At 40.3% G+C, this 107,839-nt stretch overlaps 2 protein-coding genes across 6 annotated transcripts; both read right to left on the bottom strand.

Annotated features, from left to right (window-relative positions):
• Positions 1-2,440: 2,440 nt before the first annotated feature.
• Positions 2,441-32,286, bottom strand: fam189a2 (family with sequence similarity 189 member A2). Of its 4 annotated transcripts, none has more exons than XM_018668770.2 (11): positions 28,568-32,282; positions 25,133-25,189; positions 18,025-18,135; positions 15,080-15,199; positions 14,177-14,284; positions 11,853-11,986; positions 10,557-10,692; positions 8,766-8,859; positions 6,879-7,046; positions 4,017-4,357; positions 2,441-3,838 (listed from the first exon to the last, which is right to left on the bottom strand). In XM_018668770.2, the coding sequence occupies exons 1-11, from the start codon at positions 28,844-28,846 to the stop codon at positions 3,512-3,514; spliced, it is 1,875 nt and encodes a 624-aa protein (XP_018524286.1). In that variant the 5' UTR covers positions 28,847-32,282; the 3' UTR covers positions 2,441-3,511. The 4 variants fall into 4 exon arrangements, with proteins under 4 accessions (XP_018524286.1, XP_018524287.1, XP_018524289.1 ...); XM_018668771.2 differs by having other exon boundaries at positions 8,790-8,859; positions 28,568-32,274; XM_018668773.2 differs by lacking the exon at positions 18,025-18,135 and having other exon boundaries at positions 28,568-32,286.
• Positions 32,287-32,552: 266 nt separating this feature from the next.
• Positions 32,553-106,994, bottom strand: LOC108878401 (tight junction protein ZO-2). Of its 2 annotated transcripts, XM_018669058.2 has the most exons (23): positions 105,204-106,994; positions 76,279-76,332; positions 71,050-71,174; positions 69,934-70,036; positions 67,096-67,618; positions 66,340-66,443; positions 65,324-65,477; positions 59,416-59,521; positions 58,904-59,022; positions 57,880-57,943; positions 53,892-54,042; positions 53,631-53,739; positions 52,127-52,346; positions 50,163-50,347; positions 48,570-48,665; positions 48,365-48,444; positions 46,640-46,850; positions 46,414-46,514; positions 45,180-45,398; positions 43,542-43,649; positions 38,126-38,626; positions 37,863-37,948; positions 32,553-36,321 (listed from the first exon to the last, which is right to left on the bottom strand). In XM_018669058.2, the coding sequence occupies exons 1-23, from the start codon at positions 105,261-105,263 to the stop codon at positions 36,177-36,179; spliced, it is 3,624 nt and encodes a 1,207-aa protein (XP_018524574.1). In that variant the 5' UTR covers positions 105,264-106,994; the 3' UTR covers positions 32,553-36,176. The 2 variants fall into 2 exon arrangements, with proteins under 2 accessions (XP_018524574.1, XP_018524575.1); XM_018669059.2 differs by lacking the exon at positions 43,542-43,649 and having other exon boundaries at positions 105,204-106,993.
• Between the last annotated feature and the right edge of the window lie 845 nt (positions 106,995-107,839).

Below are 107,839 nucleotides of genomic sequence, written 5' to 3'. Positions count from 1 at the left end.
ACAGGCCATCTGATTGGTTGAACTGAATAAGAACATAGCTTGTAAGAAATAAAATGTAAATTTCATGTTAATACAAGTTACAATAGTTTGTGAGTGCAAAAATCTATTTGTGAACCAGATGTTTTAAGATGCCATTGAATTTCTGAATTCTGTTCCTTTAATGTTTGAACAGATTAACTCCAGTGTCCTGTTAAAGTCCTCCAGTACTCCAGCAAATGTAGCACAACAACCAAGCTGCTTTTATGTTTTTTGGACCAGACATGAACCTTAGCTTGAATTGATGTTTGTTACCAAGATCGACTGTGATGATAGATGATTTTAGAGTAATTTTCCTTTCCTCTCATCAGCTTTTATTTGTTGAACCTCTTACTGGTGGTGGATGCATGACCTCCAGATTAAAAGTAAACCAGTCTGAACTGACATTTATTTTACAAATGACTTATGATGTGCATATCGGTAATATGGCAGTCAGGCCATTAAGGATTGTGTAATAGTCATGACATTAGTTAAAACTGGTGTTTAACTGACTCATTGGAGGAAGTTTTTAAAGGCCACAAAATTTGGACTTGATTCTGGAGTTTTTGTGAATCTGTGCAGCCTCTCTTGTCCAACTCCTTGGCTCCCCTTCTGTTTCTCTGGGAATATACCTGCCTATATCATCACTTTTATTTTCCTTAAAGAAGTTGTGAACTTGTGTCCTCTTTTTAGACTGCTCTGTTTTTAAGGCAAAGCAGCATTATGTTGCCCCCTGTATCCACCAACTTCAAAACCCACAGCTTATTCCAAGTGTCTGTCCTCATCATTTATGCTCATCTTGGCCTTACTACTACTGCTGGACATTTTATGATGTTAAAACTCATACTGAAGAGGAACAGGGGCAATGGCAACCAGTTTTGGACTTTTAACATGAACTGTTCTTTCTTCTGGCGTGTGTGTGTGTGTGTGTGTGTGTGTGTGTGTGTGTGTGTGTGTGTGTGTGTGTGTGTTATTACAAGCAATGTACTCCATGTTCAATCAAAAACCAGCTGGATATATAAAATACACATATAGATGAATTATATAGAAAACTATGTAAAAGTATATACTTCTAATGGTTGCTTTGTGTTTTTAGGTTGGCCTATAGGCAAGCTTCAGTATATAGGAAGCAAAGGGTCATTTAAGGTGATTGGAATGTAGGACACTGATTGTGTTAAATGACATTCATATACATATATATACAGCTAGAGCACAGGATAATTTAAGGTGTTTGTCATATTTTCCCTTCCTAGTCTGTCAGGGATTGTAGTCTAGTGTGACACAATGAAGCTAACCAAGGAAACAAGCACTTGAAGCTGGTGGCAGGCCGCATGGTTGGCTAACAAGTATTTACAAGTGCACTCATTTTGAATGTAACTGAAATGTTAACTCTCAATGTGTCTATATATATATATATATATATATATATATATATATATATATATATATAACATCCAAGAAAAATACAATTTCTGTAGAGCAGCAGCAATATTTTATTCATTTGCTAGCTTTGTTCTGTGATGTCCTAGCTATTGGAGCTTCATTCCTGTACCAGAGCCAGAATGTTTGTAACAGTATTTACAACAATAAAAGACTTGCAGAAGGACTTTGGCTCAGACTGTCATTTCTAAATGAGCCCTGTGTGATCTTTTCCTCCAGAAAATGTCATAAGTGCCTGACATTTTCCCTAAGCTCTAACATCAGGGTTTTGTTCACCCACTGAGCATCTAGAACTAGCAAGAGTGAAGTGGTAATGGAGTCTGATTATCAGGCTATAGAAGACGTTTTGTGATTACACACAGTATTTATTGTATTCACTGCAGCAAATGTGTCTCCACAGTCAGTAATCAACATATATGCTGTAAAGGTGAACATCATGAAGACAGTTTAGTGATGTGACTGATCTTAAAACATCCTCTCCTCTGCATAGACTGTCAGAGGGTCCTATGTGCTACTTGCTTTCACATCCCTCAGCTGTTTTCTGATGACTCTGCAGTAGTTGGATGTATCAGTAAGGGTGAGGAGACTGAGTACAGGGCTGTGGTGGAAAGCTTTGTCACTTGGTGTTAGCAGAACTATCTGCAGCTCAACATGGCAAAGACTGAGAAACTGGTGGTGGACATGAGGAGAACCAGGGCTCCAGTGACCCCTGTTTCCATCCGCGGGGTCAGTGTGGATACTGTTGAGGATTACAAGTACTTAGGGGTGTCCTTGGACAATAAACTGGACTGGACCAAAATACTTAAAATCTTTTACTATGATTCTTGCTGTGGCCATTGCCATGGTGTCCCTAACAGTCACAGCCATAAACATAGCTAACCACTGTCACATAGACATGCACAAGCACAGCTTGAATACATTCTGCTGGTAAACGCTAAGTAAGATGGAAGTGCCTGAAAAAGCAAATTTCTCACATCAGTCAAAGTGTGTGTTAAAAGTACAATACCAAATTTATTAGGGCTTTATTGAACATGCATGATCAATGCTGTTTCACATCATCCTCTTTTATATGATCCAGATCTGCCAGACTCTCCACAAAAGAGGCATAGTTTGCAAATCAGACTTGATTTACAGAGTTTTTGTGTTAATTGTTTTTGTCAGGTTAACAGGTTTTCAGTTTTATTGTATGGACTGTAATTTTAAAATAATGTCCAAGAAGTTTCCTTGAAAGAATTGTGCAAGTTGGCAGTAATTATGGGTAAAATTAATTGCTAGTGTAACCGAGGGAGTCTTCAGTCAGTGTACAGCAGGTAAGCTAAACATGATAAAACATGAAATTTGTCTATAAACACACTATTCAACATATAAGATAATAAGGTTTCCATACCAAAAGAATTATGAATACTTACTGAACATTTGGATTCTTAAAATTTCTTTACGAGAAACTTATTGGAAATAATTAAGAAACAATGTAAAAGCATAAGTGTGAACAAATGTTATTTGTTAAATGTGCATATAGGTTGTGAGAAGAAATTTCCCCTCTGGGACAATAAAGTATGAATCTGAATCTAAATATAAGTCTTTTACCAGTATCTGAAAATGTATAAGCTAACCATTAAAAAACAACAAGATACTTGTAAAAGAACTGCTGTTGTGGTGTTTTGGAACAAATGCAAACTTATTATGATGTCAAAATCTCAGTAAATATTTAGAAAGCATATAAAACCTTGGATCCTAGGCACTATGTTTCAGAACAAGGAGTCCATATTTTTTGTATTTCACAAATAAATTGTCACAAAAGCTGCAGTAGCAGTTTTTAAAAAACAGCTCTCGTACACACTCATCAGCACATATTATACACACACACACACACACACACACACACACACACACACACACACACACACACACACACACACACACACACAGATCATCTTCAGTGGTTGATTTGCAGTCCATGAGTTATTATAGTTTATTTCTCAAAGTTTAGCAACCAGTAAGGCAGCATCCAGCTGTGTGTTGCCACCCACAACACATTAATAACATTGGTTTTCCCTCAAAGCACTGTCTCTCTAAAGACTCCGATCAAACTGTGTGGGCGGTCAGGATGATCCAGACGGGACCGTGTCCTTGACCCTGCCCTTGAACCTGCTCTAGAGCCTGCCCTCGACACCAGTTTTCTACCATTTCCTTGCTGGTCCACAGACTCAAGTGCTGCGCAACTGAAGGAGCTGAGGTCCCCACAGCTCTGCAGATGCAGCAGCCCAGGCCTTCTCCTGGGAGGACGAGGAAAAGTCTGGGAAGAACTACCTGCTGGCTGCTGCTGTTGCTGCTGCTGGGGTGGTTTAGGTTGACTAGGATCCATCTCTGAGTCAGTGAACACCTGAACAAAAACAGAAAACTATTGTTCATGACACCTCAGAATATAGATGTTTATGTTTATAGATTGTACTGATTGATTATCCTGGAATTGGATACTTGGATACTTCTTTATGAAAGTTCTAATATTTGGTTTGTGTTAAAAATGTTTCTGAGAATGAGGTTTCTGTATAAACTCCTACCTGTTCTATGTAACTTGCACAGCGTACAGCCTCCTCCATGTGCTCTTGATCTGACTGCAGTACATTTCGTATGCTGTCCACCAGCTCCTGGACCTCAGGTGCCAGGCCCTGGGCTGCTGGCTGCTCCAGGATTTTCCTGACCAACTGCTGTGTGTGTTGGTAGCTCTGGTAGTCCACCATGGAGGAGGGTCGGGGTCGGCGGGGAGTCCTACTGTCTAAGTTGCCGTGTCGCAGTGTGACCTGGCCCTGAGTGTTGGCAGCCAGCGTGGACTGGGAAGTCTGGGTGGAAGAATCTGTTGTCTGAAGAGAAGGAGTGAGGGGAGTGTCGCTGCTGCTCCACACTGCAGCATACATCAGAGGGGGAAGAGGGGGATGTTTTCTCCAATTATCCAAAAATATCCAACTTATCTTCATTTTCAGACTGTGCTTAAGGTACAAAAGTAGTGGTACAAATTACCAGTGGAAAAAAACATTAAGGAATTTGAAATATCAGGGTACAGAAAAAGGTTTGAAAAAATTCTAAAATTCAGAATTGTGCTTAAAACAGAACATTTAATGTGGTTGAACTGGAACGCTGGTACAGCGGTTTGTGCTGTTCTAGTTAATACTAGTGATTCTTACAGTATCTGCTGTCCACAGATGCTTTATACTGTATCAAATGTTTCTCCTTCAGTTCATGAAAAGTGCAGCCATTTGAAGGCAGCAGACTATGAAGGTAGCATCTGAAGTGCTGCATCAGAGAGAGAGTTAAAATCTGGTTGGATCTCATTGCCCATATATGTAGCACAGTGAAGACAACTACTATCTCAAGATTAGGATTTCTGCAGTGTAGGAAAGAACTTCCCAAGTGTCATTACTATTCTTATTTTACTTATCTTAAAAGTGGACAGACGTACAATTAAGCTTGTGTATGATGTAGTTACAGAAGGTTTTCCTGTGGACGTGCCTAACACGTACACACTGCTATCAAATACTTCCAAAGGTGAAGTATTTCACTGTGATTGATTTGTGTTCAGCATACTTTGGTGCCACTAGATGATCAAAGTGGATGTCTCTTTGCATTCATATATCAAAGCAGGGGCTGGTAACCTTCAAACCCTGCTTACATGGACCCCAGAGAGCATTTGAGACCATCAAAACATGGTTAACAAAGTAGGAAAAATTTAGATCAGACATGTTGGCCTCACTGATGCCCGATCCTGACCTCACACTGTCTGTAGATGATTGTTGCTGCAGAGATGAAGACAAGGTTAAAAGCTGGCTATGCAGTTGTACAGTACCCCGGTAAGGGATTCATTATAGTGCAAGCAGAAGTATGTCGTCAACCATGTTCAGCTCAGCTTACAGAGCTAATTGCCTTGATTAAAGCATGTGATTTAGGAAGGGGAAAGAAAGCGAACATTTACACTGACAGTGCATATGTTCATGGAGTCTGTCATTTATTTAGCAGTACATGGAAAGCTAAGGGTTTCAAGTGAACTGGAAGATCTCATTTTGCTCCACAAGGAGGCAAAAGTAGCAGAAAAAGCATTAGCACAATAGAGAAGCGCATGTTGCTAGGGGAGAGATACAGCAACAGGTGGATGACATGATCGGGAGAGGTGAGATACGCCTCAAAAGTAACATCCAAAAAAAGTCGGACACTGGTGGGACATATACCAGTACCAGACTGGCTGTTGACAATTTGCATGAGCACAGGGTTTGAACTGGTTGGATTCTGCTGCTTATGGGTCAACCCAGGCCATTGCTGGCTTTAAAAAGTGCAAATAAAGGCCCCTCACTAGAGGTACTAGAGTAGATTGTATAACCTGTTGTAAAACAAATGACTAAGGTCCATAGGAGTATCTATTCCCATGTTGTCCTAAGGCTAAAGGAGGAGAAGGAAGAGAAACCTCCAGTGATACTACCAAGGGACAATGTCTACATGAAGGTGTTCCGAAGGAAGTGGAATGTTCCCAGGAGGGAGGGACTCTACGAGGTGTTTCGAGCAACATCCACAGCTGTCCAAGTGAAGGAATTGCCCACCTGATACGACCTCAACCACTGCATCAAGGTGCCAAGGAGCGAGGATAAGGAACAGCAGGCTGACACAGGAGAACAACAAGATGAGTCATTGCAGGAGATTGCGGTGGATGGGAGCCGACGAGGGATGTATAGATGTTTACTTGAACTGCAACGTAGGACCAAAGACCACGGCAGAGCAATGATCACAATGACATTTCACCAAAGGAGGTGTGAGGAGGAACCAGAAATACTTCTCTGACTATGATCATGAAGATTTTCATCTGAGGTGTACACCGAACACTGCCTCAAGTAAGTCAGAGCATCACCCACCCACCAAATGACGACAGCATGAACTTTTCATCACAAACATATACACACACACGTGGTATGATATGTGGTGGATATGTGGCGGAAAATCAGCGTTCAATGTTTACCTTGCAACATATATTCACACATACACATATTAGTTTCTTATGTTCGTTATACTTATCCTCATATAATCTTAAATTGGTGCATAACTGGGTCTAGTCACATCAGTTTCAGTTTAGACAAGAGTGTTACTCTAAGATAGCAGTTGGTATAGTAACTCAAGTTTCAGGGTGTCCCTCAGTCTAACTTCTTTTGAATAAATAAAAGATGTGAGGACCCTCATCCTTCATTGTTATTTTTGAAATCCACAACACTGGATTGTTTTTAGATTCTGCACTGAATAAATCTCAGAGAGTGACTGCAAAGTGTTGATGGATGACTGGCAGTCCTCCAATGGGGCAGTAAAGACTGAAAGAAAAGACTTCCTGATGTGCTGATTATATATGTAATCTAAATTGGTAACAATTTCCACAGATTAAAAAAGCCAACCTTTAGCAGCAAGGTCCATCAACACTGGGTCACTGTTGGAGCGGCGAATCCCTGCTTTCCTCTGGTGGATCAGTCCTGGAGGGTGCTGCTGCTGCTGAGGAGGCTGAGTCTGAGGCCTCGCCTTCGGAACAACACCTGGTGTCACTGATACCATCTGGGGACTTGTGTCTGACCAGATACAGACAGATGGACATACATGCTATTAGAACAAAAGTTAGTGTCTGGCATTCATAGTAATCAAACCTCACCGACTGACAGATGATGGGCAGATTCCAATCATAATGTCTTAGTGCAGACATTCCCATAGATGCTTAAGAGTGTGTCTTCACAACAAATTGTTGACAAATATGCTACACAGACAATGTGAGTAGATCAATCATCAGAGGAGCAGACAAAATTACAGAAAACTACCAAGTTGCACACTGGTTACACTACACTGGTACGTGTGATTACTCCTTACATGCAAAATACAGACTGATAGCAATCTACAAAGCAAAGATGACAGCCAAAATGTACTACCATGTTGTCATGAATAATCTTGCAAACAAAACTTGTAGTTTTGGATTTCGAAAGCCACATTTTTTATGTTGCATGTGCATTGTCATTTCATCAGACATTACCTTGCATATGACACCTACACAAAGTATTTATAGAATTACAACTACACAATATTACTGGTAAATGATAATCATTCAGTTACAGACACTTCTGTCAGATAAATTACCATTTATAGCAAATGGATTTACAGTTGGATTTGCTGTTGAAAAGGCTCAAAGACTCTGCTGAAAGAAATAATCCTCCTTGACAAACAAATATTTAAATGAATGTATTAGATCTATTAAATCAGTAATGGCAAAAACAAGCCTCTGCATAAAGAGGAGGTTGGGCTGGTGGAGGAAGCTGCAGCAAGAAACACTCTAAACCTAAAAGCAGAGTAACAGTGCAAATTGACACCTGTACACCTGCATGAATTTGATTTGATGTCACAAGTCAGCAGGTAGTCAAAGTCAATGAAGCACTGATGGAAAAGCATGAACGAAGCAGCTGATGCTGATCATGTGGATCAGAACAACGCCTCCTTACTTTGAACTCCTTAATACCTGTGGTTCTCATACAGCTTTACATGCAATGTTATAATATATAGAGTTTAATAATAAATAATTAAATGAGAAATTCTAATCAGCTAACCATATGTAGAAATAACAGTAGATAGATAGATAGATAGATAGATAGATAGATAGAATAACATGAATCTTCAATGAACATTCTAGCTATGACTTAGAACACAACCAGGTTGGGTAAAATACACCAAGACACTGACTAAATCCTCACATTAGGTTAGAGGTGTGTGTTTGTGTTTAAACTGTAATCTGAATCAACAGCACTGCTGCAGCAGTCTCTGTGCTTGGCCCATGGAGCCTTGCTGTTGTTAGGAGAGGGTGGAGCACTGTTTGTGCTTGGGCCAGTATAAGAGGGCTCTGGTGAATTCTTTGGCTTAGGACCATCAGAGTGGGAGCTGGGATTAGCAGGTGTGTTAGGGGTGATACATGGTTTACAATGCTACGTAGTGAAATGCTGGTTTAACACACATATAAACACACCAACAGTAAAACTGCACTAACATGACACTTCCAAACATATGTGTCCCCCCTGTAGAGACATGGCAATGTGAGCAGAAAACCATGAAATGAATGAAACACCAAAACATGTCTTATCAACTGCTTGATAGTATGGCACTGTGACAGTGTTAAGAGACAGGCGCACCACTGTCTCAGTGTTTTGCACCACCTGACCAGCCAATCAGAGGGCAGTACAAAGATTCACAGAACAGCTGTCTCGGAGTTTTACATTCCCTGATCACCCAGCCAAGATCCCAGCCCGTTCTACCTGGTGTGTGGACGTGTGTCCTACCTCGAACACAGGTGGGTGGAGGAGTGGTAGTTGAGTTCATAGTCAACTCTGTCAGAGCAATCTCTGTCTCCTGAAACAAACAGAGACCATCACACTGGTATAGATACACAAACAAGTCAAAAAGGTTGAGTTGGTAATCAAGAGTTGTGACAGAATTCACGAACATGACAAGTTGCCAGTTTCCAAATTTACTGATGTTTTAGTCTATATAAAGTTAAAGATATATTATGCAAGACTTTCCTAAGAAAAAATTCATATAAAAGTAATTCCTCTCAATCCTCACGTACGACCTAGAGGTGTGTGGCGGTGTATTTTATCTGCTGAGACCCTGCCCTCTGCCTGTATTTTCTTTCTTTGTCTGTATTTTGTGCTCCCAGACTGCAGGCTCACTGGTGGTTCCCAGAGTTTCCAAGAGTAAAAGGGGGGAGAAGAGTCGGCTTAAAGCTTTCCTCTTTCTCTTTCTGCTACCATTATTATTACTATTACTAATACCACTTTACATCTCTACATGAAATCTGCACTATGCTATGTCCTGCAGGGTTGTGCAGAGGTTGTGTGGAGGTGTGGGCGTGTTTATTTGTACTTTAAAATCTAACCACTGTGAAACAAACAGAAGATAGTGTTTCATTTCTATGATTCACTGCTTTCTTCTCAGTAACTCTGCTCTCTCTCTTCATTCACCCTGTAGTTTTTTGGACCACCGCTGTTCTCTCTCACACATACTTATTGAGCAGAGGAGGAGGGGCAACTGAAAAATCCTGCATAGTATACCTTCAAGTAACCTAAAAATAAAAAATAACAGCAAAAAAATCCAACTTTTCCTTGAGGTGGATAATCCATATCAATAATCCATCACAGTGAACACTGATTATTATTATTTGTGTGTATGTGTGTTTGTTTATAGAGAACAGAGACCATTTAAAAACCATCTTGTTGGTGCATTCACGTAGGCTCAGATGTTTTGTCTGCAATGAAGCAGTACACTGATGATCCACAAGCTGCTGAAGTAACTTTACTGCAATAACTGCTTGATGTTGAGGTGCAGAAAATTGATTTGAATGGAGGAAAAGTTACATCAGAACTTTGTTGTTTATTGTTATGTTGGTTATAATGTGTTGTGACCCATCATTTTCCTTCAGTAACATCAAAAATGACTGTTCTATAATACACATTCATGCAAAGGATATGCAGAATACTAAGAATGCACCTTCTAACTACAAAAATATTTAGCAGGCAAACCTAATGTAAATTCTACATTTTATTGATTCACCATCAATCTTGACCCCTACTAGTGTCATCATTCCCAGCCCTGTGTTGTATTGAAAAACAGAAGGTCTAGAAGCTTGTAGCAGACTTTGAGAAGCAGAAAAATCTACAATGTAATAGTACAAGAAGACAATTTTCAGCCTGTAACAGAAAGTGTCAAAAAAACTTTTGTTTAGAAGATGACGTTGAAAAAAAATACACATAGTTAAAGGACCAACTGGCATGGTCCCTTACAAATCATAATTTTGATGTCAACAATTCCACCTCTGACCTACAGTGTTGAATTAAAGCTAGACAAATAAATTAGCTAGTTCAAAATAATGGCTGATATCAGCTTATTGCAGATATATCGGTATCCATGTGATAGCCAATAAGTAAAAGAAATTGCAGGACAGAACTGCCAAACTAGACTTGAAGTCATTTAGAAAGGGAGTCTACCTACAGAGCTGATCTTGAAACTGTAAAATATAATAGTGTAGTGTATGATAATTTGGAATGCACCTGTGTGACTGCATTGGTTGAGCTTCCAGCAACAGCCTCATATGGGGGTGGGGGGTCTAGTGGACAGAAAACTTCCACCCCTTTCATTCTAGCCCCATAGATATGAGGAAGAGGGATCACACTGCCCCCGAGCATTCTGAAACACAAAAGTCAAACAACAAACTAATCAGTGAGTTATCCTTTAGGCATTTATATTACATTTGTGTTGTATTTATATTACAAAGTGTTGTACATAATACTGAGAGTGGAGTGAAATTGTAGAAGCAGTCTGTTAGGATTAACAGTGCATGCTATACAAATGTGTGTAATCAAAAATGGCGTTCAGCAAAAAAATATTGAGGTTTAAATGCTATAGAGATACCCCTGCTCCTCATCCCAGCCTACACCCCCCTCAGAAAGCAATCAAAACCAAGCACCCAACCATCAAAACCTGGCCTAAAGATGCTCTCCTCCAGCTACAGGACTGCTTTGCTTGCACAGAATGGAACATCTTCGAATATCAGGACCTCGAGACACACACAGAGACTGTCCTGTTCTACATCAAATGCTGTGTAGAAAACGTGACAGTCAACAAACGCATCCGGGTCTTTGCACTGCACCACTGTGCCACTCTAATGGATGATAAATATGTGGACTTATATACAGTTAAAGGAAATGTTGTGTATAAATGTTGCGTGAAAGTACTAAATGAATGTAAACTGGCTGTATAGAGTCAACACAGTCTGGAGACAGAAACTGGATGTGACAGTGGTGTTAAGCCAGTGTGGAATATAAACCATCTCTAAGTAATAGGACTGGTGATGTACACTTGAGATTTTGCATGGTTCCATTGCAGTGTTTTTATTTTTGTGATCATCGCAGTTTCAAGTGAATGTATATTTTGTGTTATTAGAGACTGTTCTTCATTGTTTTTTTGGATGCATAAGACTATGTAACCTTTTTAAAACACTAGAGATTTTTTTGATGGTTTGGTGAGAGGTGGCCTTCATTCTTGGAGTCAGCTATAAAAAAAGAGGCAACTACTAAATCTGACAGTAGGAGAGGCCAAACTGTCCATCTACAGGAGCAGGAAGAATAGAGGACAGGAGAAGGCAGGAAGCACCTCCTGTTTTCATCTCATTGGTAAAAGCCAAACTCTGGGTTGAATTTTTGAGTAACATAAAAGAGTAGTATTAATAAAACTGACTTCAACTGACTTAAAAATGAGTCCCCTGGTCTGTCACGGACACTGTATTTATTTTTGTGTGTGTGTGTGTGTGTGTGTGTGTGTGGTGGTACAGGTGGAGGCTGGTTTACCGGCGAGCCAGACGTGGTGTGTATGAGTAGAAAGTGGAGAAGTAGGAGGGGGGAGGAGCTGGGGCTACAAACTCATCTGGGTCCGGGACCTGAGCTGGTTCCTCCCTTTCCTCCACTGTGGCCCTGGGTTCATCCTATCACAGAGCAGGGACACATATTACATATCATCTTAAATGTTATTATATCAGATGCACTTCTTTGAGCATACTAGGTAACTATTGTGTTATATGGCAAATAGACACAGGGCAGGATGTACACAGTGCTGTCATTCAGGGGCTGATCTGGATGCAGCACAAAAGAAACAGACAAACTAATAAAATGCACTGATTGCACACAAACTGTCTCCATGGTTTAAAAAGCTGTTCAAAGCTTTTTCCACCTTTTAAGCTAACATAGACAAGAAGTGCTTAAGTTCCAGTATTTATACTGAGCTACATTTACTGACTATAGGTAGACCAAAACCATGACAACCCAAAGACCAGGAGGTAGAGTTGCAGTCCTACATGCTTCTCTGTACTTCCATTAGAACAGTTACTCACCCAAAACCCCACAGAGACACAAAAGTAGACAGAAGAGGAGGTATACATGAATACCCAATAAAAATTAACACCACCACTGCAAAAGAACAACAAAATAGGAAGAGAAAATTACAAGAGAATTAAGTGTGGGCATTAGAACTCTGTCATCTAAAGCTGTATTAGTGATGATCTATTATTAGAGTACCGCATTGATTTATTTTGCCTTACTGACACTTGTCTTAACTCTCACATTCTTCAAGGCACCGGCTGAGGATGTGGTGTTGCAGCCATTTTTGACTATTAATCAACTCTAAACCTAAACTCAGTTATAAATAATTCGAAAGCTTTGCTCTTAGTTTGTCACACTGAACCTGGAAAACACTCCAGAAAATTCTATTTGATGTAGTGTACCAAACTCCTGGCCCATACTCTGAATTTTTATCTGAATGTCAGAAAGTTTAGTCCTTAATACAGATAAAGTAATTATAGCGGATCATTTAACCTTCATATGGATGTCAACAATAATAGCCTTATCTCTACATTTATCTCATTATTGAACTTGTGGCCTCTCTCACTGTGTAAACAAACCCACTCACTGTTTTTTTTTTTTTTTTTTGAGGGGGGGGGGTTCAATGCCATGTCTCAACATCCTATCTTAAAGATCTCATAGTTAGGCTTAAAACTTTTTGATAAAGCTTATAGTTAGCATTAGCTCAGGCTGAGGCTCAAGACTGCCGGGGGATTTCCTATGATGCTATGAGCTTCTCTCTCTCCCTCTCATATCCCATAAATACATGTTACTAACCCGATATCTTCCCTATCTCGTAATCTTGTGCTCTTCTGTCTCTCTCTCCTCCTCTGTCTCTTTCTGCAGGTATTTCTGCCTCTGGAGCTGTAGAGTCTGATCTGTGATGACAAGTCTCCTGCTGCTCCTACAACCCCACTCAACACCTGCTGCTGTACATAGAAATGATTAGTACTGCTTCTAGTATTACTGTTACTTGTAATCACTATTTTAACTGTCATTACTATGATTACTACTATTGTATTACCGATACCATTTTATATTTTAATATGGAATCTGCATTATGCTATATTCTCCTGTCCCTATTCTATAACCCCCCCCCCCCCCCCCCTTTGAACTCCAAAACCCCTATATTAAAGCAAACAATGTAAAAACTTGAAAGGATATTGCCTTCCACAAAATTGGAAGAATCCTGCTTTGCCTGGCAAGAGTCTAAGTAAGGTAGTATGTAAAAAAGTCCTCTGTAATGCCTGTTACTCATCATTAATAGAGGAAAATAAGAACAATCCCAGGTTTCTTTTCAGCACTGTAACCAGGCTGACAGAGAGTCACAGCTCTATTAATTAATGTATTCCCATTACTCACTGTAGTAACAATTTTATTAGCTTCTTTAATGATAAAATTCTAGTATTAAAGACAAAAGTAAACACCTCCTGCTCAAAACCAGCCCTGATTTATACCCAAATGCAGCCGCCAATCAGTTGTGTGACCTCCCACAGAACAATAGTTTATTTTTGGTCAGAATTATTAGTACATCATAGCACAGAGACAGCACTTCAAATGACAGTGTGACTATGACACACTGTGACACTCCTGTTTTTCTCCTTGAAGTGCACAATTAATGAAGTTCTAAAAACACCCTCATCTCATATCTTATTTCTGATATGGATTTTTCCAGATTGGCTCCCAGTTCCAGTAGCAGTAGGCTACAGCATCAACCCACTGTAAGTAAGGCCCAACATTAGCTTGACAGCAGCACATATGACTGTATATGATCATACCATGCAGGGTGTTCTTGCAGTGAAGATCTGCAGATATCTCAGGGTAGCTGCCATAAGGCACACAGCTGTGGTCAGAGCATTCAGAGCACACAGTGCAAACAACACTTTCTGGGAGAGAGAAAAAAGACATACTCAGATCATTTAAACAGAGCAGACAGAACTATTTCATCTGTAGTCCATATTCAAAACAAACAAATGACTTGATTTTTATGGGTTACAACCCATAAAAATCAAGTCAAGTTCTTTGGTATTTTGCAACCTGGTGCAACATGCTTGGTGCAGAAATGGATGAGAAGCACAAACAGATGAGAGTTGTAATCAAATACTCTGCAGTGGTAGATTTGTTTAAACATGGTAACCTCTGTTCCTGAGTTATGCTTATACTAATGGCCAGAAATGTGTTTTTGTAAAATATCATGATGTCACAGTGATGTTGACCTTTTGGATATTAACTGTCAGCAGTTCATTATTTTATCATATTAGACATTTGAGTGAAATGTTGTCACTGTGACCTTTGACCACCAAATTCTAATCAGTGCAACCTTGAGTCCAAGTAAAGAGCTTCCCTCAAGGCCTTCCTAAGATTTACACATTTCCGAGAATTGGATATATGAACATCCTGGAAACACAATGCCTCAAGACACGGCTGTCACCAACGGAATGTGGTGAAAGCAGTGGTAAATCCTTCTGCATTGATCTATAAATGAATATGAGTAATTGTTATAGTATCTGCTGTTGCTTTTAACTGTATGAAAAGTTTCATCGTCAGTTTATTAAATCCCTGCAGCTGTCTGAAGGCAGCTTTAACTGCATTTAAGTGTAAATATGTTGAATGTACAGTTCTACTGAGGAGGTGCTCACTGGGTATCTCACAGCAGTGAAATCTTTTTTATAAAGGTGTACCTTCAGCAGGATCCTCATGGTGCTGCAGGAGTGGGCAGGGTGAAGCTCCAGTAGCTTCTCCTCAGGACATTTGGAGGTTGGAGAGAGGGAGCAGCAGTAACATACATCTCCATCCTCACTCTGAAACAACGGGGTGGGGGGGTGGGGTTGATAGAATTTAAGACACTCCTTAATTTAGGACATCCTACAAAGATCAAGATCTCTTCATCAGGAGTACATATTACCTTATGTGGCAACTGTGACTACAACACAAAACCTGGTGTGGATGTTCATGGTCTCCAGGGGCTGACACTTTAAATTCTCAGACATTAATGATCACTTTGCTCATTACACTGTGACTGCAGCAAAACATATAGACAGGAATACAAATGCTGACCAATTTAGGGAAAAACCATAAAGTGTCTCAGTAAGGTCTAGGCCTCCAGGAGCCTCCAGAACAGCTTCAGTGCTGGCATTGATTCTCCAAGTCTCTAGAACTCTACTGGAGGGGTGGAACATCATTCTTCCAAATTATATTCTCTCATTTGGTGTTCTGATGATGATGGTGGAGAGCGCTGTCTAAAACATCAGTCCGAAATCTCCAATAGGTGTTCGGTTGGGTTGAGAGCTGGTGGCTGCAAAGGCCAGATCATATAATTTAAATGAAATACATTGTCATCCTGTTTCTCAACTAATTTTTCAGGCTTTCTTTTAATTCGTCACCCATCTGTATATTGTACTTAGCCCAAAAAACCTCAGAAAAACAACAGAGCATGTAGTTACGTTGGATGGCATTACCTTGGCCTCCAGTTCTACTGTAAAAAACTGGAGTCCTTTTTTACCAAGGCATGCCCTTTGCCTCACACACAAAACAAGTCTCAAACAAACAAGTCACCTGCACAATATTGTAACAATTAGAAACACCCTGTTTCAAAAGAATGCTGGAAAACTAGTCCATGCAATTGCTACCTTTAGGCTGGTCTACTGTACTTCCTTGTTATCAGGACGACTCAACGTAACGCGTTACTGAAAAGCATCCAGTTTGTCAAAAATGATGCAGAACGAGTACTAACAGAAACTAGAAAAAAGAGATCATATTTCTCCTGCGTTAGCTTCTCTGCATTTGCTCCCTGTAAAATCCAAAGCAGAATTCAAAATCCTCACCTGCAAAGCTTACTGGTGGTTCCTAAACTCTCCAGGAGTAGAATGGGAGGCAGAGCCTTCAACTATCAGGCTCCTGCACAGTGGAACCAGCTCCCAGTTTGGGTCCTGGTTAGGCTTTAAGGTTAGGCTTAAAACCTTTCCTCTTTGCCCCTATAGTTGGGGCTGGTTCAGAGCCCTGAACCACCTTAGGCATGCTGCTATAAGCCTAGACTGCTGGGGGGACTCCAATGATACAATGGGCACTAGTGCATGGATTAATTTGTCTACTATAATACTTTTAAAATCAAACAATGTTGTGTGGAGTTTAAGAAAAGTTACACTGGAAAATGGATAAGGTTGCTTTTTCCAGACAATGTATTTAATGGATACATACAGTAAGTTACATTTTAGATTCTTTTCTCTGTAACTAACAATCAGAATGAAGCTGTGAGCTTTCAGTGGGGCTTCCATTCTGGATGCAATGGGCTTTCTCACAGCTTGACAATGTTTTCAATTTCTTTCCAATTTATAAATGATGTTTCATTTCAAAATCCTCAGACTGATGCAATCACTCTATGTCATAAAATGGCCTTACTTCTTAAGAAAAACTGACTATATTCCCCAGCACCTGTTAAACACTAGAGAAACTGTGTAATAGTCTAGAACTTCTTCCATTAAACAGTTACAAAGTGAATCCAAGTTAGAGTTTGATCTATAGTATTTCCCTTGAATCACACAGGTAAAGACAATTTTAAGCCTTGAAATGTTTGTATGAATGAAAAGATTAATTTATGATCAAAAATGGTGAAATATCAGAAATGAACATTGTGGATCTGATATATTGATATATGTCTGATATGTTCTTATTGAATAAATCATTCAATCATTCACAGTGTAGGTTAGAAAAAGTATGTGAACCTCTCGCTAACTGAAGTCAGGAGTTAACAAACCTGGAGTCCAGTCAATGAAAACACATCAGAAAAGAAAAGAACAAAACACACTCAAACATTTGGAGTTTCTTATTCACAAGAAGCACCTGCTAATGTGAACCATGCCTCACAAAAAAGATCCCAGAAGGATAGTCTTAAGTGCTGAAGTTTAAGCCAACTGGACTTCTTTTAGGTTTTTTGAAGATGTTTCACCTCTCATTCAAAGTAGAGGAGACAGGTTAAGTGCAAGTGTTACAAGTCTGTAAAATCATAGATGGACAGACGCCAACTGCAAATGTCGGAAAAGTCCACAATAATCTCAGACCACAATATTCCTACAATTTTGTCTACGGTGGCTTTGCTGTCTGGGGGGCTAGCCCTAGTCCTCTCCTCTGGCATCGGCATATAACTATATTATACACTATACTATACTAGGCTACAGTTCCGGGTCTCTGGCACAGTGTTTATGCCTAACCCTGATACTCTAACTCCATGTTTTATGTGAGACAGACTAATGAATGATGTTATTACTACTGACCAAGGTCATTTTAAGACATGCTGAAATACACAGACAGACAGACAGACAAACACACACACACAACCAATTTGCCAAGAGTAAACAGTTTCCAAATGCAACATCATTAGATTCAGCTGAAATCTAGTTTTCTAAAAGGTTACTTTCTTCATACCTTACTGTACATCTTTTGGTTTACTGGGAATGTCATGACCTTCCACGGTAAACTGGTTTGACATGGACTACATCAAAATAGTAAACATGATGTAATTTCCTATTGACTTACCACAGGAGAAACACAGGAAAGCAGAGAGACAGTGAAAGAGAAAGAATATTGAAAATCAAATGATGAGACAGACACAAAAAAGTAGCAGGCTCACCAATTGGCAGCTGGTCATACTGGAAACCAGCTGGGCTCCCTGGCAGCACAAGATGAATCCAGCCAGATTAAGGAGCACACAAACCACAGACAGCAGGACAAACACATTGACCTGGAGATGGGAGGGTGGGGGGACGGGTTGGTTGAAAGAAGGAAGGGAAAATGGATTATTGTTGTTTAAACACTTGTGTCTAACTCTGTGTCAATATTCTGTTTAAAAAAAAAAAGATTGAATAAACATGATGTAATCAAATGGAGAGGGGTAGTGACAAAACAGAGTGAATTAAAATGTAGCATGAGCCATATGCAACAACAGACAGGGATGAGATGAGATGAGATTAGAACAAATCTGTCTGAAATCTCAAAAGTCATCCCTTTCTGCAGTGAAAGTGATTTGCAAATCTGCTGTAAATATATTTTTAGAACTGAAAGAAGGAAAAGAATGTCTTTGAAGAAACATCAGAGAAGTTCTTTTAGTCTCTAAGCTTCTTAGTGTGCAGACTGGCGTACGCATACAGCGTAAACCTTACTGTAAACTAGAAAACTGTTGCCTTTAACAAAACTATCACATAAGCAAGCCCAGTGAGGATCAGGAGCTGTGCAGCAATTAAGTTTTCTGTCTCCTCAAACTTTATCTGTTTATTTTGAATACCAACACAGCGAAAAACACAACAGATGTTTCCAGGTCATTCCAGGTAAATGAGTTGTTGTCATTAACCTGGATTTATGCTGATTATGTCAGACATCACAACAAAACACTAAATTCATCTGCAGCAGCAGCTTGGAAGTGACTGCTGGTTAACATGTAGTGTTTATGGCCTGCAAGTTAATCCCTATTTCATCCCCATTCAATTTTCTGACAAGAGAGACTGAAAATTGTGTCCAGTTGTAAACAAACCTTTGGATATCTCTGGGGAATTTGCATTTTTTGTTTATTTGAGAAGGACTAAATCCAACCTCTGCAGCAAACAGACATAAAAATTGACCTTTCTTCAAATGTTTAATTGACTGATACTTTTTATTTTATCAACTTAAAAAGAGAAAGCAGTTAGCAAAACAGTTGTGCAACTCACAGTGTGTAAATAAACCCACTCACTGTTTCAGTCACACTCTTGATCTTGTTTTAGCTTATGGTATTGATATTGAACATGTAACAGTCTTCCCACAGAATCCCGTTCTATCAGACCACTTTTTTTTTTTTATCATTTTCGAATTCATATTGCTGGATTATGTATTATCAGCAAAAAACATCCTGACTAGAAATATTTCCAATAACGCAGTAGTTAAATGATTCCCACTAACTTAGGTCCAGAGCCTCATCTTAATTTAGCAGAAGCTACTCCCTCCCAGCTTGATCATCTTGTAGAAAGTGTTGCAGACTCACTACGTACAACATTAGACTCCATCGCCCCCCTAAAAATGAAAACAATAAAGAGAAAGAGGCAAGCTCCATGGTTCAACTCCCAAACCCGTACACTGAAACAAACAGCACGTAGGCTTGAAAGAGTGTGGTGTGTGTGTTTTCAGCACTGTAGCCAGGCTGACAGAGAGTCACAGCTCTATAGATCCACGCATCCCTATAACCCTCAGCAGCAATGACTTTATGAACTTCTTTAATGATAAAATCTCTACCATTAGAGATAAAATTAATCACATCCTGCCTTCAACCAGCACTGGTTTATGTCAAAACACAGGATCCATAGACTCAACTGCAAAACCTAACCTTGACTCTTATTCTCCCATCGACCTCCCCCAGCTCACATCAATTATTTCAGCATTTAAACCTTCAACTTGTCTCCTAGACCCCATCCCAACTAGGCTGCTTAAAAAAAGCTCTGCCCTTAATGTGCAGATGATGCCATCTCCACTGAACCCTCACACATCTGGACACAAAGGACTCATATGTTAGAATGCTGTTCATAGGCTTCGGTTCAGCATTCAACACTATCATCCCCAAACAGCTCATTCACAAACTGGACCACCTGGGGCTCAACACCTCGCTGTGCAACTGGCTGCTGGATTCCTGATGGGGAGACCACAGGCAATACGGGTCGGCAGTAACACATCCAGCACCATCACTCTGAACACAGGGGCCCCTCAAGGATGTGTGCTGAGCCCCCTCCTCTTCACTCTGCTGACCCACGACTGCACACTGACACTCAGATCAAACCTCTTCATCATGTTTGCGAACGACATGGCTGTGGTTGGTCTTATCAGCAACAGGAATGAGACAAACTACAGGAGCAAGGTGAGCCGCTTGGCCGTGTGGTGCGAAGACAACAATCTCTCCCTGAACGTGGAGAAGACAAAAGAGATTGTTGTGGACTTCATGAGAGTGCACACCCAGCATGCCCCTCTGACCATCAACGGTGCTACTGTGGAGAGAGTTAGTAGCACCAAGTTCCGGGGTGTACATGTCACAGAGGACCTCTCTTGGACGATCAACACAGCATCATTGGCCAAGAAAGGTCAGAAGCGTCTCTACTTCCTCCGCAAACTGAGAAGAGCCAGAGCCGCGCTCTCCATCATGTGCATCTTCTACAGAGGCACCATCGAGAGCATCCTGACCAGCTGCATCACTGTGTGGTATGGCCCCTGCATTATGTCCTGCTGCAAGACCCTCCAGCACATAGTGAGAGCAGCTGAGAAGATCATCTGTGCTTCTCTGCCCTCCCTTCAGACCATTTACAACATCTGCCTCACCAGGACCAGGACTTCATCCACCAGGCTGTCAGGAAGCTCAACTCTCTCCCTGCTCTGCCCGCTCTCCCCCCTGCACACACAAACTCTGGACCCTGAGCTCTCAGCTCCCCCTTCAGATACTGTTAACCCACGCTCCCAGCCCCAACACACACACACACACACACACATACAAACTCAGGGGCACCAGCCACTTTACGCAGCATTGGACTGCTCTGCACATCACATCACTGTCACTTTAATCTGTTATGTGCTTTAGTGTTTATATTTATTGACCTGTTATTGTGTTGTAGATGTTTATTTTTATTTTTTAAAATATATTTTTGTATTATTTTTGTTTGAAAATTTCTGTGTGTATACTTATGTTTACCTTACTGCGCCATGGCTCTAAGAACAACGAAATTTCAATCGTCAGTATGTGCGTACATGTGGCAGAATTGACAATAAAGCTGACTTTGCCTTTGACTTTGACTAATTGTAACAGTGTAAGAGAAAAAATATTTTATTATTTATATTATAAATAGAAGATAAACCACACAAAAACACAGACCATAATTTAGCCCTACATCAGTCATCTGAGTTTTACTTGCTCTGTCCTTGGATGCATGTGCACACATAAACACACATAAATACACCAAGTGTGGCCCATACTGTATATAATGCTGATACAAAAGATGTTTTTACACATGCGCTACAAACCTGAACTTACCTAGACATTATCTAGCAGAGCTCTGTGTGTGAACAGAGATGTCAGCATCAGCTGGACATTACACAGACTTTATCCTGCCAGATGCCAATTTCTATACAGGATGCATACATAGTTTATCTGTCATTAATGATAGAAATTCCTATTTCAGTCAAGCATTTGATACCATGAAGCACATTTGTGTCAACATTGTGCATAATACAACTAAATTCCCTCCGTACATGGTGTGCCACAGACTGTCAGACTTCTTTCTCTTCATGGTTGTTTAACAGTAATCACTTGTGGACTGATAGTCAACAATTTATTTAACAGATTCTACAAATAGTTATTGCCGTGACCCACTGTGATAGGTAGCTTCTGTGGTGAGTAAGCTAACATATCCTTCCTCTATAACCTATCCTATCTCTCACACCTCCAGCAATAGGCCAACCAAAACAGCCTGAAAGCACTGAGCTCTCTTAGGGCTCGAAATCTCTCATTATAAGATATGGCTATTAAAAAATGAGACTGCACTTATTAGGATTAACCACCACTTCACTTAAGGATAAAACCAGGTGGTTCAGTCACACAGAGTGTTATATATTAAAGGTCAGGTATTCCCGCACAACTGCTGTAAGTTTCCAAAAGTGACGTCTTTAGTTCACTGCTAGCTACTGATTTTTGCTAAGGCATCGGAAAATAATTAGCTTAAAAGCTGAGCAATGCATTAACTTGAAATTTTGGGTGAAATTGAGCAAAACAGCAACTGAATCTTTTCGTACATTAACTGAGGTGTATGGGGAACACTGCATGTCACGTGCACATGTGTTGGCTCAAAAGATTTTGTGAAGGCAGAGAGGATGTCCAAGACAATGAATGTTCTAGGTGCCCATGCACATTAAAAACTTCTGAAAACATTTAGTTAATTGAACAAATCATTCAAAATGATTGACAACTTGGTTTGAGAATGATAGCAGAAATAGTCTCCATTGATAAAGAGAGTTTGCCAAAGTTGGCCCAAAACTTCAAATTTATGGAGACATTTTGGAACAAATTAAAAAAAACCCAAATATTTTAGAGGGAGTAAGGACATGCGATGAAACTTGGATCTTGCAATATGATTCTGAGACAATATGGCAGTCAGTGCATTGGAAAACATCATCACCAACACCAAGGATGAAGAAAGCACAACAAAGCAAGTCCAAATTCAAAGCCATGTTGATTATTTGTTTCAACATTAAGGCTATAGTTTTGGAGGAGTGAGTTCCAGAGGGGTCAATGGTAAATCAACACTATTACAAATAGGTTCTAGAAAAACTGTGACAAAAAGTCAGCAGAAAGAGACCACAATTGTGGAAAAATGATTTCATTCTTCATCAAGACAACGCACCAGGTCACACTCTGCTCTCGGTAAAGCAGTTTCTGGCCCAAAAACAAATCCCAGTGCTTGATCACCCTCCCTGTTCACCTGATCTAGCACCGTGTGACTTTTCTGTGCTCAAAGGAACACATTTTGAGTCTGTGTCAGAAGTTAAGAAAAGAACCACAGAGGTTCTGAGACAACTGTCTGAAGAAGACCTACTGCACTGCTTTGATCAGTGGAAGACCAGAATGCAGCGGTGTGTTGATGCAGAAGGTGAGTATGTTGAAGGAGAAAGACACTGAAAAATGTTGATGTTCAATAAAATTCTATTACAGCATTAGACTCGTTATTTAATAGCCATACCTCGTATATCCTGGCTTAAAAAGAACTGCCAGATGACCCACATAACTCACATCAGAGGACAGCTGTCCTCAGGCCCACCATCATCATGAATTTCTTCAACACTGCCAATACCAGGTAGTCATTCCTCCATGACCTTCCCTGAAAGTTGGAAAACTTTTACATTTCTTGATTTAAAAAATAAAAAAAATCAGATACTTTCAAAAATGTCAACTTGTCAGACACCTCAACCGGAGGACAGTGTCCGACAATTTCTGTAACTTTCTTTAACTGGTAATCAGATAACCTAGCCCTTTTCATGTTGTGAGGTAGTAGAATAGACAGAAGATAGAATAGACAGAAAGTAGATAGGGTTCAAACTTGCCCTACCTCTGTTTATTTTGATGTGAACACAATGAATGTTTTGGTGATTTTTGCATCTAGCCCAGGTTTTCACCCTGCTTTTAAGTGTGGCTGTTTGGAACAGATGTTTCACAAAGTTATAGTATTTATAGTCAACATTTTTTCAGCAATGACCTATGAATTAATGTAATTCAGTGATATTTTTTTCAATTTAATAGTTTTCATTGAGGGCAGAGTCCATTTCCCCATTGAATTCAAACTGACTTCACACACAGGAGGTTTACATGAAAGAGTGCAGCTTGTAATCCAGTGTTACCTTTTGATCTCACTGATCAGCCTCGCTCTCCTAAATTTGCATCACAGCAAGATTAAGTTACTGCTAGTGCGAACTAGGGGTGCAACAGTACAGGTAGCCCACGGTACGGTCCGTACCTTGGTTTTTGGGCGACCGTTTCGGTTCAGTTTCGATACATGCTTTGTGTGTAAAGAGAACAAAATTATATCTTTTTTATTATATATCTTGTCAGCAAAAACTGCATTTCACAGTGAACAAGTGAAAGAGTAAAAAAGTGAAGGGATCTAAATACTTTCCAAATGCATTGTATTAGTCAGAAAATTCACCAAGAAAGGCTTTGTGTAACACTGGGAATTTAAAGCATTTAGAGCAAAACACAGAAATTAAAATGATAGAAATCACCAAAGGAAAAAGGGGAGCATCTTGTGCATTACAGCAACACCACCATCACAACCAGAAAGCCTAGAATTATGGAGCTATGCATAATCAGCAGGTATGGCTTCTATAAATGGAATAATATCTGTATTTAGCCAGGTTTCTGTGACCAAAAAAACATATTTAGCTTATTAGAAGAAATAATGTCTTGCATATAAATTATTCCTTTGTTTATTTGTTAAGGACCTCACATTCAGTAAGACAACTCTGATTGTATGTATATATATATATATATATATATATATATATACTGAATAAACTGGATAAAGTTTGGTGAAATGTTTTCTGACCTTCAGGGCCACCGTACAATGTGGAGAGAGTGTATAAAGCGGCCTAGAGAAAAAGTAGTGCACCCAATGTTTCAGAGCACTCCACCTTTTTTGTTTGACCGCTCTGAGTGCTTCATCTAACAGTAGCTCTTGGACAAGGCTATGATATTCTTTGTAGCTACAAGCTCGTGCAAACAAAGTATGAGGTCAGGCATCCTCTGGTTGGTGCTCATTATTAAAAAACAATGTCAAACGAATAGTCATATAAAGCAAAGGGGTGCTGTTTCTGTATCATACAATGGCAGTGCTGGTATGTTGTCAAGATACTGTTATCATAGAAACAAAATCAATGGGCAGCACTTTTTCCACTGGGATGCAGTGCCTTTTTCTGTCAGAGAAAAACACTACATGGATATAAAAATGTTTGCTGAAAGTGCAAACATGAAAAAGGAAACCCTGTTTCTGTGCACTTGTCCATATCTTTTCTTTGTCTTGGTCTGATTTGTCCACTCATGTGCAGCACAGAGCCAACAGTCTGCAGCTTTCATTTCAGCAAATGGTTTCACTGAGGGAGTGATGACTACTAGTAGGTGAACTGCAGTTTAACAGCTACACATATGACCACTGTTTTATATGAGGAACCAAAACCATGCCCCTTACCAGCAGAAGCATGGGCCTCCTCCATGTTGTGAGGCCTACAATGCCTGACAGAATGACCTGGAAACACATGAAGAAAACAATGTTCATTTGGTGCAACACTGTGAAAAAACACAGAACTTTACACATACACAAGTACATATTTAAGAAAATGCAATACAAAACAGAGTGAAAAATCTGATTTTCAAAATAACATCAATAACTTCAAACACTACAGGTCAATCTTTTATTGTTTCTTTTTTTATTTCTACCTCAAAAGCTCACTTGTGTTATTCCCAGTGTTTCTCTTCATTTTACCTAACTCACACTGGATTTTTTTCCCCCTGCACACTGCTTACTGAAACTTTCTTACAAATGTAGATTATACATGCTGTACTTACTGTCAGTGTTGGATGTAATAGCTCTGTTTATTGCTCAAACTCAGGTTTTTGTTAGATTCTCATATAGCACACTTCCCAAAAGACCTAAGTTATTTAGAGAGTCATTTCCTGCCTTCCTGAAGAGCTTTTCCTGATGCCAAGTTTGCATTGTGCTGAAAGTCTGGCAGGCCACACAATGCAGTGACTAACCAAAGGCTGAAGGTGCAGCAAAATGAATTTAATGGCACTAATTCCTCCCCCTCCTCCATTCCTCCCGACCCCTAGTTGTTACTTTCCTGAGTGATTACCTTCATCCCAGAACGTTCCTCTACTGTTAATACACACCATTAAATGAATTTGGCCTCCACCACTACAAATGTACAGCTTCCTCCTTTCTCTGCTGCTGATTTTCGCTGGGGTAGACTGCTACAGTCTATGACACAGTCCACCAACTTCCATATTCAGCTCCTGTCAAGCACTCTGCAAAGTCACTACATCACTGTCACACTAGCACAACACTAGAGCTGGCCCCTAAAGGTTGATGATTTGATGCATCTATTGAGAAGACCCCGACTTGACTCACAGAATATGATTCAACAACTTGATTTTTTATAGCTGCACCACAGCACACACACAGAGCAATGCAGGAGCAACAGTGTGGCAAGTTGTAAACTTTACAACCAAATCTTGTCTTAAAATGGTCAAACCACAAAACTAGCTGTGACAGAAGGAGAGATGTGATGGACACCAAGATCAGAGCAACACCTGACAGCACTGACAGGGCAGTGCAACTGGCCTCTGTTCAATGGAGCTGATACCCTCAGCTCCATTGTCAGTGTCAGGTGAGTTCTTCCTACTGAGAGCTTAATTCCTGTCACTCACAGCTAAAGCATAAAATACTGGCATCTAACTAGTTAAAACCAGCTGACAGTACTGTCAGCAGCTAAGCACTGCTGCAGCAGAGACTGGATAGCTGGAGTGGAAAATGACAGGCTTTATCCTTTCCTTTACTTTTCTCTGTGGGGATGTAAAGAAATTCAATCTTCTCCAAAGTCTGAAGGTGCAGCAGAATGAATTGAATGGCACTAATGCAGTGTCTGTTCAAAATGTGTGTGTCTGCAGGGGCTGACTGCTTGGCCTGTGTTAATTCATTTTACAGCTTTCTTAAGAGCATCATCCAAACAACCTGACACTCAACACAGCACCTCCTTGAATCCTGAGCAACACACCTGCCGTGACTTAGCCATGTCCTCTAGCAATGCTACAGTAAAGGCATCATCTGTGCTCACACAAACATTTGATGACATCAGAGAAGTCAAAGCCCCTTTCAACATCTATGTATAAACCTGGATCCATAAGTAAACCTTTAAATAACAATTCAACTAAGTGACCGCCACCACAATTTAGCTTCCCCATACCTGATACCCTACTATGGCTTATGATGTCCAGGATGTGTTTTGCTTGACTGGAGACAACAGGAAGATCCTACCCTCCATCAAAAGTGAAAAAATGCACATTCCTTTTCCATTTGTGTCTTGTTTTTAAACAACAACTTTCTTTTAAGAAAGGAAAAGCACAATAATGTGCCATAGCACTGAAAGGTATTTTAGTGCTTTGAATCCTTTTTAGAAATGTGATTACAGTTTTGCACCATATTGTTCATTTCACAGGTTACAGTCTATGCGTTGAGAACAGAGTGAGTCTAGACAATTCCAAATTATGTCACAGGTCTTCATAAGTAACAAATCAAACGGCAAATCTTAAGCCTTTTAAATTTTGACCCCTAAAATGAATAATAACATCTTAACATTTTGTTCCTATCCATCAGCCATACATTAGCAAAATCTACTTATCCTTATCCTTTAGCGGCTGGCGCTGATCCTAGCTGACATTGGGCAAGAGGTGGGGTGCACCCTGGACAGGTCAACAGTCAGTCTGTTGTCTGTCAGCTGTGATGAAGTGCAGTTGTAAATAACCATTGGGACTGTAAAGTGCATTCAGAAAGTGTTCAACCCCCTTCACTTATTCCACATTTTGTAATGTTGTGGCCTTATGTTAAAATTTAAAAAAAAATCTGCATCAATCTGCAAGCAATATCCCATAATGACAAAGCAAAAACAGAATTTTAGAAATATTTGCATATTAAAAACAGAAAACTGAAATATCACATTATGTGAATACTTGTATTCAGACCTTTTGCTATGACACTTGATCATCTCAAAGATGATCCAGTGAACCTGAGCAAAATTGGCATGATTTGGAAAGGCTCACACCTGTCTATACAAGGTCTCACATTTGACAATGCATATCAGAGCAAAAACCAAGCCATGAGATCAAAGAAACTGCCTGCAGAGCTCAGAGACAGTATTCTGTCTGGACACAGATCTTGGGAAAGCTACAAAAAAAATCTGCTGCATTGAAGGTTCCCAGCAGCCTCAATAATTCTAAAATCTAATTAGTTTGGAACAACCAGCAGTCTTCCTAGATTTGGCCATCAGGCCAAACTGGAGGCCATCTTTGAGAGAACCATCTCAAAGATGATCCTGAGGGTCTAAATACACATCTGAACGTGATATTTCAGTTTTTCTTTTAGAATAAATAAACTTTCATTTCATTCTGTGGTATTTATTAGATTGATATGGGAATTATTTGTTTTATTTTAGCATATGGCAACATTACAAAATGTGGAAACAGTGAAAGGGTCTAAATACTTTCTGGATGCACTGTATCAAAACTAAAGCCAGTTTAAGTTTATTTTCTTTGACAGGGACACATTTTATTCACACTATGTAATACTGAACTACCTCTCCAGTGACAGTAACATAGCTTAAGTGAGGAAGCACTAATGTATTAGTATTAATGGCATTAACGGAAACCAGTCACAGAGGTTACAGCTCTTACGATTTTTGTGATGTCCACCATTTCTGTTTGTCGTCATTTCCGTTTAAATGGTCAATATTAATGCCCTTATCCCTGTGTAGGACTAATCCACATTACTGTGCAAGGTTACCTATTTTATTACCTGTGATCGTGTATTTGTCATGCAGCATGATGATGTACAAGCCAGAGGCTAACTTACCGAGGAGCCTGCCCAAAAGGGACAGGAGTTTCGAATGGGGGGTGAGTTGCTGAGGGACAGAGCTCCAAAGGACAGTGCCACCATGGAGCCACCGAGCAGCAGCTGCAACAAGCCCAGCGAGAGCAGCGGCCGCCCAGGCAGCAGCAGCCGAGAGCCCCCGCTGGCGATCCGGGAAGAAGCAGAAAAGCCACGGGGTCGGTTTCGGTAAGACGGCTCTGCGAGCTGCGAAGCTCCGGTAACCGGACAGCAAGACCCCGGCAGCACCACCGGGAGGGACATCTGAGGCTGATGGACAGACAGGACGGAAAAACAGAAGGAGTCGGAGCTGAGGTTTAACCGGAGAGGCGTTGTTTTCACTGGTTTAAGGGTGGATCCTCGCTGGCTTCACTGGAGCTTTTCGGTACCCCTGCCATGACGGTGTCCAGTTTTAAATAACATGCTGGCTGAACGGTGGGGCTTGGATTGACTTTCACATATTTTGGCAGTGGGATGCGAAAAGTCAGGACGGGGGAGGGGCAGAGCAGGCCATGTGTAACATGTAAACAGGGCGGGCTGTCTCACTCCAATCCTCAATCCAAAACCTGCCTTACATACTATTTGACTACACAAGTCCATTGAACCCCGTTGCTGCTGTTTTTCGCCATGCAAGGATATTCTGTATTAATGTATTAATATATTTTGTGTCTGACATATAAAATAAGGCCTAAGTCTAAGGTGGGACAATAATTATTTGGCCTTTGGTGCTATCCTTCATACTTGATGTTTTATGTCCTGTTTCTTTATAAGCAGAGGCTATTTGAAAATAATAAGAAAAGATCGGAAAAATACATCACATAATGTTACTATAGCTAAGCATCTGAACTAACGTTTAACCCCAGAAAACACTGGTGTGATGGCAGTTTCACAGTTTGATAAATGTAGAAACTGTAAGGACCCTGATAGATTAGCAGTTATGAAGCAGTTCACTAATTGAATTTAACTGGGTAAAATTTAAAAAGCACAGGATATTTCAAATGAATGAATAAATCGATAAATCAATAAAAGTCCTCCAAAACAGTTTATCCTGGCACAGAGCTTGACCAGTCACACACATGAAAATACCAGTACAATACTGTGTATTATGCATATTGTTGAATTGTGCTAATTCAGCACCAAGAGAAAATAATTGCTTTTGTGAGCACTTGGCAAAATGGTAAAATCCTACCTTAAAGAAAGATGAACTTCTGCACAGTGACAAACTAGGTTAGTGGTCAGGGCTACCTCTGTGGTTAATGCTTGGCTTGGCCTCAAAATCTACATACAGAGCAACGCGCCACCTTGCATTGTATATAAGAAGTACTCAAAAAGTCCTTTCCTGACCACTTTTCCTTGAACATGATGGAAAACATTATGAGGTCCAGGAAATATGTGAAGGAGTATTTATAGGGATTTGGAAAAAAGACAACTGCACTTACACTAAACTATGTAATTATTTTACATGACAGATATTAATTCCTGGTAATCTACTACTGTACATATCATCATCCTTAAGTTTCAAACATGATGAATTAAAAATATCATCTGGCTGAAAATGTCTCATATCCCCTTTTTTTGAAAGACAGACTTTTTAAAAAACTTTTTTACACAGTTTTGGACAAGCATTGGACAAGCACAAGTTTTATAACAAGCATTTAAAATACAGCATGTTGTTTAAGATTAAACCAGCGGATGTCTCATGGCTCAGCCTGCCTGGAAAAGTTTACACCAGGGTGCTGGAAAGGAGGCTCTGACTGATTTTCAAACCACAGATTCAGGAGGAATAATGCAGATTCCATCCTGGTTGTGAAACAGTGGACCAGCTCTTTACCCTTGCAGGAGTGCTGAGGGAGTTGTGGTTAGTTTAACCATCCAGTCTACATGTGTTTGGTGGACTTGGAGAAGGCCTATGATTGTGTCCCTTGAGGAGCCTTGTAGGGGGTACTGAGGGAGTATGGAGTACCAGGACTGCTGAAGAAAGCCATCAGGTCCTTGCACGGCCAAAGTGTTTTCAGTGGGTGTTGGACTCTGCCAAGGCTTCCCCTTGTCTCTGATCTTGTTTGCAATTTTGATGGACAGCATTTCAAGGCGCAGCCGAAGACGAGGAGTGTGTCAGATCTGGGAACCTCAGAATTGCATTGCTGCTCTTTGCAGATGATGTGGTTCTGTTGGCTTCATCAGACCCAGACCTCCAGTGCACACTAGGATGGTTTGCAGCTGAGTGCGAAGTGGTCGGGATGAGAGGCAGCACCTGGAGGAGCCGAGGATCAAACCACTGACCTTTCTGTTAGTGGGTGCCCCACTCTACCTCCTGAGTCTAAGTCTTCTATCACCATGATGATCAACAACATGTACTGTTATGAACCTATTCTGCTCTCTAACCCAGAGGCTGTAGTAGTGTTGTCCTTCTCCTGTCTCCTCAACACTATCAGTAGATCAAGTATCTGCACCTTCTGCTGAAAATTGAGGTGTCAAATCCCAGCCTGTCTCCTCTGCAGTCAAGAATCAAGAACCTGCCAAGAACTATTGATTTTCCAAGAGGTTTATCCACTGTGAATACCTTACTGCAAATCACACAGGGTGGGACGGCAGTTGAAAATCTGACATATTTACATCATATAAATGTTAATTTGTGTATGTTGCCCCTGAAAAATAAATGAATAAATAAAATGACATTGAGAGGCAGGAGAGAAAATATTTCATTTTTGTTTTGTTTTTTTCATAATTTTGGGTGACCTGGCCCTTTAAAGATGCCAGCTTTGTATAGAGTGAGCTGACCCCAAGTATACAAATGTTTATGATACGTTTAAAAGATAGGGTGTCCATTTTGGCCAGTGTTCCTTTGTTGAGCCTTGGCGAGGGACACATCCTTGCAGTCATTTGTAGATTTGTAGCTGGTACATAACACAGGCAAAAACCTAATACCTAACTTAACCTTGACTTTTTAATTATGTGAACAGCGTCTGGATTGCTTAAGAAAACGTGCTTTCTCTCAGTAGTGGGGAACATGCATATGCAGACTTGATGTACTTGGCATTGTGGCATAAGGGGGAAGGTTTTGGATTTAAACCCATCTAACAATATCCCTTATCACTGATATGTGGCACATGATTCAGACACACACTTGGTGAAATGCTACATTTGGTAGGTAAGGGTGATAGTGCCGCCAACTGTGCCTATAGAGTTGTAGTTTGGTAGCTAAGTGTTCAGAATCTCACACAAGAAGTTGATTGTATTTAAACTACTTGTATTACCACCTAGTACTATAGTTTGTGAGACTGTTTCAGCTAAACCCACCCCACTGAAATATACAGTGCTGTGCAAAGGTTTTAGGCACTTCAGATGTTTTGACTCTTATCCTTCATCAGTAGCATCAGGGAGGTGTCTGATCAGGCCCAGATTAATTTTGCAGCTGGACAGTGAGTCTAAACACACAGTCAGCATCATAAAGAACTGTCCTCAGAGACAAGAAGAACAAGGAGTCCTGCAGTAGATGGTCTGACCCCCACAGAGTCCTTATCTCAGCATCATGGAGTCAGTCTGGGATTACATGAAGAGACAGAAGACACTGAGACAGCCTGAATCCACAGAGGAACTGAGGCAACTTCTCCAAGTTGCTGGAACAAACTACCTAAGTACAGGTGTACTGAGGAGAGCTGGAGCTGTTAAGGCATGGGTTGATGTCATCAACTGAGATGATGAATGAGAATTGATTGATATAGCCTTCATACAGATGGAATGCAGCGATGTGCCAGGCAAAAGGTGAGACCTGTTTTAATTGGCTGCTGACACTGAATCAATGCCTTTGACTACATAGTGAGAGGTGGGGGACAGAATCCACATTCCTTGCTCTGTGCAAAAATGGATTCTAAAGGTACTCTGACACTAATATGAGGCTTCAGCCTGTCTGACTTAGACTATTTAACATGAGAGTTATGAAATTTGTTAAAATGATCACAGTAGGTACACATGTGGTTAAGACTTTTTATTTGGTGTCTTAAAGTGAAAACATGGAAAAACGCAGCAGACACAGACCAGTCATTCTTCTCATTCTCTGTCTCATTTGTAATATCACCATCTGCCATGACACAGCACAGTATTCTCCAATCCATGTGAAGGATATCATTTATTAGCACTTAGATTCTGAAAATAAGTACTCTGTAATTCGTGTGGAAGTAAAGACTGAACTGAGATATACAATCAAGCATATTTGAAACCTGTGGGACACCATTCAGACTCACTGATGGCAAAGCCCAGAAAAAAGACAGCTGACTGCCTCCACCACAGACACCAGGACCTGAGCAGAATACACACTCACACTCAAAGCTGGGACCCAGTCACTGTACGTTAGCAAATGTGGCCTCTGACTCATCTGTCACAGGTTTCCTTCTGGGTGTATTTATTTCCTTCAACTAGTGCTACACAATTTTATTGCATACTTTTACCACAGTTGATGGAGATGATTGTTAATGCGCACTTATTGCCTTTTTCAGCAATTTAACCTATGATCCTTAAGGTTATGACACTAACTATCTTTCCAGTATGCCAACAAATTTAAACACATATGTCATACTCATTGCTCCACTCTGTGGATGATTATTATGATGATGATGATGATTAAAGATTTTACTGTTGCTTTTCTCCATGTTTAGTAGGTTTTTGTAGGGAAATGTCTACTGGCATATAGGAAGACGTGTTAATAATGTTTCTGGTTTGTTTGGAATAATAAAAGAAGCTGTGTCTCAAGTCAGAGTCTATCCCCTTGGAAGCACGCAGCCCACAAAGGTGTATCCTTAAGACAAAGCTGGATTACTAACCTAGTACATGGGCTACTACCCTTGGGCCCTGAAAGTTTACCGTGTCAACATTTTGTGCTGATTTCATTGTAAATCGAATGATGTGATAAGGGCTTTCAGGTGGGCCCTGCCCTATGGCCTCCTAAACCTTTAGAGGACTGAAAGCTAGATGGGTGATTCTGCTCCTCTTATTCAGTCTTCTGTGGAAACTTATGAAATCAGACACAGCTGTTATTTAATATTCTTTGTACTGTCAATAAAACTCCACATAAAGACCAAAGCCGACAATGTGTTAGTCCGTTCCCACCATGAGCAGTATTTGATGACAGTGGAGAGGTAGAACTCCCTTTTCACAGGAAGAAAGAGACAGAACTGGCCTTAAGTTGGGCAGCTGTCTACCTCGACCAGTTGGGTTGAGAAGAGAAAAATGGGGGAGAGAGGAGATAGCGGGGGGAGAAGGGGAGAAAGAAGGGAGAGCAACCAGGAGCAGCTAATCAAGCACTGTCAGACTGGTTGTTACAATAATAGTAACAGTGATACAATGGATGGTTGGGGTTCTATAGTATTGTAAGGTCTCAGCCTTACTCTGCAAAATGCCTCGAGGTAACATATGTTATGATTTGGTGCTATATAAATAAAATTGAGCTGAATCTTAATCAAAAAGTAGAAAATAGTGCATTTGTTGAGAATTATTTTCAGCTGTGCATTAACACATTTGGTGCTCTAGTGAATATCTGAACACTTTTTGGACAACAATGGAGCTCTATGGCACAGAGGAATAATATATATCAGGCTCTGGATACACACACAATACAGTACTTGTCAGGAGACATTCATTTTTCCAACATGGGATTTGTTGACAAAAAGAAAAAGAATATCAGCAACCTTATTATTTAACTGGGTTGTTCGCATCGGCAGTGATAGCCACCATGGCTGAAATACAGTAGAGGACACCACCTGCATTAACTTCATCAACAAACATTCCAAGACAAAGGACATAGCTCTTCTAGCCATACAGACTAACAATCATTTCTGGCCAACAGGAGCAGTTCAGAAACAGCACAGCAGTGACTACTGAGCACCAAAGATGGCACAAATAGGAAAAAGGAATCTTAAGGCCCAGTCACACCAGACGGTTGAACAGCAAATTTCATTGGATGTACTGGTGAAATAGTTTAGAAGCTTGGTGATGTAATGACTACTCACAGTACTAGCTGACAACCTACTGAGGCTTGCAAGCTAACTTGTGTGATGTATTAAGAGAGAGCCAAGTGGCCAGCTGTGGTGCCACAACAAAATATTTCCTATGGCCCAAAAACCCCTTACATGCTAGCCAGCCTATGGTGCAAGTCAGTCATAGTTACCCTCCTGAGTTAGCTAGCATTTTATCTAGTTAGTTTGACAAGCTAGAAGGATGACAGATTTACAGTTTATTGAAGACATACAGTATTTGTACATCAACTTTTATCCTAACTGTCTAAAATCCCTTTTTGTGAAGAGGTTATAAAAAAGTGCAACACAGCTGATAAGCTACAATAGTTTGTGTTGGAATCTCTGGCTCTTTACTCCTGCAAACTAATGGCATATGTCAAAGTTCACCAGAACTGAAACTGACATGAAACATTTGAGAAGATTTACTTCATCTTCATGAGCTAGTCAATTGATGGTGCCACTTCCACTTAATCAGTTCATTGATTTTGCCATGCAATTTGGTTTTGTTAATGCTAGAGTGACTGGGCCGTTGCACATTAAAACTTTAACCTATTGTAATGATCTCAATTAAAAAGTTCAAGCTGGTCTTAGACTGACATTGTTCTTGACTGAATTCAAGAGATTGGACAGTCTGCTCTTTCTTACACATGGCAGATAGGACTGGCAGAAGGGTATGTACTGTATTTTTGTGGGTTAGTTTTGTCACTGGAGGTAACAGTAGACAGTACAGCATGTGGGGACAGCATTAAGGTTTTGGTGTCACTGGTTCCCTGGTTTACCTTTAAGCTTGACAGCAGCAGAGGTTTTAGTCCGGCTGGGTGGTTGAGGGGCGGAGGAAAGACAACCCATACCTCATGGGACCAAGAAAGTAAAAGGCACTTCAAAAAATTGTAACAAATTCCAGTGTTACTATATAGAATATATATATGTATATATGTATGTTTGTGTTGTGTTTTATATATATATATATATATAGATAAATAGATAGATAGATACTGTATGTATACACAGGCATTGTCATATAGGAAGGAATGCAAAGACAGAGTATAAACACTTTATATATATATATATATATATATATATATATATATATATAACCTTAGCTGGCAATAATAGGAGCTTAAAAAAGAAGGGGAAAGATGTGATAAATGTGATAAAGCGCATTGTGGGCAAATAGGTTTGTTGAGGTTTTTGTGAGAGCAAAACTCTAGGCAATAGGTTTCAGTTGCTGCGCACAAACTGAAGAGTTGCATAGGCAAGAAAACAAGAAAACAAGTGGTTCCTGATCTCTCAGTTTTGACCATTTAAAAGTGGTACGAAAGAAATTAACAATTAAATATAACAAAACAACTAAAGTGGAGACAGTGTGTTTGTATCCAAATGGATAGTACAGATTACTTTATCTTCTTTGAAGAAAAAAAGCATTTTTCCCTCAATATCAAAGACGCAACAGTCATTTCAAAGTCAGCAGCTGACTTGTGCAGGGCATGATGGAATGGTAAGTGTGTATATAGACTGCATATGCAGTATATGTGTACATGTATGTCCAAGAGGCTGGAGGCAGGCACAGCTGCTGTGTGCTGACCCTACAGTTCGGTGTCCTGGTACTGGTGGGAGTTGGTGGTATAATATCCTGGTACTACCCCCTCCTCTGCCTCCTCTTTGGTCGGGTAGAAGGGACATCCCTCCTTGGAGGATGGAGTAGTCAGGGGTTCAGAATGGGAGCTGGAGCTGGAAGGACACAGAAAATATAAGTTGCACTGAGTCCTGCTCCACTTCCAGTTTAGCTTGTGTTTCATTAGCCTTGGCAACAATATGTACTATATTTTCTGAATTACAGTTTCATTGGCCCAGACAGAAATATCTCATCAATTACTGAATGGATTGCCATGAAATAGGGTGCACATATTCATGTATCATTTCATATCATATGGTGAGCCACTATTACAAATTTTTTGTTCAATTTCTAGACTTTCATTCCTAAGACTTATTGCTTTTATGCTTTTTTTTCTTACACCCACAATCTTTTCAACTGCTTTAAGAAAGGACCTAAGTATTTTAGAGGACTTTTTATTGAGAACAATATTGCCTCTTTTGACCAGTTGATCAGTTTGGTTTATGTTTGGTTTCCTGACTGATTATACAACATTTGCATCCAGATTTTTCAGATATTTAGTGGATTAAGTTGTATGGAAGTATGGCTTTGGCTTTCTGCCCAGAAGATGTGCAGTGTTGGACTTTGTCTTGGTATTCCACATCTCGCCTTGACTTCAACAGGAAAAAAAACAGAACTTGAATTTTTGCTTATTTTCTTCAAAACAGCACTGTAAACCATAATGTTGAAACAAAAACTCAACAAAGAAAGTTGCACACAGTTCTTTGGATTGTGCTAGAAGTGATTTAAAGCTTATAGCTTCTTCTGTCAATGAGTTATGTTTCCTGCCTGTATATTCCTGAACATGATATTCATCGTGGCAGTTCCTATCCTGAATCACAGGGGTACCTGACATGCCTGGCACCAGAGTGGGTATTTTTCTCGTACAATAGTATTTGGTTTATTTCACATATTACTGCTTAGTACACAGTTTTATTATTATAGATCTGTAGGTCTACCAGGATAGCTTCTCCTCAACTTCTCTGTGAAAGATCAGCTCCACAGCATCAGCTGCACTAAATATCTTACTTGCTATCTATTTTTCTGTCACTATAATAACCTTAGGGCAAGTGTCCATTTCAGAAATGTGACTCACAGGGTCATCAACTAAGATGATGAATGAGAACGGCAAAAGGTGAGACCATTCGAATCTTTTCCAACTTTACATATTAGTTTAATGAAGTAAATGTCTGACACGGATAAACCGGGGCTTATCGGAGATCGCTGATTCTCTAGTTTAACAGGAAGCTTAAACAATTGCAGATTAAGGACACTTTAAAGACAACATGATATTTGGACTTCTGGAAGGATATCTTTTTTTATAGCCTGCCAAAGAGTCAGAGAATTTATCATCAGCTGAGAATTCCTAATGACAATTCTTTATCTGCCTTAAAAGTCCTATTGAGCCAGTTCAGGTCTAAGAAGTTAATGAAAATCTGATCAGAAGACCCACAATTACTGTTTAATCTTTTTGTTCTTTTTTTTAATTACATTTTTAGTAAAAAATGCTCACTTTGTAATGTTTGTCAGCTGCCAGGGTTGGTCAAATTATGGAATTTTCCCATTAACACACTCACAGTGGAGTTTGGAAACAGTCAAATGGCAGTAGTGAGCCTACCCGATAGGCTGTGGGCGACTGTGATCCAGCTTGGCTGTCTTCAATGGAACAGCATAGATGTCTGGGTGCCTCTGAGCGATTTCCAACTGGAAACACAGGATAGCAGATTAAAGTCTGTCATAACTGGAATCCAAACTAACACAAAGTTTCTATTTAGAAAACACATTTACTGCAAGAAAATTCCTTTCTTCACATGCAAAAAATGCAGTTCACAATGAGAAATGAAGCAAGAAACTACAAGTGCAACATTGAGCTATGCCCACCCTGGCATTCTGTGCCTCCTGCAGTTCCAGCATCCTTTGGGATCGGGCAAAATGATCCATCTTCTCGAAGGCTTTGATCTTCCCCAAGAAGGACTTCATAGATGGATCCTCCACAGAGCTGTCATCTGCTGCCTCCCCCTGCTGCCTACAGGCTGCAATGGTCGCATTGGGCAGAGCCAAAGGTGAGTGAGCTGCAGTTTGTGCCGTGCTCCCGCAGCTGCTGGGAGTGGGCATGGTGGAGGGTTGGGGTACTCCCAAAGGATGCAGTTTGCTGAAGGAGTTGAGATGGTGAGCTGGAGGAGGGGGCGGCGGGCCAGACAAAGCAGCTGAACGAGGGATGGGTGGTGGAGGATCGTTGCTGCTGCTGGCAGGACTGCTGCTGGATGGAGAATCGTAACTTTGGCTGGAGCTTGGGGGTGGAGGGTGGTGTTGGCGAGGATGATGGTGTGAGTTGATGGAGCCTGATACAAAGACCCGATCATCCCTCAGAGGCAATTTCACCTGACCAAGAAGGGGAAGCATTAGAGCTAGAGTAGGTGCTCACAGTACTCTGGTGTTTTGTAGAAAAAAACAGTTTCATGATACACAAAACCATGTAACACAAACCTTTCTGCCTTTCAGCTGCCACTATCAACATACAGAGCTGGTGTCCAATTGTCCAAGACTAAGCAGAAACTCAAATTAACACAACCAGTGCGGTCCATACAGTGTCTATAATCAGTGAAACAACCAAGAACATCTGTACTTTGTCTCCCTCCAGGTTTACCACAGCAAGTGGTCCCACTTGAGTTGATAAAAGGGATTAGACCAAAGACATGCGGGTTAGGTTAATTTCTGAGATTTCAGCTAAATTAATTGTGAATTTGTTTATCTTTTGTGTGTGAGGAGTGCGTATTTGTGTTTTTGTCTCTGCTGCATTATTTTTATCAGCTCCAGTGATGACAGAGAGGGTTCCTACCTGTTCCAGAATCAGAGACGCTGCAGCTAAGTACACCCCTACTCTTTTTTGCTTTACTCTTTGGACTCTTTGGATTTTTGGATTTGCCACCTCATCCTTTTTTGCAGTATTGTGGCATTGTCTTTCTGATTTCTGGCATGTGCACCGTTTTTATGCACAAATTGAAAATTACACATGCAAGCATGAAAACATATTGTAGGGAGCAGTTAATTACTGGGTTTGAGAAAATCAAGCACACTACATCTCATCTTTAAAAGGTGTTCAAAAATATTGTCTGAAACAGAAGTTGCTTTACAAAATTTCTTTAAATGTTTCCTGAGAATATCTGCTTCAATCAAAAAACCCTTTCACACTGCAGAAACCAAACATCTTATAACATGGAACTTTGCATAACCTAAAGTTTTAAGGACCTTGTGAGTCTTTGAGGTTCTTTCTTGTGTTTTGAGAAAGAAAATACACTTTTTAGTTAGTGAGGACTTCATAATTAAATAATGTCTGAAACCACTATTTACAACTGTATGTTAAAGGCCCCTTCCTTTCTCCCTCACCCCTATTTGTTAAAAAGCCAGGCATATCAGAATACAGATTTGTAGAAGACCTACGAGTTATTAATGAAGTGGTGCTTCCCTGTTTCCCTTTAGTTCCGAATCCTGCCACTGTATTGTCCTCAATACCTGCCAACTCAAGTCATTATACTGTGCTTGACCTCTGCAGTGCCTTCTTTTCTGTTCCTCTCCATAGAGATAGTAAGTATTTGTTTGCATTTACTTTGATGGACAACAATATACATTCACAAGATTGCCCCAAGGGTACACTGAGTCACCCACAATCTTTTCTCGTACCTTACACAGTGATCTGAAAGATATCTTATTCCCAGGAGGTTCTTCTCTGGTACAGTATGTAGATGATTTACTCCTAGCCTCCCCTTGTGCCTCTGCTTGTGACTGACACAGTTATCCTTATCAAGGCGTTAGCTGCAAAAGGTCACAAAACTTCACTAAAGAAAGTTCAGTTGTGCCAGAATGCAATCCAATATCTGGGACATACATTATCTGGTTCTACAAGAGTACTTACTCCCTCCAGAGTGAAAGCCATAATTGAAGTGCCTAAACCTACAAGTATATCACAGATGAAGACTTTTTTAGGAATGACAGGTTACTGCAGACAATGGATAACTGATTATGCATCACTTGCAGCGCCACTCCAGGATATATCCAAACCATTAGCCTCCACTCAGCCCCTTAACTGATCTGCACAAGCAAATGATTCATTCGGCAAGTTGAAACAGGCTTTACTGTCAGCCCCTGCAGGTCTTCCTGATTATGACCAGTCCTTTATACTTTTTTACCCGAGAAAAGTGGGTTTGCACAATCAGTCCTCACCCAGCGCCACAACTCCTCTTACAGACCCGTTGCTTATATTTCTTCTAGGCTAGATTCAGTAGAGAGAGGACTTCCACTTTGTCTGAAAGCCATAACAGCCGCTGCACTTGCAATTAACAAATCTGTTGATATTGTCCTAGGCTCTCCACTCACAGTCATGGTCCATGGTCATGATTCTCTCACCCTGATCACCAGAGAGGCACACAGACATGTGACTGAGACCAGAGAGGCAAAATATGTGCTAACACTCACTGCTCAGCCCACACCAAAATCCAATGACCCTATTTCACAAGGCAATGCTTTGGCTGTCCATGCAGCCAAAACAGCTGCCAAAATTGGTATTCCTGTCCATGTAAAGCTCTGTCCTTCATTCCTTGCTTCTTTTAATGATGTAATTCTTTTGCAAGAATCTGATGATGTGTGGCTCTCCCATGGTTGGAAATATGTAAATAATCTGTGTGTCCACAATGACGGCCGCATTGTTGCACCCACTTCTCTGTACCCATGGCTAGCACACATTCCACAAAGGATCGGTTCTGACAGAGGTAGTCATTTCACTAGACAAATAATGACTGAACTCTGCAAAGCTCCGGGAATTAAACAAAGACTACACTGTCCATATCACCCACAGTCTGCTGGGCTAGTTGAAAGTAAAACGCTATCCTGAAAAACAAACTAGCCAAACTGTATGCTGAAACAGGACTGAAATGAACAATGCTCTTACCTTTAGCTCTAGATCAGGAAATATCCACCCACATAAATAACATTGCTAAGACATCATATAACCCCACCCCCACCAATAGTTTACTTGACTGGTTTAAAGTAAAGCTAGGGGTTTTGGGTTATTTAATCCTTGAATTTGAACTGTTTGGGTTTCTTTTTGTTATTAGTCTGTTAGCCACCTGCTTCAAATCATTTATGGATAAAACTGCCACCAGAATAATGGATTCCAATACAGCCCAACCTACCCCTCCCACAGAGGAGGAAAATTCTGAATTTTTGTTCAAGATTGACATTGATTTTGACTGAAGCATGCCTTCTTTTATTCTTCTAGTGTGATCTAGTGAAATTATCTCATACGTTTTCTTTCTTTTCTTCTTGCTTGATTTTGAAGCTTGATTTTTATTTTTATTTTTTATTTTTGAAGCGTGTAGTGATTAAAAAAGGATGGCTTGAGAAAGAAAATACACCTTTTGGTTGGTAAGGACTTCATAATCAAATAATGTTTGAGACCACTATTTGCAACCGTCCTTCTGCTTATCACACCTTCCAATGTTGACCTTACACTCACAAGTTGATCAAGGCCAATGTTGATTATGTCACACTCATAACTCATCAAATCTCCCCCTTCCTGCCCACTGCTGAGTCATCAAAAGGTCTTGTCTGTGTTGAGAGTTTTCTTCAACAGTTTCCACTGTATTTTACAAGGGGATATACATTCCATTAAACAATGCAAAAACAGGACTGACCTTATCATTTTTGTGTGCTGTGTGATGGGTAAATGAGATCAGACAGACAGATAACAATGGAAGAGGTGTGGCTTCTATAGTGATCACTTTTGTTTACATGCATATGAAATATGACACCCAGTGCATCAAACCACTTTGCTTCACTGAGCACATTATAATCCTTTCTATGATCTTATTTCTAGGTTAGGCCAGGATCTATTTTTATTTTATTCTGTTTTAGTCTTGTTTCACAGTTTCTGCCAGACATAAATAGTGTTTGTAGTCTTAGTTGTATTTATATGATGTCACATCTGCTTGCCCAATCACAATCCACAGCACAACCACTAACCCCTGAAAGTACCTGGAACTTGAATGTGGTTTCACCTCCTGAGAAGGGCCCACATTCAGTTCCAGGAACCTTTCCCCAAAGCAGACAGAGAACAGTGGAAACAAAAGCAGCACCTGTGATGTTTTATGTTACCTTTCATTCAGTCCTGGCAATGGACTGAATGAAAGGTACAAAGGCTAAAATAATTAGGTCCTTAATTTGGTTCTGCCTGGACATGGAAGCATTCACTAAACATTTTCATATTCTACAGGTACCACTAGATAGTGGAATAGTAGCGTATTAAGGCTAGTGGGTCTGTGTTAGATGGTATTTTAGATGGACTGGTGAATTAAGAAAAAACATGGGATTATAATGTACATCAAAAGACAAAGTTGTCAAACAACATTGTGGATCAGGCTGATGTGACGAACTCTGGATATGAGAGAGGAAAACACTAGAAAATTAGTTGAAGCTAAACTGTTTTTATTCCAATCCACCAGCAGCAACAACTTTCACTGTTCTTTGAGCAGAGTTGAAGACCAATCATCTGTACCCTGCCCTGATGTATTGTTGGAATAAAAAAAAATAACAACACAAACTTATGGCAAAATGCCACCTTCTATACTTCTACTTATGCCATCCATCCATCCATCCATTATCTATACCACTTATCTGTTAAGGGTCATGGGGGGGCTGGAGCCTATCCCAGCTGACACTGGGCAAGAGGCAGGGTAGACCCTGGACAGATCAACTTATGCTTATGCCCACCACCATTTACCAACAACTGAGAGCAATTCTGGGCAGTCCAGTGAGCTGCTTTTGGAGGAATCTGAACTGCAGTCAGAGTGGTTTCTCCATATCCTCAAAGGATGGGGCAATTTGTTCCTCTGGACAGGTTAAGAGCTGCCAGGATGAATGTGGAAGTTAAGGTCAGAGTCTCTGTGGGCTGTCATACTTAACTGTTTACTAATGAGAAATAATGTAATCTTTGATTAATATATAACAAAATATTTGTTTTAAGTATGCGGTGAGGGGTAGGTAGGGAAGGGAAGGGAAGGGTTGAGGATTAGACTGCCTCAAAATCACAACCAGCACATTGGTGATACAGTATTTACAACATCTGACATATTATCATCTTATTACGTTGACATGACAAATGTCAACAAATGCCTGACAATGGAGCTTGTGAGATTCCCAATGATATCAAAGAGAAAAAACAAGCCTCCTTAAGGACACCAAAAAAGCATTTCCATTGGTAGGTGGATTATTAGTGTGCAGATATACTGTATGTGTCTCTCACCTTGCTGTCTGGTAAGGAGACAGCCGGAGGGCTAGACCTATTGAGCACTTCCCGGCTGCTGATTTTCCTCATGCGGCCCCTAATGTCTGGACTGTATCTGCGCAAGATCTACACACACACACATGCGCACACACACCCATACAGACATAGGGACAGATCAGTGGGCAGGACCAAGACAGAGATGAATGTGTCACCAATAGTCCTATGCTCTTTGTTCAGTCTAACCTGAGAAATATCAATGACAATGATATGTTACACTTTCAAGCATTTTTCCCAGAGTGCCTGAACCCTAAAAGTGAAGCTTGTCTTGACAGCAGATTGAGATGAAGTTTTGGTTTTCCAAAAATAAATATTTAAATGTCAAATGTGTTGTCCAGACAGTCTCTACAATGTATATCTCTGGTTTGTTCATTATGTAGGTATGAATAATATTAATATAAATAATTATAAATAATATGAATAATTCTGCTTATGGATTATAATGTGTAAGTAAATACAGTATGTGGTAGATACAGATGTTGTCACCTAATAAATTGATAACTGATAAATTGTGCACCAGCTTGGTTTGAAGCTGTAATCCCCTGTGTGCACTACAGATGGCAATGTAATCCAGAGAGAGGGGAGGAGGATGCTGAGAGCTGAATTTTGCATCAGGCTGTGTGTTTATGAGAACATTAAGTCCATGTGCATGTCCATAAAATTGGCAAGGACATATGAATCACATCACCCCAGTTCCCAGGTATTTGCAGTGACCTCAAACAATTAATTTATAAAACAAGACTGACTTGGTTTATAGGGAACTGAATAGTTTAGGACCAAAATACTTTTCTGATATGCTGCCTGATCCAGACCTCTCAAATGGCCTGGGAGAAGTCTGCTTAATGTTCCCATGGGGCAAAACTACATATGAAAACTCCCAGAAAACACAAGGTCTGCTCCACCTCTCACTTCTCTCAAATTAAAACATTTGCTTCATGTCTGCACTGCACTGTTTACTAAATCCTTCTACTTATTTTCTTATTTTTAAATAATGATTTCTTTTTATATTGTTTTGTGTTTCTTTTCTATCTTGTCTTAATGCTGTTTTGCTGTTTTGTTCTGTTTCATTTGTTGAAAGGCATTTTACAAATAAACTTGTTCTGCATTACACGCGCTTTTGCGATACATGTACTGATTTAAGTTTACTTATATAGTAGCAGTACTTGATATCACTTCATCCTCCTATCCCACTACATTTTGAAGCACAATAACAATTCTTTTTATCCCATTACATTTATCTGACACACTTACTATGTACTTTGCTAATGAATATTTTAATACAAAGCATGTGACTTTTTGTGTTTTTTGTGTGCCCTTAGGTGTGACAGGATAATACTACAAATCAAATAATACAAATCACTTTGTTTGGAACATATTGATACCTACAGTATACTTAAGTGAGGTACAATGACCAAAAATTAGTACAGTACTTGAGTAAATACTTTCCACAACTGCCCAAGGGTCAATAAAAAAGATTTTTGTACTGTTTTTAACAATAAAGGTAAAACTTCTATGACAGTAAGTATTAATTTTAAGTCTGTAAGTGTAGGGTTGCTGCTGTAGCACAGTAGTACAGGATGGAGTGTGTGTGTGTCTGACCTCCTCAGCTGTGACAGGTTCAGATGAGCGGCTGATGGCAGAGATGCGTACTGTCTCCACATCAGGCTCATTGTCAGTGTAGGCCCCCCCCTCATCAGCGGTGTCATCAAGGTCGGAGGTCAGCCGGCTGTCCATGCTGAGATAGTCGGCAGACATGGCGGACAGGAAGGACAGACGCTCCACATCCTGGCAGTCCAGATCACTCTCTACTCCCTCCAGCTAGAAGAGACACATGATGGATCTTGGGTGTACAGGAAGGAAGGATGGACAGACGGATAGCACAAAAACAAGAGAGAGGAAAGAAAGACAAACAAAGCCAAGCTGTAGAGCACTACTGGCAGGAAGTAGGAAGGCACACAGTGAGCATTCTTAAAGTGCACACACACAGGTGGCTGCTATGAAGGTGACAGGAGGATATAAGGGCAGTGAGTCTATGTGACTGAATAAGAATAAACTATGATGTACACTCAGTGTCCAGTTTATTAGGAACGCTGAGCTAAAAGAAAGTCAGTCTGATCCAAAAGTTCAGCAATAAATCCTCTGTCATGAAGGTTCTAATGTCCAGTTTGTGTTGAAAACATTTCTGCAAAGTGTTTGTTTGTTGTTTTGTGTATTATTTTGCCTGCCCTCACTGATTAAAAAAAACAAACTGCATCCTCCAAAATGCAACAACAGCTCTTTCAAACAGTTTCATGGATTCATTAGAGGATTGTTGGATTAGACTGGTTTAGTTTTAGCTAGGTGCCCCTGACATACTCGACACTGTGCTAACGGCAGTGCTCACACGGATATTCAAAGATTGAAGCTGTGAAGTACAAGTAACTGAAACACATGATCATGAAGCTGAGCGCCTATACACAGATTAAAGTAGGAAACCTTGTCTAACACCTCATGCTCCTGATTTAGAGGACTTATATAGTTTGGATAGTTTGGAACTATAATGATATTTTAATTCCCAGTCTCTTTTCTGAGAGCTGGAGTCGTACTGACTAAATGCACAGTTAAATCTACAGTTTAATACAAGTATAAAGGTTAATACCCAAACATCTAATATAAATGCCCATTAGAGTCACTGTATGTACATACAGTACATTAACACAAATGACACAGTGACACAAATCTGTCACATTGTGGGGACTTGACTTCCTTTTATGATGGAAAGTGATGGAAACCCGTTTCTCTCTCTCTCTCTCTCTCTCTCTCTCTCTGTGTGTGTGTGTGTGTGTGTGTTTACCTTTCCATCAGACACCCAGACAGCCTGCATCTGCTGCTCTCTGATGGAATCTTTCACACTGCCATACCAGGCATCGTTGGATGAGATCAGATCAATGGTGGCTGGACGAGAAAACCATCCAACCTCAGTATACACAGTTAAATAACAGCAAATACACTGCTACTGTACAGCGCCACTGTACATTGCACTTGAACGCACTGAATCTCTGAGCATGTGTTGACTGTACCAGTGAATAAGTGAGAGCAGGTCTTCCTCAGTTTGATGGCCTGTTCATAGAGTTTGCGGGCACTGCGGTTGGAACTGGGGATGATCCTCTGTCTCATGGCCTTGATGCCGTGCTTGCTGTCTGGGTTGAAGAAGATGACAATGGGGTACCACTGGGTGTAGTTCAGGGTGTCCACTGCCTTGGGTGTCACATCCAGCAGGGCATGCTTGTCCTGTGTGGGTGAGTAACAGGGACATGAGGTAATGGTGAACACAGTTAATAGAAGTCTTTGTCTCACCAGACCAGCTGTGGATCAGCTGACAGTGCAGAGGTTCTCCTCATTCTCAACTGTGTTTTATATAAGAGTTACTTTATGTCTTTGTAATTATGGTAATTTTATTTACAACTAATGGCTAAATGGACAACTGACAAATCTGCTGACATGTACCAGCATGAAGACTTCATCAGAGCATATAAAGGACACATCATACGATCAACAGTCGTTGAAAAGTGCACAAAAATGCTTTGAGGTTTAGATGATGATGATGACGACGCAGCAGCTCCATTTGCAACATCACAAAGAATACAGAAAACAAACAAAACAAAAATGCATATATTTTACATTTACATTTTAACATTACAATCACAAAACAAGACAAGATTAGTGTAACTGATTCACTATCTGACCAACTGTGAAATATGGTCACAATGTCCCCTTCTGTTCCTAAGTTATGCTGATTATGGCCAGGAAAGTGTTTTTGCAGAACATTATGATGTCAATGTGAAGTTGACCTTTGACCTTTTGGATATAACATGTCTTCACATCACCATTGCATCCTATTAGACACTGACACATGAAATTTGACCATAATTAGTATATGAATTGGAACTGGGAAATTGAGAATGGGATAGATGGATGGATAGACAACCTGAAGGCTGGTGTGAAATAAGCAGGAGAATCTCATTTAAAATCACAGGTACATTTTCAGTAACACAGATTACTGAAGATCCAGCTGTGGAACATAACCACAACCTTCGATTAATTTAGCTTAACAGGAATGGTCTTTTTTGAAACAATCTTATTTCTGTTTTTAGTGGGCCTTTAGTAGGGCCCACTTTTCCCATAAACCCAACACTACTGAAGATCAAACATCACCAGCCTGACTGAATAGGTGTTTTTTTTTTTGTTTTGTTTTGCTTTTTACAGGAGTAGCAAATTAAATGTTGTTTTGTAAGAGATGCTGTCCTCAGATCAGGGGATGAGGCACCCTTTACGCTACAATAAAATTCTTTGTTGTTGGTTCTTTAACCACATCAGCACCTTTTACAGTGATGTTCAGATTCACTTTTTCCTCACAGGAATTACTTTCTTTTCATAATGCATTTGCTGGGATCTGGTGCTTATAACATATAACAGCTTTTTAAATATTTGACTGACCCAGCATTTTTTTAACTGGGGAAGACCACAGGTTTAGGGCCACAACTGCAAATGCACAGTCACCTTTGGTTTTAAGCCTAGAGTTTGGGACAGTCCAAAAGCATTTGTCAGTAGACCTCACTGATCTCACTGTGGCCAGAGGACACAGTAATTCAGAAATATAAAGTGGAGCAAACCCATGCAGAGCTTTATAGATAATTAGAAGAATTCTAGAATCAATTCTGCATTTTATGGTAACTAATGTAGGCTGGCCAACACTGGCATGATATGTGTGTCTGTCTGCATGTGTACGTGTGTGTGTTGAGTACCTGCTCAATGATTTGTCGGATGGTGTTCAGACGAACCACACCAGAGGACTTCTCAGAGCCAGCATCTTTTGGTTCAGTTTCTAACATAAGAATACGTAAAATAATGCAAGAGTCATGTACACACAATACTTGGGCAGGTGTTCACATAGGAAGGAAGACTTCCCCACACAAACACATAGGCAGACAGAAACCTGTAGAGACTCACTGGCAATGACAAACAGGTTGGGCATCTCAGAGGCCAGTCTCTCATTAGCAGCGTCAGCGATGGGGCCGAACAGAACCACAGGACGACGGAAACCAGCTGCAATCACAAACTGCTGATTACAATACTGCTCACAGATCATAACATTTCTATATTTTTGGCAAACTCAAGTGGTTTTAAACAGAACATGACCAACACTAGATTTCGATGGCTGAGGGAGTTTCTAAATGACCTAAAACTTACCTTACAGTTCTTCTATGTACTGACATTTCTTGTTACTTATAGGCCAACATATTTGGCAATACAATATACCTGCCAATATATCATAAGTCTTAAAGCATCCATATCTGAGGAACTAAAAAAGTTACAATTAGATAACTAACATATGCAAACATGCAGAGCAATCTGATTTCTAAATTGTATAAATCAAGAGAAAAAATATCAGAACATTTCCATTCCATACATTTAAAAGTATAAGGTTATGGCTGTGACTCTTCTTTAAAACTTGTTTGTGGCTATGTCAAAAATTTCTTCAGAAAATGTCTATTCACTTCCCTATAAAAGGCCATTTTTGAGTACCCTTGAAAATCATTTACCATCCTTTATTTTATATAATATATGAGAAAGACATGCTTCAGTTTTTCAATATCTCCAACACATGGAGGCATGGACCCTACAAGATCACTTAAGGTACCTGAGATCTGGCACCAGGACATTAGCAGGAGACCCTTTAGGTCTTTGAAGCTGCAAGGTGCAGCTGCCTTGGACCATATTTGTTCCAGCATATCCCCCAACACACTGTCTCCAGTTCTCCTTGAGATTTCCGAAATGCTCACATACATCACAGATCAGACTCTACAGCTACACTGGCTTCCTGTATGTCAGAGGATAGATGTTAATTCTGATTACTTGTCTATAAAGCACTAAATGGTCTTGGTGGACCTTAATACATCTCTGATTTACTAGTACGTTACGAAGTATCCAGACCCCCTCAGGTCATCTGAGCTTTTAGTTTCTATGCTCCCCCATCTGTGGAACAAGCTTCCTGAAATTCTAAGGTCTGCTAAAACTGTTAGCTCATTCAAATCAGGGTCTAAAACATTATTGTTGCTGTAGCTAACCAGTAAATTACATATGTAACACATTTTTAATCTTTAAGTATTTATTTGTTTTTGCTTTTTTCTGTTTTCATTGTCTTTTAAGTGCAATTTTAATGTTTTTTAACGTGTTGTTTAATGTATTTCTACATCTCTCTGAAGCACTTTGAATTGCCTTGTGTCTGAATGGCAACTTATAAATAAACTTGTCTTCCCGGACCAGAGCAGTTGGTTCATCAATGCATATTATCATATAACTCTGTGCTCCAGATGGTCTTAAAGGAACATCCCTTTACAGACAGCAGACCCTAGACAAAAAAGAGTTTGAAAAGCCGCCTCAAATCTCATGGACTGCGACACAGCCTCCAGAGTGTGTCTACACTCTTAAAATAGACATTAGACAGACAGACAGACAGATAGATAGATAGATAGATAGATAGATAGATAGATAGATAGATAGATAGATAGATAATCAGTCAAAATGAGGTATTTCACCCACCCTCTCGGAGCACCACTCGTTCGTACGCTGGAAAGCGAGTGGCCAGGGTCTGACTGCTCAGGTTTTCTCTGCTCTTCCTCAGGTCCTTCCTCTTCACAGAACGCTGGCCTCGCAACCGCCAGAAGTCAGCTCGATCGCCCACAGCTGCTTTATGGGAGCTCTGGACACTGGCCATCTGTTCCGCTCTGATAGGGATGACAAATACACCTGTCACTAATCAAGTCATTATCAAATATTGGTTCACAGTGCACCACAAGTCATATAAGCCTCAAGCAAAAAAAAGACTCACATTCTGCTTTCTCTAGTCTGAAAACATCTATGGCATGTTCAGTGATGTTGCCCAATGGGAGCACAGAGCTCGCTTCAACTGTTAACATTGAGAGAAGAAAGTGCTGTTTAATTTTATTTCAGTGAAACTATAATCATGTGACTATCACCCTCAGTCATCCAACACCAGGTGTCTTTCCTACTAACTGGGAAGGAAAAAACACAGAGCTCACATGCACCACCCAAAGACCATGTCACTGGAGTGCAGTGGTGTTGTGCATCTTTCTCCGTTTTTTTTTTTCTTCTTGACAGAGGGCTCATTAATGAGAGACTCAGAGGACAAGAGGAACACTGTTCATAGCATATTCCTCAATTGTGTTTTCCAGTCTTTAACAGTATTATACATACAAACACTTAGTATTTTAGAATAATTATATACTAAAATACATTTGGGATCTAAACACTGCATAGTGACCTTCTATTCTATTTAGTTTGTTGGTATTTAATCAATAGGGGTGCCATTCAAACATGCTTGACATACAGCTGACGGGAGTAAGACATAATGGCTGCAGCCCTATGTTTGAGTCCCAGTCACGAAGCAGTGACACTGTGTGGTGTCATGGTGACCTTGCATTGCTCTAGGCTGTAACTCTTAGTAGAAGACTGACTAACTGCACACTGGGTAGTAAGCAGCTGAACTTGGAGTTTAAATTGAAGAGTCACATTATCACATAGCAGCACTGATCTGTATAGAAACAGGATTAGTAGTTAGGAAGCACCTGAAATATTCCATCTGGCATAAAAATAAATGTGTTTTTCCATGATGTTCAAGTGTGAATGTTATTTGTAAAAGTAGCAACAAGATGTTGTCAAAGTCTGTAAAGAAAATGATTAAAAACTTAAAAAAGAAAAATGTAAGAATTAAATAAATATGCAGTCACCCACAGGCAGTCCAGCACTGACCCTGTGAACTGTTACATCAGTTGCTTCTCCAGTGAACACCTTGATTCGTCTTGGATGCTACCTTGTTGAATGTGCATAGTTTTAGTAACAGTAGGTTTTGAATGATTGATGCTATGTTAGTGAATTTTACTGGCACTGTTGTCCACCTCTGACCTCACCTGAAATTCATACTGAATAAATCTGAGTACACGTGTTTTAGAGGAAGACTCGCTGTGATTTTTGCAAGGCATCAGCCTGTAATAATAGTCCTTGGCTCTGGGGCTAAGGAAATGGTGATCATGGTATGGTTAAAGCTTGGTTTACACCTCTGCACAGGATCAACACAGAGGCCACGCTGTAGCCTATGCAAGTGGCCTACACCATTATGTGTATTTATACTGCACTGCACTGGTGTATCTGTGACGCTCTGCAGTTATACCAGGTAGTGGACAGTGGAGATTCTGTGCCACTGTGCTGAGTTTCTTCATGTACTTAATGTTGGAGGTAGAGCTAATAAATGTTGAACAACAGTTGCTTTTACTGAATTTACTTTGAGGCACAAAAGAGAGAAGACGCTGGAGAAGATGGTGTCTTTGACCAATCAACTGACTGAGACAGACGTTCCTGTGCTTGTCCAGCTGACAGACACATATGAGCTGGTATGAGCCGACCAAGCAGACCAATCACAGTTGTTGTGGTCTGTGTCACTGCAACATATAGTCACATATCTAGAGAGGTCAAGCTGATGGCCCTACCTGCTCTTGTTGGGGATGATTCCCTTCTCCAGCAGCTGCTTCTCCTTGCCAACACGGATTGCCAGCCAGTTGCCAAGCTTGCCATCATACAGGGTGTCCACCACCTTGAAGATGTCCCCCCGGCTGAAGGCCAAGCTCTGAGGAGTCTCCTTCTCATACTCAAAGTGGGTCCGGATGAAGAAGGAGTCTCCACGTCCCGATACCAAGATATCATTATAAGCTAGATACACAAAAAAGTGAGAGCTAAGAGGATAGTTTGATTATAAGAGGATAGTTTGATTAAGTCCCAGTTGAAAGGTCAAAAGAACTAGAGTGTGGACCTGATCTTAGACTATTTTGTGTATTTTGTAAGTACTGTTCTTGGTGATCAAGAATGCTGCCTCCATGCTTAAAGTTCTAGTTTTATTTTCACAATCAAAAGAAAATGCACAGATTTGTCTGACTATTATATGAAAATATACTCTACAGCCTGCTCCAGGGTCCTGTGAGGCTTCCTGATTTGATATCTGTGGCCTGACAAAGCACTGACCCAAAAAGACCAACAGCAGCAACAGTCACACTGGCTACAATCCACTGCTGCCAAGGCTGAACTGGCTGCACACACAAGGCTTCATTCACAGTGCACATTCAGCTGCAGCATATATTCAGTCTACTTTAATCACATACCCACTACAACATTAAGTGGAGTTACAAGGTGCTTCACACAGTACCATACTATACATACAATAATTTAAAAGACAATATGTACAATAACTTAAAAAGAGCAACATTAAAGAAAAGATAAAAGAAAAGGAAATAAGAACAATGAAAATTGGATAGACAATATTAAATGTTGTGAAATACTAATTTGTATAAATGTTTTTAAAAGCTTTCTGAGAGGGAAAAAAGATGGGGAGGGAGAGAGAGGGAGAGAGAGAGAAAGAGAGAGAGAGACTATTGGTGCTGAGGTGTAAGTGCGACAGCTGGCAGAGTACTGTGGGAGAGTACACTGTGTTCTGGGATATTCCACAAGTTGAATATCCCATCCCACTGACAAGCCTACAACTGTGTCAACTGAAACTGCTCCAATGAACACACTTGAGGCATGGTGTTACTGTCAACAAATCATACATGTGTTGGTGCATCTCTCAGTACTGTCTGACTTCCTTACTCTATGGCTGTCAGTTCCAAACCCATTCGATTATTTCCTTTAACAGCTGCACACTGTAAATCTTATCAAATGTTACTCAAAGAGGAAGACATAGTGCATTTGCTAGGGACTATTTTCAGAGGTGGATTGCTCCACATTTGGTGGTCTAGTCTGTGTTGGGGGTAGCAGGATGGTGAATGTGGGACTGAGTGAAAATAGGTAGTGAAGGAACATGTCATCAGTGACCAGCAGATGAGTTAAAACTGTAAAAAACAAACAAACAAAAAAAACCAAAACATAGCTATATATATGTTTTGGGGGTTTTACACACACACATATATATATATATGTGAACACACACAGGCAATATTTTACCGTCAGGTTTGCTCTGGGCCAGGATAGTGACCACCTCCCCTTTAGGAATCTCCAACAGGAAGAGCACAGCTTCCTCTCTCACTACACCTTGAAAATCAACGTTGTTCACCTTCAAGACACAGAGGGCAAAATAATTAGGACTTTGCTATCCAGATAATATATAACACTAATATTTTTCTGTAACATTCACATCGTAATTTGAACTATGCCTTATCTGAACTTCCTTTTGTTTATGAAATAAGTTTTGTCTGGACTGACTACCTTTAAGATCTGGTCTCCGATGCGCAGGCCCTCCTCCTCAGCAGGACTGCCCTCTTGAACACCAGCAATAAAGATGCCAACATCATTACCTCCTGCCAGCCTAAGCCCAACACTGTCCCCCTTCTGGAAATTCACCATCACTGTGTTTGGCCTGCAGGAGGAGAAAAGCACGCCACCATTTACAATATGGGCCAATTTTACTAACATCAGAGTGTCAAGCAAATCCAAATTTTCCATACAAATCTGGTTCTTCCAAATGTTGAATATTGGTGAGTCCAGTGGAATGTGTCATTAGTCCCACATACATCTCTTCTTGTTTTGTGTCATCTTGCATAAATTATATGAGCCAACTGCAACTCCAATCTGGTGCACCTGTTTGATGCAGCAGTATGTGTTACATCTGCACCTAAAAAACTGCTGCAGCTGCTTCAGTATGTCTGTGTCTCTGATTATGTTTATTCACTGTATCTCTATTATTTTGATGATTACCCATTTTTCCATTTGTAAATATGGTTCACATCAACATCCATACACACAGACAAGAATATTGTGTATCCCTGAAAAGAGCAATATATCCCACTAGGCTGTTAACAAGAGACAAGAGTCTGAAAAACAGACAAACAATGATGTAAGTGACAACGAGTGAGGGACAACTCTAAAGCTTCAGTAGATGGGTGCAGGCCCACAAGTTGCTCTGCAGGCAAGCATTGGTGGCTGGGGGAGGTCAATGAGCAGCAGAGAGACATGTGCCCTTTTTGGCTGATCAAAAGCCAGATTCACCGCTGCATATTGGATCCTCTGCAAGGGATTCACCGTGTATGAAGAGAGACTCGCCAGAAGGACATTGCAGCAGCTGTGCAACTCTCACTAGTGATGATTTCATGACCTTCTTTAATAACACCATTTTAACTATTAGAGACAAAATTCACCACCTCCTGCCTGCAATCAGCTCTGAGCCAAAACACAGGATCCCTAGAGACAACTTAACACCTAATCTAGACTGTTTCACTCCCTTCGACCTCCACCAGCTCACTTCAACTATTTCTTTATCTAAACCTTCAACCCCATCCCAACGAGGCTGTTTAAGGAAGCCTTACCCTTAATTAGCAACTCTGTACTGGATATGATTAACCTGTCCTTACAAACAATCAAAGCCACAATCTTATAAAGCAGCTGTAATCAAACCTCTTTTGAAAAAGTCTACTCTTGATACAGATGTATTGGCCAACTATAGGCTGATATCTAACAGCTATGTGACTTTCTACAGGATAACAGTTTATTTAGTTTATTAATTTTTAATTTATTTTCAGTCTGGATTTAGAATGCATCGATCTTAGTGCTGCTTTTGATACGACTGACCATCACATACTTTTACAGAGACTGGAGCATTTTATTGGTATTAAAGGAACTGCACTAAACTGGTTTAAGTCCTATCTATCTGATAGGCTTCAGTTTGTACATGTTAACAACTACTCCTCCATGTACACAAAAGTTAGACATGGAGTTCCACAAGGGTCAGTGCTTGGACCAATCCTCTTCACTCTGTATATGCTTCCCTTGGGCAACATTATCAGGAATCACTCAATAAACTTTCATTGTTATGCTGATATTACACAATTATATTTATCAATGAAGCCTAATGAAACCAATCAGCTAGCCAAACTCCAGGTGTGCCTTAGGGACATTAAAATTAGATTACATTAGTTACATTAGATGGCATTGCCCTGGCCTCCAACTCCACTGCTCCTACAACCCCGCTCAACACCTGCTGCTACACCTAGAAATTGGAGATGACTTTTGTTGTGATTTGGTGCTATATAAATAAAACTGAATTGAATTGAATTGAATTGGGATAGACTCCAGCCCCTGTGCGACTCTTAACAGATAAGCGGTATAGATAATGAATGAATGAATGAATAAGTGAATGAAAGAATGAATGAATGGCTGCAGTATATAAACACAAGGCGGTAATTCTGGCATCTAGCTACTTCAGCATACTTTCAGCTATTAAAACCATGGAACAACCAAAACGTTCAGCTCGTTCAGGACATTTATGCTTGCATTCAACTTTTTTCTACTATTTCTACTTTTTAAAATATTCAACTTTTTGTGCAAGTCTTCCAAAACTTCAGCCTCTTTAAACCTTAACTAGTACTACTTACTACTACCACTTACAGTACTTACAGTACTACTTACAAACTTCATTTAAGCTTTCAACAAGTCCCTATAAATTCAGCTCTTAAGCTTCCATTCAACTTGATATCTTGTACAGTTTTTGAATGTCAGCAGTTTATATTTCACGCTCATTTCTGGCAGTTTCTGAGTTTGTAATGGGTGCGTGACAGCACCCACTCAAGCCTTCAACCTGTCAACTTTTTCTGAAATTTTTGTGCTTCAACTCTTCTCCTGCCTATAACTTACACTCACACACAATTTATACCTCAAATTGTAGATCATTTTGTGCTCTGTCACACAGTGTGACTCCCAAAGCCACAGTATTTATGGTTTTTGAGGTAGCAGCCTCTGATCACCAAGAAGAGCCCTCAACCGCTTTATTGATCTCCATATCAGTTCTCTTCAGACAACACCCAAACCAGGCCAGTTTTTAAACTGCCATACTGTGGTCATTTTTCACTTTATCTACACAAATCACACGTTTGTGTTCAGTAAAATCGATTTTATCGATAGGTGTTACGGTTTTTGAAATAATATGAGGAGTTCAAGAGGTGTGCAGAGCAAAATCAGACTCGAGGCTCAGACCTTGATATTGCTATGGCAACCTGTGAGTGCAGTTGGACTCAAACAGGTGACTGTGATCAGCTGATCTCTGATGTCTGTGCTGTTTATCAAACTCTTGACTTACTTTTCTGTCAAAATCCTGTAAGAAAAATGTGGTAGGTATTATGTCTAGTGGGCTTGATGATGGTGTTTAAGTTAATTCTTTGACAGTGATTTCCTTAAAAACACAGAGAGTATCCAGATAAGGACAAGCTAAATCAGACACAGAAGTGGGGGGTTAAATTTTGAATCTAATGTACTCAATTTTATCAATGAAAAAGTTTAAAAACCTTTCACAGTCTGCATTTGAGGAAATAGGAACACCAGGAGAACTAGGGTTGACTGATCGGTCAACGGCAAACAAACAAACAAAAATCTAGGATTGCGCTGATTGGAGGTGATGAGCTCTTGCATCCTTAACTTCACTGTTTTAAGATTGTGATAAGAAATTCATGTGTTTATAGTATACTGAAAGCTTTGTTTTTGTTTTCTTCTTACACTCCATTTTTATGCCTTTAACTCCTTTAGTAATCCAAGGTGATACAGTCAGTGAATTTGATTTAAATAAGCGTTTTAGAGGAGCGTCATTATCTAAAGCAGTTGAACACATATCACTGATGCAGTTCACTAAGTCACCTGTGTTTGAGAGTGCAACTAAGGATTCACCAGACTCCATAAATAATGAGGGAAATCTCAACACACTACTGTGATTAAAGAGGTGAGACTAAATTTCCCACTTATGAGGAAACCACCTACAATTAACTACCCACTAAACGAGGGACCAATTTGAGACAACAAAAATAGAAACAGATGCACTGAAATGCATCAATCATTTTTTATGACATACAACAATGATTGCAGCCAGCTGCAGTTCTAAATCAGTCATCATTCTATCAATCATCAGTTTCAAATGCATTTAGTGCCCAGACACATACGTGGTATCAAACAAATGCAGCATCCAGCTAGAGCTACCGTATTAGCTTGTCATTTGAAGCATACCATACATTGTTAGTAAAGTGAATTTTGAAGGACCACTGAGATCCTGCATATATAAAGCCAGATACAGGCAGGCAAGTTGCTGCAATTTGACTGACATCATTTAATCGTGGATGTGCTGAGGAATGTGAAAGACATCAATCACTGATTCTCATGGGATTAAGTATAAATGGGGAAAGTTTAAAGTGTTGAAAACTGTGAAGAGAAAACTAACCCATATATTTTTTCATCTTCTGGACTCGGTCGAAGAAGAATCTTGGGCGTGGCTGTTGCAGCAACTGTAAATCAGAAAATCAGGAAGAGTGTTGTTAATGTTATATATGCTTAGAGTTGCAACAATAACAACAACTAAGGGCAGTGAAAGTAAATGTATAACAAAGCTTTGGAAATTACCAAAGATTTGTGCACTAGCTGTTTGATGGAGACTACAAAGGCTGAAGAATGAACTCATTTTGACTCAGATTTTCTGGTTTAGTTTGTAGTAATGCACCTATAGAGAATGATTGCCAACTCTGCAGTTCAACTTAACTATACAGAGTTTACTGACTTTGTGACTGCTGCAAGTATAAATAGATGTTTGCCATATTATCATAGGATGATAATAAGTAAGGTGCTGTGTTTACATCTTGTTTCTGCTGTCCCCAGTTGGGGGAAAAAATCAACTAAAGGAGCTTTCAAATTGTACATATGGTATATTTGACTGCTCTGTTTTATTCAAAGAGTGGGCCCTTCTCAAACCAGACTCTCCCTACTTCCTCTCCACCACGGAGTGTGACTCTGTTTGTAGTAAAACTCAGCTGAATGAAGCGCCCTTCATTAAAGTGTGGGGCATAAATACAGTGGCAAACACATGGAGATGTGTTGCCTCCATCAAATTCAAAATGAGCTAATATTTTCCATGAAATGGCAAAATGTCTCAGTTTCAACATCTGATATGTTGTTTATGTTCTATTGGGAATAAAATATGGGTTGATGAGATTTGCAAATCGTTGCATTCTGTTTTTACTTACATTTTGGAATTGGGGTTGTAATTGAGCAGCAAACATCGAATTGTTGTCCCTTGAATCAATATAATATTGTATTGTGATTAAACTTATTATTTACACCCCTACCAAAAGATTATCAAAAAACAAGGAACTGTCTTACATAGATCAATGGTAATATATGATGCTGTGTCTGGTATGTGTCTGTGTAAGGAATGTAACCCTGCTGTGCTAGACTGAGACTGAGTTGATAACCTGGAGGCTCCTCTATGAATGGTGTGTCTTTGTCCAGATCAACTGAGGCATGGGGATCTTCAGGTACTCTGAATGGGGAGGCCATGGCTGACATCTTGGTTGTCCTCATGGGTTCTTGCCTGTTTCACACACACACACGAGCATGTTGGTCTTATTAATTGTGAGGACACTCATTGACATAATGCATTCCAAGCCCCTTATCCTACCCTTAACCATCACAACTCAATGCTACAAACTAATTTGCATCAGCAAATATATTTTGAAGGAAATGTAACTGCAACCAGATTACATTGTCTATTAACATAATGAGAAATGGTTGTTAATTTATGTATTTGATCAGTCACAAATACCACCACAACATGACTGTAAAAACAATATATTAGTATATGATGAAAATTTCTAGTAGTCAGGGTTGCTTTGAGAGGACATCAAAATTCACAAGTCTACATGAGCAAACTGAAAGTTGGTTGTGTTAGGTTTTGAGACTTCATCCAAGCTACCATCCATCCTACCTGGGGTTATCTCTTTCATTAGAGGAGTGGGAAGACAGGTCAGATTGGCGAGACCTTCTCTCTTCTGGAGGAGAATAGGAATGGTATGACTCCATCTCTGATATGTCTGGCAGACAGACAGACAGACAGACAGACATCTCAGTTAGACACAAAGGCTTCTTTCAAGATAACCCCCTCCCACCACCCACCCATGCCCTTGGCCAGACTGCATGCCACCATGACCACCACCACCCCCACCACCACAACCACCACCACCACCATCAGTAGAGAATGGTTGCCTCAGGATGTCCTGACACCAGCTAATTACTGCATAGGACAGAGTGAGGACGCTATTAGAGGTATTTGTCAGAATAGGACAAATCTCCAGCACCACAGCTCAAAACTCAAAATAAAAGCAGCTATTACTCAAACACACTGAATTCATAGCCCAGAGATAATCAGAAAATAGCATGATTGTTCAGATTTGTGTAAATGTCTCCACATTATTCCAGGCAGCCATCAGTACACTTTGAAAATGCACTTCCATATTGTGTTTATGTGATGGTTAGCAATGGTTCCGATACACTGCAATTCTTAAGATTTCAGTCTTGGTAGGTTTGGAGACAGGTATGCTGTATAATGGGTGGTAATAGCATGTGTATTTCAATAATACAGGCCTCATAGTTCTGTTTGGAATAAAGACCACTAGGACAACAGTGGCATACTGTGCACTGATTTTAGTGTAGTAGCCATCACAATTGTGAGTCACAGTTGCAGCTCATGAGACACCCCCTGCACCCAAATGTGTGTTTATAAATGTGACACTTTGTATTAACACAGCTTGAATGATCCATCAAAAATAAAAAAGTTTTGGTGTGCTGTGAAATTCATGAGTATAGATAGTCAGCAGGGAGTCAGCCTGCACAGTAAGACATAGACATTCAGGACAATAACTTGAAACATCATCAGACAACTTGTCATATTAAGTTTAAAGCACATTGAGGCCTTAAAGTAAAAGCTGCTGATCTAATTTAACATAGTAATATAAAACTCAAATGACAATTCAGTCGGTGTATGCATTGTTTCCAGTGAATCTCTGCATGAGTATGCAACCCAAATCCTGCACAAGAAGGAAATAATAAAAACTATTCTTTAGAGAGGTAATTATAGAATACAAATATGCTGACCACAAATGGTCATGAGTCTGTACAAAGTACACTTAGAAGCAGGAAATGGCCTGTCAACATAGAGAAGGTCAAAATGTAATGGATTTTACATCAGGATAACAGCATATGCTTTCACACAGTTTCTCCTGGGAAACATTCATAGTGCTGCTCTCATGACAGAATTTGTTGCGTTAAGATTTTATTCCAGACCAGAACAGAGAGGTCAAACCTTTAAGAGGTCAAACCTTGGCTGCTTTATGGTTTCAGATGCTATTCAACAAGCTGATAAGCACTTTGTTTGAAGCATGCTGATGTCTTAAGGGACAGGGTGATTAGCTCACACATGTGAAAGGAGCTTGGAGTGCCTTTGTGTGAAAAGGGACCACTTGGGGCAGTCTGAGCAAGTGATTAGAACGCCTCCTGGACGCCTGTCTTGTGCAGACCCAGACCACACTAGAGGGATTATGTCCAATCTGGCCTTGGAATACACTGTGACCAGCAGGAATAGCTGGAGGATGGAGGCTAAGCAGAGGGATGTCTGAGCTGACTGGGCATGGCTTGCTGCCATTATGACCCCAGATCCAGATAAGCAGTGAAAGGACAGATGGATGTAAATACATTAAAAGTACTGACTTAAACTTCCATACAGCTGTATTGCTGAAAGTACTGGCCATAGGTTGAGAGGCTTGATATAGTGATATAATGTACAGTATATCTTAAGGGTTATAACTTTAAAGAGATACAGTTAGACTAAAAAGAGTGAATTCTTGTTTATAAATGTTCAAGAAATACTTTTCAAAGTCCCATGAGGCAACTTCTGTAATGCCAGTATGAGGGCAGGGAGTATCTATACTGCTGTATAATCCAGACACAAGCAGGTCAAAATGTGTAAATGCAGTCTAGACTGCTCTCCACAGAGACTGGATTTTAGTCAGTCCCTGTGATATTGATGAACATGAGTGACAGAGTCTTTGATTTGGCTGCTTTTATCCATTAGAGTGTGGCTCTGAAGAGAGGGAGGCTGAAAATGGAAGCTTTGACAGAAGCCCGTACACCAACAAACCAGAAACATTTGAAGACGGGGTGTGAGAGGACAAGTGAGGAAACCACATGAAAGACAGCAAATATAAAAATGGTGATAGATGTCCTTCTGAAAACACCACACAACGACAAACTGTGTTAACAGCCAACAACTCAGTCATGTTTAACAGGATTGTTGCATCCCTTCATGGCTTTAAGCAGATCATCTGTACCTTTAATTTAACAGCAATTAAAGGCCAGAGAGGCAGAGGAAGCTGGTTAGCTGAGGGGTCTGGCACAGCCCTGTTTAACCAAATACCATCTAGTATGTGCTGATTAGTTTGATTAGAGTTAGAGAGACATTCTGCATGCAGGGCTGTAACCAGAGGTGATGGAGTTTGGAAAGTGAGAATGAGACATCAGAACAGAGGGAAGTGAGAAAGAGACACAATGAAAGATGGAGGATGACAGAGACAAAACACAAGAAAAAGAGACATTTTAGGATATTGTGTCAAACCTGATATACCTCATGTCACAGCACTGAATTTGGTGCTTTGTGTGTTGTGTGTGCTGTGTTAATGTGAATAGAGTCATCACAAAGACAAAAACTGTCTGACTGTAGAGGGATAGCAAGATGGGTTGGTATATCATTCTAATCAGTGGGATATCTTCACAACTGTGGGACAGATTGAATATTCCTGGTCCCGAAATAATCGATCACTGTGTTTTTGGACACCGCCTAACCCTTTTCCTCAAACCACTATCAGAACAAATGAATTTTTTTTCCTGATGTGATTCTTTTTTGCCCAGTACTAAAATACAGTATGTTGATCATAAGAAATTAATTAAGCTGTAATTAGTTAATTAGGGTCTGAGTATTTTACAAGCAGATGGGGGTCTGCAGTTTTGCAAATGCCACGACCATTTTCTTCTTTTGTTTTTTTTTAATTTAATTTTTAAGATCATGAAATAAAAAGTGACGGTGCGTTAGCATTTTAAGAAAGGCTTTAGTGCTTCATCTGACTCAGAACATAAGAAAACATTTGCTGCAGACCTGCCAGTCTATGACACAGCTGAATGAGGAGACAACATATTCACTCTCTTTCAAATGAAAGTTGTATAATTCAACACATTCAGGGGTTTTGCTGCTTCAGCCTTACTTGGTAATGTATGATCAGTAGCACATGGTGGCTAATGTCAGCTAAAAATGGATCATGATGTAAAATGAAATGAAAGTCAGTTCACTGACTTTACGACTTTGCTCTGTGTAGAGGTCTTTTTTTTTTCTTTTTTTGAGTTAGCAGTTACTTGATATGTATTGTGTCTCAGAACATTAGTCCAATTTCCCCAACACTATGGCTGGATCCAAATAATACCTTTTTTAAAAACACTGTGTTTGAAAAGGAGACCAACTACCCCAACTACTGTTTTATATACGTTAGGTGAGGCCGCAGCAGTGTCCGTACATCCCAACTCCAGATTTCAGCCATCAGTTAATTTGAGTGACCCTGATGTAGCAGTGAGATGTGTGAGCATGATTTGAGAATGTCTTAGTGAAATGGAAATGCAGCAAGGGATGGGAGTTCAGACATTCCACCTGGACAGACAACGGCGAGTTCTACACTGTTAGGACAAATCATTAATATGTTATTACACTGAAAAGTCAGCAAACATCTTACCCACATTATGAGTCACGCTTTGTCATGCAACATTCTGTATTCACAAAAATAAATCATCATCCTTTGTCTGCAACACTGTGATTCACTATTCAGACATCTGACAAGATTAAAAAATAAAGCACACTCATCTGGAGGCAGCAAACAGATTTCTTCCAATGGCATTATTCAACTTCTACACTTAATGAATCACACAACTGGAAGTACATATGGATTAGAATATGTTTTTTTTATTCAGTGAATCATGTATTAAAAAGTTAAAAGACTTAGAGCAGTATAAAGAGAAGTGCAAAAGGTGTGAGAGCTTTACAACTTAGTCAGGTTGTGTCACAGCCGTTTTACAGCTTAGAGAAAGGAAACAGACTGTTACACATGCTGTGTCTTGGGTGGTCCTTCATCTAAAAGTAGGACATATTATCTGGAAGAGAAAACACAGACAAAGATTGCACTTTTGAGCGATTACCAGGACCGCTTCTGCTTGTCAAGATAAGCATTTTCAAATCAATATGACTTTAGTTTCTTGTTAAATTTCAACATAAGGGGCTGGAGGATTTTCCTAAAACGCTTCAGCCCACAGTTAGGTCCTGATTAAATCCTGACCTGGTGGTAACCTCTCTCGTTTTGAGTGTTACATAGTAGCTGAGCAGCTGCAAGCAGAAACTCAAGATCACTTGGTTTCAGATGGTATTTTTAACTGCTTGAATGCCAGACATTTTTAACTTTTCTACATTATTTGTACATGTAAACATGGTTGTCTCTAGGAAACAGTTGAAATAATGCCAGTGGACACTTGAACACACTAAACATTAATCCTTCCACTCATTATACTGTGTTTTGTATGGAGGCTGTGTCAAAAGGAATGATCGTTTCCACTTTCATTGTTTAATTAAAATTCATTTAATATATCACGAAACATTTCTACAGTAGTTAAATTTGTGTTTCAATGATGTAATTAAAAATAATAAAATTCTGATTATGCTAATAACCATTTCTATCTCATTATTTTGCCTTCATGCATTCATTTATTACTGAATAAATGAATGGCCTTTGATGGATACTGGCCACTCCCTCCATCTCTCACTTCAATTTCTAAAGTTTGCAGTTCCTCTCTGTGAAGAAATGCCCTCTGTGAGGAGGGTCAAGAGAGAAACATTCCCTAATGCTATTTAACTCTTGAATGGAAAACCCTTAGTGCACATGCTGTGTGTGGACATGAAAGCTAATTATCTTATTTATTTCATAGTATGCTCTGTTGAATGCTGTCTCTCTGTCCTGCTAAATTATGACATATTTGATGGTGATTTTACTAATTACTATTTTAACAGCATAATTCAAATGTTAATTTAATGAGTCACTATATAAACTGTAAAATATATATAAAAATGTTCTGGTGGCACACTTCAATCTCTACAGTTTGGAGTAGATCTGATTTGCTCGATGTCTTTGGTCCACTTTCAAATGTTAACAGAGGACCAAAAACAGAGCAGATTATACATGTTTATACCATACAAGTACCTGATACAATTTAACACAGCATGTCAACTCCTAAAACTGACAAATCCTAACTCTAATCTCAGCCTTAAATCAACACCCTTGACACTGAGACTACATCCTGCCCTGGCCCTACATCAGAGTTTGATGCAGTAACAAAAAATGCCACAAATCTGTAAGAAATCTTCACCACAACATACAGTGTTTCCCAAAGACAGGCTTTAGTAAGTTATGTTGCTTGGTAAGATCAACATGCAGCAGTCCAGGTATATTTTAAGCTACTGTAATATGAGGTCATTTATTGAATCAGATGGAAATTTTGTATTTGTATTTTGTATTGGATGGAGTGCTGTATGGGAAAAATATGCAGAGAATAACTGAAAAGATTTTTAAATAAAATACACATTCTATATGAAATGTCACCTATAGACTGTTCATTGTATATTTCAGGTATAGTCCAGACCTGTGGGAGACACTGTACACAGTAGTCCTACCTTGGCAGCATGGTAACCATTATAAACCTCCCTGCAGTCTAACATTAACTCTGTTGGTTACACCATGCATTCAGTAACTCACCATCATTATCAGAGTCAGAGTCTGCAAGGGGGGGGATGCGGACAAGGATCTGGCGGCGGTCTCTCTGGACCACCAGCTGCAGCTTCCCTCTGGATTTCTCTATCAGCTTCCCAGCATCATGCAGAGAGAGGTTCTCTGTCACTGTCCCATTAATCTGCACATGTGCACGCACACACACACACACACACAGACAGTACAGACAGTCAGAACTGGTTGAGCTCTGACTAAAGAACTGGAATGTGAACTTTGTTTCTGTTAACTTCATTTTAGAGGCTGTGGAACTGTATATATCCTATTCTTAAATAATCTGGTATAAGTTTTACGTGATTTAATTCTTTCTGTGACATACAGTATATAAAGTGCTAGTAATCTGTAATCTGTTTTATGTGATGCTTTATATGTATGTTGTTGTCTTGGCCAGGAAAAACTTAATCTCTGTGAGGCTGTATTTGTCTTTGTATTTGTTCTAAATTCAAATTTAAAAATGTAGATAAAAATGTTATCTTGCAAATGAAATATTTACTTTCGGTATTTCACAACACCTGACATCTGTGGAAACACTTGCATTTATTAATAGATACTTGACATGTTCCAACCAATCACCTGTTTATAATTACTAAACACTATGTTATTTGAATAACTGTGTGTACTACATGCTACATCAGTGGTTCCCAGTCTCTCTGGATTGTGAGCATCAGCACAGGTTATGGCCTAAGTGTGGACATGAACTGTCAGGTTGTTTCATCTGAAAGAGTTTTAGATGCCCCAAAGGTGTGACAGCATGTAGTATTTTACAAGAAAAAAAAAGAAGAGAAAGAAAAAGCATTACTTGACATAACCATAACAAAAATAAGTTTTCCCTGGCATTCCTCTAACTGTCTACTGATCCAGCATAGGTATCTTGGGAGTTCCTGGAAGGTCCCAGGAATCTAGATTGAGAACCACCGTGCCCTATAACTTATCTGTAATCAATGTGAATGTACTGTGAGCAGCACTGTGAGCAAATGTGTGCGCACCTTGAGAATGATGTCTCCCTCCTGCAGGTTCCCATCCTTGGCAGCCAGGCCTGTGCTGGTCATCTGTTTGATAAAGATCTGACTCCCCAGACGTAGACCATACTCTACAAAAACACACAAAAAGACGCCACAGTTATTCCGAGGCCCCATCGGAACCGATAATTTGATAAAATAGGAGTGATTCATTCCTAACTGTCTGCACACCACCCCAGACCATTTGTTTCAGGACATACTGTATGGATGAGATGTAAACTGTTCGCAAATAATCAGGCACTCCAATGCATTATTAGATGTACTGGAACAAGCCAGCTCCATGAAGACCCGACAACTAACAACGAGATCGAACACAGCCCCCACCAGCCCATGCCTCTTTCTTTCCTCTCTCACTAATCCACACCTATATACATCCACACATATACACATCCACACATATACACAAGTCCTTTTGTGCTTAGATAGCGTGGTAGCATAACACAGGTTGTGTTGACGCCATTTTCACACTAGAGACACGTAGGAGGTCACATAGACCCCTTTTGTCTCTAACACCCCTTTGCTTAAACTTTGTGGGTTAATCTGCACTCTTAAACCAGGCATGACGTCACCACCTACATGGTCTCAGTTGCCAAGCATAACTAAGATTGTTGTGTTTCTGTAGGCATCAAGAGAAAGGAGAATGTATTCCCAGTCATGCTGTGCTATGGTAAAAAATCTTTTCTGTTAGACAGGCAGTCACAGTTGGTAGCTGATGTGTTTTACCTTCGTTGGGTCTGTTCTTCACCAGCATGACGTTGACAGGTTTTTCCAGTGGCTCCAGCTCTCTGGAGGGTTCTGGGGAGGGAGGGATTTCATTAAGCTGGTCCCTGCTCCTATACCTCCCTCCTTTTCCTCCTCCTCCTTCTCCTCGCTCATACTTGTCCTCCATACGGTAACTGTCCCCTGGGCTTCGTCCTCTGCTGTGGTACCTCTGACGGTCAGTGCTGGTGTCCAGGGCTCGGTCCCGGCTACCCTCCCTCCTGGATCTGTCTGGGCTGGGTGAGATTCTCTCCTGGCTCCTCCCACGGCTCCTTCCTCTCTGGTTGTAGTCCCGCCCTCCCCTGTACTCAGGGTCCAGGTATCCTTTGCTGTCAGAGGTGTGGTCCCGACCTTCATCACGGTACCAGCCATTGTCGTTGTCAGCGTCATAGTAGTGGGTGGGGGGGGTGTATTCCCGGCTGTCTCCGCTTGGGGAGGGGGGCTGCTTCAGGGACTGAACTGCTACCTTACGAGGTCTCTTCACCGTCTGACAGAGAAAGAAAAAAAAAAACTCTTTAAATAAAATGATTACATCAGTGGTTTCCCCATCATTAATAACACCCACCATTTTCCAAATGTGTTAATCTTAAACACACTCTAAAAGAGTGCATGTTGTTACAATAATAATAATAATAATAAGTCATACAAGACACAGTGAACCTGGAACTCAATATTAAGTTTACTTTCACATATTCTTCTTCTTCACATAAACTACAGGAAACTTGACTTAGAAACATGTTTCTTCCATACCTACAAATGTAGAAATGTAGCATGTGTTTTGTTTATTTTTGAAGATTTTTTTTTCCCTTGCTGTTGATCTGAACAGTTGACAATTGAACAGTTATTAAGAAACTAACTAGCAGGGGAGCTGCTTGTGCCCTGGTCAGAGCTAGCTTCCCTGCCATCAGTGGTAAAACTGCTACTATCTGCACTAACTGTCACTAGATTGCATGCGTTCTAAAAATGCTGGTATTTTGACCTGACTCTCAGATGTCTATCCATGTTTTTTGAGATATATAACACTTGTTGGAAAGTTTTTCTTGCACTTAATGCAACAAGTTGTCAACCTGTCTCAACTGTAAATGACAGCAGCAAAGTCTCTCACGCTGAACTGAAATGAAATGAGTCCATATAAATTAGTTAATACACCAGAGTATGACTAATACCAATATCAATACACTAGAGTATCAATCAACCTGGATATTGATACACCACTATAAATCTCAATATTTTTAATTCATTTCTATGGCTCCATCTCATACGAAAAGAATTTAAAGTGCCTTACATAAAAACATAATAAAACAGCAAACATACTTATATGATGATGATGATGTTGCCATTAATATGGTCCTTAAAATTAAGTTCACTATTCACTCCTAGGGTTTTTAATCTGTTGCGGTTGGGAGCTTTAGCACCCTCAACCAAAATTTCAAGTTTTCATTTACAAGTTTTCGATTTTCAGATAAAGGTAAAATGAACAACAGGATATCATTATGAGCATATGGAGCACTGTGTTTACTGTGTGTCACTCTGTTACAGAGATGCCCCTGGCTACAAATCATATTCTTCAGATTTAAGGTGTAAGGAGTTTTTTTTTTCTTTTTTTTTTCTTTTCAGTGAAAATTAAACTCAAAGATTCCTTGACTCATATTACAATATCTGTCAAAAATAATCTCAACATACCTTTCTTGCATCATTCAGCCCTTCACCACAGTATCAATAACTGGCATTTCAATACATACACCACAGTAACAATAGCCTGCATATTAATACACCAGTGTGTCATTTACCTGCATATTGATACCACAGTATCAATAACCTGAACATCAATGCACCAAAGTATCAATAACTTGTATATAAATGAGTATCAATAACCTGCACCCAAACAAAAAGTAGGATACACATCTATCTTTAAATCAATATTTTACCCCTACTGTACCATTCATCTGATGCTGAGCACAGGAGTTATTAAACCTGTTATTATATGACCAGTTTCATACTCCATACTAATTCTGAAAGCTGAACAAATTCCATGTGTGAAGGCCACGACACATGGTTGGAAGCTCTGGAACAAACAAGTGAACCTTGCTTGTTCCTTTCCTCTAAAACACATCTTTTTATAGAAGGACAAAGGTACACAGGCAGACTTTATCTGTTGACTTAACTGTTTGTTTGGTAAGACTAAAAAGCAACTGAAGAAAGATATTTCAAAAAAATAAACTAAATCACTTCTATTTCTGACTCTTTCAGATAGGACTGAGCGCAAAGATAAAGCTGGATGTCATGAATGCACTAATTCAAAGCAGTAAATCAGATTCCCTCGATATTTCAGGCTTTTATATTTAACTGTGTGCAGCAGTGAGATTAGTCCAGTATACACACGGGACACAACCACTGCTTCATTGGAACTAGAGCAGCATTAGAGGCAGCCAGGCTGAAAACATTACTGTGCAGGAGACTTGTTCACACACTCTCTCTCACACACACACACACACACAGTAAAACACCAGAAAAACTTTTTTATAACAAGCAATTGTGAGCTGTCATGTCACCAATCTTAGCAACGTCATGACTGTATATTTAACAGTTTAACAGGATTATTAACACAGTGATTTAATTGAAAAACTGCAAATGAAATACAAAAAAATGTGCCAGCTTGTTCCTAAGTGTTGAGATATTGTTAAAAATTTGCAATAACAAAATGAAATGAGGTTTTATCTGTTCATCAATCTGAGTATCTACAAACATGCCTTAACTCTGCAAAAGCACACCCTGTGTCTTCTGTGTATAGTCCATACTCACTATTTTGGCCACTTTGCCACATTTACGGAGTGACTGCACAGCAAAGGAATGAGGCACGTTGTCCATTGGGATGGAGTTGACCTGAATGACGCGATCATTCTCACTGGATAATAAAAGATACATAAAAATAATATAGAAATGAGAAATGTAAAAATCATAGTCAACGGTAAAATGTTTGACAAATAACACAGTCTTTCCTTAGATAGTTTGTCAACTGTAGAAAAACATTCTTTGACCTAGACTGGCTGCTAATGTGTCAAACTCAAGGCCTGTGAATGAATTATCTTTGGCCCCCATGACAAAATCTATTTACTATAAGAGCTGGACCGCCAGTATATCACACGCACCACCATAATACTACAAATCCCACAATGCACTGCCCATGCGTCGGCACGTCAATCATGGGCCGGGAAAGTGCGCCCCACTCTTTCATCAGCAGTCTTATGGTATGGTATGGCTTATGGTACAGGACATTGGTTTTTCTTTGAAGTAAATTACTTTTGGCTGTTGTTTGCCTGTAGAAAATGTTTTCACTTGAAATTACTCTGGAAAAACTGCAGATAGTGCTGTAAGAAATTAATGAAACTGGTTTTATTTCTTTTATTTTTATTTATTTATTGTTTTTATTTAATTTATTTCATAATTCATGTTTTTTTATAGGCAATAATCTATAGGCCAGGTTCAATATGTGCAAAAAGGTTGTTTCAATAAGTTTTCAATAAACGTTGAACCTGTCCAGCCCTTCACTTGTAGCAATTTTTGAAATTCGGCCCACTGTGTATTTGAGTTTGACACCCCTGATCTAGGGGGTAATGGACTGAGTATTGTGCTTTGGTACTTCTGCACAATTGTTGTACTATAAAACACTTAGCTCATGCAGGACAAGCTGTTTGGGGTACACTTATATTGAGGCCTTCTTAGCAAGCACCTGGCAGATTTGTGTCAGCTTACTAAACTGTATATTACAGAGACATGCAGATTTTAATCAGTGTAGCAGTAGAAGTACAGGGTAATGTGTAGTCACTTTACAGGAGAGGTTGTGGATTCAACACTTAAATGTACAGCAAATCAATCCACTGAGGCATAGTCCAGTGAGGATTATGGTCACAGACTCACAAGAGTAATCCATCTGCTGGTCCTCCTTGAAGCACATCTGACACAATGATTGACGTCTCACCATTTTCCACATTGGGGTTGTCACGCCCACCTGACACAGCAATACCAAAACCCATCTTAGAGTCCTACAGAAAAAGAAGCCAGTTAATAATACAGTACATACAAAACTAGCATCACCATCTTGCAGTTGTATGCCTTCACTACCCAGCCCAGTTGCAGTTAATGAACATGTGGATTCTTGCGTTATGGCCAAAAACATGTTTTGTGAGGTCACAGTGACCTTGACCTTTGACCACCAAAATCCAATTAGTTCATCCTCGAGTCTAAGTGACCCTAACAGCCTTACTGAGATATTGTGTTCACAAAAATGGGACGGGTAGACAACTCGAAAATGTAACGCCTCCGATGTGACGGACAAATTGTATGAAAAGCGAAGGGGTGATGCTAGTCTGTCATACAACAGCAGTGGAGATATGCTGTAGTAGAAATACACTACTGTACCAGAACTTGTCAAAGGAAAGCACTGTATGGACATTGAGCCTTAGGTTACCAAGTGCTTTGAGCTGCCTATATATAACCACAAAAAAATTGCTTAGATGCCACAATCAGTTATGGTGGGAAAACTAATGAAATACACTGTCAGTTAACATTTAGCAGATTTCTTTAGCAGCAATGTTTTACAACTTGGCAGATACACAAACATAAATGTATAAAAAATTCACTAAAAATATAAAGTAATTTCTTTCAAAATGTTATTTGCAGTGTCACATAAGTTGTGGATAAAGATAATTTCTAAGAGATAGGGTTGCAAATGAATGTGAGTGGTGATGCTTGCTTTGGTGCTCTTTTTTGCTTTTCCAATATAGTCTATTGACTACAGAGATCAGTGAGGAGAGGAAGCCTAAGGCTTAGTTAGCTGGGGTCAGGGCAAGTCTATTTTTAGAAGGATGCTCTTTTGCAAAGTAAAAATCTGGCCTAACAGAGATAAGGGTCATTTATTTAATTTATCACTGGAGGACATACTGTAGAATATTTAATTTAGATGTGATCAAATATGGCAAGACAAAAATAATGCTTGGTACGACAGAATGCAAAGATGCAAGGCAACATTTCCAAGTTTCTGAACAGACTTGGAGATGGCTTTAGGTTAGGTAACTTCTGGCTTCCATATCCTGATGTTAAGAAGACTGCTACAAATAATAGAGTTACAGTAGTTTTATTTAGCAGAAGCATTGGTAACAAAAAGTTACTCAAACTTTGCTGCCTCCTTTTAAGCACATTGTGATTTTCCATGAGAACAACAACTGCTCTCTGCTCCTCCTGTTCTCTCTTACTCCTAATTTCTCTAAACTGTGTACTAGGCTGATATTACTTTGAGTTCTTACACGTATCCTGAAATTTCTTGTGTTAGATGGTAGCTTGTTTGCTGCCCCATTAGCTTAGCCAAGCTTCAATTCAACTTAGCCTCTTGGTGCCTGCAGCTAATGCTAACTTAAAAGGTAGGGTTAGCAATTGCAATCTAATTCATTTTTATTCCATATTCAAGGAATATCTCCTCTGTGTGTGTGCTGAGAAAAATCTGGCGTTTCTACGAAAATTCCAGTGCATGTTAACACTACAGATGGGTTAATGGTAAATAAACAGCCTAAGAGGAAACTGACAAAGGAATATCAATTTAAAAAGAAAGGCCTGTTTGTTCTTGGTGTAATGCTAGTTAGACTATGAGAAGGGTTTTTAGAGATTTGTTGCTGAAACTGAGTTTAGTTTATTTCAAACATGTTCAACATTCACAAGATTTACAATCCACATTTACATTTCCTTCTCCTCACATGTTTGAAAAGGAGTAGGCAGAAGTCTAAACTATATTTCTGGCTTTAAACAGTGCCATTACCGCCCTGGATTAAACTGCTTAGTATCAATACATTCTGTTATTTCATCTACCAAGTCAATCAATGCCAATCAATCAATCTCCTGTTTTGTATTTGGGAACAACTTTTGCTACTCTCATCTTGTGCAGAAAAAAACCCATTTTGAAAATATACATCAGTGGTTTTACAAAACCATCAATAACATTCTTTACTGTTTCCATGTCAATATCATTCCAGTCTGTACTGGTTTTATTCTTAAAGCCATTGACAATGTCATAAATTTCTTTTTCTTCCACTGCTCTTAAAAACATTGAGCTATTGTTTCTCTCAACATAATCTGCAGCATCTATTTCTATCCCATCAACCTTTATTGCCTCTGCCAGTTTTGGTAGGGTGCTATGTGAGTGCACTGCTATTATGGACCTAGAGTCACAGGTGATTAAAGAGCCTGCTAGGTCTTTCAGAAGTTTCGGTTTAGAAAAGAAGTCCATCCAGGAAAATCCTGAGAGTGCAGACTATCAGGCAGATTACAACATGGGAATGTCCCCCTCCCCCACTGAATTACTCACAGGCTTCCTAAACATGATAAATAACCAAGAACTAATCACTAGTACCACCAATGGTGGCAGAAATATATCCCACAAAGCATCTGGTACAATTCCTGAAAGCAGAATCACAACTATGCCCCCACACCATCAAGTACACAGGCTACCTAAATTCTCCACTACAAGTACACAATGTCTTATCTCTATTAATACTTCATCTACCAGTAGCATTACAGATTGACCTAATACTAACAACTATAGCCTCAACAAACAAACCTGAAATTTTGGTTTCAGAAATATCAGATTATCTATTAAGGCCTTAGTGATAAATGACTTCAGTTTAATCTGGATATGATTGGTCTATATGAAACATGATGTATACTAACATTTTACTAGCATTAAATGAAGCTTAGCCATCTGACTATACTAATATATATGTTGCTCGGGATCTTCTTTCGAGAATCGCCACCTTAACGTGGTGGAGGGGTTTGTGTGTCCCAGTGATCCTGGGAGCTATGTTTTTGGGGGCAAAATCTCCTGGTAGGCAAAGTGGTACCTCACCCCGATTGGGGAAACTGGGGCCTCCTTCTGGAGCCAGATCTGGAAGGGGAGCTCCCAGGTGAGTGTCTGGTGGCCAGGCCTGGTGCATTGTTACTGGACTTCTGTGCTAGCCACGGGCTGGCCATAACAAACACCATGTTCAAGCATAAGGGTTTTCATGAAGAGGACACCTTAGGCCTAAGATCAGTGATCGATTTTGTGACCGTATCGGCTGCATGTCATGGACACTCGGGTGAAGAGAGGGGCAGAGCTGTCAACTGATCACCATCTGGTGGTGAGTTGGATCCTGCCCCAAGTGAAGGAGTTCAAGTACCTCTGGGTTTTGTTCACAAGTGAGGGTATAGAGGGGCGAGAGATTGACAGCCAGATTGGCACAGCATCAGCAGTAATGCAGACCTTGTACCGGACTGTTGGGTGAAGAGGGAGCTAAGTCAGAAGGCAAAGCTCTCTATTAACACACCTCACCTACGGTTACAAACTCTGGGTAGTGACCAAAAGGACAAGATTGCGGATACAAGCAGCCGAAATGAGTTTCCTCTGTAGGGTGGTGGAGTTTAGCCTTAGGGATAGGGTGAGGAGCTCAGACATCTGGGAGAGACTTGGAGTAGAGTCACTGCTTCTTCGCATCGAGAGGAGCCAGCTTAGCCTGCTGCCACTGCGACCCAACTTCGGATAAGTGGAAGAAAATGGATGGATGGATGGATGTTGCTTGGGCAACTATAGAAGGTGGGGGCATAGAATTAATCTATAAGTCAGTTCTCAGTTCTCAGTTAGACCTCTAATCTTGATATTACCTTTAACTCTTTTGAAGCTGTAGTATCAAAACTGTCTCCATCAGCTTTGAATTGCCCACTCCAGGAGAACAGACTACGGCCACTCCACCTGGACCACCTGGCCCCTAATCTCAATTTTTTTGAAGAATTTGGAGAATTTAGCTTAGATCTTCTTACATACACTGATGAGACTAATTATTAGTGACTTCAAAATTAATAATGAATAAGGCCTGTGACCCTGTAAAGCCTTTCTGGCATTTATTGATACTTTTGAGTTCATCCAGTCTGTACATAAACCTACTCTTTGCAGGAGTCACACTCAACTTGAATCTAACCTGTGCGATAGATGTGTCTAGTCTGAATGTACCTACCATCATTTCTTCTCTGATCACTTTCTTATCAAAACTGAGGCAATTCTAACCTCTTAACATACATTCAAATATATTTACCACTCAACACATTGGTCCCTCAACTTAAACTGCTCTCAGTAAGCAGTTACCACTGATCCTGACTTCTTTCACTGTAGCAATGGGCCTTTTTGAAAATTGCACAAGTCAATTAAACACATCTTTGTCTAGTCTCCTGGATTCAGTTGCACCTCTCATCATCAAAACTAGTCTGTCACACCTAGTTTACTGAAGCAATGCATACTCTGAAGCAGGCCTGCAGGACACACGGAAACAAAATCAGAAGCTCTCTACGTCCAGTGTTGACTAGTAGAGTTTAATACTCATAGTTATATCTTTAAAAAGTTAGAGTTGCCCAAAAGCTTTGTCAGTGTGATACAAAGATCGTTGTAGAGCAGATAAGATTTGTGACCCACAAAAATATCAATATCTATTCAGCACTCACGTGTCAGCTGAATAGATAATACATTGCACCAGTGTTCTGTAACCACTTGTGGCAACAGAAACTTCTGCTACTCAGCAAAAGTTACATAGTCTTGCTTCAAGATTAATTGTTATGGTTAAGTATTGTCAACACTGTATTCCAGTTGTTTATATTCATACATACTTCTAAGCACTAAGGATGGCATAGTGTTATTAAAACATCAGGGAATGAAATTAAAGTGTATGCTGTGTATCAGTCACTCTTATGTTCTCCTGCTACAAGTAGGTATATTTCATGTATATAGTTCATGCTCAAGCAACAGGAAGTTTATCCCCTTACTGCTCTATGGTCTCTCTCCTCCAGTATTGGGAATCAAAGATTCATATACAGTTGACTGACTGACATACTGATAACTACATTGACTAAATTAGGTATAATTGTATTTATCTTAGAAAAAAGGTGGGGGTGGGGGGGTGGGGGACTTACACTACTTATAATACTACATGATGTTCAAGATCGGAATTTCTGATTATCAGTTTAAGCTGTCAGATGTTGTGGCTTAATAAATACATAATCTGGCCCCCAGAAACTTCTATCAACAGATAGATGGATGTCTCTTGTTTTAACAGCACAGTTACTGAATGAACTCACCCGCTGAAGAGTGACTGTGTACTGCTCCCAGACCATCTCTTCCATCCCGGAGCTCTGCAGGGGAACACAGACATGAAAATGTTAGCAAACAGTGAATTTAAACACCAGCTACATAGTTCATTTGTTAGTATAAGGCCTCTGTGAATAAAGTAAATAAGTCTGAAAAAAGTCAAAGAATCATTGAATAATCTACACACTAATAAATCTTTTATTATAGCCCTATACTGGACTTACGATGATTCACACAGCGAGACTAAATCTATAAATAAGAGTGGATATACCTTATAGAATGGTAGCTATCCTTTTAATAACTCTGGACATGTTAAACCACTGTGGGAAATGTTGAAAATCATTTATCAGAGGTGTTAAATGGCAAGACTGGATGTTTCTATGATTTCTGCATCCATATATATGATTTGTCAGGTATTTTGGTGGCTGGATTAACAAACATTTCAATCTGGTTGTTTTCCAGAAACTTCTCTTTATCAAGATATTTATTGATATTGTAATGTAAAATATCATATATATGCTGATGGAGGATTTTATCCATATCATCCACCCCTGGTACACAGTGTTGAATAATTTGTCAGCCATCAACTTAACATTGTCTATAGGGAAACAAATTATTCTGTGTAACTGTTAAATGATTAAGTGCACCAATGGAGACAAAGCACTGCATTACCACTAACCTGTTAAAAAAAGGAGCCTCTACACACACATATGCACAGAAATACACATTAGACAAATATGTGAGCACATAGATCACTGGGAGCTGAAAGAGACTAGTGGAAAGGAGACTAACCCAGATAAACATACACACACACTAACAGAGCAGAGGAAAAGGGTGTGTGTGGGTGTGGGAACTGACCGCTGTGAAAGAACAGTCAGTATCATGTCAATAACAGCAGCACAGCAGCCTGCATGTTCACTGCCAGGCTGGTGTGTAATTTTAATTGGACAACTATTCCGGCAGACATCTGCCCCCATCCCTTTCCACTTCACTGCTCTCTCTCTCACTCACATACACCAAAGAAGTGATGTGTGTGCTGTGCCCTGATGACCCTGATTAAGGCAGGCAGCTCTGGTCACCTTCAGCTGCTTCTATTAAGAATCGTGAATAAGAAACATTAGAAGAGGACAGAAGTGAAAACTAGGGGAGGAAATAAGAAGCTGTTTTGTTCCTTTTGTAGTTATTTGTCTCCCTACATTCTGCCTCCTCTAGCTCCACTTATTAATTTTCTGGTCTCTTTGAATGCTTTGTCAAAACCTCCAGATAAGAGCATGAACTAGTTTGAATCAAATGTTGGTGGAGGCAGGGAAAGACGGTCATCCACCACTGCAGAGGGCTGGCTCAGAGGTTTCCCTAGCTTCAGTTAAGCCTGTGGTCCACATGACTCTGGCGCTCTTGGGTCTGGATGAGACTCCAGCAACAACCTCACCAGTTAGTGCGTTATTTAGGCAGGTCCCTCTGCAGGCAGCTTTTTCTCTGCCTCCCTGCCTAACACTGAGGAGCTCCACAAATGCTGGGCAGACCCCAGATCTTTCTTTCACCACACATCTGATGGCAGAGCCTTGGCTTCCATGCAGAATGCCACGAGTTACGGACTGGGCCAGATGCCAGCCGTGGAGCCATCTAATCGCTTCCCTCATTGTGTCACTCAATGAGGTGTTGAGACCGGATGCTAGCTGTACGAGGCCACAGTGTCACATTACAGATGACTTCCTGGTTAAATGTTATGATATGGCAGCACGCATGGGACATTTTGGAAACTCTCTTTCCCACCTAATATTAGCCGTCTCAGTCTTTGCAATCCATTGGCATGGATGCTTCCATCCATAGCTTGGAGCGTGGCATCCGGGTAAATCGGACCCAGCAGCAGTTTGCTAGCCTTAAGAGCTTCTGCCATATTTGAAAGGCAGACATGTTCTTGTATGGTCCAACAACAAGTCTGCTGTCAGTCAATCATCAAGGAGGCACCAGATCGACTCGGTCACTACAGGTGACATGGAAACTCCTTATGTGGGTTTTCCCTTGCTTTGCCAGCCTCAGGGCCATGTACCTGCCAGCGCCATAGAATGTGGTGGCCAACTTTCTCTCCCACCAGAAACCTCCCTCAGGGGAGTGGACGCTCCACCCAGAGGTGGTAAGGGGATATGGCACAAATATGGTATGGCAAAGGTGGAGGTTTGCCTTGGAGTCTTCAACCCACTACCCACATTGGTTTTCCCTGACAGAGACAATGAGTCCATTGAGACAGGATGCCATGGCGTACCCATGGCCAGATCGCTTCACTTATGCCTTCCCACCATCTCCACTAATTGCAGCAACACTGCACAGAGTACAGCAGAGTAACCACAGACGAGGCCCCATGTTGTCTGCCCAGGAGGCTTGATCTGCTCTCACAGCTGGGGGGCCATATCTGCCATCTGAGCCCACAATGTCTGCAGCTGTGGGTATGGCCTCTGAGGGGCATGACCTACATGCCTTCTAGTGGCGTGTGACCAAGAGGTCATCAAAACAATTATGGACTAAAGAGCACCCTTCACTTGGGCTCTTTGTGCCAACAGGTGGAAGCTTTTTTCAGAATGGCGTAGAGCTCACAATGAGGTTCTTGAAGAGTGCCCCACTAGCAATAATACTGTGTTTTTTGCAGTCACTGCTGGAAACGAAGCTCTCTGTTTCCATCCTGAAAGTATATTTGGCTGCAATTTCTGCTAGACATATTAGAATAGAGAATGAGACCGTGGGGTCCCACACTTTGGTGACCCGGTTACTTAAAGGAGTTACGCATGTAACTACAGTTCTATGAATGGAATCTCAACGTGAAGATTCTGAAGGGACGTCTTGATGGATATGATATGGATATCAATCAGTATTAATAACTGCCTCTGGAGGTCAGGAGGAATGAAGCAGAACCATAGTTACATGTGTAACTCTCATTTTATTTTATGTGACAACATCACCTGACTTCCTCTTTTTCTCCTGTCATAATTATTAAGGCCACTAGAGGGTGTTATCTCTTGGACATATACATATTGTTCTGGGGCACTTGCTGAAATGACTGATGTTGTCTGTCTTTGTGGGAGGAGAGCCTCCACAGGCACAATATTCCACACACAGTACAACACAACACCCAACATATTGTACAATGGGAGCCCTGAGTTTGACAGTCATTATCATGAGATAATGTATTATAGAAAATCTATGTATCACTACATTGAGAATGGGCAATACGAGATGCAACATATATCAAGCAGTTGTGCATGTATGCCATGGACATTCATAAATTCATGTATTTCCTCCAACACAAACACACACTAACACACAGCTCTCCCTCTCTACTGTCAAACCACACAGTTAAGTGCCACTTACTCATGTAAGCATCACTGAACATCACTCTATGTCAGAATCCCCTGTGCTTCACAGTCTCTCTGTCATACATATATAAAGCACACACACACACACACACACACACACAAATGACCCTAAAAATAAGGTTACTGATGTTTGCAACATTGCCTTATAAATAACCTTAAGGACACACATAGTGATCCAGTCTAAACTGAGCCAAGAAAACCATTCCTTGCTGCAGTGCTTTAGCCATAAGTTCTGCACAAGCATTAATAGCTGTAAGCATCACAAAAATGCATAAAAAAGATATTGTGTATAATGTTTTGAATGATTCAAAATTTCATCTTCAACACAGACAGCTAGTAAACGTCGAATTGTTACATGTGACTTCTTTTAACAAGGGAATCACTAGGAAATATTATTAGGAGTTAGCATAATGCTGCCTAGTGCAAAAAAATCCCAGTACATGACTGATTCCTCTCCAAAACAAAGAGATTTTTTTTAAAAACATCCTATAATTCCCAGTTTGCACGTGTTTAGAATCAATTCCATCTGAGGAAAAACGTGAAAGACAACAACACGATCTGAAACTGCATGATCCAGCTGAAGAACTGTCTACAAAAATCTACAAATCCGCCATGTTGGAGACCTTCATGTCTTCTACATGTAATAAATTCAAATGCATACATTCAACTCAATTTAAGACTAAAATATAAAAGCATCAAACATCCTGAGAATACAACACAACATATCAGCACACTCTTTTCTCTGTTATCTATCCATTCATCCATCTATTCATGCGTGTCCCACCAATTTGAGCAGACAGGAGTTCCCAGCAGGTGCGTAGACGACCACCAGACTGCCTTTCAGTTGTTCAGTGTCCAACCTCCTCAGCTGGATCGTGGCCCCCCCACTGTCACCACTGTCTCCCCCTTCCCTGCAGCCATCTGAGGCCCCAGTCTTGCACATCTCAGCCTGCCTGCACCGATGCCAGCTGGGGTAGCCGGTGCAGCAGCCAGTTGGCAGCCACGCCAAACTCATGGCTAACAGAGGAGCTTCCTCAGAGCTTCTGTGAGCAGAGCAGCCATGGTCCCCCTGCCCTGTCAAACCCACAGCCCTGACTAGCAAAATCCTGCCTCAGCATGGCCTGGCTCAGTTTGGGCAGTTTACACGGCATCACAACCAAAGTAGGCTTCCCACTGGCGCAAGTGCTTAACCTTCCTGCCGCGGTGTCCTACCTCCAGTCTGGATAAGCCTGTGCAGTGGCGGATTAGCCTAGCCCCAGGAGGGAGGAGATACTAAAAATAACTGCAGACTCACAGCGCCTCCTGCACCTCCTCCTGCCCCCGTCCCATGCAGAGTCCTGAGCGCTTGCACTGCACTCCTCCACTTTCTGCACAGGCCAGATGACATGGCCAGGTAGGAGCAGGATCCACAGGTTCAAAGGGAGAGACCTGAGAGCTGCCCAACAGAGCACTCTGCCCGTCCTCCCTCCTCTCTCTGTCTGTCATTCTGCACACTATCCTGCTGCTTTTGCTCTACTGCTCTCTCTCTCTCCCTCACTCAAACACACACACAATTTGTTCTACCATACTTGTGAGGACTTTATATAACTATATTCACTCACAACTTTTCCAAGAAGGGTTGATTTGTTAAAAAATGGGCACACCAATGATTTGTTACCCATGTGGAGATCGTTGTGAGTCAGGTCTAGTCTTTAATGTGTAATGTGTGGCAGTAAGTCCTTAGAATGGAGAAACACCCAAATGATCCTGTATAAGGGCTGGAATACACAAAAAAAACCATTTACCTGTGGAAAATAAATATCATGTCCAGAAACTAGAGGGACAGATGAACAGTTGGACTGATGGATAATAGGCATGGGCCCAGAGAAATACAGAGCCTGACAGGTAGGCACTGAAGTATCAGCATTCAGGCAAAGTACATTTATTTGTGTATTACAACAGTTTTGAAATATTGATGCTTCACCAACCAATTTTCATCTATTTTTTAATGAATGTTTTTGCTACTTTTAAAAGTACAAAAAGTAATTTTAAATTTTAAAGCAACAGAAATACTGTACCACCCCTAGCCTAATTCTCATTTTGGCCTATAGCCTATGTTTCTGAAGTGGTCAGGTACAACCACCCTCAAGATGTACCGGCTAAAAATACTGTAATGTCTGTGTTCCCTGCAGGCAGGTGTAAATAAAGGTTGTGAGGAAAAAGCACACACACACATACACACACAAACCAAAGGTACACTCCATAGCAGTGGGTGGCAGTAGTGAGTCACTGTAAAACATAAGATTAAAAAGGAAAGCATCCACAACAGCCCGTTGAGTGTTACAAGTAAGAGGAAAAATGTAAGAGTGTCAACAGGACCAAAAAAGATAAAAGAGCAGGAATGTTGGACTTAGATTCATCAGATGAACACAAATATGCAGAGCTGCAGCTCACTGGATGTGTTTTGTTTTTGGCACCATTCTTAGTAAACTCTAGAGACTGTGAGAATGTGAGAGCAGAAGTTTAGCGAGTGTACAGACGTAGCCTGAGTGCAAGGAAGAAAAAAAAAATACATCTGAGTGAACAATACATTTGAGTGCAGACATACAGTTTTGAGCAGAAGCAGAGAAAATCTGTGCTCGAGCAGGGACTATTTAGGGGTTTTAAGGAAAGACAGGATTTTATACATTGCACTACTGCCACATGATTTGCTGATAGAATAACTGCACGAATAAGCAGGTGCACAGGTCATAATAAAGTGCCCAGTGACTGTATACACATAGCTTGTACCCAATTGTCTGCGATTTGTAAAACTTGTGGCTAGCATGATGGAAATCACTGGGTGAATCATGATATCATGATAGTATGTGATAGTATGTGAGCTATATATGTGTGTGTGTGTGTTTATGTAAGCACACACACGACTGCATCCATGTACTCTCTTCTTCCAGTCACACTTTTGCAACCTTTATACAACAAGGCCCTATATTCATGTAAATTTCCCCATTGTGGGACTAATAAAGGATTATCTTATCTTATTATCTTATCTTACATTCATCAACAATACAGACATCGATAACAGGCCTGAAAACATCAGTAAATTTACACTCTTGTTTTTATGCTGTTAATGCTGATTCTCTCTGGCAGTACTGGCCATTCAGTGTAGAACACTGGCCGATGTTGGTACTGTCCATCACCGTGAACAGTCACAGATGCTCAGCACTATTGAAGCTCCTCCTATATCTTGTTCTGATTTAGCAGGTTTCAGTTTAGACAACACTTCATGCATTTCTCATAGAATATTCCTGCAATTGTGTAACCTGAACAAAGGCTGTGGCAGCAAACCTTGCCAGCAAGCCTATACATGAACCTGTGGATAAGTGAATTCCAACTTTCTTGCAAGGTATCTGTGATAGGTTTCCCATTATCATGCCATAAAATTCCTTTGTGCTACATTGGCTCAGCAGGCTTCCTGCCAGTCTGCACAAACAGCAAAGTGCAGTGTAGATGTGGAGGATGTAATTGTCTCTGTGATGGGCTGGTCTGGTTATGGTAATTACACTAATGTCTTAAAATTGATGTGGTTGGGATTTGTTGGGGTTTGTGCAGCAAAATGATAACAGCATAGAAACAAGTAAGTGGTTAATGGTTCCAGAGCTAGAAAAGACAACTGGGTGGCTCTATGCCTTCAGGCACTCACTGATTCTCTGCCAGTCTTTAAAATGGATGACACATCATGGTCTCATCTCAGGTAGGTCTCTAAATAATTCATACATTGAAAGTGCACAGTAAGACATAGAATTGAAATATGTCCACATCCTCTCCTCTGCTGTGTACACAGTAATGTGTTGTGATGTGATGTGATTTAATGTAAGTAATGTAAGTAAATGTAAGTAAGTATGTTCTCTCTGTAGTGGAGGTCACTCTGTGTAAACCAACATGCTTAATAAAGTTCAATTATTTCATAAATACAGATTATTATAAAAGTTAAGTGAGTTGTGCAGTTTTGAGTATGATATGTGAACCACAGGACATGATTTTGATCTAAAAAAATCTTAACGTGCTTGAACACTCACTGTGAGTCTCTAAGTCTGTTCATGTACTGGTCTCCAGTTTAGAGGAGTTCTCCAGATCAAGTATTAAATACAGAATTACCCATTAACACTTTAGGTATTCTGCAGGAAATTATTCAATGGAGGTGATGAGGGTTCATATTAAGGATGACTGGAGGCTTTCAAAATCCTGTTAAAGCATTCTTGCAAATTGTATTATTGCATTAGTACATTTTAAATGTGACATTAACTATTGTGCTGGGCTGCATGTTGGTAAAGAGAACAGTGCGACCAGTTGTAAAACTCCAGCAGACAGACATGTACATGTAAATGTAAATGTGGGAGGCTGCCTTCATCAACATGTTCTCTTTTCTGTTCACTCTCTGTTTTCTCCCTTGACTCATGGGTCTTGTGTGTGTGTGCGCGCGCGTGTGTGTGTTTGCGCATGTGTGTGTGTCTGCAGGTGGCCCTCAAAGCCTCAGACAACCCTGCCTAGTGCTGTCACAGCAAATTGTCATCATAACACCCTCACACCAAACACAATGTTCTCTCTCTCTCTCGCTGTGTGTGTGTGTTTACGTGTCTGTTTGTTTATGGATTTCCAATATTGCCATAGTACACAACACACTATCTTCAAGTGGATATGAATGTAACTTGGATCAACACTGAGAAACAGGGTAAAAGAGTGAAATGTAAAAGATGAAAATAAACACAGAGGTGTGATATCTAAGAACTAGTGCAGCTATTCATTTATGCCAATACAGAGGAGCTCTAAGTTTCACAAAAGTTCAAAGACAGGAGAGATCTAACAGTGTAAGTGCATGTCTGAATCACTTTTCCTATACTGTATACAGCAATGTGAAGATCATTTAAATGTCTGACAAAACCGACAGAAAGCAGAGGACAGATGTCAGTAGTGATACACACATTCGGTAAGTTTATATCTTTCTAATGTGAATTATCAAATTGTATTTAAAGTCTGTGTAAAGCAAAAACAGAGATTTGTTTCTAGACGTGTTATTTATGTTAGAAAATAGTTCCTGAAAACATGTGAAAACAATGTAAACTCTGTATTACTGCATTGTGGAATCAAAGCGTCTCACAGTTTTTATGGGCAGGTCAGAAACAGTGGCTCAATGACGCACTGGAGCCACCACTCAGCATAACCCTGCCCCTAAAACTGTGACTGTTATAAATAGCAACGCTGCGTTAGCATCAGTGCTTCTCTTGCTCAACCACAAGTCATTAGAGGTTTTGCCAGCTAGCGCAAATACATCTTCCCTGGATGCTATAGTTTGCAGAAGAGCTCGGTCATCGGCTAATTCAAATTTTCAAAGGCATTAAGAGGAGCATTAAAAGCCACACTAATTTGGTGACTTCAACAAAGGCAACCTCACCCACGAACTCCCCAAATATAGACAGTTTATTAAATGCCCGACCAGAGAGGAGAACATTCTGGATCAGTGTTACACCACAGTAAGCAATGCTTATCATGCCGTCCCTCACACTGCACTGGGCCACTCTGACCACGTCATGGTCCACCTGATTCCTGCATACAGGCAGAAATTAAAGCTCTCTAGACCTGTTGTGAGGACATCAAAGAAGTGGACCAGTGTGGCTGTGGAGGATGTCCAGGCGTGCTTGGACTGCACAGACTGGGATGTATTCAGGACTGCCACCAACAGTCTGGATGAGTATACAGAGGCTGTGACCTCATACATCAGCTTCTGTGAGGTCTGCTGTATACCACGTGCACCAGGGTGAGTTACAACAACGACAAACCCTGGTTCACAGCCAAACTCAGACAGCTGAGGCTGGAGGAGGAAGCATTTAGGAGTGGGGACAGAGACAGGTTTAGGGAGTCAAAGTACAGGTTCAGCAAGGCAGTGAAAGAAGCCAAATGCCAAAGCCATAATCACCCAGGACCTCAAGTGGGAGCTAAACATCAGCTCCCTGATCAAGAAGGCCCAGCAGAGGATGTACTTCCTGCGCCAGCTGAAGAAGTTCAGCCTGCCAAGGACAATGATGGTGCACTTCTACACCTCCATCATTGAGTCCATCCTCACCTCCTCCATCACCATCTGGTACACTGCTGCTACTGCCAAGGACAGAGGCAGACTGCAGCGTGTCATCCGGTCAAATGTAAAATTATTGAATAATTTCTGAGGGTACTGAAGATACACAGATGTTATCTGTCTACAGTGCTGTAAAAGGATGTCATGGATTACTGGATCTGCCCAAGCAAGCCTATTGATGCTCCTGATAGCTAGCTGCTGCTGTGAAGGATCCCCACACAAAGGTCATCATGATGTTTATTAATATTGTCCTAATCCCCATCTTGCCTTGTCATTTCAACTGAGGGCTCCTGATGAGTGGACTGAAGTTGAGATTAAGGACTGCTTGGACTGCTTGGTTAGCTACATGTGGAAAATGTTGAGAGGAGGTGACAACACTAACCAGCTGGTCCCAGGACAACAACCTCTTTCTCAATGTTAGTAGAACTAAGGAAATGATCGTGGACTACAGGAGACACCAGGGGGGTGGACAGCTCCCCATCCACATTGGTTAGCAGAACTTTGGAAACCTTTCCTGGTCATTACAGATAGATACCATTTCTGAAGGAGATTGAGTAAGTTTCAGTCTGTTTCAAATGAAGTCACATTTGTTTTGTTTTGTAGTCACATAGAAATAACAGTTATTTCGATGACAGTTTTCATTATTGAATTATCATTTGAATCAATGATAATTTAGCTGCTTCCAGCTTCTCAGCTGTGAGGATTTGCTACTTTTCTCCATTTTATATCACTGTGTAGTGAATCGTTTTAGGTTTGGACTGTTTTTTTTTTTTTCTTCTTTTTTGGTTCTGGAGCAGCTGCTATACATTCACCATTAGTTTGGACATTTATAAAATAAAGGATTAAAGGACCACTGTGTTAATTTACTCTTGAAATAAAAATGTTCGGTTCAGCAACATTAATGGCTTTGTTCTACGAATTACTCATCTACCTGGGGACTCTGGATTACACTGCATAATCCTGCATTGTTGGCTTTTAAACTGGATCCACTTCAACCAGACATTTTAACTTCTCTCCCTGGTTCTCCAGACCCACTTCATTTTTATCCTTAAAAGCTGTTTTACCTCATTTCTTATTGAAACACTTTCCTCCCGTTGTTGTTGTAAATATTTCAGACATTATCTTTCCATTATAAATAAAGAACAAGGCTCCTCCAATGAAAAAAAAAACAATTGCTCGTCAAACAAGACAGGGCTGCAAACAGAAGTGGGTGTTTAATGGATGCTGGGAGAGAAAAAGAGAACATTACAGCTTGACATGACCTGCTGGCCTCCACAAATATTCATCCCACAGTAGCCATACAGGCAAAACGGCAGATGTCTTCAGACCTTCAGCATTACAGCTGAGCTTTGTTCAGACTGAGATGTCAGATGTTATAGTGAAAGGAAGCTGTGAATCAGGCCGCTGCAGAGCATGGGGCCCCAAACACTGAGGATGACAAATGAAAATATTGCAATACACCAAAACTGTGTACAATATATGGGCGAAAATGGATGCAGCAGTGTTACCATAAACGGTCAGTAAATATTAGCTTGTAAAAACACAACATTCTTTATTCTCCTTCCTGGAAATCACACACTCCAAACTTAAAAATCACTGAGTTGATTGTATTAAATACAAACAATCACCATCTAAACAATTTTCTAATTCCCCTTGTACATCAATTGAAATGATTAGTCGATATAATCAACTAGCCAGTCAATAGAAAGTAGTAAAAGTAGTAAATTATTTTAATAATCAGTATCAGCCTCTAAGATTTCATGGTTTGTGGCCTTTCTTTGTCTCAGTTGAAAATAACTTTTCATCTGTGTTTCAATTAACGTTAGGGCTGCAACAAATAATTATATTAATTCATACTAACATAGTGATTAATCGACTAGCTGTCCAATTTCACCATTTGACATGCACAATACTGGCCTCTTAACATTACAAGCAAAATGAGAGAATCACACTGCTTTGCTCATCATCAGATATAAAGATAACAAGGGAACAACTTGCAAAGTCCCAATACTGTATCCCTGATCAGCACCATGTGAGCATCTCCTCTCTGCAGGGATAGTGTGTGTGTGTGTGTGTGTGTGTGTGTGCATTCTGCTGCAGGACTCTTCCTTTCCATGGTTCAGCTTTGACTCCATAACCTGGCCAAAGACCATTAGCACAGCTTGACGATTATTATCATTGTTCAAACTGTTGGAACTGGAACAGGGGTTTTTTGTGAGCAGTCTGAAAAGACTTGGAGTGCAACTGACACAAATCTCTTTCTTGCTCTCATGATGTACAGCACAGACATTTCCTTCATGTTCCATAATACAGCTTGAATATCTAGATCTGCTTAAGAAATTGCGTATTCATTTTTTAATAAAACATTGTCTACAGACTATTATCCCTGTTAAACACCACAGTCCCTGAATGATTTTTCTCACAAACTTTTGAAACTAAACCCTCTGTTCCATAATGTACAGAGGGGGAGGAGGGAAGAAGAGGGTGAGAGAGAAAGCTTTCATTAAACACTCGTTTAATCTTCAAAGAGGAGCTGAGAGGCTCAGGCACCCAGGGATTCCCTATCAGCCTGTGACATTTCAGCCCACATCAGTCCAGAGAAGGACGAGTAAGTGGCAGCAGAGATGACTGCTTGAGAGCTGAGGAGGAGTCACATAGAAGAAATGATTCTCTGTCTCAGACACTGAATGTTCAAATTAGATCACTGTCAGAAGACTGCAGAGTGTACACAAAGCCATTATGCACAGAACTATCAGCTCAGCTGATGGTTATTATTTTCACTGAAAAAATATATCATGATGTGATTTTAACTGGGGTCTGTACCAAACATACATGTTCACTTTCACCTGGAGGAGATGATTTGTAGGCCAGGGTATGTCTGTAACACCACTATGCTTCATTTGTAATGATACAATTGACCTTTATCAAGAAATTGTAGCTCTTGCGATTAGAATATTGCACTTTGCCATTTTCTGAGTTCAATAATATTTCAATTAATTGTTCAGTTCTAGTCAAAAAGTCACCAAATCATTAGGATTCATCCTTTGGGTGCAGGAATATCCACAGTATCATTTCCGTCATTGTCATCAAGAGAATTGCTGCATTTAAAAAGAAATCTGAAACATGACACTGTAAAAGTGGAAAGACTACCACAGAGATCAGCGAGGTGGAAGCACACCAGTGGCCCTGTATGGGCAGAACATAATGGTCCTTGTCAAAGTAAAGTAGATTTCATAGAAAAAGGCTTGAGGTTTTACTTTCCTTTTTTTTTTTTTTTTTTTTTTTAAAACCAGCATGGAGCCGACATCTATGTTAACCCTCTGTTTGAATTATCTGTGGGACAGCTTTCTTGGCAAAAGTGCTTAAAAATTTTATTTCTTACACACATATAGGTTTATAAGTAAGGTGCCATTGCAGCAGTGGTGAGCTGTCTGGCTTGCCAACAACTCAGATTTGTCTATTGCGAAGTATAATACACATGTAGCAGATGATGATATTCCAATCTCTTCACACACACTTCAATAAATTCTCTTTATTTTCCTTTTATGATGTCCTTTCTCATAGCAATGTTATCTACATTCAAGCCATTTCTCAGACAGAGGCACCCACACTGCATACCAATATCTCTGTTATGCATGGCTAATGCAAAGTTGTACATTTAGCAGCCAGCAAGGGACTCATTATTAACTTCAGTAAGAGCTGAGGGAATAGCTGGCTGTTTCCAATGTCAATATTAGTACCATCCCCTTAAGAATCTAGTATTATTCCAGCACTAATTACTTTAAGGGGGTTGCCTTCATTAGCCAACAAATTTACAACAAAAACCTTGTGTCTATGATTAATCCTTCAAAATACAGTATTTGTTAAAAAAAACAAAAAACATTGCACTATTGCCAATAACCAACAGCTAGCAGTTCACATCCATACAGAGTGAATGTTAAGGTCTAGAAGAGCAGAAGTAACCTAAGAGCCAGTTTATTTCTCCAAACTAGTTCTTTAGACGTACTCTTCGACCACGTTGGAGATCAAAACTGCATGTGCACGATTGAACATCCACACTGAAAAGTGCAGTGAAAAGCTAGCCATCACAAAGGGGTAATGCAATATTGTCTCTCCAGAAAGACGTTCAGTGTCCCACTCACTTTTTCACATGAAAAATGACATGACTAGCTGAAGAATACATTAAAGAGGAGTGCAATCACTGTCTACTGAACATTTTCAATAGTTTCACCTGAGAAGTGTGTGTGTGTGTGTGTGTGTGTGTGTGTGTGGTATGCTAATGTGCTGTTCTATAAACATAGAGCAGGTCAGGATATACACATATCTAATGAGGCATGAGTTCTTTGAAGTGGAAATGCAGCTCCAGGCATGGAGCAGCTCTGAGAACAATAAAAGCCCTCTGACATTAAAGCAGAGGCAAATACCAAACTTCAAAGATAGAATATGCACTGCCCACAGTCCAAATTCTGCCTGAATGTGCACTCACTGAGCTGCTTCTAAACTTCCTGTTGAGGCTGAACTGGCCTGACGGCTGATGAAGTAAGGCCTGATGTACAGGGAGCAGGTCATTTCAGCTAAATAAACTGCAACAAGGTGAGGGTCAAGGTCATCCAGCAGGCCATTAACTCTGAAATAAGAAAGGTCCGGTGCCCATAGTTTCATTATTACACAACCCCCTCAAAACAATATTTGCCAAATTCATACACGTGTGATAATATTAATATCAATTTCATCTCTGTGATTCTAGAGCAAAGTTAGTTTGGTTCATTCCACTCTTAGATGTGAAATGCTGTTCAACAACTTTGTCTAAATGAAACAGACTAAAAGTGGCAAACTTAAATTTAACTCAAGAACTATCTGCTCCAACAAGTTCCCGTGTTGCACAGGAGTGGATAGAGCCACAGAGGAGACATTTTGACAACTTGCCGTTAAGGGTATGAAAAGCTCCGACAAGTGTTGCGTCTGTAAATCATAGATGGACAGACACTGACCCTAAATGTCTGAAAGTCAGACCAAATTATCAGCCTTTTATTACGTGTGCTATCTGCCAACGGTGTTGGCAGGAAGGCTAGCCCTAGCCCTCTCCTCCAGTATCCCTATAACTATTACACATTTTATTCAGAAGTCATTTTTTTATTTGATTCTGTTGAAAAATATTCAGCCTCACAAACACTGTACTGTCCTCTACGACAAACTGTTGAAGTCAGTGTCAGGCAGCAAACAGTGGTAACTTGCCAGTTCAATGGAGTATTGTCACCGCACTACATGGATGTCTCTGTGTGTCTCAGCAACCCATCAGCCGAAGTACAACCTCATTCTTAGTATGTTAAGTATTCACTGAATGATAACAATGGAGACATTGTGACAACACTGACCTGAAACCACACAGTACAGCCACTCAGACATGCACACCACACACAATAACACACAAACAAGTAGTCATGTGCACAAGGTCATGGGAACCAGTTCCATCTAGCCAGCAGTGAACTGTGTTAACATAACACACAAAACACACAACACAAGCACTGGGTCAGCTCAAACACTGCTGAACATGAGAGTACTGAGTGGTGTCAGAATACTACAGAACTGGTTTGTGTGGCTGCTTGAAATCCACTAATACCAAGTATGAGGACTTGTGCGCTCCTTTTCACTGCTTTTTCCTTTAACAGTATGAAGAAACGTGGTCATAAAAATACCTCTCAGATTTTACAGTCACATATCCTGTACTGTTGTCCACATCACAGCATAGTGGTTCTGGCATAATTATTGAATGAACTGTTTCCTATTTTTCATTACTTCCACTCATTTCAATTAACCATGATAATCAGCATGAGGACTGGAAGTCAACTTAAAAAAACTTGGAAACTTGTATGGAAAAAAAAAACGTCTGAACTATTGTCACAAAGACACAACACTGACAACTATAAAGTCAGACAATGTGGTCACTCTCTGCATTAAGTCACAAATTTTATACTGAAAGGAACAGAAAACAAGGGACGCTTGAATAGAAGGAAGACACTAAAACAATACATAAATATTGTGATTTAGAAAATGGTAAATGGCCTAAACATGCACTAAAACTGTTGCTGAATGGATCCAAACATCCTCTGGAAAATGTAAATGCCATCTAAAAGAAGTTAGGTTTGTGGTAGTAAGAGTAAGGAGCCATAAATGTCTGTCTGTCTGTTATGAATTAAGATATTTTAACTAGTTTAGGCTATATATAACTTTTTCCTTTATTTGTAAAGGATTATCACACAGAAACTGGTATGAAATGTGTGCTCCGCATTTGGTATTTCTTCTCATTTTATCATTTCCCCGTGTTGATGTCTTTTCTTTAGATTTCTTTCCACGTGAGTGAGAGAATTAAAATCACTACCTTTTCAACGTCTGACGATGATTAAGATACAGCCTCACTGCTATACCGACAAGTTTACAGGTATATTTGATAATTCATGAAGCACATGTGCTATAAATAGTGCAGCTAATAATAACAACTGTGGCACTGTTGGAGGGTCTTGCTAATGCAATTCAATGCAATAGTGTGAACTTGCTTCACTGAAACACAAGATAAATCTGATGAAAAGATCCAAGACAAAATTCTGTCTTGATGCATACATAGAATTTTAGTCATAAATCTAGATAATGTTTTGTTGAATCTCAGGTCAGTTAAACAACCATGTTTTGAGTTGACAAACATAATCATAAAAACTAAGTTAAAACTCAGAAACTTAGATTTAAAATAAAAACTGTCTCTTCGTCACTAACCATTTGTGGAAACAAATAGTAGAATGGAGATAGCTTGATTGTCTGGGGGAAGTTTGGCATGAATGCATCAACACCTGCCTGCTGCTGAAACCACATCCACATCAGGTGTGAGGGAACCAGGGCAACCTAATGAGAAGCTGAAGAGACACGCAGGAGAAGCAGAAGCTACAAGAATAAACAGGAAGTTCTCCACTGAACCATCCAAAGTGTGCCCTCAGTGGCCAGGTAACAACACAAGAATAGATCCAGCCAGAGCGAGACTGAACGGAACTGGAAAAACATCTGAGAGGAGGCGGCATTACATAACACCAATGCACAGTGGCTAGTGGATCTAAGAGCAGATCACAGCAAACTGCAAGAACAGGATCCAGTAACCTTCACTGTGGCAGAAGTCCAAGAAAGGACTCAGTGTACAGCACTAGGCCCTGACATTAACAATTAAGTTTGACACTCGATACGGGCCTCCTGATTCAATACATTCATGACACATCTAAGGATATATTTAATGAGGAAAGAATTAAAACAAACGAAGATCTTAGACTTCTTATTTATTCCTTCTTACTGTAAACTGCAAAAATAAAATCTCTTATCTCAAATCTGTTGCTGCCACGAAACCCATGATGTTAAATAAATTCCAGTTAAAATGCAAAAATAACAAAGTTCTTGCAGTTATTCTCTTATTTTGCACTACAGTGCAAAAGAAAGGATACTGTATTAGCTGTAATATAATGCAACATTTTTTCCCTGAAACTTTGGTTTAAAAATGGGGTTGTAATATATTTTAGGACTATACAATTATGTTTCCATCCACTGCAACAGATATTCTTTTTTAATGGAATGAGTACCAGTGTAACTGCAGTCTTTGGATTAAGGGTTGTTTGTAGCCTATTATGTTGCAAGGCTAGCAGATGGCAGCAAATGGCAGTCTGTGTTTAGTGAGTTTTTCAAATGCTCCACTGTTTTCTTTGTGCTTTGCGTTGTTGGAGAACAGTATCCATTAAATCAAGTGTTTACTGACTCTTTTGAGGAAAATGTATTTTGCTATGTTTCCACAATGAACATGCCACAGACTGATATGATCATACTCCAGAATGGATGTGGACAGCAAACATGTCTATACTGATGCATTCCATACATGCACACTAGAATGTTGGTGACCTCCTGACAGGAAGAAGAAGAGCTTGTACACTGATCAGCAATAACATTCTGACCACTGGTGGATGAAGTGAATAACATTGATCATCTCGTTATAACACAATGTTCTGCTGAGGAACCTTTGGTCCTGACATTCATTAGGACATAATTTTGTGACGTACCACCCACCTAAATATTGTCATAAACCAAGCACACACCCCTCCAATGGCAACAACACTCCCCAATGTCAGGGGCCTCCCCCAGCAGGATAATGCTCCCACCACACCACAAAAACTGCTCAGAAATGTCTTGAGGAACACGACAAAGAACCAAAGTTGTTGACCTGGGCTCCAAACTTTCCAGATCCCAATCTGATTCAGTACCTGTGGGACCTCCCTAATATTGCATAGCTCCCCCTCATACTGGCAAAACAGCTCTGACCAGTTGGGGCTTGGACCTGTAGTGTCTGGAACCAGGACATTGGCAGCAGATCTTTTGGGTCCTGTCCTGGTTGTGGGATGGGGCCTCCATGGATCTGACTTGTTCTGGATCATCCCAGGAGGAGGCCACTGACACTGGGGGTGTGTGCTTGGTCTAAAACAATGTTTAGGTGGGTGGTACGTGTCACAGTAACATCCAGATGAATGAAGGACCCATGGTTCCTCAGCAGAACATTGTATTGTAACAAGATGATGAATGTCATTCACTTCAACTGTCAGTGGTTTTAATGTTATGGCTTATCAGTGTATGTTTGCTGTATTTGGCTGAACAACATGGAAAAAAAAAACAAAACACAAAACAGTGTGACCGCCTAACAAGAGAAGGACCAAGAATGGTTAATACATAATTTTTCTGGCATAGTCAGCAGGCCTGTAGTGTGGACAGCATGCAAGTACTCAAGTTGTGGGCTCCAGGGGTGCATGCATGTCACTGACATGGGCAGATGACTAAATTTACGTCCTGCAGCCACATGAACATGGAAAGCATGAACTGACTCTGTGTGTTGTATGGAACTGGGACACAGCCACTATTAGCCCAAGGCTGCAGAGCCAAGAAATGATAAGGGTGAGGTTACATCCAGTCACTTCACACCGTGTCAGCTCATCCATGGAATCTATACCAGCACAGTGCTCTGCCAATAAGAGCAGAGACTGTACCTGTTAGGCATAATCGGCCGGGCCGATTATCAGCGCCGATATTTGGCATTTTGACGCATATTGGCATCAGCCTTTTTTTTAAAAAAAAATCTGAAAAACTGTTTAATAAACATATGCTTAAAGGCATTTAAACAAAGTTAAGTGTTGGAGTTTGTATTATTCAAAATTTTGACGCCAATATTTTCACTTTTACTGCAAATGAATATCGGCTCCAAATATCAGTTATTGGCCTCCTTGACTACTAATAATCAGTATCGGTATTGGCCCTGAAAAAACAGTCTATCTCTAGTACCTGTGCTGTAAGGTAACCCGACTGTCTGACATGCATCCAGGAGAGAGTGAGAATGACCTTTTACAGATACACACAAGCAACAAGACTAGCATGTTCCTGATAAAGACTTCTATTAAATGTGCTGTTATGTAACCTTGACATAAAGAGAAGCATTTCAGCTGCTAAATTAAAAATGCAAGAGTAAGCTTATTCTGGTCAGCCTGTGTATTTAAATCCAAGGTAAGTGTGAGGACAGAGCACACGCAGTCTGTTAACATTACCTTGACACACTGTGACTGGTACAACAATCATGACCTTTTACAGCAATAACCCTGTCCTCAGCTGCCTAAGGACTATCACCTGCTCCAACTGCAGAACAATAGATCTGCTCTGACTGAGGAGAAGCAGGAGCAGGAGGAGGAGAAATATGAGGGACAATAGCAAATGCACCATATTAACACGCTCTACCTCCGGAGCCACAGCCACCCAGGGAGGACAGGAGTAAGAGGAGGAGCAGGACCATGAGCAAGGGGAGGAAAAGGAGGAGTGGGAGGAGCACTACACCCATGAGGACTGAGTGTCTATCTGCATCTCATGGAGCCTCTTTAAAATACCACACTCTTTATTTCGAACACCATCATTCCACTCTGCCTGTCTCATGCTGTTTTGTATTCTCATTAATTCTGTCCTCATTATACTGTCATCAAAGGATTGATTATATTGATTATATTACATTGATGGTAAGCATATCAGTGACACCACAGTGAGCAAACTTTGTCTGGACTTTAGTCAAAACATTAACAGCAAAACTAGTCAGGAGATGGTCCTTCTGTCCTGCAGGAGGCACTGCAGAGGCACTGAAGTAATTTAATGACACCTGGGGAAACCTGTGCAAGTGCTTTGAGTTTAGTAGATGATTAGTGTGTAGCACTCAGTTTAAAACATTCATGCCCCGCAAAATTTGGGCTGATTTCTCCACAGTATTCTAATTTTTTGAATTCCTGTTTTCGTGGGTTTTACGAGCTAGAAGCCCAAATTAGGTAAAAATAAACAAATAAACACTTGAAATTGTTTAAATTGTGGGCCCTGAATCTATAATCTATGAAAGTTTAACTTTTTGAATGGAATTATGGAAATAAATAAAGTTTTCCATGATATTCAAATTTTTTGGAAAGGGTCTGTACATGTGTCTGATCTGTGTGGTCAACAGTGGAGGCTTGGAGTGGAGACCTATCAGTACACCAGCCGAATCTGTTCCATTGATATTCATTCATTTAATCTCAGCTAACTTGTGCCCATTAAGAGACATGACAATGTCTGACTGTCTGTTTTATGAGATATTTTGTTCAACACAGGTCGTCAGTGAACTACAATTTGTGACAACTCCTCCACCTGGACACTAGGTGTCCCTGTTGTGTTTTCTTTGTACTTTTTTCTTGCTGCAGGTGAGGTTGATTAATGTACTTTTTTGTAAATAAATTGTTCACTGTAACCTGCCAACATGTGCCGTCTCCCTTCCTTGTCACAGTTGTCGAGCTGGGCTGCGACCAGGGTTACTAGGAATTCTCAGCTCTGTGTGGTTGGTAGGTGTTGATTATATTCTAGTGAACAGACAGAATAACCAGTTGTTGTTGTTTGAAATGGTGGTGTCAGTATTAAAACAGAGGTATAACAGTGTTATTGGTGTAATCAGTTAAATGAAATAACTGAGCATTTTTTACATAGTTTTGATGCCAACTGTATTGATAAATATTTGTCTGAAGTGAAACCAGTTTACACGTCATTATTCATTAACTGACAAACTGTTGTTGCATAGTTAAGCCTCTGACGAATGGCAGTTTTTCATGAGCCTGATGCAGTGAAGAGTCAAACACAGTGCTCTTATCAAGACTCTTGATCTGGGTGTCCAAATCAACTTATGGTGGGAGGAAGGTAGTAGGACTTTTTAAATTAGTCAGCTGCAATGAAGCTGCTTGTCACCAGGTCTACAGGCCAGATAGAGGGGGAGGAGAGAGGAAACAAGACCAAACCCACACCAAAAATAAAGAGCTGTGGAGAAGCCTCAGGTAAGAGTAAGAGAGGGGATGAGAGTCCAACATGTCTGAGTGTGTCAGTGATGGAGGGAGGGGAAGGGGAAGGCAGTCTTTGTGTGTGTTCCCTTGCAGATTGTTGTTTCCTGTAAATGAACATGGCTAAGACGACGTTATCTATGGAATGACAGGAAGAGGGAGTGATGGTTTACAGACTGCTTCCTGCAGCAGAGTCCTCTTTTCTGTGTTTCCAGCTCACCACACCCTGAGTCCTGAGGCCAAGACAAGACTATAACCACTATTTGGACCAAAGCAAAGATAGTACTGATTTTGACGGTTCCGGCGGGCCCTTGTTTATTGATTTATTAAGACATTCATAACATCACATATGATCATTATCAGCAGTGGAATCCGGACACAGAGGCTATCAGCAGTTGTGTGTTCATGGAAAGCTTTACAGAAGGTTGTTGTCACGTCTGGATCTTAATGTACAAATAAGCTGCTCAAACCCTCAAAGACTGCCTGCTTCATGTTGACCTATGTTTCTGCTGAATCCCGTAGACACAGCAGATCTGTTGCTGTGCACTGTACGTACAACTCTCCTCTAACAAGTTGCCACACCTGCATAATTTGCCATGTGAGTGTGTGTGTGTATGTCATATGTAAATAAGGGACTGGTGAGTCATGTTGTTGTTTTCACAGCTCATCCTGTTTAGAATTCAGCAATAAAATCACCACTGTCAGTGCTAAATACACCTGCACAGCTTCTGTGGTAACAAACACACTCCACTGTGCAACTTGTTTGCTTTAACATGCCTAAAGAATCATTACTGTCTTTTTATTCAACACTAGATTCTTTTAAGTCAATATAAACAGATACTTATCTGAAAAAGAAGATGATGATATGTTGCTTAATATTTTAAACAAGTAAACACATAACAGGAAGCCCTGGTTTTGGTTTGTGACAAATATTTTAGCATCTTCATGTTTTGTTTTTAATGTACAAGCTTCTAGGCTTAAACACAGTCACTCTTACACTTTAAAAACTACCTAATATGTTGCTGTAAATTGAGCTGATTTATGCTGCACAGACAGTGAACCCTTTCGTTAGCGCTTTAGAATTGACTAACGGCATCCAAACTTTGGACTGGAGAGCTTGAAACTGCTACAAATAATTGTGTCATTTGTCTATTAGATGACATTATTAGATTACATTACTTGTGTCTTGTGTACATTTTATTGAGTTATCTGGTTCACAGACTTGAAAACAACACAGAAAGTGTTGTCCTGTTGTGACCAGGTTGTTATTCTGAGAAACACTGTAATTACTGAGAAATAACAGGAAGAACACTTTGGAGAGCTGTTTATTACACAGGCTATTTGTGTGTGTGTGTGTGTGTGTGTGTGTGTGTGCGGGAGAGAGAGAGAAAGAGAAGGAGAGTGATATAATCAGTGATCTCTTGTGTCCAAGAATGCTCTCAGACACAAATATGAAAATGTTAGAAGAAACAGAAACATGTCAGATGAATTTTCTGATATCAAAAGCCACATATAAGGACGCACAGGCAGTTCATTTTCCGACAGCATGCTGGTGTTTGATGGTATTAATGTGTGAGGAAAGGAGGGCAGTGGAAGCTGCTCTGAGGTCAGAGGCAGAACAACAGCTAGATTCAGTTCTGTTCCTAGAAACCTGGGGCCAGATGCATAAAACTATCCAGATTCTCTACATATACACTCAGCGATCTGAAGCGCACAATGAAACAGGAGGAATGAAGCATGAAGCATGACCGTTATTATCACACTGAGCTGAAATGAAAAAACTGCACATAAATTAAGCAGATAACAAAAATGAAATATTTGGGTTTCTTAAATTTTGTTATTCAAAATTTTTTTTTCTTTGGTTTCTTGGGAGGGCAGAGGGACACAGGGGGAATGGCCTGCTCTGGGGGTGCAGTAGGGGAAACACTGATTATTATATGCATAGGGATAATCATTCATTCATTTACCAAGCTTATACTGAAACACATTTTACAACATGCTTCACAATTCAAGATAAAATAAAAGGGGGAATGAAAGAGGGAAATGATGGCTCCAATGTAAAAAAAAAAAAAAAAGGATAAAAGTCATCACTCTCAGCTCTCTAGCCACAATCACCAAAGGTGTGTTGTAGTGTGGTAAGGTGTGTAACACTTCAAAGACAGAGGGAAGAATGGATTCCAATAAATATCAGCAAACTCTGAATGCAAATGTCCTGTAGTCTGTCAATAAGATGAGAGTGAAGAGGTTGGCTTCTACAACAGGACAATGATCCAAACTCAAAATTCACCATGAACCACTTCAAGGAACACAAGCTGAAGCTTTTCAAACGATCCCACAGTCCCCTGAAAATCACTGACTATCTGTGGGTCGATGTTATACTGTGTATACAGGACAGAATAAAATATCTCACACACAGAAGTGACCTGCAGGAAGAGAGGCTGGAAATTCATCAGTCAACAACAGAAAGACATAGCTGCTACAAAAAGTGTTTGCAAAAAGAGGAATGAGGTGTTACTAAGTACTGACTTTAATGCGGGGCCTAAACTTTTGTGCAACTCATTCTCTCTGCATATGACAATAAAGCTTTGAATCACTTATCTTGGCTGGATCCTGAGTGCCTTCAAAAACATAATTAAAGAGTCACGGAAATGTGTCTATTATTGTAAAATAAGGTTCATATTTTTATTTATGTTGATTTATCTATGTTCATAAAACACATTATTTTTCTCATACAATGTACCTATATTGTAATGGTCAATTTTAGCCATGGTCACTGCTGGGTATAGTCTGACCACCCCACTTGCCGCCCCACATAGCACCACATGGCCAGTTAAAGCTTCCTCTGGGTCTGTAAATGGTGAAGCTAAAATTTATTAGATGAAAGTAAGAACAGAAACAAAGGAATCAAAATTTACAGGGCAGAGACTAGAAATGTCATGAAAGCTGCTAATATAATTAAGAGAAAGAATACAAATAAGAATAATAGAAAATAATGAAAATGGCACCATTTCTCTCTTATTGCCTGCACATCCACAAACTATCTTGGGCTTATTTTAGATACATACTATCTGACCATAAGTAAAAATCATAATCTGACCTCTGTGCAGTACCATACCATACACAATAACCACCTATAAACCATAAATCTGTGCAGTGGTACTTGGGTGCCACTAACTGCAGCTGGACAACTTCAATGTAGTAGTGTTTACCAATTGTCAAAATAATTGTTACATGGATGTTTGAAAATGGCTGGAGGGGCTGAAGTGGAACACTGGCAGCAACATGGCCCCCACAGCTGCATACACTAAGGCAGATCATGGAGGCATCAGTAACATTACCTGCAGCAAAATCATTGAAAATACTCCAGCCAAAATTAGCCTAGACATCTACTACCATCACCTCACTTCCTCCAGGTGACCTGTTATGTGCATTTGCATGTTATGGCTGTTTGATGCAGATAAAAATAAATGTAGATGTACATAAACTGGGCGATAAACAGTTATTGGCAGACAACAATCATGTTTAGATGTCCACACTTGTGTGTCTCCACTAATTTCAGATGCACCTGAAGTCATTTTGACGTTTGAAGTCTGAAACCAGGCCTGGCCTCAGACAGGATATTCTCAGTATGTAACTGATCTGGCCAGGTGAGGGTGGAGGGTGGAATGCTAAAGAAAGGAAGTATTGCTGTTATGCACAACCACAAGGGGTCAACACTTCAGTACCTATCCCTCCAGTGGAGGGCATCAGGGGTATATACACTGAACAGCCATATCATTATGACCACTGGTGGATGAAGTGAATAACACTGATCATCTCATTATAACACAATGTTCTGCTGAGGAACCTTCGGTCCTTACATTCATCTGGACATTACTTTGTCACGTACCACCCACCTAAATATTGTCACAAACCAAGCACACACCCCTCCAATGGCAGCAACACTCCCCAATGTCAGGGGCCTCCCGCAGCAGGATAATGTTCCCACCACACCACAAAAACAACTTGCTAATAAGTAATAGGTCTGGACCAAAGATATGGCTTTTTGGCATATACAGTATACAAATATACTGTTTGCAATTTTACTTAAAAAGTTTAATTTCTTACATTACAAGACAATGTGCTTGGTCTTGAATGAAGTGGAGGGATTTGCAATTTTCTAAGTGATACCAATCTTTGCATATTGTTTACAGTCCTGCACACATTCACAGACCAGTAAGAGACCAGTTTTGCACCACATGTGGTCTTCCCTGATGTTAGCTTGGGTTTCAGCAGTGCACCACGCCCTTGACCTCTGAACCTATTCCCCAGCCACAGGGCAGTGCCAGTAAACACAGAAACACAGGGAGGGAGACATAAAGACATGTGCAGGAATTTTATCAGTCAGCCACTCCCAGCAGCTGTCTAAGCTCATGTGACATGGTTCTCATTGGTCAGGGAATATCTGAAATATCTGACATCTTTAAGGAGCGTCTTCTTATACACAAAGTCCCCAATCAGTCCTCCTTGAGAAGTCAGGAAATTCAGAGAACAGGAACATTTAAGTAACAAAGTGTTCTCGTCTGGGCCACATTAGGAACCTTGGTGTTATAGCTGTATTGGTGCTGAGCCTCCTGCATACACACAAAGTCACATGTAAATGGTAAATGGACTGTACTTATATAGCGTTTTTCTAGTCTTTTCGACCACTCAAAGCGCTTCACACTACAGATCACATTCACCCCATTCACACACACATTCATACAGCACTTGTTCTATACAAATAGTGCTTTCTAGCACAGACACACACATTCGCACACTGATGACGCACATCGGAGGCAATTTGGGGTACATGTATTAAAATAAAAATGCAGACACTTGGCTAAAGGTTTCAACCCAGGTTGCCTGTGAGGCAAAGAAAGCTGAACAGAATGACAAAATATATACACAACATCACAGGCTTAGAGGGATAAAGACAGAAGCAGACCTGAAGACTACTGGAGTCTAAAAATTACTGACTTCCATAAATTTCCAGGAGTTGGAAATAGCAGGTACATAGTGATTTGATCTTTCATATTAAACATATTTATCAGCTGGTGATGTACATGTGTGGGTGAACAGCATTACAAGAAAAATTGGCCATTCTAGTACACATTACATCAGAATTTAATAATCACAATACTCAATTTTCCAGCCTCAAATGCCACACATTCTGCCATGCCTGAGATTCTTTAGTGTAAGCAGGATCAGAGAGTTCAGTTTTGTTACTGCAAGAATTTGGAGACATATGTCCAGGCTCTCAATAAAACCCATCCTGCAATTTGAATGATTTTTGAGTAGAATTTCTTTAGTCACCCAGCTGATGCATACACAGATATAAGATATACACTGATCAGCCATAACAGCTGAAGTGAATGACATTCATCATCTTGTGACAATACAACATTCTGCTGAGGAACCATGGGTCCTTCATTCATCTGGATGTTACTTTGACACATACCACCTACCTAAACATTGTTTTAGACCAAGCACACACCCCAATGGCAGCAACACTCCCCAATGTCAGGGGTCTCCCCCAGCAGGATAATGTTCCCACCACACCACAAAAACTGCTCAGAAATGTCTCCAGGAACACAACAAGGTCCAAGGTGTTGACCTGGCCTCCAAAGTCCCCAGATCCCAATCTGACCCAGCATCTGTCAGATGACCTAGAACAAGTCAGATCCATGGAGGCAACCTACAGAACCCAAAGGATCTGCTGCCATTGGATTCAGAGATCTGAGGAGTTTGGAGCCCAGGTCAGCAGCTTTGGCACTTTGTCGTAGTCCTCGAGACATTTCTGATTGTGTATGATATGGGAAGCACAGTTCAGGGACCATTGACACCCAGCTGTATTCGCCAACAAGCCCACAAAATTTACATGGTGGCATGAGAACAAGAAGAGCTGATTCTTCAACCAGAAACCCCTGCCTCAATCTTTTATAATCATCCCAAATGTGAACAGTCTAATTATAGAGACTCTTTGTGTGTTGTACAACAGGATGGAATGGGGAGAGGGAGGAGAAGTGGTGGTGGTGGTGGTGGTGCGGTGTTAATGCCAAAATCTGGTCCACAGCCCTGAGCACATCTACCCTCATAGGGATTACCGTTTAAACACAGGTGTAATAAACACACATTCTAAAGCTACACATTAGGATATCTGAAACTCACATTTGCATTCCCTGACTTAAAACACACATATATTTCAATTATGTCTCAACCTTAAGTCCTAACACTCTGACAGGAAGCACCTTAGGTTGCAGGAAATGAGGGAATCAAAGTGCTTCAAATAGTGCCAAAATTATTTGTCACAAAGAGGTATACCTGTTGTTTAGTCTTAGAGCACCTGTCAACATAACGCAATGAAGTTCAACATCCCCATGGACTACATTCTCATTCAAAATGATCATACAGTTGAATCAATACTTCTTTCATCAAAAGTTTAACTTTATAACCTTCAGGAAGGAGGATTTATTGCAAGACTTTAAGATTAGACAGACTTAGTTTTAGTTCCTAATAAACTGCCAACTGAGTGTAGTACACCAGTGTTTGACTGTGCCAGCCATTTATATTTGATATGTACCAGTGTGTGAATGTGCTCCCTGTTCACTGTCAGCAGCTGTGTCGGCGTGAATACGTCACTCAGGCTGAACTGAATTGAAAAGAATTGAGATGATGAACAGGCCCCACTGAATCATGGGAGTATTAATACTTCAGTACCACTGATCTTTGAGAAGGTGATGATGCCTTCCAGTGAACAGTACATGCTTTCACCTGCTACATGTCAACTGACACTGCAACTCTTTGACAGTTTCACCTCTAACACTTAAGCTGATTCCTGTTTTTGTCAGTGCAGAAAAGGCAACCAACACTCTTAAAGTGTACACACTTCATTTATCTCCAGGGTTTACATTGCATTTGATAAAGTCAGCAGCTTCCAACGCTTAAATGCCAAATGGCAGTTACTCTACTTCCATCCCACACTTTTTAAGTAAGAGTTGGTCTGCTTTCAGTGATTACTGTTGTATTGATACATCAAACCCTTTCAGAACTTCACCTGACACTTCCTAATACCTAACTGCTTTAACTTGAGCTGTAACATTTGACAAGCAAAGGACTGGCATTTCAAAACATTCTGTGCAGTTTACAACTGCAGTTTTCCAACATGCTGTATGTAAGTATTCATTATGGAGCAGGCTCAAAAACAAATGACAATATCTAAAGAAAACTCTCCTGCATATCACCCCCCACCACACGCTCTCTCACACATACACACACACACACACACTCACAGTCCCCAGGCTTTCCCATTAAGGATGACCATTCATCTCAAAAGTTCATCTCCAACCAGAGGGAGCCTTAGGGTGGCATACACGCACGCACACAACTGGGAGAGTTGTTATTGTGTGATCCTTCCCCTGTGATCACAGCAACATGACTTAAAGATATGTGCTTTCAAAATAGTTAAGAGGCTCGTCATTTTCATTAAATATGCACTGTTCATGATTCACAGTGAAACTACTAGGCTACCCTCTAAGTTCATGGCACTGAACTAAACAGGGCAGCGATAGACGCACGCGCCTGCACGCCCTACTTGTCTGCTGATTACATTCCGTGACCTTATAATCTCCAGGGAACACTCCCATCACATCAAAGATGTCAATCTGGAGAGGATCACAGTCACTGCAGACTGTCAGAATCTACACTGGGTTTAGGGGAAAGTTCTTCCACTTTCTCACGTTACAAGCTGAGAAACGACTGTAAACATATTAGACCAGCTATGAAACAAGCTCCTCTATTGGCTGTACTGAGGCACAACAGGTGTACTGACACGCTGACAATTGGCTGGCCTACATGCACCTCACAGTCGCTTCGGGCAGGTTTTAAATCACACACAAACACACGCCCTTCACTTCGATGCCAAAACCATCAGAGGAGATATGTTCGCGTTATGGCGGAGTTAATAGGTTACGTGTTACCAAACGTAACGTCACACATGTCAAATACAGAGCAGTGGCACTTACTCCGACATTTTCGCTCTTGCTCGGGTAAGAGGCCAGTCTTCCTCCGCCTTTCACCGGCATCCTGCTTCCCCTCGACTCGGCTGATCAGTCGCTCTGTCGTCGCAGTTAAAACCAAAGCAGTGTGAATTCAGACGGTGGTTTGCGTAGAGGCTAATTTCTGAAATGAAACATATCTCCGCCCTCGTCGCTGCCAGGCTAGAGTTCCTGCGGGCGGACAGCCTACTGGAGCCAGCAGGCAGAAAGAGGGAGGTCCATCCGAGCGACCAGCACAACTGTCAGCTCACACTGCTGCTAGACAACACGACAATCATGGAAGCTCACATTTCCTGTTTCCTTCGTTGGAATCGCTGTGTTGTATTTGCTGGAAGTAGCAGCACTTCATGTATCCAGTGTGAGTCTGTCAGCTGACTCATTTCTTAGAGCAACCGAACTCACTGAACACCTCTCTCCGGCTAAATCCACCACAAGAACTGACGGAAATTTCCTCCTTTCCGCCAGTTACACTTGAGATCCTTTTGGCTCTTACTTGTGATGACATGAAGAGAAGGGATGTTGAAGTATGAAGACAGACTTTGTTGTTGGTGCATGTACCTTTCATGTGTTGGGAGAGCCTGTAGTTGTTTTTTGTTTCAGTTTCTAATCTTCAAGTGACAATCAAATAATATATTTTTTAGATTTCTCTGTGTTTTTAAAGCTTATTGACAGACACAGTCCTGATTGTTCATGAACCTCGAGGAGGTGGAATTAAGCCTTTTTTTGCTTCTTGCCTTGTTGATACAGTTTAGATATTTTGGGCTGGAAGGGAGGAACTCCTGGATGTATTGCCTGACTTCCTGCAAACAGCTTTGATGTTCTGTCTGTTAACATATGAAGGATGAAATATGACATTCATAAATAAAAGAAAAGACAAAAGGCAGTGTAGCCTACATGCAGTACTATGTACTCTAATCAGCTTGCAGATGAACTGCACAGTGTACGGTTACTTTTTCCACACGATGTGAACACTTAGAATAAAACTCCAGCCAGCAGCCTTTGAAGAATTGTCACGAAGTGGACACATACATGTTAAAAATGAAAAATGAACTGATTAACAACCCACAGTCACACTGATGTTGTATATTAAAGGTTGGGTGTTCACACACAACTGCTGTAAGTTTCCAATAAGATAATAACATCTTTAGTTCACTGCTAACTACTGATTCAAGTGCACATGGTTTTGCTAAGGCGTTGGAAAATGATTAGTTTAAAAACTGAGAAACACATTAACTTGACATTTTTGTTAAGATTGAACAAAACAGCAGCTGAATCTTTTTGTACATTGTGTGGGGAACACTGCATGTCACATGTACATGTGTTTGAATGGCACAAAAGATTTAGTGAAGGCACTTCTGAAAACATTCAACAAAGGACTCAGTATAAGAATGAGAGCAGAAATAGTGTCCACTGATAAAGAGACAGTTCAGCAAATTTAGCATGAAAATTTGAACATGACAAGTGTGTGCCAAAGTTGTCCCAAAACCTCTGACTCCTGATCAAAAGGAAAAGCAGCTTCTGGCCCAAAAACAAATCCCAGTGCTTGATCACCCTCCCTGTTCACCTGATCTAGCACCGTGTGACTTTTTCCTTTTTAAGATCAAATCTGTGCTCAAAGGAACACGATTTGAGTCTGTGTCAGAAGTTAAGAAAAGAACCACAGAGGTTCTGAGACAACTGTCTGAAGAAGACCTACTGCACTGCTTTGATAAGTGGAAGACCAGAATGCAGTGGTGTGTTGATGCAGAAGGGGAGTATGTTGAAGGAGAAAGACACTGAAAAATGTTGATGTTCAATAAAATTCTATTACAGCATCAGTCTTGTTATTTGACAGCCATACCTCGTATGTGTTCATGGTTTTATGAATTCCATCATGAAATAGCCACCTGAATAAATGCCTTTTCTCTTTTGTGAGAGGAGTGCTTTGGATGTTCCCTCTTATTGAACAGTACTACCTTATATTGGAGTTGTTGGTTAATGAATAAGAGCTCATGTGGAACAGAGGCAAGGCTACAGGCTAAAACTAAAAAAGTCTTTCCTCCTCATAATTTGTATTGTTCTCAACCACCTGTATGCACTGACTTTAGCCCACCACCACTCACATCAGCCTGATTTATTGATCCTTATTCTCTCAGAAATCTGGGCATTTAATAACAACTTCAATAGTTTGTGTTACGTTTATGTAACCATTCAACTATCCAGATCCTGCTGTTTATTGTTTGATTTCATTGCTTGAGAAAAAGGTCAGTTGGTCCCCAAAATCTTGAGGAATTCCCTCTGTGGTGATTTATGGCAATGTAGCCAACAGCTGTTAGCTGCTGTTTATTGATGCATCTCTGAAATCACTTTGGTTAATTGCTTTCTAGATCAGTTTACTGCCTGACTTTAAGTTCAGGTTCAGGTTTTTATTTTGTTTGATTAACTTAAATTAAGCCTTTATTTTTGCCTTAATTAAATACACTGTCCATAAATAAGTATATTAAATATTCAACCAAACTAATATAAAAAAAAATCTGACTCAGACTGTCCCTTAAATATAATTGAAAAAAATCTAATAATCTTTCATCTGTAAACAATTATTTTCACAACTTTTGTATTTGATT

This window comes from Lates calcarifer, linkage group LG13, assembly GCF_001640805.2.
Source record: "Lates calcarifer isolate ASB-BC8 linkage group LG13, TLL_Latcal_v3, whole genome shotgun sequence".
Taxonomy (NCBI): domain Eukaryota; kingdom Metazoa; phylum Chordata; class Actinopteri; family Centropomidae; genus Lates; species Lates calcarifer.
Note: the sequence above shows the minus strand (reverse complement) of the source record. Positions and strands in the feature narration are given on the sequence as shown.

Coding starts and splice junctions, on each gene's coding strand:
- fam189a2 (XM_018668770.2), bottom strand. CDS start 28,846: ATGTCCCTCCCGGTGGTGCTGCCGGGGTCTTGCTGTCCGGTTACCGGA. Junction 14,285..15,079: donor CCATGAGGATCCTGCTGAAG/GTACACCTTTAT, acceptor TCTCTCTCCCAG/AAAGTGTTGTTTGCACTGTG. Junction 11,987..14,176: donor CTGCAAGAACACCCTGCATG/GTATGATCATAT, acceptor GCTCTGTGATAG/GATGAACCCAGGGCCACAGT.
- LOC108878401 (XM_018669058.2), bottom strand. CDS start 105,263: ATGCCGGTGAAAGGCGGAGGAAGACTGGCCTCTTACCCGAGCAAGAGC. Junction 57,944..58,903: donor ATTCATAGAGGAGCCTCCAG/GTTATCAACTCA, acceptor TCTGATTTACAG/TTGCTGCAACAGCCACGCCC. Junction 45,399..46,413: donor TCTGGGTGTCTGATGGAAAG/GTAAACACACAC, acceptor TGTCTCTTCTAG/CTGGAGGGAGTAGAGAGTGA.